At 43.7% G+C, this 140703-nt stretch overlaps 4 protein-coding genes and 1 long non-coding RNA gene across 16 annotated transcripts; 2 read left to right on the top strand and 3 right to left on the bottom strand.

The window, feature by feature from the left end:
* Window positions 1-7589: 7589 nt before the first annotated feature.
* ACBD3 (acyl-CoA binding domain containing 3) lies at window positions 7590-27870 on the bottom strand. Its single transcript, XM_075088744.1, has 8 exons — window positions 27567-27870; window positions 19453-19594; window positions 18261-18401; window positions 17429-17587; window positions 15244-15418; window positions 11529-11721; window positions 10200-10484; window positions 7590-9692 (listed from the first exon to the last, which is right to left on the bottom strand). The coding sequence occupies exons 1-8, from the start codon at window positions 27841-27843 to the stop codon at window positions 9481-9483; spliced, it is 1584 nt and encodes a 527-aa protein (XP_074944845.1). The 5' UTR covers window positions 27844-27870; the 3' UTR covers window positions 7590-9480.
* Window positions 27667-30107, top strand: LOC142055169 (uncharacterized). The gene is made up of 2 exons (XR_012659826.1): window positions 27667-28478; window positions 29697-30107. It is a non-coding gene; the product is annotated as an uncharacterized LOC142055169 (long non-coding RNA).
* Window positions 30108-38734: 8627 nt separating this feature from the next.
* Window positions 38735-98142, bottom strand: LIN9 (lin-9 DREAM MuvB core complex component). Of its 10 annotated transcripts, none has more exons than XM_075088742.1 (21): window positions 98049-98104; window positions 91896-91971; window positions 88375-88407; window positions 85988-86082; window positions 83971-84043; window positions 82074-82178; window positions 80035-80168; window positions 76929-77054; window positions 71947-72104; window positions 70746-70879; window positions 69647-69766; window positions 69373-69474; window positions 64825-64908; window positions 64371-64451; window positions 60820-60945; window positions 60298-60480; window positions 60090-60187; window positions 55760-58773; window positions 55016-55130; window positions 44581-44821; window positions 38735-44130 (listed from the first exon to the last, which is right to left on the bottom strand). In XM_075088742.1, exons 6-18 carry the CDS (start codon window positions 82083-82085, stop codon window positions 58668-58670), a joined length of 1464 nt encoding a protein of 487 aa, XP_074944843.1. In that variant the 5' UTR covers window positions 82086-82178; window positions 83971-84043; window positions 85988-86082; window positions 88375-88407; window positions 91896-91971; window positions 98049-98104; the 3' UTR covers window positions 38735-44130; window positions 44581-44821; window positions 55016-55130; window positions 55760-58667. The 10 variants fall into 10 exon arrangements, with proteins under 10 accessions (XP_074944843.1, XP_074944844.1, XP_074944834.1 ...); XM_075088743.1 differs by having other exon boundaries at window positions 83971-84032; XM_075088733.1 differs by lacking the exons at window positions 83971-84043; window positions 91896-91971 and adding an exon at window positions 90225-90341 and having other exon boundaries at window positions 98049-98142.
* Window positions 53652-54700, top strand: MIXL1 (Mix paired-like homeobox). The gene is made up of 2 exons (XM_075088745.1): window positions 53652-54030; window positions 54099-54700. Exons 1-2 carry the CDS (start codon window positions 53722-53724, stop codon window positions 54552-54554), a joined length of 765 nt encoding a protein of 254 aa, XP_074944846.1. The 5' UTR covers window positions 53652-53721; the 3' UTR covers window positions 54555-54700.
* Window positions 98143-104024: 5882 nt separating the features above from the next.
* On the bottom strand, window positions 104025-138829 carry PARP1 (poly(ADP-ribose) polymerase 1). 3 transcript variants are annotated; one of them, XM_075088731.1, is made up of 23 exons: window positions 138652-138829; window positions 134570-134732; window positions 133581-133699; window positions 132302-132516; window positions 125733-125829; window positions 123986-124102; window positions 122843-123019; window positions 122247-122388; window positions 120510-120650; window positions 119537-119779; window positions 118439-118507; window positions 117539-117671; window positions 115910-116105; window positions 114498-114626; window positions 111170-111253; window positions 110269-110391; window positions 109732-109860; window positions 108884-108982; window positions 108169-108321; window positions 107767-107894; window positions 107306-107367; window positions 106087-106201; window positions 104025-104568 (listed from the first exon to the last, which is right to left on the bottom strand). In XM_075088731.1, the coding sequence occupies exons 1-23, from the start codon at window positions 138769-138771 to the stop codon at window positions 104487-104489; spliced, it is 3036 nt and encodes a 1011-aa protein (XP_074944832.1). In that variant the 5' UTR covers window positions 138772-138829; the 3' UTR covers window positions 104025-104486. The 3 variants fall into 3 exon arrangements, with proteins under 3 accessions (XP_074944832.1, XP_074944831.1, XP_074944833.1); XM_075088730.1 differs by lacking the exon at window positions 138652-138829 and adding an exon at window positions 137950-138032; XM_075088732.1 differs by lacking the exon at window positions 138652-138829 and adding an exon at window positions 135734-135838.
* Window positions 138830-140703: the final 1874 nt, after the last annotated feature.

Raw genomic sequence — 140703 nt, 5'->3', positions numbered from 1 at the left:
CACTGGCAATTTGGTAACTTCTCCCACCTACATCTTGCCACAGGCTCTGTTGGACCTCCTGTCCCTCCCGCCATGCCTCTGCATTCTGGAAGCATTCACCCCCCCACAGCAGACAGGGACAGCGGCAGGGATGGCCATTACTTACCTGCTGCCTCTGGACAAGTACGGAATGGAGTCCAAAATGTAATTTACTAATCCTAATTCTTTAACTATAGCCCCATCTAATGGTATGATCCCAGCCACTCCCTGTACAGCACTGGTGTCTGGGTGGCTGCGAAGCCTCTCCTGGAGCTGGGGCTTTCTTGCCACACCAACGGCACTGCTGGGCCAGATCCAGCCCGCCAAATGTTTCTGGTCAGGGGCACAGAAACAGTGAGGGGCTGCCGCTGTCGCCATGCTTGGCACACCAGCAGCTCAGGCCATGGCCCAGCCTGCTCCTTGCAGTGCTGGTATGGGCTTTCCCCTCTTCCCCCCCCCCCCCCGCCCCTTTTTTCTGGCATAAAAAAGCAGCAGCGCCTGCAGCCACTTTGATGAGGCATGTCGGGCTCTGGCTCCCACTGCCTGAGCACGGCCGTGCCAGGCAGGACGCAGGCTGCCGGGCTCAGCGTGGGAGCCAACACGTGCGGCTGTTGGGAGCAGCAGGATTTGTGCTGCAGAAGCCTTGTGCCGGCTCTCCCTGAAGGCCCCTCCAAGGTCCTCTTCTGTGCCCAGGCTGGCGTCTGGCACATCTTCTGATGGGCGCCCATACCAAAGCAATGCAGAGCCCAGGGTGTGAGCAGCTTGATGCCGTCAGTGCTCCTGCACAGACCATGGGGAAGGAGCAGAGTGCCCGACACAGCAGGTATTAGGTGCTCCTGTGTGCATGTAAGCAGCACTGTGATTAACCGAAAGCATTTAACGGAAATCCCTGCAATCCCTTGCCTGGAGGGTCCCCTGCATGTGAGCAGAAGCACATGTGCACGTCAGCAGCAGCCCTGTGGGACACGCTGTCCTGTCCCCATCACATGCCCCAGCTGCCATGGGACCAGGGCACTGCCTGAATCTCAGGCAGAGCCATCGGGGCGTGGCTGCCTCCCAGCCTTTTCCAGTAAGGAAAATGGGCAGCAAACCCAAACAACTGGTCCCAGGGCATACAGCCCGTACAGCCACCCGCTTCCCCGGGATTGCCTGCTCCTGGGCTGAAGCCCTGTAGCCATGCAGAGCTACACACCAATGTCCTAATAGTAACAGAAAGTTCACCTAATGGTGATTTCAGTTGAATTTAAGCTCTATCTAGGGTTAAGGTATGAAAAGCCATGAGACCCAAGGGTGGTGGGGCTTGTTTTGCAAGGATGACTTGGCCCAGCTGCTGCCTGGAGGATGGGATCCTGCGCCTGCTTTGTGCCTTGCTGGCTGAAGCATCCCTCTCCCCACTTCTGCAGGCAGGGATGCAGGTGGTGGTAGCACTGGTGCTGGGTATGGGGGTGCTGGTAGGAACTGCCCATAGCCTGTGCTGGGCATTGCTGCTGCCTTTGCAGTACAGTTTCACATCAGGCAGGTTACTTGCTGGTTTAGGGTGGGTTGATGTTTTTTTTTTTGGAGCTGTATTTGTACATATCTTCAAATGTTGGTTGTGGCTGAAACCCAACCCCTAGAGCCAGACACAGCTGACCTTGTCATCCGGAGCCTACTGGTGATGTTGCAATGATCCAAAAGAAGTCTGGAAAGCCCACTGCATTGCTGCATCTGCCCAGGGCGAAGAGAGGCAAGCAGGCGGGAGGCGTCCCGCTGCCCTTTGTGATGGTGTGGGCACATTTTAGCTACGTTATCCTGGTGTTTCAAGGGGTGCGCTGGCACTGTGTGTGCATCCACAGCCCCATGTGTGTTACCAGGCTGGCTTGGGTAAATTCATTAAGGACTTGGGCTGCTAACAATGTGGAGTTGGCAAGTACTGATGATGGATGCCCAGCAGGCACCCAGCCACTGGGCTGCTGCTCTCTTCCCTAAAAACAGCTGCAGGGTTACAGTCAGGAGTGAGGTTTTTCCCAAGCCCACCTGAGAGAAATGCTCCTGCCAATGGGCAAAGCAGCTCTTCTGTGCAAGAGGAGGTTTGCTAGACCACTTCCGGTTATGGTGGGTTTTCCCCTTCCCTCCCCTGCTTTCTCTGTGAATGAGGTTGTGCCCTGACCTCCCGTGTGACGCAGGCCCCAAGACCCTCATGCTGGCTGAGTCTGAGTGGAGATGGTGGTGTTGGGGGTCTTGAAGAGCCCGAGGGCATGTGGACACTGGGAGGGAGGTGGCATCATCAAGCATCTTTGGGCATGATCAGGCATCATCCCTTTGGCTCCAGACCATGCACCACAGTGAAAGCGAGCCCCATCTCTCCTGCAGCCCCACCCCAGCTCTAAGTTACTCACTAGACCACAAAAGCACAGAAATCCGGCAAGCCAACTGCCACAGCCTTCTGCTGTTTCTCTTTTTTCCACTATTTTTGGTGTTTGCCCTTCTCTTGGCACTGGGGAAGGGGCTCCTCTAACAGCCAGGGCCGGACCAGGCTTGCTGGGCTGGCACCCTCCAAACCAGCCAGCCCTGGCTAGGCTGGGTATGCAGGCGACTCCCCACTCCCCTGTGGTTTTCATTTGCCTCATGGCTGCTACAGCAAGGCTGGGGTGGGAAACCCAGCACATCTCCCGGCGGGCTGGCTGATTTCAGGGGGAGCAGACAGTGTCTCTTTGTGGGGTCCCTTCTGCTGAGAGGGGGAGCTCGCCACCCCAGGGCCCTGTTTATCCAGCACCAGCGGGCTGGCTACAAGACTACCTGTAACAATTAGTTTTGGCACAAGCATCCTGGGGAAAGCCTTTGCCAAGGGAAAATATTGTTGACAGGCTCTAGGAAAACAGCATTACTCATCCTGGGGAAAATAACCAAGCCAGGTTGAGCAACCTGCACAAATTTATTCAGCACAGCTTTATCTCTGACTGGCAGTGAGGTGCCTGCAAAAGGATGGTGCTGTTCCTCGGTGTTACCCCATGCCACCGAGCTTGCCTTGCCTCAGCTTGGTGCAGGCTTGAGGGTCCCCATTCCCTGCTAAGGGATGCACTGGGCCAAAAGGGGGGCATTTGTGGGGTGTAGCTGGCTGGGGCAGGGGGTGGTTTCCCTGCCAGGGCCATACTAGGGTGCTGGAGGTGCTCCTAGCCCAATGCCGTGCTGGGGCAAAGCCCAGCCCTGGGGCACTGGCTGGGGGCAGCTGAGCTTGGCAATGGGCATGGCTGAAACCAACATTAAAACGTTTCCCACCTTGTTCTTCCCATCACCGGGCGTGCACTGAGGTCACTTCCCTGAGTGTATGAAGCAAGAAAAGGCTTAATGACTCATTTTTTTTTTAGACAGGAAAAACCTCTGTTCTCTGCAAACCAGAACCAAATTTTACAAGCATCTTGTAAAGCTCTGCTAGTTGCTCTGTGCTCACGCTGCAATCTTGTTTGACTATCCTGATGCAGGCTGCAAAAAACTTTCTGGTGTTTTACAGCATGAGCCAAAGGTAAGTGCCTGAGAAATCAGATTCGAGTCAGTAAGTGACCGTTGAAGCCCTCCAATGCAAATTACAGCTGCACTGCAAAGGGCAGAAAGTTCTTTTGTAGCTTGTATTAGCTTGGAAACCTCTTTCTCTCCCTAGTGTGGAGCTGCCCTTCGGCTCTGAGCACCTGCAGACCACCATCCGAGACACAAGGTTGAGCCCACGACTGGCCTGGGCAGCCTGGTTTGCTTCATCAGATACAAAAACCTGGAGATGAGGAGGAAAGCGGTTTGTCTCCTATAAAGCTGAACTGCCCCTGCCTTGGGGGGGATCAGGCCCGCTGGGCAGGGGCACGTGGCTCTGGGGGCCAAGCCCTTGTTGCCACTCACCTGGGTCAGGGGCTGTAGTGAGTTGCACGGTCTCAGCCCCATGGCTCAGTGGCCAGGCTCACAGAAAGGGTACGAGCAGGGGCTTTTTTCAGTGTGACACTGCCGTATGCATTAAATATCAGTTTGTGTTGATTTTAATTTTAGTTTGTGGAGGTACTTTTTTGAGGGAGGTACTTTTCCCTAGTAAGGCGGCGCATGAGGTCTATCTTGGTGGGTCTAGGAAGTAAGCCTGGGTCACAGCTGGCTGCTCGTGGGGTGCAGGAAGGGTCTGAAGGCCATAGCTAAGCCATTTTCATGAGCAGCCACAGCCAAACCAGCCCATGTCTGGCCCCGGGGCAGAGGAGGGTTTGGCTGGGGTCGCCACGGCTGTGGGGACAGAGCTTCCCCCCAGTCCATCCTACAGAGCCTGTCCCCACATGCCCATAACTCTCTCCCTTGCATCCTGTGCTGTAGCTTAATAGCTGTGCAGGCATTTTACTAACAAAATAGCGGCAGAATGCCAAGCATTTGTTTCGCCGGGTGAGCGGCGGCAGCCCTCCTGCCCACAGTTTGTCAAAAGTGCCAGGGGAGACTCTGCGTTTGAGCTTCCCTGGGCAGACAAGATGCCAGCAACCCTGTTCATGCTTCCCCAGCACATCCCTGCTGTGGCAGGGATGCAGCTGTGGTGGGAGAGGAGCCGTGAGTGGCCTGGCAGGGTGGCACAGGAGCAAAAATAGCCCTGGGGAAGGCGAGTGGTGAACTGGCCAGGCCAGGGGAATAGTCGTCTTTCATTCAGACCAGCTACTCCATCAGGGGAGCACAGCTGAGGGATATTTTTGCTCAAACACCCTGCAAGGGATAACACCAAACCTTCTCCTGGGCCCTGGCACAGACCAGCCACCAGGTTGGGTGAGAACAGTGACCGTCACCAAGCAGGCGCTCCTTTAAAACAAGAGGGCGTACAACGCCTGAGGTCCAACACGGAGGAGAACACTAAACTCAAGTGAAGCATAGCCTGAAATAAGGGGTTACTTCCCCAAGTCTAACTACCAGCTAAGTGTGCCAGTGTTCAGCCCCCTGATTAAAAGCAGTGGTGGGTTTCTCACCAGCTTCACCATGACTCTGTATGAAGATGGTACAAGACGAAAATGGTGAAGGCCAGGAGCAGAACTTCACCTCCTTTTCCTCATTCCTTTTGATTTGCTTATTTTTAAGATACCAAAAAATAACTTTGCATATGCAATGTCTATATTGCATTGCAACATCTAAGTTTCATGCAATACCTATATCAGCACTAATCCAAATGTTTTGCTATTCTTCTTCAAGCCACTGCGACACTGTACCAACAAACCCCACACCTTTGAAAGGCTTTTCATGCGCATCTGGCAGGTCTCAGACAAGTGTATTTGGGGAAAGATTTGGGATACTGTTTCATGCTTTGCTTAATCTTCCTGTACGTGGTGCTGGATGTAGGTGCGGTGTGAGGTTGGAAGTTTTATTTTCGTAAACAACAGACCAAAAATCACATAGCTCACACTTGTAACCTGCCCTATCACACCAGCAGTCAGCGCAAACACTGCTGGCACACCTGAGCCCAATGCAGCAAGTAGGAATGAAAGCACCAACAGCCTGGCATTGGAAGCTGAAAGCTCTGCCACTGAGCTTGGCCTGCAAATGAACTAACAGCAGGAACTGGGCTTATGCATTTGAACTGTGGCTTTGGAGGGAGGTGGAACGGGGGGAATCAGAGCAGAAATAGCTAGGAAGTAGCAGTTTGCAAGAGGGGAACTATAATTTCCACAAATCCTGGATGTACATGCATTTTAGCTGGGCTTTCGCTTTAAGCTGGTTCCTTTGAGCAGCACCATGTGTATGGAAGGTGCTGGCCCAGTCAAACGTGTGGCAGTCAAACACAGCAGAGGAGCTGAAAGAAGGGCAGGAGCTATGGGACTTGAACCTAGAGGCCAGGAACAAGAATCAAACAGGCTGGGAGGGCTTAGAGGTCCATCTCCCCCCTTGCAGTTTTTTCACTGCAAATGTAGCAGGGGGGAAGAAAGAAGAGGATGGGCATAGGAGGATCTGGTGCTGGAAAGAAGGGAGCATCAAGCTGTCAGAAAGCAGCCTTCACATTGCTATTTTAGATTAATGATGCTAACAACTGCCCTGAGTGGTTACTCCGTCTGGAGAAGTGGCTAGCACTTGGGTAAAGGGTGGCTGCTTTGCTTCTTTGTACTTCAACAGGTCTATGCAGCCTACTCTGACAATTTCTCAAACAACTGTATAAATAGGAGGAGGTTAAACAGCTAAACCATCCCTTAGACCTCCTCTGACAGCAGACAAGTTATTTTGACCCTGCCCATTACAGTTACCTCAAAGGCTGCATCCAGCTGCTCTAAATCACAATGTGTTTAATCTGTGACTTACAAAGTACAAAGCAGAAAGAGCTAAAAGCCAAGGGGTGGGGAAGGACAGCAAAGAGGACAGGCAAGGATAATTTCATAGAGCAGCCAAGTGGCTTAATTAGCAAGTTGTTTCAATTGCATTGCTTATCTTTCTGGGACAGCACAGTCAAGGAAGACCATGCCTTGGTATCTCCCATGCAATTGCCTCAAAGAGGTGGCTCCACAAGCAACATCCCTGTTGACGGTGCTTCTGAAAATTATGTCATTCCTAACAACTGTTTGTCCCTCAGACTATTTAGCTTTTCTCAAAGAACCAGTATATTTGGAACTGAGGTTTGTCAACCTGTTCTGTTGCATCACCTGGATTTATAGCCAGTGACTCAGTTCATTTCAGAGTGTTTACAATAACTCTCTGTGGAAGAGAGCTGCCTTAGGTGAGCTGGGAGGAGTACAGTGCTTTCCTTTTAATTGGGGAAAGGGGAATTTATACATGCATGAGACGGGTAAAATAGGTCCAGTTGGGGTAGGCTTGCTGCTGTAATTACTTTGGTTTTCAGTGCACTTGCACATTTCACACGGAACTAGTCTGTAACATACCCAGACTATAGGGTACATTGAACTTCTCAGCATCTTGCTTCTAACAGCACTTGTTTTGTTCTCACTGAAGAGACTTCTGCTCCCCAGATGAGATCTGGAACCACCAGCTTGAGAGGCTGCTGTCTACAGGGGCAGGTGGTGCCAACAGGACCTGGACCACAGATCAAACTAGTACAAAATCCACTTCTGACCTCAGCTCCAGGATAAGCTACTTACTAGTAGCAGGTAAGCAGCAAAGGGTGATTTTGACCAACAGAAACCTTAGTTTAAGTAGCTGTTTTTGCCTCCAAGTTCATGCTTTTCTTCTTGTTCAGTCTAAACCATGCATGGTCCTGCCTGTTTCCTGCCCTTCGGGCGCACCTTGGGGCTGGGTTCATTAAGCCTCAGGGGCAAAAGCAGGCACCTTTCTCCTAGGCAGAAAATAGTTCATAACTTTTGGCTGCCCACATCCAACTCTTTCTGCTACAGAAGAGCACTTTCAAAAACCAAAGTGATTATGCTGTTCAAGCTGGGCTCTTCCAGTATTGACAGACGGACGGCCTTATCCAGAGAGCTAGGAACACTTCTTGTGCGGAGCCTCTGGCCCAAGGGATGTGGCCGCTAGAACTACAGTGTTAGCATGGTACTGAATTTTTAAAAATGGGAGGGAAGATGACAAGCTTATCTTAGCTGAATAGCCATACACAGCAAGGCCACGGTTTCCAAATTAATAAAAAGCCAACAGCGTTACAGATAAATGTATTTTAATTAGGATTAAATACTATCTCAAGGTATCTTGAAATCGCACTTGTACTGTACTAACCAACAGCCAGAGGCAATAAAAAAAGTCTGAAAACGTGAAAGTTCTAACATCCAACACATGACAGTAAGTGCTGCCATTTAAAGCGACAACCACCGCTCCCAAGAACAGATATCTTTAGAGGAAAAAGTCATAACATTTTTGTATGGACAAAAAAATTTAAATTGAAGACCGGAAGAAATATATTAGTGCCTGCCTTTTTTAAAAGTTTTTTTTTCTTTACATTAAATACAGTTTTCTTTAAAAGCAAGGTACTTTCTAAATTAATGGTTTATATACTGTATGTACACAAGAGCAGAACATCGTACAGTGTTTTTGGATAAAGCAGCACTAACTAGCTATAAGCTGGTATGGTGTTGCTGAACCAAACACAAGGTGACAAGTTAAGCGCTCTAGGAGAAGTACCTCCATGGTTGGTAGGAGAAAAGTAAAATATCATGTATGTACAAACTGATTATTCAAACAAATCCTGCAAACTCAACATCATTTGCCATCGAACTGTACATGCTGCAGCTAATCAATGGAAGTCTTACCGCAAGAACTGATCTGAGGCACCCAAAGTAACAGTTTTCTTTCAGTAACAAAGTGCATTACCCATGCAGAGGGCACTTACAAGAGTTGTCATTGCAACACATCACCCCTGGGGTGCAGGGCTCCAAGGACATCGGATTCTCACTGCAGCCTCAAGTCAAGTAGCCACCTGCATTCTTCCACTAAACAAAATATTAAATGCCCCAAACCATATGAAACAGATTAAAGCTACATTATTAAGTATCTCTGTACACGCTCTGCCTTTCTGCAGACAGTTACGGATTAAAGCAAGCAGTTTACACCCAAGTATCACCAGTTCAGATTAAAACGGACTGGCAGTGATTTCCATAACTAGTGCAACTAACTCCTATACTTTATCAAAGCAACTTACTGTTCTTCAGATGCACAACGTGCTTATTCAGGTTTTACAAAAACAGACAAAGCAGAACATTAAGCAGGAAACTCAGGAAAATGGTTTCCAGTTTGTAGATTTGGTTTTTTAAGTCTACCCCATTAAAAACCCAAACTTAGAAATAGTTTGTGCCCTGGTTCAAAGTCAATTGCCTCAAAAAAATGACTTCTTTTATTCTAGGGTTAGCAGTGGGGCAGAGAGATTAAGGTGGTTCTTCTAACAAACTTTCAATTGTCATTCAGTTTACATCTTCAGAAGAGTTTATTTTCTGTACTTTCAGGATGCTGTTCATCCTCGTCTTCGCCACTACACTGGTTTAAGGAACTGAATGTTTCTTTTTTGACGAGGACAGAAGCAAGACAACTTGTTTCTAAACTGCATCAACTTAAAGTTTCAAGTTTTAATGGTGTAAAAATCTGACATTCAATTACAGTTAAGAGAAACTTGCTACACAGCAAACTGCATCCAAATCTACCAGTTATCGATGGGACCTTTAAGTTAACCGTTAACAAGTTATTCAAAGCATCCAGACCTGGAAACATCAGATCACCCAGCCAGTGAGCCAGCAACTCCCTCCCCCTTTTTCATGAGGCTTTAACAAATGCAACTGGTGTGACCGTAGCACTGGAGCCAATGACTTCCATTGGTTAACTCCAATACCCAAAAGGGCTAGGGAGATCCTGTGTTAAGCCCAATGCAATATGCATTAGTGTCATAGAGCAGGAAGATCCCAGTGTCTACTTGTTAAAGTTCACACAAACCATACAGATATAGACAGGATAAAACACAGACTCAAAAGGATCCATTATGCTTGAAGAAAATTTCAAATAAAATGACATCTTCTGCACAGGCCAGCCTCAGACACAGCCACACCTTTATCTAGTATAATAAACTCTGTAGTAAACTGTTTTTGACCTCCATAGAGAGTAGGAGTTGTCAAATTTAAGGAGGTAAACTCCTCTCCCTGGGTACTGGTGGCTGCCAGCATACACTTCTTCATGACAGTCTCGTCTGTACACAGGCACTATTTCATCTAGCTGAGGCTTGCTGGCGTTCTTTTTGGCTTTTTCTTCACTGCTAGTATTTTCTGCAAGGGGGGGAAAAAATAAAAAAGGTGTCAGTAACATGGGTGGGTGCTTTGCAAGAAAAAGTTAGACTGATCCGTAGCGGATAAGGCACTCAGTTTAAAAATCAGACAGGTCAAAGGGGTTTATACCAAGGCTCTCTAGAAAGAGTTCATGATCAGCAGGGCAGTATTTTTCTTAAGGCTTTCAGCATGTAGATCCATGATGCTTATTATGGCATGGGTTTCAGTCTACCTTACTAAACAGCTGAACTGGACAAGAGGGCACACTAAGGAGTAAGTAAAACTTAGGAAAAGGGTTTCTTCACCCTCAAACTGCTTCAACCTAACTGTGACCAAACAAGGTGACTGAAGTTACTTTCAGAACTTCACTTCCTATTCAAAATCGAAGACAAGATTCCTCTTAGATAGAAGCTGGGGGAACTAGGAGATTATACAAGACAATCAGTTGGGTTTTCCCCCACAGCAAGCTCTGTAGGACTGGCAGTTTATATAAATAAGCACGCTTACCTTCTTCTTCATCTTCATCATCACTGGATTCACTGACATGCACACTGACTGCAGTATTGGGGGAGTCTGTCCATTCAAAATACACCCCAAAACCAATGTCATAATTGTCTGTAGCAAACTCCCAAAAGAGGTAAGACCCCTCTTCATGTGTCGGTACTCTAACTGTAACTACTTCTCCTCGGCCCACTGTGATCACAGAATCTGCATCCTGCCGGATTTTTTCCTTGAAGTCTTTTATCTGAGGTCGTGTCCACATCGATGGGGCAGCTATCACTGGAACAGAATCTGGAGAGAGGAGGGGAATATCCGAGTTAAGCTTTTGTTTCAGCTTTTTATGTTGCATGCTTAACTGTGCTTTAGGGGAACTTGAGGACCACAAGCATCAGAGTTGCTTCTAAGTAATTATTTTTTTTTAACTGAAGAAACATCTTTTCACAGGTTAAAAGTTGCATGAAATGCAGTGCAAGTTTAGATATAACCGCACACACAAATCCTACCAAAATACCCATCTGACACATTTAAACTGACAGTGTTTACACAGAAAAGACTCAGAAGACGGACGTACTGCTACAGGTGATGGGGTTACATTGCACAGAACCCTGCATTGAAAGGAGCTTTAATGTGACAGAACCAGAGGCTGTGATTTGTCTAGAAATTGTCATATATTGACTAAAATTACTGAACACTGCTATGCAGACAAGGCCCATGCTAGTGCTGGTTCCATACCAGGATCCAAGCAAGTCTTTTCAGGACTACTGATTGTGGCATAGAGGTAACACCCAGAAACACCAGTGATGAGAGAGCTGCTGGGATGCTACTTTTCCTGCTCTACTTCCACAGCTTCCTAGAAGCTGTCTGAAGAAGGTGGGAAATGTGAGGGGACAGCAGTCTGAACTGCACATAGGACAGGGCTACACTATACACTACAGCAGAGAGAGTAAGAAGGATTTTGTTTATTTTAATCTGCAAGGCTAGGTCAAAACTGAGTGTTGATTTGAGTTCAAGTAAGTTTGAACACATTGCACAGAACAGCTTTCCGCTAGAACTTTCGTGTTCCTTTCCTTCAAGTCAAGAGTAAAAGGAGGTTCTGGATCCCATCCACTTTGCTTAAAATGATTTTGCTGCTTCCTCTTTCCTGCCTGCCAAAGCTCAGTTTTGCCTATGCAATATTGTTCTCCCTTGAGAGAAACTGGACCCAGGAATCAAACCTAGCTCTTGCATAGCCCAATGAAGCCAAGCAAAGGGCCACAGTAACCATACTTGAGATATCTGAATCTTAAGAAAGGCTTTCGCTATTTATTTTTAATTGAGGAATCTAGCAGGTCCTACCTTTTGGTCCATTCTCCAGTGCTTCTTCCAAAGCCTCTGTATCCAGCTCTTTTTCAGGGCTGTCTGCATGTGTACTGGCCTGCCCATTAACAGATGGGGTGTCCCCTGGGGCAGGTGTATTCACCTTCGATGCAGTAGTCAGAGGTGTCCCTGTCGCTGCCACAACTGCCTCCTGCTGTTTTTGTAAGGCTGCCTAAAATGACAGAAATTAAGTCGAGTAAAACTAAAACCTCCCAAGATGCCTCCCTCTTCCAGCAGAAGGTATAAAGACACTTTAAAATCTCCCCCTGCACCCCACAAGGAGGCTTGACACAAAAGACCAGAAGCAGCGCACATTAACCAGTGAGAGTTGCATGTACTTAGTATCAGGGGAAGTGAAGTCACTTTGTTCTAGGCTTGTGGACAAAGCCTGAGGAAAAAGATTTAACTTTCAAGATAATTAGGGCATGCACAATAAATTCTTACACTTAACTATGGAAGTTCTGCATTGCAGTAACTTCTATAACATGTCTTTCAAAATTGAAAGTGATGACTTGTTTGCTGTTTTTTTACCAGTGGGCTGAAAGCATTCTGGCCTGAGCTCATCCAGGTCTAAAAAGAACTGGAAGTATTTAAGGTCTATCAAGTACTTTGCCAATTTGTGAGTTAACTTGCTCAACAGGGTTCTCTATCAAATCCATGACAATCAACAAAGGGAGTTACTTCATATGAAAGCAGGAAGCACAAGAAGCACAAGGACTGTGAGTGGTCTGGGAGAAGAGTTATTAAAGCTCAGAGGCGCTTCTTTTAGAACATGACTTATGTACATTGAAACTCTTTAGATAGGATTTATCATGCTGTCCCTGTGCAAAGGATTAAATGCACCTAAAAAGAGATTATACAAGGTAACAACAATCCTTCTGGATTTAAGCAGGATGCATTATCCCTTTAGCTTCAAGGCTTATTCCCCCACCCCTAGTTATCAGTACAGAGCAATTACATACACTTTTTTGTTGGGGCAGGGAAAAGGTCTGACGGTACCATTGAAGAATAACCTAATAAGCACATGACTTTGATCAATGAATGGAATACAGGTATCCTGAAGAAGTATAAAGACAATATAGTAAAATATTAGTTAGACTTCAGATTTGAGCAACTCTACAGATTCTGCCCAGATCCACCTTCTACTAAAGAAGTTCTATGGAGTGATGCAATCTAGAGTTGTGAGAGCTTTTCCAGAAAACTATTGCATATAGCCTTTCCAAAATTAATAGTATCAGAAGCTGATCTGTAAGCAAACATGACAAATCAGCACTTTAACTGTACTAATGGATCCCATGGCAGCTGAGTTTCAGGCATCCAAAAGCAAAGCATTATGGAGACTATGTGAGTCTTCTGGAAAGCCAAAGCAGAATTAGGTAATTAGCTCTGTTATACACTACTTCTCTACAAGAGCTGTCCTAGTGAAGATTTGAAAGATAAACTTCATTGCCTGGCAGGCTTAGTATTTTGTAAGCCTCTATAAAGGAAAGCCTGTTTTGCCCTGGGTCTCGGAGAGCATTAGTCTTCTGTATATCAAAAGCAGACAGCCATGACTGAAAGGAGCAGCGCTGATAGCATTGAAGAAAATTGGCAGCAGCATCTCTGACACCTCAGTCTCAAGGGAGGAGTATCAATTACAGAAGGCATCAAGGACAAGAGGAAATGGCCTCAAGTTGCACCAGGGGAGGTTTAGATTGGATATTAGGAAAAATATCTTCACTGAAAGGGTTCTCAAGAATTGGAACAGTCTGCACACAGAAGTGGTTGAGTCACTATTCCTGGAAGTATTTAAAAGATGTGAAGATGTGGTGCTTAGGGATGTGGTTTAGTGGTGGACTTGGCAGTGCTAGGTTAATGGTTGGACTTGATGATTTTAAAGGTCTTTTCCAACCTAAACGATTCTATGATTCTACGACAAGACTGATACGGCTATAGCTTTTGCTTACCACTATGACACCAAAGCAGCATTAAGCTTCAAGAGTAGCTATTACATGGCAGGAAGCCTCTGACTTTCCTTTATCACTTCAGCTCCACTGAATGATGGTTTGGGTTGGAAGGAACCTTTAAAGATCATCTAGTCCAATGCCTCTGCCATGACCTTGAACACGGCTAATGATGGGGCATCCAGAATTTCTTGGTGCAAACTGGTCCAGTGTCTCACCACCCTCATTGTAAAAAAGTCTTCCTTATGTCCAATCTAAACCTACCCTCTTTCAGTTTAAAACCACTGCCCCATGTCTTGTCACTACAAGCCCTGGTAAAAAGTCTTTCTTATAAGCCCCTTTTAAGTATTGAAAGGCTGCAATAAGGTCTCCCCAGAGCCTTCTCCTCATGGTGAAACCATGCCAGCTCTCAGCCTTTCCTCATGAGGGGGGGTTCCAGCCCTTTGACCATTTTTGTGGCCCTCCTCTGGACCATGCCTACCTTATACTGGAGACCCCACAGCTATATACAGGACTCAGGTAGGGGTCTCATGAGAGCTGAGTAGAGTGGGATAATTACCTCCCTTGGCTGTCTGGCCACACTTTTTATGCAGCCCAGGATATGCTTGGCTTTCTGGGCTGCAAGTGCACATTGCCAGCTCATATCCAGTTTTTCATCCACCAGTATCCCCAAGTCCATCTCTGCAGGGCTGCTCTCAATCCACTCATCCCACACTCTATACTGATACTGGAGGGTTGTCCCTACCCAGGTGCGGGACCTTGCACTTGGCCTTGTTGAGCTTTGAGGTTCACATGGGCCACATGGTTTCACATGGGTTCCCTCCTTGGATAGTTCTTTGCTGAAGGCATCAGTCTCATCAAAATACAGGTGACTTCATAGGAAATTAGTTACTGAATTTTAAGTCTTTAGCTCAAGAACAATAGACCTCAGACTGGCAGTTATAAGCCATTTACAATTCAGGTCCTGCCCTGAGAGGTCAGACGTACTCGAGTCTGGCTTACATATGTTTAAGACACAGACGGACATCCCTGAACTTTAAAATAGCTCGAGATGTGAATACAGCATATTTGCCAGAGATGCAAGATTCCCCTAAACAGAGAGGTAGCCTTCCAAGCCCGGGCACAAAACCCTTGCAAAGAAGTAAGGTACTGCTGCCACCCGTTGCTACCAGAAATATGAAAGTCTGTCCTCCCAACCAAACCGTGAGCAGCCTATTGCAGGCAAGCAAATTAATTAGATACTGATGTCAGACAATAGATGAAAAAGGAGAGAGAACTTGGTAGCACTCAGGTTGACAGGGAGGAGCAATCTCAAACCCAGTAGTGATGTGACAGTGCTGCCTGCATGTTCAGCTGGAAACACATGGCTGACCAAAGCCTGCTGCTCTGCACAGATCTTCAGGTACGACACCTACACAGAGAGTCGCTTGAATACATTTGTTCATGCTCAGATGTGCTGGTATGTGCCCCCATTAGATTATACACACAATAGATGCTGCAGGAGAGCGCTTCACATTTGGTCTCCAAGAATTGTACTGAACCAAGTAATTAAAGGCTGCTTAGAATTTTCTTAACAGATGCTTCAGAAAACTACTCAAAAAGGTTAAATAAAGAGGCTTTAGCATTTGAATTGAAAAACTAATTGCTACAAGGAGAGATAGTGTTTCAAAGGGGATAAGGGTAGACAAGGTAACATCTCCCAAAGACAGCCTGGGACACAAAATCTAAGTTTCTCAGCTGGTCAGCCATACCTGTTGCTGTGCAAGCTGGACCTGATACAACTGCTGCATATATTGTTGATAATGCTGTTCCTGGAGCTGCCGAATTAGGATCTGCTGCTGCTCATAGTTGCCCGGATACTGCTGGGCTGCATACTGCTGGAACTGAATGGCAGTCTGGGAGTTCAGTGCTGCCATTATCTGTTGCCTAGATTGGCGGGAGGAGAGCAGAAATATTACAAGCAGCTGAGGGTATTGGGGAAATCCCTGTACTTAAGTGATATAAGTGGCCTCAAAGACAGTTAATTCAATTCCTGCAAAAACCAATTAAAACAAATCTACATAATAGAGCAGAGCCCAGAGGTAATGTAAGCGTGAATTTTGCCTAAAAATATGCTGAGAATATAAAGAAGGGAGCAACAATTTCTAACTCATGTTTGAAAACATCAAGTGTTAAAAAAAATCAAACCACAAGCTCTTATAAAACTCTCAATTTGTAGTCTTACAAAGAGGTAGTGCTAGAAAAAATGCAAGACTAAATTTCTGAAACAAGCAAGGGAATACCCCCACCTTTTGTTTCTCCAGAAAACATGCAGAAACTATCCTTCTAGCAGCCCTTCTACAAATATTAAGGATAGACTTGCTGTGGTACAGCATGGCAATGCTTTCTGGTAAATTTAAGAACAACACACCACATTACCGTCTTAATTTCCCAGGACGGTACGCAAACATATGAAAAACCTGACTGACTGTGGCCTGATTTCAGGAACAAAAGAAACACTGCCAAACAGGGCATCTGTGCCTCCAATAAACTCAACTGCTGAAACTTTAGGAGGAACACATGGGTTACTTATGCACAGGCTCAGTTTTCCCCCTCTCTCCAAAGGGCTAGCAAACTACATAGTAAAATTACTAGCTAGATCCAGGGTTCGTTTTGTCCCACTTGTTATGTCCATCAGGGACGAGCTGTCAATGCTTCAGAGGAAGAAAAAGTATCACACAAATGCCAGAGTAATTCTTTCACTCCCATCCTCCTTCCTTCCCCAAAAATCATCCTCTAAAAGCTCCAGTATTAGACTAGTTTGTGTCCTAAGGGGCAAGATTTACTGCCCTTCAGCAAGCTATGACCAGTTTTGACACTTGACCTGTATATATGTATCCACATTCCTTTTCTGTCTAAACTATCTCTGTAACCTCCTACAACCACTTAACACAATTGTTATTCATGTAAAAAAACACTAAACAAATGCTTAACTTCAAGGCACACCACACTTAGCTCTGTGCAACACTTTTCTTGTATTCTGTGTTCATTTATGTCCATTTTACATTTCTCTGGCTCTCACCATGATAAACAAGCAGTAAAATTTGTGGATTAATTATTTGTTCCCTTCCAAAAACCACTGTATGCAGGATCTACTTCAGAGACATTCCCTGCAAAGACATTTTTGTTATGGAAAATGGTTGCTGACAGATGTGGAACAGTTTTGATGACCTAATATTCTCTTAAATATTATGTGTGCAAAGCCAGATCCATGTTTTCAGCATCTGGATGTGATGGGAAAAATGAAATATAACTAAAGCTGTATATTCTAAGTAAACAATTTAATTCAGGCTACAAAGAGAGGTCAAGTGCATTTAAACATGAACTTTGAACTCCTTTTAGAAAGGTGCTATGATCCAGTGATTGCCAGTGTACAAGTGAGATCTGCAGACACTTCACATTTCCTAGAAAGGGGGCACTTTTAAGGAGGTAGTGGTAGAGTACCAAGGTAAAAAGTTTCAGCCATGCGTTCAAAAAATACCCCAATGAACTGCAATTACCCTTTTTCAAGGCTCTGCCTTCTCTGAAAGGATAGAAAATTTCAAGTCACAGTTCAAACAACACTTGCAGTTGGACACTTCGCTCTGCTCAGTTGAGTGCAGCATTAATCATTTAAGAAGCAGAGCCATAAGTTTTCAGGCGGTGCAGCCCTTAAACCCATCAACCCCCAAACAGAGCTTCTCTTCAAAGAAAACTTCTCTGGCCTTTCATCTGAGAAGGCTGCAACAATAACACATTAGGATAACTACTCTCTGCAAACTGCGTCCCTCAACTACGGGTACAAATGCCACCACCAGACTCGAGTTCTCTCAACTCTAGCATAACTATTGAAACAGATACAATTGTCTCAAGTGCAAGGCAGCTATTTACTTTGAAGTGTTTGTTTCAGCTACTCACTTCTGTTGTTCCATCCGAAGACGTTCCTCCTCTATTCTCCTCCTCTCTTCTTCTTCTCTTCTCAGCCTTTCCTCTTCTTCTCGCCTACGTTTTTCTTCTTCTTTTTGTAAACGCTCACGCTCCTCCTCTTCACGCCGCCTTCGTTCTTCCTCTTCTCTTCTGCAACATCCACTCAATAAGCTATTTCAGCATGCCTACAATCCTAGGATGAATTATTTTCAACATGCTGTAACCTGCCTTTTGCCTGCCCAATAAGGCTTTTTGTTTGGTACCATCTCCCACTTCAATTTGACTGATGTGTCTTATTGGACACAAGAAGACAACACATTAATGCTTACTTTTACTGCACTGTGCAGTATGACAAGTGGAAATTATATTATAATTTGATATTCTAACCTATTACTATATTATCCTTAGCAGATAGCAGTAGAAAAAATTGTCTGGAAACCTTAAACACATCTTCCAAGCTTTAACAGGTGTTCAATAATTACATGGATTCTAGAGCTTAAAAATCAAATTATATGTAAACAATAGTTCTGTATGCGTTTAGTCCACAGACGTATCAGGGCAGACATTTTGTGAAGCGTGGATTTCTTCAACAGATGACAGTATCAGCAAAATTTTAAAAACTCCTCATATTCCAGGTGTCTTTACCTCAGAAATAGTCATTCACGATTGGCAAAGTAAAAAGGCTTAAAGATATCAAATGGTACCACAGCCACCTAAACTTCAAGCACTTCTCTTGCCAAGATGACTTCAACCTAAGCTAGCTAGTCACGTTGTCCATAAGTCAAGAGTTAAACACTCCAACACCAAAGGACTCAAACATTACCTTTTCTTTTCTTGTTCTTCTTTCTCTATCTTGTGGGAAGTGACATATGTTGAAAACAAGTGGCAGCACCTATTCAGGAGCTTAACAAATTCTGTCATAGCTTTTTGCTTTGACATGTTTCCAAGGGCAGCCCATTCCTTCCTGAGAGAGAGAAATCAGCTGAAATAATGGAAGTCTCAACTCTTTTCAAGTCAGTAGTGAAATCAGAGCCCAAAGAAAAAAGGTTGGGAGACCAGGGCCCAAATTTATCATACACAGTTTCAAAGAACCAACAACTTTCTCCCATTCAAAGACAGACATTAAACCTGTCAGTTTCAGTGCTCTCTTCTGCCTGCACCAGAACAACCCTTTCAACCAGATGTACCTGAGTGCTTATATGAAATCTCATACATACCATTAACCCTACTTCAAATTCTGAACTATGTTCAAAAACTTCCCAGATACAAATGAACCTTAAATATTTTCACCCCTTTTCCACTATAGTTTGTAGAAAAAAAAGGCATATATTTTCCCAGGTGAACAAACATAGTAACAACCATCGATTATAGTGCTTGAGTTATTTGAATGCAACAGCCTGACTCTTCCTAAGGAAGACTACATCCATTTGGGAAAAGGCAGTGCACTGGCTCCAGCTCCAAGAAGCCAGCGCTGCATTGCACATTGCCTTCACGCTAGAAATAGGAACGACGAATATCAGAAGTGCAGCCTGAACTGCAAGGAATACAAGAGACAGGCCTGAGACCATCCAGATGTCATAAAAATTCATTCAGATTTTGAATGCATCAGGTATCTGATTTCAGAAGTTATCTTTGATATTAAGAAAAGCTATGGTAAATGCTGCTACCATTGGCAAAAGTCTTGGCCTGCTGTAGCCCTGGTGTGGAGTTCGGATGAAACATGGGCCTGCACATTAATGCACAGCTAACCAAGTCTTAAACTGCTACGAGAAACTGGACTGTTGGCACAGCAGCTCTTCCTAATGTGGTTGAAAAACCCAATAATCTTCTGTTAGCTCTTTATTGAGCTATGACTCAGATTTCTCAGATGTCTGTGGAGAGGCCACTCTCACTATCCACTACCATGCACACATACTGACACAATCCACATACTTGTCTTATTGCAGAAATTGGATGATGTTTTCTTCAGACAGGAAAAGCAGAGTTAAGATCAACAAGAGCACCAGCCCTTTTACCTTCTATCATTCCCCAGAACATCAAAGAATCCAACTTCAGGGCAGGTGTCAGGGTTGTAAGGTCCCAGCAGAACCTGCTTGTGCAGTGCCACAAGTTTGAGTTTTTCTTCATATGTTGGATGAAAGGCTTTGCCATCTTTTTCTGTAGAAGAAAAATTTTCACCGTTGTGATTAGTTGATTAAGCACAGGACAGCAAAGAGTATTTTGTATAATCACTATCATGATTTCTCTGTAAAAGAGGAATAAGGAAGGTAAGTCACAAAAGGTTAGACAGATTAACTCAGTTCTACTCAAATAAAATATAGGTCTGTCTAGAAGAAACACATCTAACTTCAGCTACCGAAACTGAGTTATGAAGTGTTTTTCACCATACCATCTAGACAGAATCTTAGCTAGTAAGTTATCACATAAATATTTATGTTAATTAGTTGAACATCATACCATATGGATCTATATCTCTGAAATATTTAAAAACCTGAACTTGAATTCAAATGTGTCTGCCAAGTCTTTTGTAGTGTTGATAGGAAGGATTTTCCATGAAGAAGGATGTGTTGTTAACTTTATAGATTGCTTTCCTTTTACGCTCTTCACATCAGTGAAGGCAGAACAAGCAAGGTTTAAGGCAAGGAAAACCACAGAGAGGGAAAATTAGAATTAAGGAAATTTTTCCTTGAGGCAATTTGATTGCTACACTTTGCCAAGGCAGCTGGAATAACTCCTCGCAATGAAAAGCCTTAGAGGTGACTCCATCAGCACCAACGTGTACAGAGAGCTTTGGCTGTAAGACACAGCCTGAACATCATAATCAGAATTCCAGCAGCTTCTGAGCCAGTCCCAGTTACATCCCAGCACGTGTTTACTGGTAAGAAGAGACTTGCATTGATTTAAAATGACATATGAATTAGTCAGCTAGGACTTACCTCAGCACATTTAAACTGTCAAAACAGATCAAAGAAACAGGCACTGCTATATGTAGTTACACCGCTCGTTAAGAAATGACCTTTTTCTTGAACAGGAAAACAAATAAGAATTGTCTCCTTTTGGAACGCCTGAAATGAGGAAGCCATTATCGGATGTAAACAATAGACATTTCACATGACTCTACTAATAACTGCTCTCCATGTAGTCAGGAACCACAGGCAGAGCTGCTGCTAATCTCCAGCTCTCCTTTCACAGTAAAGGGCACTTTGGAGCAAATTGTTATAGCCCCAAACTGAATGGCCCAATTCACACCCAAATTTTAAGGCAGACGTTTACATATTGCAAAATTGTCTGGCTGATGCTTGTAAACAGAGTTATTAACAGGAAAAGAAGCAAATCTCAGAGCAGAACAGGAGGCAAAATCTCTATGGCTTATTGAGAAACTCTGAGCAAATACTTCTGAAAATTGGAAACAACCCCAGAGGGAAAGTATTTGCAGGTCACAGCAAGAAGCTATATTTGATAGACTAAGTTCAGTACATTACTGGACTTAGTTAAAATACCACAAGGAACCACTACACATATGCCATTAATTTTGAAGCCGGAAGAACATTTAATCACTTACTATCCATTTCTAGAGGTTTACTGTACCCTCCAGAATCTCAAGTACTCACTCTTGTCCCAGTGTCACACAACCTTACAGCAAATACCTCTTCCAGCTTCAAAAGTCAGAAGCCTTTGTCCACAAAAATATATTTCCAAAACTACCTGGTGGGGTAGAAAAGCAGGGGATGTAAAGACTGAACCAGAGTCTATCCAGTCGTATCCAGTGAAAGGACAGGAGGCAGCAGAGGTAAACAGAAATACAGAAAATTCCACTTAAGCATACAAAGTGGCTTTTTTCTTTTTACTGTGAGACTGATCACGCACTCAAACCAGTTACCCAAAGAGGTTTTGAAGCCTCCACCCTTAGAGAGATTCAAAACCCAAATGGTTTTGAATCCCAAGAAGCCTGCTCTGAACAGTGAGGGCTGAACTTGACAACCCCCAGAGGTCCCTTTCCACCTCAACAAGTCTGACTCTTAAGAGATGCAAATCACTGCATCCTGGTAACATCCCTCCCTGGACCTCGGGTATCCTGCTCTCAGGCTCTCAGTGCTTTGGCTCTTCCTCAATTCTTCACACTTCTCATTTAACTCAGAATTTGCTTATTAGGTAGCAAACACTTTCATTAGCCTCAATAAACAGCACGCACTTTGAAATTGTACTTAATATCCTGGGGCAGCATGGTTAAAAGTCAATTGATAAGGGTACTACACTGAAATTTTGCCAGGCTTCTGAGAAAAGTACACTTCTCAAGGGCGTCCCTATGGCATAGTTTACTTTGCACAACCTATACAAGTACAGTTGTGTGCCAAAACCCATAGCTATTTGCTGTACCAAACTGCTACCTAAGCCAGCTAACATCATCAATACTTGAACTCGCTTCTGAAAAAGGGTTAAAGAGAAAATACCCCATTGTTTCCCATGCTACACACAGCACATCTGCATCAGCACAGACCAGAGGAGTGACGCTTCAAGTCCTAACTATCAAGAGAAGCCAAAATCTGCATTTACAAAGAATGGTGACCCAAGGGAAGAACAAGCAAGCTAAACGAGGAAAACAGACAGATGAGAAAAATATGACACAAACATTCATGCAGAGTAGAAGCAAACTCTCAGCAAATATTTGGAGCCAGTCAAAAGAGCGAAGCTGTATACTAGCTGTTTTTCAGTAGAGTTCTTCAGCAGGAACCACACTGTATAATTATCCCAAAGATTTTGAATTGTTGCTGTGAAACTGAACCAGAGGACCTGTAGTCATCTGCAGAGTCAAATATGCCAAAAAAGAGCATTAGTCAGTCTGGACAAGTACAAGTGCCAAATTTATTCAAGCATCTGTGAACATACCATTTAAGTATGTATTACCCACACATCTAATACAGCTGTCAGGAAGCTGAAGAAGTTCTAGGGAACACATGGAATAATTGAAAGAATGCACACAGCAGCAGTACCACAACTATACAACCCTATATGCCACTAGTATGTCTGACCCAACAGGGCCAGAGAAAGGCTCAGAGAAGATTAGGAAACTTTTCCTGAGAGTAGTTCAGACCATTGTTCACCTGAAATGGCAATTTCTCAAGTCAACTAAACTCTACACTTATGCAGTGGCCACTAACAGATCAAATTCAAGTAGTGATTGAGGGGATAGTTACACGAACAAGGCAGGCTATGGACCTATCATGCTTTATGCATGCTGCACCTAAACACCACGCAGCCACTCGCTCACTCCCCCACCCCACAGGGGTGGGGGAGAGAATTGCAAGAGCAAAAGAAAAAAAAACCAACCCTGTGGGTTGAGATAAGAACAGTTTAATAATTAAAATAAAATAATTATAATAATGATTAGGATAATGATAATATAATTAAAAGGGGGGAAAAGCCAAAACACAAACGATACAACCGCTCACAACCCACCGACCTACACTGCTGGTCCCTGAGCCATGATTGCTGCCTGCCTCCCTGGCCAGCTCTTCCCAGTTAACATACTGGGCATGACATTACATGATATGGAATATCCCTTTGGCCAGTCTGAATCTGCTCTCTCAGCTGTGCCCCCTCCCCTCCCGGCTTCTTGTGCACCTGGCAGAGCATGGGAAGCTAGGAAAGTCCTTGACTAGTATAAGCACTACCTAGCACCAACTAAAACATTGGTGTGTTATCAACATTGTTTTCATGCTAAGTCCAAAACACAGCACTATGCCAGCTACAGTGAAGAAAATAAACTATCCCAGCTAAAACCATGACACCCCACACATGCGCTTCACTGATGGCATGAAGTAGTTCACGCAGGACACTGAGAAAGACTGGCTCCCACTTACTGCAAGCTCAGGCCTCACTGATGTGTGCCATGAAACCACAACATTACATTACTGTGTTGTCACCCCTGCAAGGGAAATCCCTGCACACCTCTGTGTCGCCATGCAAACACAAAAGAAAGATAAAGCTATAACTAGTAATGAAAAGCAAGTAACAGAGGCTCACATCACTACATATTACTGTACCATTGACATGAATTGGTATAAAACCGCCAATTCAGACTCAAGGGAGTTTGAGAAATACGCTGAAGAGGCTGCATCATGCAAGATACTGTTATTCCCATGTAACTTCAGATTATTATTTTTCCTGTAAGGAATACTGCACAACATGCTGCAGCCTCCACTCCAACTTCACCTACTGCACTCTAAGTGCCTAATTCCTGTGGGACAGCATTCAGTTGCATCATCTAAAAGAAGCTAGAAAACAGTTTGCAAACTGATTTTTCACCTCCTAGCTTTTAAAAGCAGAAGTCACATATGTTAATACTATTCATTTGCAAAGTTTTAATGAGCAAGGCCAAAACTGAGAAGCACAAGAACCAAATTGCTGCCTGCGGATCCCACTACACACTCTTAACACTTGTAGCTCTCCTGAAGATGTTCTGCATCAGCAGAAGTTTCCAGCCAGCCTTTCCAATTAAACATGATCAAAGCTCAACTTCACATCAAACAGAGACGTTATAAGCCACGGACGTTGTTTTCATATTCTTGAAAACAAGAGCCTACTTAACTTATGAATTACAACCACACCATCAAATTAGCCCTCAAAAAAAAGGTCAAACAATTAATTTAGAATGATGTATTGCTGAGGTTGAAGATGCATTCTTGTTAGGATAAGAGTAAATAACTTGGGGAGTCAAACAAAATTAAAGTTATTAACATACCGGGAGAGCTCTTAGATACCAAAATGATATGGTTTGTGTACTGCCTACTCAGATGTGCTGCACTGCAAATCACTTCAGACAGCGCATAGACACTTCAGGGACTGTCATATATTAAAGGTTGGGTGCAATGGTATTTCAAAGCCAGGTTGATACTGGAAAAGATTTGCTGGGAGAGCTATGCAAGCTACCCCCTCCTACTGCAGGACACAGCTGACACCTTAAACAAGTTGCCTTGCTGGCATAGCTCGTACCAGCTCAACGAGCAAAATAAGCCATCAGAGACACTTCCACTCCACCAGCTGTCCTAGGGCACACAAATACGGACAGTGCAAGAGACAAAGAAACATACCCATTTCAGTAACATGACTGTGTTCCCCCCGTACACTGATCCAGCACAGTGGAGCAGCTTCTTAATGGCAGCCAAAATGCTGGTCAGCCTGAACTAGGCTCAACAGAGCAGTAAGGGAAAGAGCACCTATTTCACAGAAAGCTCTTGTTTCTCTCAGAAAAATAGACTGGAGCACTATTAACCATCTATTTCCTATGCCTCTATTATTCTGAAAAGCTTTCCTCGCAGGCCATTATGGACACTAAAAAAAGCTAGCACACATGTCTTGCACAGCCTAAGGCCTGACTGTTGAAGTGACACAGAACCAACCATTTTAGATCTGCTTCTGTCTTTATCAGAGAGAATAAAGTAGCTTGAGTCTTTTTAATATCCTAGCCTAGTTTCAGTTGCATTTTTCACATGATCTATATGCATTCCCACCCTGTCTTGTCTTCATGCAATTTGGTAGCATTCAACATGGCACCCCAGATGAGTGTTAGCAGCCATTGTAATAAGCAAATCCAAACCGTTTTGATCAGGCTCAACTTTTCTAGGGAGAAAATACATCATGAGTTACAACCAGACAACTCAGCCTGCACACTGACGCTGAAAGGAAGCTGCTTAACTAGCAATTGCTGCTTACCCTCTGACCCTCACTCTAGCATCCCAACCCGAGCTCCTTCCATCCCAATAACCACAGTTAATCCAGACATCATTGTCTTCCCAAACAAGTGCTGCCCTAGGTCACTTGTTTGTTCCAAGACAGCTGTGTGAATAGGTAATACCATGCACCGAGGCACAGATATCAACTAGTTTTTCAAAGATATCCCCCATCTCTAAATCAGTGTTTAAGAGAATGATCAGAAACAAGATCTCAGCATTGACCTATTAACATGGGTCAACCTTCAGATCCCTCATATGTTGCTTCCTGAAGTAAAGGAGGAATCCTTATTTGTTCCTTGGCATCTACAAGGCCGCTAAACAAGCATGCCCACTCCCACAGTTGTTTTGACAGCAGATGCATGAAAATCATTTGGAAACAAGACCAATTATTTTCAGAGCCACACAGATATAGAACAAGCAGGCAGTATTACAAGCTCCTGTAAGTCACCATCACATCTATAAATAAAAATCCTCATGTTATCTCACTTTCAGCAAAAAGCTACAGATTAAAACATGGGCAATGACTTTGTGTGAGTTATTCCAGCTGTAAGGACAGAGGAACGAGGTCTTCATTTGGAAAATCTGACTAGTCTATACAATGTGGAAAATTTTCCTCTTATGAGCAAAACCATGAGTTACAAGAAATTGCAAAAGGTTAAAAAAAGGGCAGTAGTAAGTTGAAACATGTTGAAATTAAGCTTTTAGTAAAAGGAAGGCAACGACAACGCCACTGTTGAGACAATGCAACACCAGAAACTGGAACCTAGACAAAAGTAATCACTGACTTTTTACCATCCAAGAGGAGATAAAGAAATTTGTGCTCTACATATAAAACATGAGACATAATAGACATAGGTTATCAATAATGTAGATAAGCTCATTCAGAGTGTGTAGTTTTTACACTGTAATTACAGGTTCCAGTAGAATATTAAACCCAAGACAAAAATGAGACCTCAGTGGACTGAAACAAGGCATCTACTGCAGAGACATTGCTTTCTACATCATGTTTTAAAGAAGATACACTCATTAAACCAAAGTAGAACTTTTTCAAGCAGCTTGTTTTAAAGTCACAATGCTTCCCACCTGACATCCGCTTGCAGTGGCTTCTGACACAGGAAACTAAGGAAAAAAAACCCATATCAAGACCCTTACAACTCCTACAGCTCTCAAAAAAAACCCAAACCAAAAACCCCACCAAAAAAACCCTCTGTATGTCAGCATGCCAACAAAAAAATCGCTTGATGGAAAAGCATCAGAACAGGGTCAAAGAACCAGAGTTCAAGAAAATTGCTTAGAGCCTTACATGCTCCTAACACCTATAAGGGTGCATGTCAGCCAAAGTGGGGGGAAAAAAACCAGACAACTTTACCCTTCTAGCACAGTTTCCACCTGCCAGTATGCTTGCCCTCAGAAGAGGCAGCTTTCCTGGGGGGGGGTCACCTAACAACCACCCACCACAAGACTGACCTTTCCGAGTGCGGAGGCGTACCTCCCCTCGCGCAGGCAGGCTGCTAGTCTCCCTGCTGCCCACCCCACATTAAACAGCAGCCGCCGGAAAGCCAGCAAAGCAACCCACGGCTGCGAGGTGCTCGGGCGCTGCTGTAGCGCAGCGTAACGCTACGGTGAACGCGGCTCTTCCTCAACGACCACGCGGTCGATCTCCTCCTCCTGAGGAAACCAAGGGTGGCAAGGTTCCAACAGAAACAAACCTGGCTACGGGGGATCGCAGACAAACGCAGGCCTGCGGGTCTACGCCCGTGCGGGCAGCTCATGGCTCCCGCGCACAGCCGCCGGCTGGAGTCAGGACCGCTCGCAAAGCGGCGAAACCGGACTTGAAGTTCGCATCCTGCGGAGACGGCTCGACACCTCACGCCAGCGGCCAGGCTGTCACCAGACTCGACAACGCTCCAAGAGAGCGCTCCTCGCCTACGTTTGCACGGTTTTCCTTTGCACGCCACAAACAAGGGTTTCATTTTTTTCTTTTCTTTCCTTCCTTTTTTTGCTCCGTTTTTAGGTCGCCTGGTGCAAACTCTCCGAAATGCCTTTCCGACCCCGCGGAGCGGGCGCACCGCGGCCCGGGGCGGCCTCCCAGCTCTTACCCCGCTCCCCCTGGCACCGGGAGATGCTCACCCCCGCCAGCCGCCGGGACACGATGCTCAGTTCCCCCCGACCCCGGGGGGCGGCGGGCGATATTGCCGCTGCCACCCGCCCCGCTCCGACGCCGCCTCCCTCCCCCCCGCGGCTCCCGGGGGACGCGGGGCTCCGCCCGCGCCCCGCAGCCCGGCGGGGCGGGGAGAGAGCCCATGCCGCCGCCCGGCGCTTCCCGGGACGCGGCAGCTCCCCGGCCGCCCCGCTGCCGGCGGGGGTTTACGGGCCGTCTCACCGGGCAGCCTCACCTTTGAAGAAGCGCAGCGCCAGGCCGTAGAGCTCCTCCAGCGCGAAGCCCCAGCGCCGCTCCGGGCTCAGCGCCGCCGCCGCCTCCTCCTCTTCCTCCTCCGCCGCCGCCGCCGCCTCACCGCCGGCCTCCGCCCGGCCCGGGGAACCGGAGCTCCGGCCCGCCGCGGGCTCCCCCTGCCCCGGCCGCGCTTCACAGCGCGGCACCTCGGCGTTGGGGCTTAGCGTCAGCCCGTCTACCGAGACCTCGAGCTGGTCCGAGCTCAGCACCGCCGCCATCCTCCGCCTCCCTCCCGCCCTCCGCCTCCTGCTCCGCTGCGGCGGCCACGTCCCGACTTCCCGTTCCCTCCGACCCGGAACTTCCGTTCCTGCCCCCGCCCCCTTCCCAACGGCCGCCCCGGGGGCGTGGCCGGCGGAGGCAGTCCCGTGGGATGGAGGCGTCCCGTCCGGTCACCTGTCGTGCTGTGCCCCACGGGGCTTCGGTTACGGAGGGCTTACACCCGCCTCTGGCAGCCCGCCCTGCCTCCGGGCCGGGGGCTGAAGACGCACTCGCCCCCACCCCTGCTTTCCCCAGGAACGCTGGAGCTGCCCGCGCCCTCCCCCGCCGCAGCCCTCGGATGCACCCCAGGGCACGGGGGTTACCTTTTCCCCTGGGGGAACTGCCGCTCTACACCCTTACGTGCTTTTTGGTTACTTCATAGAACGGAGTAATGATTTTTCAATAGCTTTATCTGTTCACGGCTTTAGTCACGGAGTAGAAGCCTTTTGCTGTAGCTCGAAGGTTGCGCAGGGTCTGCATGGACTGAGAACAAGTCTGATGAGGAGCCGCTGTGGGAACTGGGGTTGTTTAGTCTGTAGAAGAGGACACCGATGGGAGACCTTTTGTTGTAGTGAGGACCTTTGGTTGTCGTGAGGTGGGTGTTGGTCTCTTCTTCCGAGTAACTAATGGTAGGACAAGAGGAAACAGCCTCAAGTTGCATCGTGGAGGGTTATATTGGATATTAGGAAAAATCTCTTCACTGAAAGAGTGGTCAGGCATTGGAACAGCCTGCCCAGAGAGGTGGTGGAGTCACCATCCCTGGAGGCGTTCAAAAAATGTGTAGACGTGGCACTTCGGAACATGGTTTAGGAGACATGGTGGTGTTGGGTTGATGGTTGGACTTGATCCTAGAGGTCTTCTCCAACCTTAATGATTCTATGATTCTGTGACCTCTCTTACTCCTCTATAAGGAAACACGCTTTAGGCCTTACACAGGAAAGGAAAGAAATGAGCCAGAGAAAGGAAAAAAAGAGTACAGGGCAATTACTTCTCCAAGAGCTATATCTGCAATTAGCTCACTCCCTTGTGACCATGAAACACCGTTCACAATAATACTACTATCATGTGCTATGCAAGGGGAGAGGGTCGCGCGTACACATGGCTAGGGAGGTTTATTCCCAGCACTAGCGATCCTCCTCACAGGACTTGGGGAAAGGCTGTGTTAGCACTGAGTGCTTTTGGTCACATTTCTCATCCAAACTGAGATGCAGACTGCAGGCCTAGGGAGCGGGGTGTCTGTGCCTTGTGTTTCATGAAGCTGGTGCAAAGGAAGAGAACTGCATAGCTCTGCAACCTCCTGAAACTCGGGTGCGTGTGGGAGTTCCCCCTGTCCCCGGTACTTCACTGACGCCTGCCGCCTGTTTCTGGGCTCATCCCCTGACATCAGTCTCACCACCTAGGAGTTTATCTACCATTCGAGGTAGTTCTAGATCCATCTGCTGATCTGTCTGGAATGCTGAAGAGCTTTTATTAAGTCACACTTATAAAGTGCTTTGAAGTCTTTGGGAGGAAAAATGTAATGCTTTAAATTAAAGTACTTCATTTCCAGTTAGTATTTCTTGAAAGAGTGAATGCCCCACTGGGCAGTGTTTACTACAAGTGGGGCAGAATTTAATTCAGCTGATGAGTCATTTAAGCCTCAAAAGAAATTTTACAACCAATTGGCAATCCTTTGTAGCTTCTTCACTAGCATTTTCGGATTGGTTTGGGTTGTTTTGTTTTTTTTTTGAGGGGTGGGTGGGGGTGGGTGGGTTGTTTTTTTTTTTTATTGAGGCTCAAACATGATGCCAAATTGTTTGCTTTTTCCTGCCAGAACAAGGGTACATCATCCTCTTTTGACTGTTGGGAGTTCTCCAGGGCACACACAGTTCTCCATACTATTCGGTGCTATCTCATGGACCAGACTAACACCAGAACAGATTATTTTATCTCCTCATACAAGCCTGCACCCTGCTTTACAAGTCTGTCACTTCAGCATCAGATCCAACTTCACTTTCAGATTTGTTAGTTCATTTATAAAATCACTTGTGTTAGAACATCTGTTTTAAAAGTTTTGATCTGACACATCTCCTGCATGGCTTGAGGAGTTTGTGCTTTATAAATATTTTCTTACGGCATCAATTCTACAGTTCAATCCATAGTGAGATTAAAGTTCTTGCTTTAAGAAACTCTAAATTCTTTATCCTAAAATGCATCCTTAGAGTAAAAGAAACTGAAGCTCTGACTGATCCCTACTGGATTTCCTATGTTTCACCCAAATGGAAGGAAGTATTTACTTCATTTTATATACTAGCAAAACCAGAAGTGTTTCTGCTTCATGGTAGGAGACTGGCCCGAAACCAGGCAGCCCTTAGTTTGCTTATGTGTTTGGAGGCCAAGCTAAATCCAAGATGCTGTACAAGCATCTTGCTTGACAAGCTGATTTTAGGAATAATTGCAGAAAACTGATTTATCTCCTGACAGGCTTGCTCCCCTAGTAAATGTTTGGTACATTTAGCCAACGTGAGACTATTCCTCTCTTCTCCTGCCAGCATTGCTATACTATGCAACAGGCATGCGAGCTGGCGCCAGCGGAGCAGGTCTCTCCACGAAGTGCAGCGTAGTCTCTTGGAGAGGTCCCAGCTGGAGAGTCGAAGCATGACGTCTCTGGGAGCGCTCTGTCCGACCAAGGCATGGCTAAGGCACAGTGCTGCAGCCTGGTTTGCCTCCCTTCAGAGGACAACTGGGCTGCTCTTAGTGGCTCTTTGCCTGCCCTCCCCGTAGCACGGCTGTCTGGTGAGCACGGAACAGACATGTTACATGGACACTCCTCTGTTTGATGCTGCTTCCGAGTCGTATCTATAAATATGGAAACTTCCTGTTACACTGCAGTGTCAATAAACGTTGTGATGTGCACCCGGTGGACAAACCGAGTGCATGATCAGGGCAGGAAGGAGAACAGCTGTGAGGTGATATACTAGAAAAAAGTGGAGGCTCAGATTTTGAGAGAAGGCAGGAAGTCCTGGTCTGGGATAATGTAATAACAAAGGACAAAATATTTTTCCAGAAGAAAGTTTTGAATTTGCAGAGATAGCTATTTGAGATAAAGTGTGGAATCTTGGCTCATCTGGTATAAAATAGAGATTTACCCGGAGCTATGTGTCCAGGCAGCTGCCGGGCCCTGAGCACATCCTCCCCACTGCTGGAGGTCTGGCCCTGGGGAGCAGCCTGGGCAGCGTGGCGGGGAGGCCACCACTGCACCCAGTCCTGGCCCTCCTGAGTTGCTTCTGCTGAGGCTTTTTCCCTCCCCTGAGCTATGTCCACAGGCTCCCAGACTGTCACCTGCACCCCAACCCACAGGCTTGCACTCCCAGCCCCCTTGGCTCCCCTGAGCTCTGTCCACAGGCTCCCAGACTGTCACCTGCACCCCAACCCACAGGCTTGCACTCCCAGCCCCCTTGGCTCCCCAGACCTCAGGGAGTGGGCGGCACTGGCTGTTCCCTGGCACATAGCCAGTATGACTTCTAACACCAGTGAATTGCTCATGAATCCCCTAAATTAAGAAGTATTTCCCAAAGGATTATGACAAAGAATTCCCAATAGTTTATGTATTTGAGAAAACCCCTAGCTTAATTCACAGATAGATGAAAATACTAAATTCATCCAGTAAATGATTCGTTTATTTCTTGCAACAGCTGGGTTTGCATAGGAAAAGAAACACAAAAGAAATACAGGTCCTGGAGAGCTAGTCTAGTCCAGCAAGTGCCCTCCACGAAGAACCGTAGGCCTAGGAAATTTGTATAGAAACCATCAATTATTTAATCGAAGCTGGTGAATGTTTAACAGTTAAAAATACCAACCTACTCATTCCAATTACACAGTGAACCATTAAAACGTTCATAAAGCACTAGTCTCACTTAAACAAACAGCTCTTCTACTCTTCCTGGTGTTTGCAGGTACCAGACCGTCAGCCCTTCCTCGCAGACACCCGTGGGTAAAACCTGGGTGCTTCCTGCAGTGGGGGCTGTCCTTTGAAGTTCCACTTGCACAGCAGTGGCTAACAGAGGAAGGAGCCCCGCTTTGTAAGATGTGGCCTAATGTGGTGTTTGCTAGAGCAACAGCTGCTAAATATTTGATTATCGCAAATGAACGTCTCCAAGCAGCTGGGCCTGGCACTGTGCTATGGACTCAGAAATGCAAATCATTCACTGTGAAAATATCAGCTTCTCAGGAATGGCTACGTTAAATAAACCAGGTGTGAACATCGCTTCCCACCCTAGAGTTATCGTACCAGCCCAGAGCTCCTGTAGCTGGGAGAGAGGAGAGCAGACTGTCTGGAAGGAAAGGCTACGTGTATCTCCGGGAGGGTGACTGGGTTAATGGAAGAATTAAATTCCCCAAGGTTTGGCAATTGAATTGCATTTGTGAGCAGTAACAGGATTTACCTTTTCCCAGAACGTAACAGTTCTGTTCCGCTTTTTACTGGCTTCATTTTGCATTCATGAGAGTTGTACTGGCTGGAACAGACCAGGAACAGAAGGAAGAAAGTGTTCAAGTTCTTTAAATTACAGGCTTTCTCTTTGTCTGTCTCCCTTTCCTTGAAGGACAGATGCAAGCTGTTTGGTTAGGAGCTGATCTTACACCATAAATCCACCCATGGAGGCACTGTTACAGTGTAGTAGGTTCCCAACTCTGCTAGCAACACGAAGAACTTATTTGATTTGTGCTTTACCTTGCTCTGGCTGATATAATCTAGATTAAAGAGTATATGCAAATATTTTTATTTTCCCCTTACAGTTCTCTTGATCACAGTCATTTTATAGAAATTGATTTTTACTTTGTTTGGAAGCCTGTTGGACAGTATCTTTGTCCCAGGAGCTACAGTGAATCTACCAGTGTTGCCCATTTTGTGAGCACTCAACCTCATCTACCACCAAGCTGCTTTTTTGTGGCTGCTTCTTGGTTTTCCTGAAGTTTAGGAGCCCAGGGTGACCCTGCTGTACATGTGACAGACAGCAGATCTTCTCAGTAACTCTTTAGATGTTCAGGACACAATAAACTCAAGGGTCATGCTCCAGCCATTTGTGCATGCACATTAAATCGGCTTTGGCCTCCTGGGATTGGCCCATATGGGATGACAAAGCATATAACGGCACCACAGGATTCATTGAAAAAAAATTATCTTAAGTCATTTAAAACTCCTTTTGCATTACTACTTGTTTATTCAAATGTCATATGTCTGTGGAGAAAAATAAGCCGACTCAGGATTTGCTGTTTCTACTTTTCAGTTAAGCAAGAGAGCACTTTGAATCCACTTCTGCAAGACCTCCACCACGGTCTCATCTGGATTGAATAGTTTCAGTTCTTCTAAGAACTAATGGAAGCTCCAAAAACAGGAAAAAAAAAAAAAGGAGAAAGGTAATTTTCCAAGTAGAAACCTCTATGCAATTTCTGAGTAGAAACTTGTATGCAATTTGGGTCGATGCCTGAAAATAACCACAATTCCATTTCCTTTTTCCTTCAAGAGGTCTCCTTTAAAGCATGGTCTAATCTGGCCTGGCATCCAAGAGCAAACTGTGCTGTGCGCTTCACGTCCTGTTGGACAACTCTGAAGGATGGCACTACAGTTGCAATTTTGCAAATGACTCGCAGTCCCTTCTGGGACCTCTCTACAGTAGGGTGGATAATAGTTGTCTGCTTTGAGGCTAACAGCATTCACTGTGCTGCTGCCTTGCATTTATGTAGTAATTTATGGTGACATTCACCCTGACTTCTCTATTACACAAGGTGCAGAATAACAGTCAGTCAGATGTAGGATCTGGCAATACCTTTTTAGCCATGTCAGCAAACACTGCTGAAAACAGGTTTATTGACAGAGTGCTGTAGTGACTCCTGAGGAAACATACGCATGCTAAAGTCCATCTTCACTAAATATTCCCATTTTGACAGACAGCAAACATCCCGTAGCATGGACGCAGTTATACCAGCTACAGGTTATCATAAAAAAACAGTTCAGTCTAATAAAATATGTGATACCAGTTTGAAGTATCTTATGCTGATAGGATTGCATCTGCAGCAGCGTAACTCTGTAAACAATCACACCTTTTACAGACACATGAGCTGAGAGAAGTAGTACAGCACTGTTATCAAGAAGTCTTTTCTAAACAAGATATGGCCAGGAATTTGAGCACTTCCTGAATTTAACCAACTCCTCTAATAAGGTGATTTTACAGAAGAGAGAACATGGAAATTGATGCAATTAACAATTGCATTTTTGGCTATCTGCCCAGGAAAAACTGTGAACCAACAGCCAGATGAATGATTTCCATCCATGTAAATGTGGAGCACCTCTGGATGCTCTTTTAAAACACCTTCAGAAGGGAGTGGGACCTCTGGGTCAGGGTCTGACCCCCAACTAGCATGTGTCCCCGAAGGGGACAGAGGTGGCACACCCCTGCCCCTGAGCTCTCCTGATGTTCCAGACACATCATCCTCTGCGCTGTGCTACATACCAGCTTCTTCTCTCCTGTGGCCACTCCTTTTGCCTTTATTTTCAAATGAACTATACCTGCCTTTGGGCCTCCAAGCTGCCCGATGGCACCGGAAATGATAGCCAGAGCGGGGATTTCTTTGCAAAACTGTTTGCTGACCCTCCCACCTGTCTCTTGGGAAGAGCAAGGCTATGTGTGCAGTACGTGGCGCTATTCATATCACTCCTTCCATTCAGCAAACAGAAGGATGACATACCTTTCAAAAACATGCGTTAAATGCATCTCTCTTCATCTACTTATCAGATGCACTCTTCTTTAATGGAGAGTGTGCAGCTGGTTCCCATCTGCTCAGCTGTGGCTCACTTTTTTATGTTGTTGTTTGGGGCTTTTTTTCCTGCTGTGGGTTAAATTGAGAATGAGGTTTCATGAAATGGCTGCTGTCAGAAGGAGCTGCCCTGGTCTGCTCCCAGCCACACACCACACACTCCCATCAGCGTCCTTGTTGCCAGCTCATTGGACCTCTCAGCAATGCCCTTCACCTTATCAAGCAGGCAGAAAAGTATTTCCTTCCTAGGTGCTGGTTTAGTTCTCTGCTGGTTTAGAGAGCTGTCCTTGTTTACTGATGGGTCAGGAAAGCACTGGCAGCAGCAGGAACACACTGCCAGGAGCAGGGAATGGAGGATGGGAGCAGGTTGTCCTTTTGGGGGCAGCTTGCAGTAAGAGCGATGAGTTAATGCCAAATAGTGGTGGACGCACTCCACCACAGCTTCCAGCTGCATTCTCCTGCCCTTTCCCTTGCACTGAATCTAGTGATGGAGTGGCTTCAGGGTGAGCTGATTCAGCTGGCTGATCTGGCTGAAAAACTACTTATTTTTATGGCATGGTTAGTTTGCCGCTGTTATCAACCAGATGAACAGATTCGCCCTGTGGCCACGCAGCTACTAGATGCAACATAAGTAAAGCAACACGAACAGGAAACACGGGTAGCAACTAGCTTGTAGATCAGCTGTAATACCAAACTGTACCCTAAGAAGTAGCTACACCAATCCAGCCACCCCACTGTCATTGGAGTAATCAGATCGTTAGATAATGTGCTTTCCTACCTGTGCTCTCCTGCTCTAATGAACATACTTTCAGTGCAGGAAGTGTATTTTTATCTCCCTCATTCTGTGCGAGTAGAATTGCACTCCAGCAGGCAGTTTCAACCTCTTCTCATTCATGGACTGCTAGTGGAGGGGCAGATCCTGCACAGCGGGACTAAATCTATTGACTTCCATTCCTTTGTGGCTTTTGTGGACCTTGGAAGTTGTTCACAGTGGAACAATCATAGACTGAAATGCCCTGCAGAGCAGAACTGCTGAGAATCACACAGGTCCCATCAGACTGGTGATAGTGTTTTGACATAATTTTCTTCTCTCATTTTTCTTCTTTCTCATCAAGGATAAAATCAGAGCAGATTATGGTGCACAAGGCTCGTGAACAAAGATGGAAATTTTGAGCTAAAACCTCCTCACTCTAGTTTCCTAATGGACAGCACAGGACAAAATACTGAGATAGGACTTCCCATTCTCTTTATCTGTGCGAGTAGGCGGTCCTCAAAGGAGATAAGCAGTATCATCCTTTCTTACAAAAGTAATGCAAGATCCTTGGTTGCAAGGCAAGTCACAAATGTAACTGTGCGTGTGTACGGGCTGCACGAGTAACTGTGCCTTTTCTTGGCTTGCGTTCCTCTTGGAGAGGCTGTGGCTGCTCTCCCCATCACTGCAGAAGGCTGCGTTTCGGTACGATGGGGATTCAGTGACAATACTGGCTCATAGTGAAATACAGCCTCCTTCCTTTTATCCCACTCTCTTTCTCTCTTTTTAAACTGGTTTTATTCCCAGATCTGGTTCACAGCCCAGCCCCATAAACAACTGAGTCAGTACAATTGTCAGGGTGAAAGGCTGCAGAGGAGCGTGAATGAGGGAGATGGCAAAGGGAGTGGCAGGCAGGATCTGCTTAAGCTGCCAAACCCTCATTTTTCATCAAGCCAGAGTTCAGGACTAGCACATTTAGTACATCCATAATCTAACCCAGCCCCTTTGTCTTAAAATGTCTACAGTGTATTTACACACCTTCTGGTCCGTATCTTGCTGATACATGAGAGGAGTTGATGAACAGGTTGTACGTTTTTCCTCTTAAATACAGCGAGATGTGAATCCTCTTTATTCCACATGCTGTGCTGCAAGATAATGAAATCTTTGAATGAGGAGGGGAATGACATATTAACACATAATTTAAAGTAGTCATGGAGTCATCCACTGGGGACCTCATCATGTAGCTCATGTAAAACAGGGTCTGGGATGGCTGGCATGTGAGGGAGTTTCATCAGGGAAAAACAGGGCAAGAGTTCTCAAAGGAAAAGCTTAACCAAGGTGATTACATCTTACCAGCCAGATTTCTGAACCATATCCCCAGGAGAGAAGTATCTGAATGCCTGATTCAGTGGTGATGCGCTCCTACACAGTAGTCCTAAAATAGCAGAGGTTAACAACACTCAAAATGTCAGCACTAGGCCCCCGAGATAAAACGCTATCATGATGAAAGGAGCAATTCTCTTGCTTCCATCCATCTGCAGAATCTGTATAAACTGACCTCCACTTAAGGAGCCTTACAGTGCAATTATATGAGTTAAGAGCTGGGTCTTTTGCTGACATAGTTATGCTGGTAAAAGCCCTCGTTTAGATGTAGCTATACAGACATAGGCAGGAAGAGCGCGTCTAATCTCACTGAGATTCTCACAGCAGAAAAAAAAATATCTCTAATATAGACAAGCCCTTAGGCTCAAAAATATGTGAATGTAATATCTCCTTTTGTGTGTTGCTTTTATTACAGGCCTCCATAGATTGCCCATCATTGTAATCATTGAGTAGCCTTTATATTACAGCAAACAACAATATTTTCCAGCTGGAGAACAGGCTCAGATATTCGCAACTGCAACTGCCATTTCTTTCAGACCAAAACCTGGGGAAGGGAATTGTTGCCAGATGGAGTCCCAAACATCACTAGTAGTATGCCCAGCACCTCCCAGTAACCTGTTAGCCATGGATAGACAGCGGTTCTTGCTAATCCTTTCTATTCAAAAAGAGGGCAGTAGCAATCTTTGCTGGTTGAACCTTATCACTGAGGTGTGAAATGCCACATTCAGGTCAGTGGGTATTAGTTCTGACCCCCTTGCTATGTTTTGTGTTCACAATGTAATTATCTCACTGTTAATCACTTTAACCAAATAATCCAGTCCCCAGGCTTTAGTGGTCATGTCAGGAAGGGGCTGGTCCTGATTAGGGCTCCCAGATCCCACAGAAGTAAGGGTATCCAATATGACTGCTTTGATGAAAATAATACTTATTTAGAGGCAAGTAATTTAATGCACTGTGAAATATCTAATAATTCTTATTTTTTTAACAGTCAACTAGGAGTCAGGAGAAAAATCCTTCAGGAGGACTGGAAAGTCCTGAAGATCTGAAGAAAATTTCTCTAACCCCAAGTGAAAGAAATGAGGCGTCAGCTTTAGCATCACGTTCATTACAAAAGAATCAAAGTTTTCAATTTTCTTTTTTGAAGGAGCTTGTTTTTCTCAACTTGTAAAATATATTAGAGGGAAAAAAATCTGTTTTGAAAGAAAAGTTCTTTTTTTCCCCTCAGTGATACATTGCGAGATCTTGCCTTCTAATGCCTTGCAGGAGTTAGTGTGATGATTCCTTCTGACACTGTAAAGCTCCGAGTCTCTACAAAGAGGTAGTGAAAGGATTAAATAAATTACTTGGTCACTGTGGAAAATCATAGCCAGGGAGTCTAACACCAGGAGCCTGAGGTTTCTATGGCTATTGTATGAGACAGACAGCTTCATCTTGTCACCCATGTAGGATTGCAGTGCTATCTTCTTTTCTTCTTTGAACAAATGGGATCGTGGCCAATTATTTACCAGTCTCAATTCTAGAAGTGTGGATGCCACTTAGTTGTCACAAAGCCTCAGACAAAGGTAGACAAAAGCTTTGCAAAAAGTCTCAGCCGTCCCTATTTAGAATAGAGACTGCTCAATATCTAAAAGGACTGAGCTCTTAGTTATCAAGGGATATAGTAAAGTCTTAAGTAATCTGCAGACTATTACAGGACAAATAACAGCTCTGGCTGGGAAGTTATTGAATGTTCAAGGATTTCCAGTATCCTGTTTCCTAGGCGCCATTAAAAAACCCACAACCTTAAATTCCACAGCAACTCAGCTCCCCCTGTGATACCATTATGTATACATGGCTGGACACAAAAAATGTGCCACCTCTTACCTAAAAGCATATGGCTACATGCTGTAGCATGTAAATTCATCTCTGCCAGTTGACACAAGTCACCCTTCTTCAGCATCACTTTATTTAAACAACCGTACAGTGTGTATTTGCATGTGTATTTTTTCATCAAAGAAACCAGCTCCCCCAGTCAGCTCCTCATCCTGCCAATGCTGCTCGTGCCCACAGCACAGGCAACAGCCAAGTGCCCTGGCAAAGCAGGGGAGCCTGAGGGGTTTCTGGAGAGCCGGCAGGGAAGGCTGGGCCTGCACCCACAGCACCATGCCTGGGCACTGAGGCTGCTCCCTGGCTCCCTCCCAAGCTTCCCCTGTGACTGGAGGCTGCTTGCTTTCCTTTCTGAGTGTCTCTAACACCCTCATGGATGAAACATCCCTGCTTGGGAGCTGGTTGCAGCCAGTACTCAGAGACACGTCCAAACCCGTCCCGTGGCATGTGCATTTGCATCCCTGCAGCTTTGTCTGATGCCAGATCATTCCTCACGTTGCCCAGCTGTCCTGTCACCTTCAGTAACAGCCGTGTTTGGCAGCTGACCATTTCCTTGCAGACTGGTGAGCTCACTGCTGCTTCAAACCGGTGTCAAGAGAAGTTTACACGTCACTTAGGAACAGGCTGTTCTTCACCCACACTGCAATGGCCCTATCTGCACTACAAAACAAACAAAATCAAACTGCTGACAACACTGTGGCCACTTTGCACTGCTGACTCTTGTTGAGGGTGCAGAAGGGTCCTGGAGCTTGGGCTGATCAGCTTGGCTCTAGGAGGCAGGAGGGTGCTGTCCCTCAGTCTGGCTGGTCCCCATGATGGACCCCACCAAGTCAGGGCTCAGCCCAGCAGGACTTCAAACAATCACGACAGTAAATTGGGCACTTGTGCGATTTTTTATTGAAACTTTTCCTTGTCCTTTTTATGTAGCTGCTGCTTCCTGGATTCATGTTGTTCGAGCTGTCTTATTTGGTTGGAGAAAATGGAATTGGATGGTGGCAGGGCACAGTGACTAAAGGAAAGGGAAGGGGGAAAGCAGAGCCACATTCCCTATCTTGATCTGTGACTCACTGGCTTTCACGTAACTGTAGGCAGGTCGGTCAACCTTCCCATGTTTTAGTAGAACAGAGCGACATCCCTGCAAAATGGATCAAGGTCCTCAGGAGAAGGAAGTCTACAGAGTGAAACTCAGGTATTACTCCTAAATGTTCATTGTTCAGATGTTAGAAAAGAATCACCTTTATTACAGCATCTACAGTTTCAGTCCTGTCCTTAACAGAGACCCAGCCAAGACCCCATCTCCAGTACTGTGATGGTGTGTAGTCCTACCACAGTTCCACAGTCATTCACTTCTATCTGTTCATCCTAGATTTATAAATCATGTTTTCTGCTTTTATGCAAAATTTTGGCCTAGTTAGTGTGTTTTCAAATATACAAGGCCACATCCAGTTAAGAACAAAACCAGGTTTCGTATGTCAGGTAATATATTGCTGGACGTGTCCCATGCAGTACAGGCGAGCTCAGTTTATAACTGTATGTGAACAACATCCAGCTAAAGTGCCCAAAGGTTTGCTGCTCTGTTGTCACTATGCAGGGATCACTAATAGCACAGAGTCAAGTGCTAGGTAAAAGTCAGGCTACATTGCAAAGCTGGATAAAATTACCTTTCTGTTAACGAACTGTGTAAAATTACCCCGTTTGGCTAACCTTGAATTCCTCCTGGTTTCTGGGGAATTTATGTCCCAAATTCCTTGAACTATATAATAAGATGATTGCTATAGTATTTTATTTTGGTTGTGTGCACATGAAATAGGGCGGACTGGTAATACACCAGAGACTGTGTAGAGCAGCAGCTGTTACACTTTCAAAGAGCATTACTGAGCTTTTTATAGTTGGCTGCAGTTGACATCACGGCTAAATAGAGTCTCACTCTAAAATATATTCCACCCAGCCTATGCAACCTTAAAGCCATGCATTGCTGGGAGGAGAGAGGGTCACAGGAAGCAACGCAATGCCAGCACGGAAGTAAAAGCACAGGGATGAGTTTTCTTCTTTTTCCTGCATCCATTAGAAATGCTCTTGAAAGACTCTTTAGGAAGAGCAGCTGCCTCTGGAGAAGAACAGGGTGAAACCTCTCATCTCAGGACCCAGCATTCAAATCTGGCCCACATCAGCAGTGTCCAACACCTGTAGTGACCTAGCGAGTAGTTAGCTCTGTTAGTGCCTCACAGGTGACTGCCCAGACCAAAAGAGGCTAAAATCACAGCTGCTGCTTTTACACTCTTACCACTGGTGCCACCGCGATGCTGCTGGGAGCTGGGTGAAAGCAGCTGGGCAGTAAAAACCACTGGTGAGGACCATCACACACGCAAGCCCCTTTATGGACTTGCTTCCAGAGCTTTTGGGAGAACGCTTTCCACCATGGTCACTATTAAGAAAATAAGGAAGCTGGGTTTGCAGAAAGCTTATCCAGCATCCGAGGGTATTGGGGATAATGATCCCCGAGGGCAACATCTGCTGCAGCACAGAGCTCCTGAATGAAACCTCTGCATTGCTTTAGATCCTCGCAGCCTGGCACACCACTGCCCTGAGGACCTTCCGCAGTAGCATGAGGGGGATGCAGTTTGGGAACAAGCCCCATAAACCTGAAGATGGGGACTCACCACACTGATTCAGAGCAACTCCTGCCTGTACTCTGCAAACTCTGTAGCTAACACAAAGAGATTAGGGACTAAGGGAAAAGCCTGGGCCAGGATGGCCCTTCGCACTGCAGTGCTCCATGAACTCACCTGGGCTACTACAGCATGTAAAAAGCCACATACTTCCCCAGCCTGCTATAGAGATATGGGATGAGATACATGATGTGCTTCTTCCCTATGCCTGCCTGGCACTCTGTCCAGCTAGCAATGATGCCAGCCCGTGGAGCTGAAACCACACATACTATTCAAGTATTTTTCCCCAAAGTATCCATATTGTTGACCGGGTTCCTTCCAGGCTCCCTTTTCTCTTTCCATCATCACATCTGTTGACTGATAACAGACAGGATGATACAAAAATAGGAGCAGCTGCTGTGACTTCTTTATGTAAGTGATTCTCTTCCACGTGGGATATTCAGAAGACACTTTTGGTTCTCTTTCTTTCAAGGGTGCTGCTCAGGGGACTGCCCGTGTGATATGAGACATGCAAACTAGGATACAAGAATATAGCAGAGGCTAAAACACTGCCAAATAAAAGTTTAGTGGGGCAGTTTCACCAGTGCTGACTGTATGAGCTCTAGCGCCCAAAACTTCTAAATCCACCCTGTGTTTGCATGTAGCTGAATATCTGTACTACCAAAGTGCTGGACATATTCCATGTGAATGGCCTGGGCTTCCTGAGGTACCTTTCATAGCTTGACGCACACGGCACCTCCCCTCTGACTCTGTGACTGAAGACCATTTGGTTTTCAGCTGTGGTTTCTTCTGAGATCCTAAAAGACCTTACAGGAAAATGTTATGTCTTAGTCTTTCCCTGACCTGCTCTGTTTCATCTTGCAGGGACCCACCGTCTTGGCAAGAAGTCCACTTAAAAGGCAAGGCTGGGGATGTCTAGCCTACCTTCACCAGGAAAGGCTGTGAAATGCAAGGAGACGGTGCATCACCACAGTCTGACAGCCTTCCCTGGGCGTTGGTTAGATGGTGTGCCAAAAATGTCATGGGTAAGAGTTACTGGTACAGCCCCTTTCACAATCTGCCACTGTTTACTGTCTTAAGGGTGTGATGGCACAATTTGACCTTAAAACTGCATGGGCACAAGCCTCCTCTATGCTGGAAAATGCATCATCCTCGTAGCCAAGTGCATTGGCACGTACGCAGCACAGCAGCCAGGAATGATCAGCACTGCCTTCCCCTGTCCAAAATGTCAAATGAATTTCTGCTTAAACATGTGACACTGGCAAACACAGAAGTCCTCTCCAGCCTCACCCCAAGGTTGTTGCTGCCCTCTTTATGCTGTGCTCCCACCTGGCACTACAGGAGGGGACCAGCAGAGTGTGTCACACCATCTTCTCACCAAGGGACAAGTAGCCCGTGTTCTTTGTGCAGGGCAACTGAGAGTGGTGCCCTCCAGTGTCCCCACAATGTTACCAGTGCTGCCCTCTGCTCTTCTGTGCTATAATAAAACCATGGTTCTAACAGCAAAATCTCTGTTTTAACAAGGACTGATTATTTTCTTCAGGAAGGAGGTGGAAAATAATACTTTGCTATATAGCAACAGCCACACTAGGAGTGTTTTGCTAATGTTATCCACCAATAAACAGGTCTAATGGAGGCATTTCCTCATCAAAAAAGCGTCAGCCAAAGCAGGTACATCTCTTGCTTATTTCTGCTGAGCCTACCTGAGCCACTGCTGGGAAAGATATTTTCCACTTAGCTTTCTCCTTCCTACTCATACCATGTTTAGGGGTCAATTCCCAAACGGCCCAAACTTCACCCAGAAAAAAAAAAACATTGCAATTATCTAAACTATGGCTATTCTGCAAGTGCTCCAAAGAGCACTTCGTGACTCCTTTTTTTTTTATGATTCATGATTTCTATGTGCCTACACAGAGAAAACCAGCAAGCTAGACCCAAAGATATAGAGAGGATTTCAGAGAACTGGCTCTCCTTTTGTTGTGAAGAAAAAGTGAGTAAGTCTTTCCTACTGTGTGATGTGGTCCATGGTTTCTGCATCTGCTGAAAACACTGGCAAGAGTTTGAGAACTGACCCTGGGAAACACAGACAGAGAAAAGAGGTCAGGCAGACCTGCAACGACCTGCAGCTCTTCGTGCATATGCATTTTACATGGTCCTAAGTAAAATTCCCATCCAAAACCAGCTTTTCCACTTCAGTTAGCCAAAGGAATTTGGCGAAGTTGCATTGCTGCAAGATTAGATAAAGTCCTGGAGAGCACGAAGTAGGCACCAACCCTGCTCTGGAACAAGGATCTTCTAGGAACAACCCTGCGTGTCTCTGCCAGCATGCCATACACCTCCCCTTCAGCAATGGGGCCGCAGGCAAGTTACAGTGGCATTTGATGTATCTATTTGGACAGCCCAGACTTGGCTAGACACTGTTAATGGCAACCTGCTGCTGTGGAAAGCTGAAATACAAAGACCTGTTTGAGGTGAAGGAGGTCAGTGCTCACACACATTCTGGACACTTTGTTAGGATGAAGAAAGAGCTCAACATACAGAAGTTTGCTGTGTGGGCACCTGTGTGGCTCATCGCATCTCACAGCTAGAAATTACCCTGGTGCCTCAAACAGGAGCCTCCTCCATGCAGCCAGTGGAAAGATCACCATTCGTCTGAAGAGATGCAAAAATCAAGTGCTTCGGGCAGGGAGGATCAGTCTTCAGTCTGTCAGGATTTTCACTGTCAGCAGGTTCCCTGTTTCTCTTGGACTGCTCCATACGTGCCAGGACTCCTGCTGCCTCATCTGATAAGAAATACAAAACACGGAGGAAGGACAGTTCAACCAAGAGAGATTAATCAAAGGAAACTCCTTATCTTCTCACTTCTGCCCTTTGAAGACCCCAACTTTTTCTATCCTGGCAAGATTTGAGAGAAATACAGCCCTTTTGAAATGCTAGAAAACTATGAATGCTGCTATGCTGGCAGTGACCAAGACACGCAGGATGTAAAACACCCAGGTGATGCTGTGATTGATGTGATATTGTGCCCAGTTTTCCAATTTCCAGCCACTGTCATAAAGACTTTGTCTACAGCCATGCTTCAGGTGTTGACAGTGAGCTGCCCAAGGGCGGTGACAAAAAAGGATAGCAGCAGTGGAACTGCATTAGAAACCCACACTACAACGCTGCTGCACACTTTTCTGATCATTCAGCCTTGCAGCAAACTCTTGTCATTCCTTTATACCTTCTCTTACCTCAAAGGCCTTAAGACAGCCTCCCAGATATGAAGATACGACAGCAAAAGAGGAAAAACGTGGTCTCATAATGAGATATGCAGGATGGCTAGGATGGCAGTAGAGAGCTGCTGCAATCACTGCCGCCTGGAGTCACTCTCGTTCTGGGATTGCTGTTGTCTCATTTGAAGTAATAAACGTATTTGCTCTTTGGTGTGTGTCCAGCAGCACGAAGAAACTTCCAGGAGGAGGGGAAGAAAAGCTGTCAAGGAGAAAATTCTTAAAACCCCCAAGTAATACATATAAGACAAGCCTGGTCAAATGCAAAAGAGAGGAGAAAGAATCAAGGGGGCTAAAAGATAACGGAGAAAGAGATAAAAGTACCAATAAAAGGCAAGAGGAAGACCTTTAGACAACAAAGGAGAGGATTAGACTAAGGAGGTGACAAGGGTGCACCCTTGACAAACAGAGCCAAAGTCAAACAGAAAAATAACCCTGCCAGAAATAAAAGCAGAGAAGCTGAACTTGAATAATGGGGGAAGAAAAACAGCTGTGGTATAAAATAGGGACGAGAGAACAAGAGGCATTTTGAAGGTCTGGTGCAAGAGCTGCCTGAGCAGGGCAGCCCTGAGGGGCACCCGTCCCGGGTGGAGGGCAGGGACATGCCCTAGAGAGTGTGTTTGCAGAGAGGAGTGAGGCAACATGTGGGATGGTATTGAGCAGCTTATCTGGGATGGTTGAGGCAGGAGGACCAGGAGGATGGGATAGTGGGGGAGGAAGACACAGATACTTTTCTGTGCAAATGCGTGGAGCTTTTGTGTGAGTCAGACACCAGAAAATTGTGCCGTGGGCTTACAAAAATCAGGATAACTCACAGGAATAATACCTATTAGGTTCATTGCGTGGTATTTTCTTTCTTTCTCTTTTCTTCAGTGTGATTTTAAATAGCAAAGAAATATGAGTCAATTCATGCACAGAAGATAATTACTTCATCAAATAGCATAGTAACTGCTGCACTCCCCAGCTATGATCACCCAAAACTGCTGATTTAATGATCAACTGAAAATCCTCAACTCAGGTGGAACTCCCACCTTCCATCTCCACATTAAAGCTGAGAATCTTCCAAACTGTACAGAGATCACCCCAGGAAAAAAAAGCTAGAGCAAACCAAAATGGCTCTGTTGCAAATGCCATGATACACAAGAGACCAACAGCCCCTTGTCTCCAAAACTAATCAGAAAAGATGCAAAACATTTAGAATGAATTATAAGACTGAAGCCAGAGCACTGGCCTTGGCATGGGCCTGAACAGCAGCAGGGAAGCACAGGGAAGCCAGCTGAAGAGATGTCCTGTCAATACCACTCAGAAAGGGAAGAGTTGTGGGGTTTAATAGCACCAGAGCAGCCAGGGGCAAAGAAAAATAGTGGATCCATGTGTGTATTGTGACAGGCATCTAACCTTACTGGGAAAGTTCTGGTTCTATATATTGCCTTCTAGTTTTAAACCACTGCAGCAAAATTTGCTTCGTGTTTGGATCCTTTTCTCAATAACCTTTAACAAAAATAAAAAAGAAGAAAAAAGTTAAATTCTCATAAAAATCTATTCATTTCAGTAGCTCACGTGCTCAGACAGATACCAAACAGTGAAAGACAGAAACAGAGAACCTCGTGACTGTCATTTTCTAAGCTGGAGTAGAAGGAAGATCTCACTGTGTGTAGGGGATGACGATAAGGGTTTACTAGTCTGCCAAGAAAAGGTACAAAACAATGCCTTAACACTGTTCCTTAAGGCCAAGGAGCCTGAGAAAGGAAGAGGGGACTGTCTGGAGCTTTTCTTTCTGTTATTCAGTGCTATTAAAAGAAAGAGGATGTGGCCTCTCTGCTATATATCACCCTGCCTTCCCCTGCCAGCCCTGCTATGTGTGTGTATTCTGGCTGCACCCTGAAAGGCTGCCTCTCCTAAGTAGGTGCTGTATGTAAAAGAGGTAAACAGGGTCTTTTTCCTTAGCGCTTCCATTCTTATCATCTTCTTTCTTTGGTTTTTGTTTGTTTGTTTTTGTTGTTTTTTTTTTTCCTCTGCAGAGATAGAGTTTTTTCCTTTGCTTGTACAGTGAATTAATTAAACGTTACTGGGAGTTCAGATAGCCCAGTAATTTTATACAACCACCTGCATCAACAGCTGTTACAAAATTCTTCATTAAGGACAGTATCTCTAAGAATGGGGTATGACCTTGTTCAGAGCATGCAAGTAAGCAAAGCAACATGATGAGCTCTATTAAATAGAGGCCTTAGGTTCTCTCGCAGCACCACATGCTATAAAATCAGAGAGGGCACAGAGATAAATTGTAACAAGGAATTGTTTAAGCCCACGGCTTGCTGCCACAGCAGTCTTTGTGGGACTGTCCGCTCACTGCAGAAGCAACAGTAAGTCAGGTACACGCATCCTGCCATCTGCAGGGTATCTCAAAACTCAAAGGCAGGCTGAGGTTTAACAGTGTCTAAATTCAATCCTAAATATCACCTGCCCTTTCAGCCAGCCTCTCCTACCTCCAGGTAGCTTCCTCCCTACTGCCCTTTCCTTTCCCTCTTCCCACCCCCACCATTTGCTTTTATCTCCCTCCCACTCCCCAATCCTTGATCTTCCTCTCGCTCCGAAGGTAGGGAGCCAGCTGCCAGCCATCAGACGTGCTCTGCTCTTGCCCCTTTGCTATGTCTGGGTCCCCTCTGAACCTGGGCATCTCACCCCAAATCTGTTCCTGTCGGGATTTAGCAAATGCAGCCCCTTGATCTTTTCATATGCATTTGCTAAGTTCTTACGCCTCCCCCATGGCCGCTTTCTTCAAGGCTTTCTGTGTGTCTGAAGCTCTTATCAACTCCTCGGAACAGAATACACGAATGGCACCACCAGGTCTTGAAGTCATGTCTCACACCTCTCAGGAAATGGCTTACCCCACCAAGTCACATCCCCCTCCTAAGCACAGGGCTAAAGTCACAAGACACTATTAGTTCGTTGTTGCCAAAACCAAAGAGAGACACCAATTTAATTTTCAAAGGAAAATAGATCATTCTTATATAGATATAACCAGATCCTAGACAAGCAAGATAGTCATCTTTCAGAGGAAACACAACTGCCTGTCACATTGCATTTATTTTAACCCATGGAAGATCTGTGCATAGAGCTGTTGGGTGAGACTGGCCCTTTACTTTGTGATCTGAAATAACTGGTGGCACTGAAGCTGGGCTGGACTGCACGAGCATTGGGGACTGATGTCACCAGGCTCTGACATTGTTCTGGTCAATGCGATGGCCTACATCACGCATTTCTTACCTGTAGGTACACAAGCCCTGAAAAGGGTTCAGCCCTGCCCCTTGGTCACAGGTCACTGTGGCTGCACTTCCGTGGGTCACACCATCAGCCACGGACCAGGGACATGACCCCGCTCTCCCCTTCCCTCCCCAGCCCAAGTGCCCAGGTGCCTGCTGGCAGCTGGGGCAGCCTGGGGGCAGCCTGGAGTGTGGCTGAGTTCTTCTTAGCCAAGCTTCTGACCTTGTAGTAAGACACTGGATCCACCTCACTGTCTCACAGGTGGAGGCGAGCCTGAGGGTCAGAGACAAATGCTGCTATTTCAGTTTTACAGACAGTGAAGCTGAGGCACAGAAGTCAGTGTTCTGCCTGGGACCACCCAGGAGACCAGAGACGGAGCTGTGAACGCAAAAGTGGCATCCTCAGCCTGCAGCACTTTTCAAACAAGTCACCATACTGATCACGCCCACCACACACATGCAATGGGAATGGCACAGGCCTAAGCATGAACGTGCCATCGTCCATCCTCCCGAGAGGCAGACAGAGCCCTCTACATCAAATACGCTTCCTGGCTGACCAGGAAGGCAAAACCCCTCTCCTCTGCAGAGTGCTGGTCCCTTTCTTTAGGGAGGCTGGGATCTGTTCTGGGACTCCCCTCAGAGCAGAGGATGATTTGCAGGGTGAGGCAGCGAGGACCTCCTCGGAGCTCTGGAGAGGAGGAGCTCTCAGGGACGCAGCTGAACATCTAAGATGAAATGGCAGCTCAAGCCTCTCAAGAATACACTTCAAGATACCTGCAAACTATGCCAAAGTGAACACTACACACAGCCCACCTTCTCAAGCTCTTCCTTCTTACAGCCATGAGGGCTAAAACCACAAACACTACAAAATGACAAGTTTAAATTAAAAACATGACATAACTGTGAGACCTCAGAACTCCACCTGAAAGCCTGGATGTGCCTTAATATAAATCTCGGTGTACGTACATTGGGAAGATCTGATAAACCTCTAGAAGCATTCAGAGGTTGTAAATTGCTTTGTCACAGTGACTAGAAGCAATCGGAGGGAAATTAAGCATTCATCTAAAGATTTCCTCTTAGGCAGAATGAAAAAATCCTCAAAACCTAAGCCTAGCATGCATTAATGATTTTTGCTATCAGGGCCCTGCTAGAGAACCTGGAAATCATACAGCGTTTTCATGCCAGCAGAAGCTCTGGAGCAAACGTAGTTATGTATGCCACCATAAAAATGTATCCGGTCTACAATTAATTTTATTTGCAAGATAGTTATACAGGCATTGCTTCTTCAATATAGCTTAAACTTAAGCTAAGCCTTATCAGCAAAAATGTGTTTTTGGTTTTTTTCTTAAACTTTTTCTAAGTTAATGAAATCAGGTTTGTTCCCACTGTTCCTCTTTTGGTCAGTCTCTTAATATAAGCTTTTGAAGTTGTTGGCCTGTTTCAATTAAAACTGATGTAGAAATTGAGATGTCCAAGATACCAAGTCTTTACAGGTTTAGTCAGGGAGACAAGACACTGCTAACTCTGTGCTACTAAAAGCTTCAATCTCGGGTTTAGACACCAGAGAATTCATGTTAAAGACAACCACCAAAAAGAAAAAAATCATCTTTGCTGGAATGAAAAATTACCGTGCAAGAGCTGTCTCCCTGCAGAGTCCTAGAAGGAACAAAGTGATGTGACAAGCCAGAGGAGTTTGAACCCAGCAAGGGCTGCACTGGTGGTTACAAACCACTGCATGGCAAAACCCACCATGTCTCATCCCCTCCAAGACTGAGCAGCAGAACTGCTCATATATGTTAGTTATCTAAAGGGGTGCATCTGTTTTGGCAGCAAAGACACGACTGAATGTCACACCGCCACCTACTCTTGCCACGTGTTCCAGGATGCTTCCCAAGCCCCAGCTCCTCCAGTCACGTCAGGCAAGATCTTAACCTGCACGTTTAAAAGATAACTTATAGCCCTCAACAGCCTGAGAGAACCTCCCCAGCTTGTTATGCAAAAGGCTGAAAAGCCAGCAGGCCAGCAAACCCTGCACAGGGCCCACCTCCCTCTTCTCCAAAATCTGTGTTTCAGAGCCTGCCTTATCCTTGCTGGATGCTCGGAGCTGGCAGCAGCAACATGATAGCATTGTTCTTCATCTCAAGCCTAAAACTGTGTTTTCATTGCAGGTACAGGCGCATTTCGCATTGCGAGAGTCCCTTGGGCACAAGTGCCCCAGTGCAGAGGTACTCCCAGCATGGACGAAAGCATAAGGAATTTATCTCTTGAGAAATATAGCAAAGATCAATGTAATCAGCCTCTAGTAGGCTGTAATTTCCATTATCTACACAAGGTAGATACTCTCTTCCCTTAGAAATAGCTACCTCAATTTTAGCCATCTTAATTTCAAAAAGCAAGCCACTTCTGGATTTACGTCATAGCTTCTGCATCTCGGGAAAAGAAGTAAAATTCCCCTTTGTGCCGAGACAGGACACAAATAAAAGCCAGCATACAGAACAGGAAGGGACAAAAGTCTGAACGTCTTCCTAAACACTTCCAGCCTGTACCTAGGTATAACTCCATGCAGATGCTGGCAGCCACTAAGCCTTGGAAACATTGTCAGACTACAAGGAGCACAATAGGATGCAAAACTTCGTTTTGGCAAAGGAAACACTGCCAAACCTAGACATGGTGCATTTTTCTTGCTGCAGGAGGCACACTGCAGTACCTCACTGGCAGAGCTTTTAGCACATAGGTGGGATGATGCTCTGTGGGAGCTGTGGAGAGGTGTGCCAATGTTGGGAGGAGAGAGGACTGGCAGAAGAAAGCAAAGAGCTGTCTTTCATGCTGTCCTGCTTGTCTATAAGGAGGCAAAAGCCTCCTACTCTGGTCTCCACCTAACAGCACACTCCCTCACAATTAGAGCGCTGTCTCCCCTTGCCCTTCTTCAATCTTGGATCCCTTTCAAACCAAGCCAATAGAGAAGGGTGGCCACCAGGAACCCACAGAGGAAATGAGTGTGTAATGCTTTGAGCAACGGGAAAGGGAAAATACGATTCCTGGGCTCTGGTCTTGCCCCAGAATTTCTCTGCTTTTGCTTCCAGCACATACCACTGGTATGCAGAAGAGGACTCACCACCAAGATACATCAACACGCTGCTATTAGCCAGACAGCCCAGAAAAGAAAACTGAGGCAGAGAGAGTGGAAGTAAACAGAGGTCAGCACCACAGCTGTGCAGCCAGCAGCATGGCCAGCCCTGCCTACAGCTGCCTCGGCCACTCATGGGTAACCTGCAGGAACATCTGCTAGAAAATGCAATCGTCTGCAGATGGGCAATTCAGCGACTGTGAACCCCGCACCCTGGAGCCTGTGTGTGTAATTCCGGGCTGTATTAAGGGCGCCAACCATTTGCCCATGATCCAGTTGCAGTGGCACAGGTGTACCTACCTAACCTGTTTTATAGAGCTGCAAAACACAGGCTTCGCGTTCCGTATCACAGAACTAGCAGTGAAACTGCACTCATACAAGAGCTATTGCAACTAAGTTTAGTAGGTAGAAGTTATTTTTCTTCCGCTGTAACAAAGTGGACTTTTTTTATGGTCTATAAATGTTTTATCTCTGTCTCTTAATGAAAGCTTTCAGTCCTGGGAAACATCTCCTTTCCTTTCCTCATCAGGGGAAGCAGGTTAGCTGCTGTTACAAGATAGCTGTTGGAACACCTCTGGTACCATAAAGTACAAGGGAACTGAGGAGGCTTTTGGCCCAAAGGATGTCACAGCAATCAGAGATCAAAGAGTCAGCCCATTTCCAGATTTATGAGTTGGGAATAGGTCTATTAGCTCCCAGTACTCGCTCTTTCCTGAGTACGTATTCAATATACATTGATAAAATAGTCATCTTAATGGGAAGTCTGACACAGAAAACCACCACAGTCCTGGGCAGTCTGTCTGAGTTTTGTCCCCTTCTAGCTCCACATCAGATCCAGGTGGCGGCAGTCCTAGAAGCACCCCCAGATGGGATCCCCTCGTTTCCCTCCTGCTCCACCTGGCAGTGCCCTCTTGCTTGTACAGCCGTCCCACGGGCTGCCGGTGACCCACGGCGGGGAATCCCAGCTCTGGATTAAAGAAACCCAAACAAACCTGCTTTTACTGTACAGTTAATTTAACTTGGATTAGTTCCCTGATCACACTGTGTGGACCCACATACAGCTTAGTAACCCATTCAGCTAAAGGGAAAGCAGCAGGACCAGGTGGGGGGGAGGAATGGACGGACAGTAGGGGGCCTGCGGTGCCAGCAGCTACTTGAGCCTGGGCGGCTGCTGCTGCTGCTGAAAGAAAAACATGTCTGTGTGTGAAAAAACATCTTCCTGAAAAAGCTCTGTCTGGCGTACTTAATTCACCTTCACTAAATCCTAGAAACTGAGGTCAATATCCCTATAAGGGCATAATTCAAAGCAGGATTAAATCCTTCAGAAACCTGGAGGGTGTCACATCTCTATGCTGCATTACACAGCAAAGAAACCTCTGCTTATGGTTTTCAGCAAATGTTATTGGATGTAAAACAGAGTAAAATATTTGTCATGGAAATGTAATATGGAGTAATTCCCTTTTGGTGCCACCCATGGCATCTTCTAAATCTGCAGAGAATCTGCAGAGGAGTTCAACCTTCCCTGAGTCTTTTATTAAAAACCTAAAATAACGCGGTCCGTGCTTTCTGGTTCCTCACTCACCTGTGCCCTTCCTCACCACCATGCCCTCTTGTACACGGCTAATTGAGAATGCTGTACAAGCATCACGTTCCTGACCCCTGTCCACAGACTACAGGCCACAGTTTCAGGAACGAACGACCCAGAAACTTAACAGGAGCACTTGGATCGCTGCAAGCATAAAAGCACAAATGTACAAACACACAAACGCTTTAGGAATATAACCTCCAAAAATAGTTTTAACAATCAAACCACCATTCTTTCATAGGAGATGGTCGTGTAAGGGTAACCCCTTTTTAAAGCACCTTGGGGAGGGTGAGGCATAGCCTGCTGGAGCACGCGGGCAAGGTTTCAGCGCAAGACCTCTCCAGCTGGGAAACTGTTATCGCAGAAGTGCCTGAGCTGTGCAAGTGTAAGCGGGAGTATGCAGGCATTAGCAAGTGGGTGGCAAAGTCAGCGACACCACTCTCTGTCTCTGCACCGTCCAGCTGCTGGGGTTCTCCGGGTGCATTTAACTTGCACCTTAAAAGGCAAGAGATGTTTTTGCAGCAGCGGCAGCAGGCACAGCAGGAGGCCGTACACTGGCCGCACAGTTTGTGGCAAAGTCCTCCAAACAGAGCAGCCCTGGCCTCAGGAAGAAACAACTTTTGTTTACTTTGAGTCTCACACTATGCGAGATCCCTCGCTCACCAAAGCGGACAGCTGCTGGAAAACACCCCCCACACACACCAGCAGCTGGAGGGAGCAAACTCCGTAACCACATCGACCCAGATGTTTTATCAGAAACAACCAAGCTGCGGGACCGGGCCCTATCCGGGGTGCCAGCCTCCTAACGCCAAGCCGTTTTGCCCACAGAAAGGGGATACAAACCCTGCTCCGCTCTCCCCTTCGCTGCCCGCGGTCCGTGCAGGGGGTCGCCAGCCGTCACCCACCCCGTGGGGCTGCGGGGCTCCGGGCCGAGTAAGGCAGGGGACGCCCCAAGCGGGCACCCCACCGGCGGGCCCGGGGTGCGGGGCGCGGCGGGGTGCCCGCAGCTCCGCGCCCACCTTCCCCTGGGGCCGTGCCGCCTCCCTCCGACCCCCCGCCCCCGCCGAGCCCCCTCCCCGGCTATAAAGGGCGGCCGGAGGGCCCGCACCCCCTCCTCGCCCGCTGCCATGGCCGCGCTGCGCTTCGGGGAACCGCCAGCGGAGCCGCCCGCCTTCCCCGCCGGCAGGTGGGCGGGGGTCGGCGGGCCCGGCGCGGCCTCGCCCGCCCTCAGGGCGCTTCCCCCGGGGGAGCGGGGCCGGCCGGCGGCGGAGCCGTCAGAGGGGGCGCCGGCCGCCTCGCAGCGTCGGAAGCGGACCAGTTTCACGGCGGCGCAGCTGGAGACGCTGGAGCTGGTCTTCCAGGACACCATGTACCCCGACATCTACCTGCGGGAGAAGCTGGCCGACGCCACGCAGATCCCGGAGTCCCGCATCCAGGTGAGGGGCGGCGGCCGCGCCGCGCCGCAGCGCCCGGGGCCACCCTCACCGCCGCCCTCTCTCCTCAGGTCTGGTTCCAGAACCGCCGCGCCAAGTCCCGCCGCCAGCGGGGAGCGCCCCGGCCCGGCCCCGCCGCGCCGCCGCCCGCCGAGCCGCCGCCACCACCGAGCTACCCGCGGCCGCCGCGCTTCGCCGCCCTGCGCGCCCCGGAGCGGCCCCGCTACCCCCTCTCCGGCCTAGCCCAGATCGTCCAGATCAAGGAGGAGGGCTCGGCCCCCTACGAGTGGCCGCCGGCCGCCGCCTTCCCCCCCGGCCCCGGCTTCGAGGGCTTCCCGCCCAGCCAGCCCGCCGGGGCCGAAGCTGCCTCCTTCGCCGGGCCACCGCCGGCCGCGGGCCCCTGCCCGCCGGGCCGCCCGTTCTGCGGGCAGTACTCGCCCATCTCGGAGGCTGAGGACACCAGCGGCTACTCGGAGTCGGGCTCGGAGTGGGAGGAGAACGCCCTCGGCGCCTTCCGAGCCCTGTGAGCGCCGGCCCGGGCGGGACCCGGCCCTGGGCCGGGGGTAAAACTGCACCCCCAGCCTGGATGCCAAGTCCGGCCCCGCCAAACCCGCGCCTGGGGGCGGGCTGCTCTGGCGGGGAGCACTCACATACTGCGCTACCTCACACACACCCCCCGCGACTTGTTGCACTTTATCCGGTAGTAACTGAATATACCTATTTATTTAAGAAAGATACGGGTCAGCTCCATCAGCTGAGGGCATCTTTTTACACTGTATTTAAAGACTTCCATTAGCACATTTTGTATTTCTATTTAACTTTCTTTAGTCAAAAAGCTAACCAAATCCACTGTGTTTTGGGGGTGGGGGCTGATGTTAGAAGAGTGGGGATAGTCTGTTGGGATGTTTTCACCGAGGGGAAAAAAAATAAAGGTTTACATTTTTGCTTTACTTGTGTGCGTACCTGGGGCAGGGAAAGGGTTTCTCACCTTGGCAGACGAGGGGTGGAGAACAGAGATGGTAGATACCCCAGCCACAGGTTCTCTTCCCAGGTCCTGGAGAGCCACAGCTGGGGTTCAGGTGTGAATAAGAGACCTAAGGGGCCTGAAGGACAGGATACAAAAACTGCCTTGAAATGTCTGTCAGCATTTGCTTTAGATCTGCTCTAAACAACATCCCCCATCCCTGAACAAAAATGCAAATTTATGGCCTAACTAATGCAAAACCCAAACCCTGAAATCATTGTCCTGTTCAGACAAAAACCTCAGCTGTGCCACTTAAGCCAAGGTTAATGTTAAACTACAGAAAAGCAGGAGTATTTTGTTAACACTGTAAAGGCACTTTAACTTTGAATTTGAGTACTAGGGACTACACAGAAGCTGTTTACATGACAGGTAGCGGGCTGAATGGCTCTGCACCCAAACCTCTGAACACCAAAATTACTGGTAACAGAAGCCTCTCATGTAATTCAGTCAATTTATTGAGGAACAGATGTATTACTATACATGTATTTTGAGGATAAGGCCAATTCTTCCTGCTTACAAAGCTGTACTTCAGAGCCTTGCAGAGCAAGTTGTAGGACTCCAGGTATGGGAGAGCACCTGAATGCTGTAGGCTCTGGTGGTTTGGAAGCACAGAGGAAGCATACTGGTGGCAAAAACACGCACTATCGAGAATCATGCCCCAACAAGGTTACCAGTGCACAAACTCCTTGGCATCACCCTATAACATACCTGTGCTTGCAAGGTCTGGGGCGGCTGAACTATGGTTGAACTGCAAGCTTGTAAGGATAAGTGGTGTAGCAGGACTGGCAGTTAATTCTCCCTCCAAAAACCAGAGCTGTCCTTGGGGGAAAAAAACACAAACAAATGCAAACTAACTGAGCAAAACCAGGTGCTTCCTGCCCCAAGTGGACTTGGGTGCTTCAGGAGCTGTTACATTAGGTGTTGGGAAGACCCCGGGAGAGAAATACTTACAGGAGGAGACAATCATTTCTTGGGGGTGCAGGGTGAATTCCAGTTTACTGACTATAAGAAACTAAACTAACTTGTTCTACTCCTGCAGACTTAATTTAGGGCTCTTATAGTGAATTCTTGAGATTCCTACTATGCTTAGGCCACATTCATCAGAAACACTCATATTTGTTACTGTATTTCACCAAAACTCAGCAACATTAACTCTGACCCAACATATCCGTGATTGAGGGGAAATGCAGCTTCTTGAAGAGACGCAGCGTGTATACGTTGCCTACGTGTGCTGGCCAAATGACGTGAAAGTACACAGATACTTTTATTGCATGTTCCTATTACGTTACATTACCCCGTAACGACTAAAAAACCCACTTCAACACAAAACACGGAAAGAGCGATTTTAAGAATCCACATGTAAAAAACACCATACTTGTGGAATCAGAGTTAAGATGAGTGTGGTGGGTATTGCAATGTATTCTGTATCCAGTAAGGAATCAGGTTGTCAGAAAAAGCAGGTTCCCAAATCCCCTTTGCTGAATACCATTCTTGGTAGCAGTACCCACCAGCATCTACAACTTCTTTCTCCCTCAGTTTGGGGCAGTTGCTGTCAACAGAACAACGCTGGCCTCTGTTACTGCTTGATGCTTCGTATTGGGAAGTCCTATTCCATAAAAGCATTCATGCGTATGCTTCCCTTGTAAGTAAGTAGGCAGAGCCCTGACAGAGCAGTAAGGGATTACAGAGTACTGTAAGCCAGCAAGCTGCTGCTGGAAAAGGCAGTCCTTGCTGTTCCCTTCTGTTCGCACCAGCGCCCGTTGCACCTGGCAGCGAGTTCAGTGTGCCACACAGGTAGAAAGCCGGACAAGAAAGGCGAACTGTTCCTCAGCAGCACAGCACCCTGAACCATCACGCTGACAGGTTTTATGAGCTGCAGATGAGGAGGACGGGTGTAAGTAAGCAGCAAGGGGACGGTTCCTTTTCCCTGAGTTAGCTGTAGATCCTGTTAGTTACTGTTGGACTAAACCTACGTGCCTTAAGTTAGGCTTTGGCACCTTTCTCTGTTTAAATTGTAAGGGTGGTGGGAGAGGACCTCTCTGTTGTCTTTACCAAACAGATGGTAACACCACAAAATAATGGGTGATGTAATTACAAAAGTAATTGCAGGGACCACTACAATGTTCTGTTGCGTTAGGAGAGGTAAATTTCCACGGGTAACTCATCAAAATCAGCGTCTAGGATTATCTGTGATATCCCTTGTAAAGTTTCTATACACCTTTTAAAACAGCTACTCACCTTGTCCTCACAACATTTCATTTCAGCAATTATATTAACTTCTTTTAAAAACAAATTACCTGAGACCATCTGCAAAAAAGTTTGCATTTTTGTGAAATATATCAACTCTCATAGGTCAATTTATTGAGTTACAAATTTCATTGAGAATAAAAGATTTATGCATTTCTCTTAATTAACAGAACAAGTTTAGCTAAATATAAACTCTGCACTAAAGTTTTGCAGTGGCACAATACCAACACAGAATACAGAAGCATCTTTAAACTATACAAAATTTTAAAATTGAAAATAATCCTGTTTACATATTCTTTATACATTAACATATAAAAGGCCTCATTTAATGAGGCATCTAAAAGAATCAAAAACATCTCTACAGCTATCTCTGAAAATTTGTATCTGGAAACAATTCATTACACAGAAGCTTTACAAGACTATTTAAACAAACCAATACACACTTTTTACAAGATTAACATTCCAAAAGGTACTCATAGGCAGGTTGTCACTTTTTATTTTTGCAGTTTACCTCACTGGTTATCTTTAATTATAAAAATCTTCATATTTATATATGTTGGGTACTGTTGGATAACCAGTAATCTAATTTAAAAGTTGTGCAAAACAAACAAAAATTTGGAAAAACAATACGTTTAACCAGTCACTTATATAAAATACCAACTAAAGCACTACTTTTGCCCCGTGTGAAGGGAAAAAGCCATAACCAAGCTCTTTCTGCAACGTTACCAGTTACGTTTTTATATTCCTTCATTAGACCCCTTCTATAAGTTATGATAAATTAAAAGTTCCAACAAGACACTGACTGATCGATAGGCCTGCCCAACATCCTCAAGTTTACAGCTTCTGTTTGCTGTCCCTATCCGGCTGCTGCTTCTTTATATCAAGAACCCTCAGCCTGCCTCAGCACTGCGCTACCTGAAGGCTGAAATGGCAACTCTCCCTACCCACACAGAAGCGTAGCTTTCCATAACAAAGACCTGCCGGGCGCTAGTAATGTGAGCCATTTCCGCTTCATCACTTCTAACATACCAGTAGAGCCAACAGCAAGAGGTGTGCAGAATTAATCTGAACTCTTAAAAACTAAGTTCCAATTATATGAAAGTGTGTTTTCAAGTTTATTATAATAAATGCAATTACTAAGAGATTACCAGTTAGCAAAACTACTGTATGTGAATAACAAGTGGAGAATCTAACGTAATGCTGGCCAGTAATGCTGGTTTTCTTAAGAAGCAGATAGAATATATTTGAAAGGGTCCTTTCTGAGAGGTTTTCTTTTCCCGTATCTTCTGGCAGTTAGGATATTTGGTGAAGCCTATATAAAGGAAGAGGATTTTCCAGAACTACTTGCTGTACACTTGAAAGAAAATTTTCAGTCTCTGTTGGTGTTATTAGCTGCAAAAGCATGTAAATTTCCCATCTGGCTCAGACCACTCTGAATATGTGCAACATGGATCTCAACGTTATTCTGAAAACAACTACAGGAAGAAAAGAAGGAAGAAAAAAAAAAAGTGTTAAACCCCATATTAAGAATTGTGTCTGAATATTTCTACAGTGTAAGTCAAGGTACAAATGTAGCCAATACAAAAATTCTGATGAATCAGAGTAGTACAGACTAATGCAGCTTGACAGAGACGTATGTGAAAATAGCATTTGCACAAACAGCTGCATAGAATCAACAGTTACTGTCTTGGGTACTTCAAAGAAGAATTTAACATGACCAGAGTTAATGAAATAAAAATATTATGAAGAGATGCAAAAACACCCAAGATAAGTACAGTGAAATGGAAACAACATCACCTTCTTTGCAAGGTACATCAACCTTTAGTTGAATCCGCTCCAACATGCAGTTTGCGGTGTTGATTATAGAGAAGTTTCGCTAACATTTGGGGTTTATTTTTGTTTTTACTAACAAAAAATGCTATATAACAGCATTTCTCAATAATTACTTTGAAACCAAAATGCCATCCTACTGTCTTTGCAAAACCAAAACAAACCAAAAGCCAAAAAATTCACATGTGCAGCCTCCCATTTTTATGTAGCAATATGAATATGGAGGGATAAGGAAATACTTAGCATTTAGGTATATTTTCTAAAGTTATGTAATTTAGCAGGATTGTAATTATAAAAAAATCCTGGTCACAAGTTGCTGGAGGCTGCAGTGTACTCCAGACAGGTATCACCCCATTCTTGCTATTTTTATAAAGCTTCCTCAAGCACCTGCTTGTGACAACAGTTGAAAAATGGCCCATCTAGACTGGATGGGCCTTTGATCTGGCACAATATGGCTGTTCTTCTGTTTCTTGGTTTAAAATATTACTAATGGAAGCTGGTCAGAAGCTATAGTTGTCTCATATGCCAGCTTTTCATATTTACAGAAAAGAGGTTGAGTAACTATGCAAAAAGGATACTGAAATTGTACTGTTCTGTGATTTAAAGAACTTGTATTTCCTAGTGGGATTTCAATGTCTGAAAATGTTCTAAAATAACTTATTAGTTGTCATAAATGACTGAAGAGTAAGAAAGTCTAGTTGTTGCTGCAGCAATTTAGCACTTCTTTTTTTTTTTTAAATCAGGTTACCTCGCCGATAGGTTCAAAAGAGAAAACTGCTAATTTCACACTCCCTTTAAGAACACCCCTTTTAAATGGGACCACTCCTATAAGTGAAAGTTACCGGAATAAACCCCCTAATGATAACCTTAATTATAATCAGCGTTCACCTCTAAAACACAGTAAGAATTGCTTGCTGGCACAAAATGTGTAATTAAGAATTAAATATTCAAAAAGTAATACCTGATATTTGAGGAGTCTATTGAATTCTTAATGTCATTTAACGAATCTGTTAGTGATTTAAATTCAAAGGAATTCAGATCACCTCCTTCTGCTAGACACTGTAGGACAAGAAAACAAAAAAATGTTCTCACAGTTTGGCATAAAGAAACTGACAGAGCTTTAATAGTATGTATTTTATGGGAGAAACTATTTTTTGCAAACATTTTACCTTAATTTGCAGTAATATTGCTGTAAGTCTAGAGATAAGATCAGTTAAATTTTCACTCTCAACACAAAGCTGTCCTGTCGTTGAGGAATTTGCTTGCCTGACGATCTCCTGAGCCTCCTCTTCACACCTACGCCTCAGATCTGTCGGTTGGTCGGCAGGCTGGAGGCCTTGGTCAGGAGCAAGCTGCATAGATATAATACAGAGAAATTAAGAATAAAGATCTGCTTTGGATTTGGTGTATGTGTGAAATGACAAACGATTTCAAAGAGAGTTCACAAGTATAGAGCACACAGTATTTTTTCTTCATTTGTGTACATGTTATGTCTATTTCAAAACCGGCCACTGAGATCAGCAAAAGTGTGTGCACTCCAGTGAAAGAAACAGAGACAGACAGACAAAGGCAGAGACAGAGTCATTTCAAAGTGACCCCACCTATGCCTTATTCCCAGGAAATTCTTTTTTCTTTTTGTACTTATATTAAGCAAAAACAACAAGTACATACAGATTCCAGCAAAATCTTACCTCATAACAATACTGCTGAACTTTATGCAAAACTTTGTTTAAGTCTTTGTTTAGTTGTTCAAGATCTAGAACAATAGTTGCGTACCTCCTCTGAAACTCGATGCCTATTGGCATAGAGTATGATTTCTGTGGAAAAGACAAAGCATATTAGAGTTAATGCAATACTGTACATTTATATCTCTTGAACTCATCAAAAGGAATTTCCACTTGCAAATAATACTGAGATACTTGAAATCCCAGGATTTAATAGAGAAACGTTAACATAAATATTTAAATGTAGTATTACTATTTAAAATTCCAGGCGACAACTGTGTAATAACTACCATGCTTTTAATTCTCTTCATAAAATGCTACGATAATCCAAGGTGGTAAATGCTACAGAAGACAACTGTGCTCTGATCTGCTTATTTCTCCAGTAGCTGGGGATGGCCTCTCTCTACTGTATGAATAGAAAACTATCCTGTCACAGTACAGGACAATATGGCCACAACCACCTCTGCTGCAGGATGGGAGGCACAGTTGTCTAGTAAGTTAGCGGTCACTTGAGGATGACTCAGTGCTACGTACCTTCTCTTACAGCTAACAGTTCTGCCAAAAAGGAAAGTTACTAGAGCTTATATTTGGTAACATAAGTATTCTGGGTAAGCACAATTTTCCACAAAAAACAGATACTAGAATACAGTACGTTTTTCTTACACTGTTTTCAGAATGTATCTCGACACTGGGTGATATTTATGAAACTGAAACAAATCATACAGTATATTATAAAATTTCCTCCACAAACGGCCTCTTGCAAGATAACCTGGATGTATTTCTACTGCTTCTCAGCCACAAGTCTGAGATACAGGTACCTCATACAATCAAACCTGTAGCTATAAATTTTACACACAAGATAAAGCAAATTGCAAAGTCAAGAGCCTTCATCAGGAGGATCCAGGTCAAAAGCTTAAAATCAAGGTTTCTATTATCAGTTCAGTTCAAAGTTCCCCATTAAACTTAATCACTGAAATGATCTCCAGGGATTTACAAGTCTGAAGACAAATTAATAGGGCTTTAAACTAACACCATAACTTCAGAATTCACCGAAGAGCGAACTGGAAGCCAGCATCAATTTGACATACTTCCTGCAGCTCTGGAACATAAGAAGAAAATTGTAGCTTTCAGACCTTCTTCAGTGACCAGCCCCTCTAAAGCAGACTAATCCAGGTTAGCCATGAAAACCACAGACACTTATGAATTCCCCATCAGAGACGAAAGGCCAAGGGCATTCTATACTGGTGACAATGAAAGAAATATTTCTCAGCACCAGCCCTGCTTCTGATCTGGGAGCAATCCAAGATCTGGAAACCCTGACAAACAGCTGAACTGGCAGACAAAAGATACATGGTTTTCAGTAGATGGCAGCAGGTAACATCTCTGACGCTGAGCACCTACATGCTTCTATGGAAAGACAAGCATCACCTTTACCTTGTCTTTATCACAGCTCAAGTGAAAAAATGAACTAGCCACCCTTTTTATTTAGATTTGTTGATCCACAAGGCTATCAGAAAAAAGTGTTTACTGTTTTATGTACATGGTAACTTGTTTATAGCCTACAACCAAGACTAGATAGGGATGTCAAGATGCTTAACTATTAATAAGCTGTCATTTCAGAAAAATGAAATAGAAAATATGCAGTTGTATGTATTAATGGCTCCTCTGTAGGCATCCCCTTCCTCATGTAAATTCATTATTATTGTCAGACAATAATGGATTACATTCAGTACCAGTTCTGAGTTTGGTCAGTTCTGTTTATTTATATATTAGATCAGTCATTTAAAACAGTCTCCACAAAAGGATTGCTTTAAACCAAACATTGTAACCAAAATTTTTACTCTTAACAATTACCAAATCACAATTGTATGAATTATTATCAAAGCCTGACAATTAAATTATACTTGAATCAACTCAAAGGATTCTGTTTTATTCATGTGCAGGTATGATATTGATGTTCAAGTGGACTGATGTCAATAAAGATTCTTGTTCATAGAAAATACATTTTAAAAGGAGAAACAACATATAACTCAGCAGCACAAACATAGATGGGATTGCCAAGGGACAAAAAGGATTAGAAGACAGGCTAAGAATATGGCCCAATAGAAAGGTATCATGTCCTCTATTTTTATCAGGACAGCCTTGTATAGTAATGGAGATTGCTTTATGATTGCTGGTTTACAAAGGCAACAGCGCAAGGGAAGAATTTCAAGAGTCTCTCAAAGTTCTTATCTAGGCTACAACTGAGCAAAAATAGAAAAAATTTAACATTTATTTCTAGATCCCCTTCTTCCCTGTTGCTTCTTTGCTTTCTCAATTTTGTTAGTTTCCTTGATATTCCACAACTCAGCTAATTTATGACTTAGTAGCTGAGTGACAGGTTAGTATCTGGATTCTTGGCAGAGGAAGGCTACTGTCATTCCTATGGATTTCCTTATCTATGCAAAAGTACTAATATCTCAGTAAAAACGAAAAGTTTTTTAGTTTGTTTTAAGAAGAGTTGGTAATTTTTCAGTATCAGAGTTACAGGTTGCAATGGTATGTTTTAATCTTGCTTCTTTTTACATCTATTTTAATTATTAATATGCAAAATTAAGACAAAACATTTGATGCACAGGAAAAAATAATGTAGTAACTGAAATGATAAGGTTTTGAAAAGCAGCATCATAGCACAGAAGAAGAAAATTACAGAGATGTAAGGATGGGGCAGCAGGAGGCAGAATAACAGAACGCACGAGTGCACATGATCGCTGAAGGGACAAAGAGGGAAATCTTACCACAATAAATAAAATCTTTCACCATTCAAATATTCTACATAAAAGACCCCAGCGTTTTTGGTTTCAGCAAATAAAAAGGACTCCTCTTCCTCTCCACAAACCTTTAGCCTTCTGTCTGTACGTTGTAGAGACAACTGTCTGAATGGACACTAGCAGAAGGTTAAGACTGATAGCTTTCCACTTTCAAGTTGATTGATAGCCATGGGTGGTAGAAGAGGCATTCTTATCATTTTGATTTACTGACTGATGATTAGATAAAGCCTAGCAAGAAAAACAATTCTGCTGCTGCTAATTATGCTGTAGCTGCTCTGGTATTGTAATTGGAAATGACGGTCAAGGGCACTGAAGAGCTTTATGTACAAAATCTCTGAACTGAGTTATTGCTTTAGCGAGAAAGCTAAATAAATAAGTACCTACCATCCACAAAACAAAATTATGATGAATGCCTTACCAGATGAACTTGTACCCAAGATTCTCAAAGCACATAGTATTTCCTTACTTTACGCATCAACTGACATGGTATTGGATGTTAACATTAATCAGTTTCCAAAACATAATACTTTCAAAGAAGAATCATATTTGAAAGAACTGACTTCTCTGACTTGACTTAAAAAAACCCCTTTCACATTATACAAAGCAATAAAATATAGCTTTTATCTAGACTCTAGTTTTAATTGTATCTATTTGCATTAGCCATTAAAGCATATCCTGTTTTAGGAACTGAAAAGAGAACACTCTCACCAGCTTTTCTGCTTCTGTATTCATCTCTCTCAATTGTTTGATGTGTTCCTTCTTGATCATAAGGATTTTCGATAACCTGGTCTAAAACAAAAGGAACTATTTTTAGAATGAGTAGGCCCTTGAGCAGTTTTGAAATGCCACAGAAATTCAAGATAATAAAATGTGTGTTTCTTTCATCATTTTAAAATACATTTCTCAGTTGTTCATCAAGTTAAGATGCAGAAATAAGAACTAATTAAAATTAAACGATGGATTTTCCAGAGATTTTAAAAGCATTTTCAAGTGCCCTAGATTGGAGAATGCTAAAAATCCATCAGCTGAAATTCCCTAAAAGAAGACTAACATAATTTATGGCCAGCTAGAGACCGAAGAATCAAGAACCTTTTTTTTATTTTTTCAGCCTGAAGAAAGGCCAAGGGTGTTATCATCATGTACTACAATTAACATCACTCACCTTACCATACCTTTTTTCACAGCCTGTTCTCAGCTGTGCTCTCGACCGAGGGCCAGCCCTTTGTGTACGCTCCTGCAGTAAAACCTGGTATAGAGATTGGATCTGTTTTGAACGGAAAAACTCTGGGCTTTCCATTTCCCTCTTTCATAATGGGAGTACCCTGTTTCTGCTGCCCTTGGGACCTAGCAGGCTGAAGTGGAAATCACCAGGAGTGCTCTCAACACACACATCACTCCTAAAACTATTCATATTCTCTAGGGCCCCGAGAGAAATCCTAGCTCTGCTACAACCAGCAAAAGTTTTATTACTGATGTAAACAGAGCCACATTTCAGGTTTTATAAATTGCAAAGGGGTTAACAGTATCCTAGTAGTGGAACATGGGCCTGTGAGAAATAGGAATTCCTAGTTCAACATACATCTGCTTATATATAATCTCCTTTGTTGATTTTCAAGTTTGGTCTTAATGCAGCCAGGCTTCTTGCCCTCACAAATCCAATGGAAAATTGTTCCAGGACCTCTTTTAGGTAATTATGAACCTTCTTGGAATTTCCATGTTAAATGCATCCTTGTTCACTTCATTGCAATTTGTTCTGCCAAAGCTGTTCTTCAGCTAAATACAGGCTATCCCTCCTTGTATTTATCCCTGTTTATTCACAAACAATAAAGCATTTCTTCTCCACTGTTCCTTCACTAGACTGATCACAACCCAAGCCTTTCCAGTCTCCTCTCCCGTAACAGGCTCTTGATCTCCTAAACTTTTGTGGCCCTTTCTGTATCTTTTTTCCATTCACTGTCATCTTTCCTGAATGTGGGCAACAGAAAGCTTGTACCAGTATTCCAAATGACGGACCTATAAACCAGCATCAGTACTTCTCTCCTTCTACCACAGATGCCATCCGTTCACCAGATGCATCTGGGAGAGTAAGCTATGGTCAGACATACAGAGGCAATACTGCATAGGTGGTCACTCTTCCAATTCTAGCTGTTCATTCCTGCCCTTGTGCTGTCCCCCAACACCCGTGCTGAGCCAGCACTTGCATTTTTGCAGCTACATGAAGAACCCAATCAGGGAACTAATAATGACAAACAATAAATTCAGAAAAGGCAAGAAAAAAAAAGTTTTAAAATTACTACTTGTGAGCTAGATTATCTATTTGATCTAGTTTCTAACACAACGCACAAATGCTCACATTGGCAAAAAAACACCTGAGAGAGAAGAAAGCACTGTACACCATCTGCCAAAAAGTTACTTGCCAAGTTCCTCTGTTGTCATCATGGCAACTGCCTAACTTGTCTAAGTCCTCCTCCTTGATGAAGCTGGTGAGTCCCCAACTTAATGCAGAATGTGTTATTCATCTCCTAAACTTGCAAGGTATTTGGTGCTTAACTTCTACTTTGATATCCAGACATATTTGAGGATGCAGGGCCCTAGTTCTCCAGTTCATGAGTTTGGATTTGATATCATATTCATACTATTCCCAGATATACTCCAGTGGTCAAGATAATGTGATTCTTTCTACAAGAAACTCTGACCTTTCACTGTATCTACAAAGTCTACCAACTTTCCCCCCTTGGTACCTTTTATTGCAGAGTCTTCCATTTTCATTTGCCAGTGTCATCAGGGAATGCTTTAACTCAGTTCAGCCCTATTTTCCTTGAGAAATTCTTGCCGAACAGCTCTATTTTCAGCATAACTCATCCTGTTTACTGTTACAGTTTATAGTTCTCATTAAACTGGAAATGAGGTTTTAGTACAATGTTTTTCCACATTACAAGAGATGAAGGAACAACCCAACCAGTACGTTTAGATTTCACTTTTAGTCAAGGGAGAATTTATACGAATACAAACATTTCAAAGTAAAGTGTGCAATAACTTACTATGGAATATTTAAAAAATTTTCATAAGCACAAAATTGTCAAAAATCCAGTATCCATTTTTAGATTTTTTCCTCATGTATTTAATTTAGAAAGATAGCACCTTTCTCCACAGCTATTGGGAAGACCCAATTCACTTTTCTGAACGTGCTGCATTAACATACTCCCTCTTCTGGACACGAAGCAATCCTGCAAACAATCTGTCCTAGATAGTTTCCTTCCCAATCCAATGTTCTTCCCCAAAACAAAACAAGGGGGTGGCAGAGGGAGAGGAAAAACAGAAAACAAAAAAACCCCACCACCTGTAACTGAGCGGTTAGGAAAACATTCTTCAAATTTTAATACTGACCGGAATATAAGAATGTAATCTATCAATTTTGACCTGCAGTATAGCCTACAAAATATTCAAGGATACATTACATATTGCATGTAAGCATGAAAGACTTTTTTTATTACTTGCTTCTTGTTGGCTTTATTCTTAATATCTTAATGTTAATTTTCGATCCATTCTTCTCCTAATATGCATATATTTGTCCACAGTTAAAACCAGAAAGATTAGCAGTCTCTGATGCCAAAATGTAAACACATAGAAATTAATACAAAGATTTCGAAAAACTAAGACTCATCAATGTAGAATTATGATTAAAACAGTTGTTACAGGTCCTGGTGCTTGTTTACAACTGCAAGTTATATGTAAAGAGAACACCCCATATGTTTATTTGTCAGTGTCTGCACATTAATTTGGCTACACTTCCTTTTGTTCCAAATAATTTCAGAACCTGCAAAAGAGAGCTAAGGGGCTGGGTTGAAACTTTATTCAAGGTGTGCTGCATTTTTTCTGTTTTCTCCAGGATAAAGTTTTCCCATTAAACTGTTTACTCATGGTATCATAAATAATTGCCTGGCAATAGTTCTCCAGGAAGTTTTCTCTGAATCAAACATTTTCTGATTATTTACTTCCTGGATCACCATTAAATCAGAATGAGGGCTTCGACTTTTTTACTGTACCAGTGTATAAGAAAGGCTAGAACATCTTTAACAGTAACTTTTAACATAAAAATACCTCTGGACTGGTGAAAGCAGTGCCAATATCAATAACCAGTATTTACCAGCCTTATATTTCACAACACCAAAATCCAGTACCATCCTTAAACTTCTAATTAAAAAGTTGATGCTTAAAATGCTTAAGATGCTAGGCTTAAATATAATGCACGGTCCTTTGATAATTTTTTTTAAGCCTCATGATTTTTTATCAAAAACCTGGATAAAGTATTAAGATGCTCACATAAACAAATGCCAAAAATTTGTGGCTTGATTTTGTTCAAAATCTTTTGACAATCTTCAAGCAAAAATACATATTAATGCAGTATCTTTGCAAAATGCCACCATTTGTAATACAAGCAAGAGATTTATAATTCTAGAGCTTCAGATTTCCCTACAACAAGTAATAGTATACCACCAAACATGACTGGGAATCACACATTTTCAGATATGGAATACAGAAACAGCATCATAAGCAGATGAACTTGATGCACTAAGTAGTTGTAAAGCTCAATACACCTTAGTTACCCAGTTTCATTGATTGCACTCAGTGACTCAAGGACAGCTGCAGATCCAGTTTAGCAGCATAAACAGTTTCTTTTGTGTATTTCCATTTTAAACATAACTGATCTTACATCAACTACATCTATTTTAAATTTTCTTAGCTAAGCTAGATGCCAAGCCACCTTCTTCAAAATTAGCTTCATACAATAAGTTTCCCCAAAAAACCTGAATAGATAATTCTGTCAAAATAAAATTAATTATGTTGAATGGCCAAAATATTAGTGTCTCGTGAGCTACAGACACAACTTGATTATTTTGACCATTTACATATACTTTAAAATTTGAGAAACATTTAGCAATATTATTTCTCAGTTCTTAATATTTTAAAACACAGATCATTCCAATCTCCTATTCAAAACAGCTTTCATTTTTAAAGAATCCAATCAGATATCTTAAGCTAAGCCAACACAAGCAGTTACATTCTTCCATCATCCTGAAGAGTAACTTGCTTTGATGAGTTTTGATATTCAGTGAATCTCAGCTTCCTAACATTACTTGTCTGTGCTCTTCTGAACTGGTGTACAAAAATCACTGAGGAACTATTTCATAAAAGATGAACAAAACTATTTTTTGTCTTATCTATAACACGTATGTTTGCTTTCAGGGAAAGAGTGATGCTTTTCTTCTCCGGGAGGGTAGGACATAACATAAAATACAGTATCATACAATATATGATAATGCACATGGGCAAATGTTCTTTGCATAATGCAAGTATATTTTAAATAATAATTTAAAAAGTCTTAGCACAGCACAAAGTCCGCAGGTAGAAATAATCTTTTTTCAGACCAAGCAGTAGAGCTGGATAAAATAAGACACACTTTTGGAGACATAAGTCCCTCCTGCAGTCTGAAGAGCAGCACATTTCAAAGCTTACAGACAAGTGAGAAAATTAAGAAGGGGCTGGGGTGTGTGTGTAGAAACAAATATTATTAACATATTTTCAAATGTTAATTTGGATATCACCATATCTGTCATAAATCCACAGAAGGTCATTTAACTGCAGAAGAATTGGCAGTATAAACACAAAAGGACAATACACAAAATTAAGAGTTGCAGTTAATACTTACCACTTGAATGAGGAATTCTACTGGAAAGCCTCCTAGTGTTTCACTATCTGTGCCTGAAATTTTGTTTTTCCATGAAGATTGTCCTAATAATGGATCACTGTCCTATACAAGAAAGAAATTTCATTTCATAGCTTATTTTTAGAGGGATTTGCTAAAATTTTTATCTTGCCGAATAACCTCAGAAAATTATTCTCAAAAACTGTTGAAGGTAACAGTTTCAATGTGTATTAGAAAATATTTAAGTGATTAATATTACATAAAAAAAATAACTTACTGTAATTGGAGACTGGAGTGAAGGTGCATAATTCAATCGGGGAGGGGTCATAAAGAACCTCGAAGGCCGTTGTTTCTGTCCAAAGGCAGCAATTGGCATGGTTTCATGAGGCTCATTGCTCTGTAAGACAGGAAAAGGAAGGATGTACTTCAGCTGTCAGACTAATTAATTTTACACACCTGCTGGAATACAGAATTTATTTCTGGAATCTGGACTAGCCGTGCCTATCCACACCCCAAACCCAGCAACATTAAACATTTTGCTTTTGGGCTAGCAGGAGCCTCAAAACGATACTTCTTTGCTGGAGGTTTCAAAGTGTTAGGGCATCGCATCAAATAAAACCTACAAGAATATTTCCAAAAACTCTACTGGCAAGTTGAAGACAAGTTGTGACTGAACAGGAGTTCAGCAGAGGCTCCAAACTCAGATCATGCCAGAGACTAGTTCTTAGACAAATTATGGGCCTTTAGTAGATTTAACACTACAGAAGATACAAAAGAACGTGAGGTCGTCTGAAAAGCTTGTAGTCTAGGTCAGACTGTTTGGCAGGAGCAATTCTTGGAGTTCATGAATTGGTGCAAAAGCCTACGAGCTAGGAAATAATCCCAGATTTTTTGACCAAAGCAATGTTCCCACAAGTAGCTTCTTTACCATAAGAAGTTTCAAAACGAGCGTCACTCACCTCGTGATACTTGCTTGTGACTACCAGAGGCCTTTCCAGACTTTGGCAAATTACAGGGGACCAGGTTTTCCTGAATATTTTCTGCAAATCCTGCCAGGATCCCATAGCAGAATTTTCTTTGGGATCTTACACTACTTGTTAGATTTCTTCATATTAAGCTCAGACTAACTTATTCCAGCCTGAGCCATTATGTTTTTATCATAGAGGGTTATACTGTTCTATAAAACTATAAACAGTAGAAGCTCATTCCCCTGAAACTTCCCATGCATCTGTTATGCTTGTTTCTACTTTATGACAATACCACCTGCATGTAATATTTTGAATTTTCTTCTTTTTGATTAAAGCATACACAATTTTAATTTTTAAAAATTTTATTTTTTATTACAGCTATTTTAAGAATGTGTCATGAATACTTACAAGAACTTCATAATCTGGGACTGTGTGTGTTCCAAGACCTGCCCTGTCAAAAGTCACTCTGTATGTGGCATTAAGAGTGTCTACAGCATCTATTTGTCCAGTGAATAGCCCATCATGGACACCTCGCAAACGTGCTTAAAAAAAGAACAACAAACCAAACATTATAACGCTCTGATACCATGAGAAAAACAGGCTCAATATATTTTTCACAAGTAACCCTTTATATGTATATTTAAAACCCACAGGTTAAATAAAAAGAAAAAAAAGTAAACCCAGGAAAAGAATCGTATGCAATAGAAATACTACCCAATTTTTTTGCAAATTTATCTTTCCAAGTCAAGTATTTCCCAAATCTAATCCTTAGCACTACGCTTACATCTAAATAAAACGCTATTTAATACCCAGTACCTTCTGACAGATTTTGCAGGCAAAAGTCAATTTCCAGGTGTTTTGCATACCATTTTTCTTTAATCACTTCCACTGAAGACTGCATATTTAGCAAAAGACAATGAGGAACACAGCTCAAGGATACAGCTCTAGGAGAGTGAGGAGAGGCAGCATTGTGCACGCCTGCTCTTCAGCGAGAATTAAGGGCAGTGTTGCTGAAGAATGCAAAAAGCAATGAACAGTAGTGGCTTAAATGGGAGATACCATGCTTAAGCGAAAAGCATCTGGATCACAAACAGGATGGAGGAATTCAAGGTTTTATAAAATCAGACAAAACTTGTGGAATGTTTTTAACAATATTCCTTCCTCAGCTACGTGTAAGTTTTTTCACTAAGGCAACGTCATGTTTAGGATACAGATCCAACTACGCCACAATATCAGTTATATGTGTGTTTCAAAACAGATATTTCTATGTTTATGGAAAAATAAAGCCGAACTTTTATATTAGGTTAGATTTTAAACTTTCAGACAGCACTCAGCTCTTCGCATTTAAGCATCTCTTTCTCCAAGATTTGTTAGATATACTAGACCAAAAAAACCGCCCAAACCAATCTACAATTTGAACAGCAGAAATAATAAATCATACTAAGTTTGTACCTCAAAACTGTATCACTGTTCTAAAAATACTAGCTAATCCTCACAAGTACCTTCTCAATACGCTAACAATAAAAACATACAATGTGCACTAAGTATATTATGGTTTACTAAAATCTTTGCGAAACACTTGGCTGTTTGTTTGTTTTTAAGAAATTACCTGTAACTTTTGTTCCTATTACAAGTGGTAATGGAATTTCTTCTGGAAGATCTTTGAACTGTGAAATATCTGCAACTTTCCGCTGCTGCAAAAGTCTGATTTTCTGTCGTTTCTGTTTTAATGCTGATCTTTCTTCTTCAAAGAATGCAGAGGAACACCTATAACACAATTAGGTAAAAACTATACTTCAATTCGGCCCTGAAAACATACATATGTAAAGACACATGAAATAAAGAGGCATAGTTTACAAATCAGTGAGGGAAAATGAGAAAGCTTGGGGCGAAGTGTTCAAGAGAAAAGAATTTAATTGAATGGATTTAGACAGTCTTACTCCCCAGAATTATCATTCCTAAAATAGCAGTTTATTTAAGAATAATACTCAGGAATGCTAGCTGTTTGCATTAGTGTATCAGAAGAATACAACTTTTTAGGACTTCTTCTGCTTATACAGATCTAGCAGGTGTCACAACAAAGCTAAAGCAGGTCTCACATCCGGTCTACTCTGAATACCAGTTGAATGCATGTAAGGAAGACTTATTGTGAGGTCCCTGTCTGCTGTCACTTACTGATACATACTAGATCCCTTTCACATGTGCTCATTAGCTCAATTAAACTAACTTAGCATGAAAGGGCACCAGACTCAGAACATAAAAGGGCACTTCTCTGTCTCTTGTACCCTGCACAGACGCAAGCAAAACTCAGCCACAAAATCTCTATTCTGCAGATTAATTTTTCTGAGATTAACCATAGTAAAAGTACAAATTTGTTTGACCTTGGGCTATTGTGTAAAATCAGATAATCTCTAGCAGTCCCCTCCCCCATTTTTTGGGGGAGTGTGTGTGTCTGTGTCCTGAAGTATAACCTAAAAGATTAAAGACCCTTTAATCTCAAGGCCCTTACTTAGTTTTATTAATTTTTCACTTTTAAACTACTGAATAGGCATGATGCATGATGCATAAAGACATTAAGGACTTGATCCTATGTCTCATTCCTTATTAAAAAAAGGTTTTATCATTCTTGTGTCAGTGAAAAGTAACTTAAAAAAGGAGTACAGATGCTATTGTAGGTCTGATTAATTGCAGAAACAGTTATTTATCCAATAATTTACTACGTTTGTTAAGTGCTTTACGGCAGTCCAGTGCAATTTAAACATTTTCTGTGGGACTTATTGATCAGTAATCAATATATAACTGTATAAAAAGCCCTGTTTTATGAGGTTATTTTAGAAGACACTGACAAATCCTCTGCTGGTTCCCTCTTCACGCTGCAAATTATTTTCTGTTTTAAATCCCTTCAAGATCTTCCTCAGTTATTTATCTTGCACTCAGTCCTGAGCAGTCAGGTCCTATTTCCAAATCTGCTTCTACTACTCTCTTATTATATGCCAAAATAAACATTCTTATGATTTCTTGTGTATACCCCTCACTCAGAATTCCACAAAGCCGTTTCACTATTATCCAAAATTTCTCTTCCTTGCAACATGTATGAGAAGATCCTAAGAACTAAGCTGCCAGGATGCTGAGACCACTTTCTTTCACATTGACCAGCAGTTTCACAGTCGTTTGTCTACACACGTACATCATTTGCCTTTTATCTTATACATGGTTTCTAAGTTATATGAGGCATAGACCATCTGTTTTGTCCAGTGTGTACAGTATTAACACAATGAGATCTTAGCCCTAAGCAAGACATTAAAACAAACAAACAAACAAAAAGAACAGGAATGAATTGAAGCTATGATGTACTTCTGTCAGGTACACACAGTAATGCACTGCATTCCTTCACTGGGCTTTCCAATCACTATCACCACAAAAGTCGTCAGTAGACTTTGTATAGTCTAGAAACTGTGCTGTAGATTGAGTGACTGTAGGTGCGTGTCCCATTCACCAATTTATCACTGAAGAGCAGAACGTGTTTACCTGTAGTTCTGTATTGTCTAATCATCCTCATTAGGAATTCAAAACATCTGGAAAGGGATATGGCAGAGAAAGAGTGACGGTGGTTGGGAGACTTATGCAAAGCTTATCTGGATATTCTCATTTAAAGATGCTGTTTCCTTCATACTTATTACTTGGGAGGAACAAGTGTGAAATAATGCTTGTCATGGGCTGTGAATATGAAGTAGCAAAATGCAGGTCAGAGCTTTTAAATTCCATTGAGGAGAACAGAGTGACTAATCAAGACAAGAAAAAAAGAAAAAAGAAAAAAAAAGCAATATAGACTTTAATAGTAGCCCTTCTAATCATGTCCAGGGTCTTGCATCAGGAACATCAGATATCACCTGATGTTTTTTGACCCATGCTCTCAGAAATACACATTAAAATGCTAATATCTAATCACTGACCTTGAAGATCCCTACAACAGCAACTACTGTTTTACTGCTAGCCCAGATGTTCTTAAAAAGTCTCTGTTCTAAATGCTGTAGGTCATGGATGTAGAAAGTATTTGCAATATATTTCTGGCATCTGTTAAAGGGAATCTCCAACCCCATGTCCCCCAAATGTATTTAATAAAGGTTATCCCATCTTCATGCCATTCCTATGAAAAAATGAAGATTAAAACTATGGTACAGATCACATTGCAACCTCATCAGTTTTCTGTAGAAACTTTTTAAGAGGTTGAACATTCTTCTCAGTTTCTACCTTGGTCATGAGAATTAGAACTAACAGAGGAATCACCACCATCATATAATGGAAGGAAAAGCATGTCTGAGCTTAATGCATATCCATTGCTATTCCACGACGCCAATTAAGTTTACACAGAGTACACAAGACTGACTATTACCTCTTCCTTTCCTTGGAGCATATCTTTCCCCACAGTCTACTGGAATCTTACAAGCTTTGCAGGCTCCCATGAAGGATACTGTTGTGCCAATCAACCACACTGTTGATGGTGTGATAGGACATTTAAAGTACCAGCAGATGTAAGAAAATATTACAATACTTAATACTTAAAACAGAATTTAAAAAAAGACAACAATCACGTGCACAGCTATCACACAGAGACACTATTATCCTCTGCCATCAACACTGTGGATGCAAAATGTTTGTTTGGTTGTTTTTTTTCTTCCCTCATGGGGAGATATCAGTATTGACATGGTATTTAGCTTACTTGTATATGATGAGGACAGACAGAAGAAATTTCTAACAGAATAGTAATGTAAAAAAACCCCTTTGCTCTAGAGGTAGATGAAAATTATCTTGAAAAAGCATTCAAATGATTTATTCAAAATCTCTTAGAACTAAGGCCAAAAACCACTCTGGACATCTTGAAAAAGACTACCAATACATGTTTTGGGTTTTTTTAATTATTAAAGAAATAAAAATCCAACAGGAATACTTATTTCATGTTGATAAAAAGCAAGAACTTATAAAGTTTTCATTAAAAAACAAAACGAGACTATATCCAGTCAAATACTTGCACTTCAGAATTCAGATAAAAGAACTTCCTGACCATTTAGACCTGTGGTTCCTTAGGCATGAGCCTCTCTTTTTAAAAAACTAACTGTATGATAGCTTAACAAAAAAACCCAACAACACCCTCCATTACCCCACCCCCACCCTACAAAAAAAAAAAAAAAAAGAAGGAAGTTTTATCAATGGTTCAACAGACTACTGAATGAGGCAAGCTGATCTTTTATAGTAGTACCCATTTTTGGCAAAAGTCAAATGAGTAAGTGATGATTAACCTCCAAATACACCATTTACCTCTTGCTGGGAAGCATGATGATAGAGAAATGAAAAACTATTTCAGTTAAGCTCAAATGATATGAACACTTTTCCAAAAGGAACTATTTTTAAGCTGGCTCTGCTGCCTTCCCTTGACTGGCAATTTTTAGTTATGTAAAGATGTTTATAGGTACAGGAGATGCAATAGCCTCCATCACACAAAATATAATCTGACTCAGTACAGTAATCTATGAAATGGATTCAGTGCTTTAGTGTTTGTATTTTCATAACTAAACCAGTCTTATTTCTGCAACACTACCTACACACTTTTCTCCTGATCTTACACAATGACAGGATAGTTGAGTTTGGGAGGTACCTCTGGAGGTCATCTGCTCCAGCAGAGTCACCTAACAAGCCGCTGCCCAGGACCATGTCCAGATGGCCTTTGAGTATCTCCAAGGATGGAGATTCTACCACTTCTCTGGGCAACCTGTGCCAGTGCTCAGTCACCCTCACAGTAAAAAGAAGTGTTTCCTCTTGTTAAGACTGAACCTCCTGCATTTCTGCTTGCGCCTGCTGCCTCTTGTCCTATCTCCAGACAATAATGAAAAAAGCCTAGCCTTGTTTTCTTTATGCCTTCTGTTCAGATATTTATACACAGAGATGAGATCCTCCCTGAGCCTTCTCTTCTCTAGGCTAAATTGTATAGGTTCTGTGAAAAGGCTGAACTGCATCAGTGGGTTTAAGAATTAAGAAATCTAAATTACAGAAAAAACTATGCCCTTTGCTAAATTCTGGCTTCTCCTCTACGATGTACAATATTTTATGGGTGACTTTCTCCCCTCTCTGTTTTGGCAGCCAAGCCAGGAAAAGTTGAGGATCTTAAAATGGTTTAAAAATACTAAAATAAATGAGATGAAAATGTGCATTTGTTTTCCCATGAAGAGCTAGTTATAGCCAGAACAAAAAAAACTTAGTGAAAATTTTGCCTGTCTTCCATGCCAGGAAGCACTGCAGCATAGAAGATACAATAAAAAATTTCAACATATCCTAGCTTGGACACTCAGTTATCTGGAGTGGGAAGAGAACATTTCAAGCATAGGCTCAGGAGAACTACATGCACAGGACACATGCATATAAGAAATGGGGGGTGGGGGGGCAGCATGTGTGCTCAGAGAACACCTTTTCAATAAAATGTTTTTCTATTATTTTGCTTTACTACCTGCATGCAAAATTATTTGAGAAGGAACAATTCCAGTAACATCAAAACTACACGTAGTTATTAGTTGAAAAGAAACAAAGGAAAAAAATTACCTCCGTGGTTTTCCCATTAATCGTCTGATTTTCCCCCACTCTACTCTTGTCAATTTTCTGGTTTTCAAATTTGGAAAAGATTCTTTCAGGCATACACAGAAGTCATTATCTCCTTCAAATAGTGGTCTGTTGAAACATAATTGATCCTCTGTTAACTACGCTTAGTAAACTTTTGTCATGAGATTTCAAAAAAAAATCCATCATAAGAAATACATTTGGAAACAAAAAGTTAGTTATATGAAAAAGGCACTCCTATTCAAAGGACAAATATAACCTGAAATAAATTCAGCTAAAATCAAAGACAGAACATATCCAGGACTATTGTTCTATTTGAGCCTTACAATCAGTGATATTTTAAAATGTTCCCCTCTCTTGTTACTACAGGGAAACATATGTATACATCCTGCTTTGTAACATATATAAAGGCATGAAATGGAACTTTGGCAAAGCCAATGCAGTGTCATGAGGATGCTGCAACACACTGAAGGAAACCATAAAGATATAATGAGGTATCGAGAATAAAGGAAGGGACAATGTGACACTGAGAAACAGAAAGATGGTACCTTTTTCATAAATTTATTAATTTATAACCCAGATTCTCAACAGAGGGTTGCAAAACACAGGAAATTGAGGCAGCTTGTCATCTTCTGCAGCTATATGGGCGAGACTTTTATGCTATCATACCATGACTCCATGATGAAGCAGAGGATCAGGATTACAGAAGTGACAGTTCAGAGATGTACACAACTTATGAATTCCTCTTTGATGCTACGATCTGCCTGTATCTCTATGTTTTATGACTGCCTGTTACTTTGGAGTACTACATTCTTCTTGGGCTGAAGAGGCAAAGGAGCAGCAATGGGTATGCCTGTCTAATAGTAGGTTAATCATTAAAGACTATGTACAACTGAAATAGATCTCACCTGGGGAGAACAAAAGAATTACTGCATCCTACATAAAGCTGCTTTTCTCCACTCTGCAGGGCACTGGGGTTTAGAGGGGAATATCCCCAAGCACAGAACAAAGAGGATCTTGTAAGCAACAGCACTTTCAAGTGAGTGGGTGGGGTGCCAGGAGAGACTCAGGCAAGAATGGAAGAGAATATTTTTGTGGTAGAAGGATCTGCAGCTGTGGGACGAAGTGAAAGGGAAACCACAAAGAATGATCAATGAGGCTCAGGAAACAGACAAGAAAGTGTACAAAGGAGTTTTATTTTATCCAGATTTGCTGCTGCTAACATATCTGCTAAGATATCTGTCTAAAGAACAACTGTTTTGTTTTGTTTGGAGAAATAGAGTCTCTATTTGATTGTTTTTACTATCACTTGTCCCTAAGCTGGCAAACTGTAAACCCACAGCATCCACAAGATTGGAAGCTCTGGGAAATGGTGTAAGCAAGCTACCGCTGCATCTGGTTCTGAGGGCCTATCCTATGATCACTGTAGTAGCTAGCAGCTCTTGAGAAGTCTGTGTCAGAAGCCAATGGGATTTTACAGAAAACAGTCCTCTGCAACAGCACAGAGCAAATCCAACTGAAACAGCTTCAATAATCTAATAATACAGATGACGGTTGTAGAGATTAAAATATTTGAAAAACTTATAGTAGGCATGGCACTGAATTGATTATTTCAATTTCAGATAAGACAATTCAATTAAAATATTTCAGACTTGTACAGTGAGCCATATTTTGTCATTTGACACTTTAAACTTTAAGCTTCTCATTAAGTCTAGATTGTATGACTCAAAGCAACATACATCCAAGTTTTTCTTCCAGATATGTAGTTTCTTTTTAAACTATGTTATATCATCTTAACACAATCATATCTTACTTAGCATCCCAAGTATACATTAGTAACTATCAAAGAGGTTTTCAGAATTACCTGCTAAACTCAAATTCTAGTCTACTGATAGACTTAGATTTCCACAGACAATTATTTAAGAGTAAACTAAAAGTTCTTGGACTGCTATAAAAATCATAATTATAAATGTCACATATTAAAATTACTAGGAATAAGTAGAGTTTGGGTTCTTGAGGGATTTTTTTTGGTGGGTTTTGTTTGTTTTGTTTTTTTCTTTCCAAATAAGGGGAGGGGGAAAAAAGCATGTAAAGACTACTTCTTTCAAAGGAATTAAACCCTACAGATGATGAATTTAAAACTAACTAAAAGGGACATGTAATTTTTCTACTTGTGATGAACATATCCTAAAATGTTTTTCTGTTGCTATGACTGCCTTCTCAGTTAAGAAAAACAGCCACAGCAATCGTGATTAAAATAGGAAAGAAAAACAGTAATTATTTTGTTATGAATAAATTCTGGAAAAGAATGCTTGTTAACTCTGAAGCCATTCTTCAGAATATTAAATACTGGTGTTTCATCTTAGTCAATCAGCATAGATTTTAAGATTCCATTAATCAATAATGACTATTTCTTTTTAGAATTATTAGTTTTTCATTATTTGGGACTAAATTTAAATGGTTCCTTTAAACAATTCATACCACCTTGCTAGTGGCATTAAGAGAACAATTGCAAAGACTCTGAGGCACAAATTGCAGAAACAGTCTAGGACATAGATTAGGAGATCCAAGGACGACGCTGATATCTAGACAACAGCTGAATGGTCACAACATGGAGCTCTGTTAGTGATCACAATAAACACAGGATGATGGGGAAGAAAAATCCAAAAACCAACATTCACAGCTTTTAGGGAAGCAGCGCTCTATGAAGAAGCAGTCTCCTTCCCATCCCCCCGTGTGTAACACTGATCCAAGGGTTCAAAAAAGTCTGAGTGTTCTGATAACTTCGTGCTTAAGACACTAAAAACATTATGAATAAAATCTTGTATATGGTAGAGGCAGAGGTGATAAAAAATTATTTCCATGAAGGAAGGCTTTCCACAGAAGGCTACCCAAGGAACTACCCAAGTAGGTTGCTCATTATAAAAAAAGAGAAAAAAAAACCCAACACAGCAATAAAATAATTTTCAATAACTAATAACTTAAGAATAAGCTTTGGAGTATCTAACCAATATATGGAAAACTGCAGCTCAACTTCAGAAAATTACTTGCTTATATAATTTTATCTTATTAGTATAGAAAACAAACATACTTATCTATATTTGAATAGAACCATTCATATATACACCACTTGTGAGCTTTGGGAAGTTTGAGCAGATTACGAAGCCGTAAACCAATCTTCTGTGATGCTTTCTTGTCTGGTGTTGGCATTGTTGTATTAAACTTCTACATAGTAAAATAAAGGAAAAAATTAAACACATTCTAACATTCTTCGATATTCAAATAATTAAAATAGGTTTTCTTGACAAAAGTTTGCACATGTGTAATTGTTACATTTTAATCACACATACTGTTTCATGACCAGTTTTTTTGTTGCAGATCTATAATAATCCTCACTGTGTTATATCAGCAATGCAATCAAACATAACAGATAGCAAACTCTAGCAGGAGCAATACAACAAATTATCTCTATACAAAGCTCTTTTAACAGAAATGTTTTCCAACGCCGAAACTACAACTGGTAACAATGGCACGGCACTAGAGTACACACAGACTTCAAAAGTTTGAGGCACTACTGAACATTGTCTCAAGCGAGCATGATGTTGCAGCTCAGATGCTAGCAACACCAACTGCCTCATTTGCACTACTGCCTCTAGTCTTGCTAACGTTTCTTAAACTGAGGATGAAGCTAGCACAGGAATGTAATACAGCCAAAGCTTTTAGCAGAGTGTCTGCTTTTTTGAAAACTCCAAGAGGAACTAGCATGGACATAAGCAATCAACTTTTAACTACATTTGAAAGTTAAATTGCAGAGAAGACACTGTCTTAGATTGCATGCATAATACATAGACCTGCGTTTAAATAAGATCGTAGCAAAAGAATTCCGTAATTTTGTTCCAAGGATGGCTGTCTTAACAGAGAGAAAGAACAACTTATTTACAAAAAATAACAGCTTTTTGAGAATATTAGTTGAACTGGGTCCCCATGCCATAATCAGTTGTCATCCTTCCCCAAACGCTCAAAAGTATTTTGACCTTCAGAAGCAGCAATAATAGGATAAAACATAAGGTAGGCACCTTGCTGGCTGCTGCTGCACTTAACCACTACCTTCTACATACAGGTCCCCTTTCTCCCACTGGAATTCCAGGAAACAAAGCCTAGCAGGACAGCAAGATCTGTGAGCTACAGCAGCTGCAGTCCCTCACAAATGTTTATCTAGCAATCACTGGGCCCCCTGAACCAGACATTTAAGTACAAAGAAACCAGACTTAGACCGTTATCCAGGCCTTTCTACTGTTAAGAAATCATGGTCATGAATAGAGAAACATTGTGGTCCTCATCTCTGATAAAATGGACCCAGAAAAATGGCAACTGCTAAGTCTTCCCCATTTGACACTGCACAGTGCAGTTCAGAAGGCAAATAAGACCAGTAATCAAATATCATTTTTTCAGTGTGGCAAATTCAGGGTCATAAGGTGATGGTACAGAGAAGCGATTGGGTAGATAAAGGTACTACAGAGCCAATTCTTTGTGACTAAGAGATGTTGCCCTCTCTAACATAGCAAATAAAGGTTGCGAGAAATTACAGCTGCTCTTTCATGCTCTGTCAAAGAGTAGACAGTCGAGTAGAAAAAAAAACTGTTTGGAGGACATGGTCATTATAGGATCAAGAAGGAATAGAGGCCATGAATACATTTCAGCTACAAATCTAGAGCAAGTTCCTAACTCTTGGAATACATTAAGTTCTATAGCAGTCTTCTAAATGATGTAGTCAGTGCAAGAAACCTAGTCAGTTTTTAACTGAAGCTGAATAAATTTATGCAGACTACAGGATACAATTTTTTGCAGGAACAATATCAGCAATTAGTCTGGAATCCTTTCTAGCTCTGTATGCTTATGTCCAGGATCAGAAAGAACAGGTACTCCCATAAACAAACCGAGGAACCCAGTTGTGAGGAAGAAAAATATAAATCTGTTTTGAATTGCAGCTTACTCGTAGCAACAGCTTTCCTCACAAGAATATTCATAAACTGATAATGCAACTTGAAAAGCAAACGTATTCTAACTTTTAGCTAACACAGACAGGTTTGTTTCCCTTTTTGGTAAAAATATCCGCATACATGTAGGTACCTGTGGAACCATCGCAACCTTCTGATTTCTTTTGGGTGACCTTGTGTTTATTTGTCTGTCATCTTCTTCACAGAAGAGTCGACTCCGTTTTGAATTTCTGAAGGGCTGCATGTATCAAAATTAAGAATGAATTACAAGAAAAAAATAATCTGATTTCTCTCTTCATGCACAGAATTCACAGTGAGAGAAATGGAATGCCTTTTCTCTTGCCATCTATTGTTTTTAAGGCACATGGTACTCAATAAATAGTGCCTCCTAGCAGTTAGAGATCTAAGGGCTGAGAGATGAGAAGAAGGAATTTAAGATTCCAGGCTTTCCAATGCTAACTATAACCCATTACTATACCACTGGCCCAGTGCCACGGAAGTATTTAGAACCTAACTCCCACTTGTTTCCAGAGGAGTTAGGTATCTAAACACTTGTGTATCTAAGCTTAAAATAGGCCTTGCTTTGGTTATAAGCACATCTGTTAAACAGTTTGTTCTGAATTTTGGGTCACAAAAAAGTTTATTCAAACAGCGTATTTGTTTTGGTATGTTCTCAGTAAAAACATTAGTCAGGTATTTTTTTTGCAAGCATTTCTTACGAGTCTAATAAAGTGTTGTGGGCTTGTTGTTTGGTTTTTTCTTTTTTTTAAAGTCATTGAAAGTGCCTATACTGCAAAATGCCAAGAAGCTGAAGTCTGAAGAAACTAAGCTTGAGTGAGTTATGTGACTATATCACAAAAAGAGAAGAATTTAGGATTTATGCTAACTAAAATTTACCTGTGTGCCAAGATGTTATAGCTCTAAGAGAATTAGAAGGCTGACTGAAAACAAGAAACCATATTGCAAATTTGTGTAATGAAAAAAAATACTTCCATTTAGTTATTCCTCAACATTTTACCCTATATAAAAAAACCTGTGCTTCCAATGAGGGCAAAAGAATAACCTATGACTGGCTGGTAGTGCTGAGAGCGAGCAGCTTTTCCTTCCATGAAGACTTTGTGGCCCAGCACAGGAGCCAGCCACAACTGAAATGTGTCTCCTTTGCAGAACCCCAAGACTGCACGCTGTAGCATTCCTTGTATTTCAAACTATTTACAAAGGTGATGAGCAAAGGCAGAACAAATGCAGATTTCACTTCTTTCAGTACAGATGGTAAAAGTGCTATGAATTTATATGGGTATGAAACCTTTAACACCCACAATGTGAAGAATACTGATGACAAAGATAAGCCCTTAACAGGAGTCAGATACAAAATATAATCAACAAAGCAAAATAAAACTTCACTAATAAGCATTTACATTTAAGAAAGACATTTAATAAGTTTGTGACTGATTAAAGTATCTGTTTAAAAAGAGATATTCTCTATTAAATTAGCAAAAGATCTGCCCCATGCCACGCAAACAGCTGGAGCTTTCCCAGGGAAATGAGTCTTTCTTACTCTAAGTTATATATATTTTATAAATATAACTACACAAGTGTATTTAAGTAACAGTAGTGCCCTGTATGCGCTAGGCACCTAAGCATATTCAGCACACAGGCAAAAACGTCCATTCCCTGTAGATGTTACAAACCGGGAAAGAGACACACACTGAACAGAGGAACTATATATTGGCAAGGCAACCAAATGATGCCCACATCATATTAACATAGTAATTAGTTTATCATAGTAATTGTTATGGATGTTGTTCTTCTTTCTTCACCTAGATACATTGAGTTCTTTTCTTCACATCTCCCAATTCACTAAACCTTAAATACAATCTTAAATTTCAATGGCAATATCTTTATGTTCTTTTATAACTTCTCTGCTGTCATTGACAAACCATCACCCTAAAAAAGAAGGGTCAGAAGTATTCTAACTTTTGAGCAAGAAAATAAATCCACAATCCTATTCCAACAACAAAAATTCTTACATTGTAGAACTCCAGGACTTTTTAAGCACAGCATTCTGCCCACAGGATGAAGAGCCAGGTTCCTATTGAAGATCTGCAATTATATTTTAGTCTTGACATTTGAGATGCTGGTTCCAGAACAACATTTTTCTCCCAAATGTCTATATAGTTCTTCTTGATTTTCTGATGCTATACCAGATGAAAAGCATGTGCCAACACAGGAACACAAATGCTAAAACAATCTAGACAAAACATAAGAGTTCCTTCAACCTTATGCTAAGGCTACGATCGAGATCAAGAGAACTGTTTTACAACCCTCAATAGAAGCTGCCAAATTCTATTCCAAGAAACTATGCACAATGATAAGAGTGTTTCATCAGTCTGGATTGCCAGTGCCTCACACAAGAAGGAAATAAAAAGCATCCCAAAGAGGTATCATCCATGTCAGCTAAATGGGTCAGGCATTTTTTGCAAGATTTTTCAACCAACGGTACAACATATCTGCAAAACTTCCAGTGTTCATGGAACTCAAACTGGCACGGAACCGAGATGTGACTACATCCCGTCTCCGCAACATGGACCACTGCTAACACATCAAACTATCCCCTGATCTTTCTCCCAGCTTTCTATGGAATACTGAGCTACATTCAAAGTTTGACTCCTCATTTTTAATATCTAAAGATTGACAAAGTCTTCGTACAAGTGTTATGGCTTTGGTTCTTTAGCACATGCAATCTTCTAAATTACTGGTAAGGCTTGTTTCTGGGAGAATGAGCATTCCTGAGGAACAGCTGAAAACTGTGACATGAACTCCTGCAGGAACTAAGGCCTATCACGAAGTCCTGGTCACTGTCTGGAATTGTGTTTTGTAGACCTTATATTCTCTAGCATAAACACATACCAACATGTGTGTATACATATCTGCGTGAATCCTACCAAACTAAATACCTTCTCTGTGTCATTTTCTTTCTACAGGGAGAGGATGACAGAATAAGCCACATAAGACAGATGTTAGTCATAGTGCTTAACGCACCACTGGATGCTCCTCAGATATTTTGATTATGTGCAGAGCAGGCAAGTGCAAGTTTTCAAACAAAATATTTCCCTTCCAATAAACAAACAGTTCACAAAAAATAATGATTTGCATAAAAAACAGGTGATAGCTGGCAAATTGGTCACAATCACTGTAGAAGAAGCCAGCACCAGAAGAGTATGGGAGAAACATCTGCCTAGCAATTGAGACAGTATTTCATATACTCTCAGGGTGTAGTAAAAAGAGCACACAGTATTACAGATGTAGCCAAACAAGGCACTGGGTGCAATATAGCTGGTGGCAAAACCAAACCAAAATCACATAATTTGGTAAGGTAGAGGAGGTTGAGAGTAGTCAAGAAAAGCTTGAATGTGATACATCAGGGAGAAAAACAATGGAATATTTCAAAAACAGACAGGGAAACGGTCAGCCCAAACACCTGCCTTTGGAGGCTACAGGCTCACTACCTTTCATTCCCCCACCCCAAGGTTGTTCTTTAATGTAAGGTCTCCTGTGAGACCTCTCAGAATACTATGTGACATTTCACCGACATTCCTTTATTTTTATTAAAATCTGTCCCCAGAAGGCACAATGATGGAAGTGAATTACGACATTTTCCCTTCATTTTCTTTACGCATAATTTCTCAGGCATAATTAGAAGTGAGATATTTCATGAGATAAAACAAATGGTTGATCAGAAATGGTGATTCCTAAGTTCAAGGTGGTAGATACAATACAAACATTTCACACAGCACTTGCTTTACAAAGAAAAAGAGATAAAACGATTACGAGCTATTTTGGACAAGGTCAGCAATTTGTTTGATTATTCATATATAAAATATGTTTTCATCTCATATTCAAACTGTGTAGACTGATTGTGAAGAACAGAGTTTAAAATTTGGAAAATATGAAACCATAAATCTCAGCCAAATGTTTTGATCCTTAACTTTGATTCATTTTATGGTATTTTACCAATCATGAAGTTGTCTTTTTATTGCTTCTTACCATTTCCACTGCAGAACCAGCATTCTTGCTTTTCCAAATGGGTGTTTTCTGCAGAGAATTATACTTTTCATTCCACGAACTCGATAAACTTCCCTCTGTTGTAAAGAAATCATGTCATTAACACACATATACATACATGCATGTTTTAACATAACTGCTATCCAAAAGCTAGTATAACATCATCAACTACTAATAGATTTTTGTTATTTGCAACATCTTCTTTGAATGCAACTACAAATGGATTTTAGATTTCAATATTTTTATTAAATTGTTCTGAACATTAATTTAAAAAAACTGAAAGAGACTTTCAGTCCGAGGAGAAACATGAACAAACCATTTTTTACTCCTGACAACATTTAGATTTCTTCAGACCTCCTTTGCTGGAATCAGTTACTTCCACTGCCAGGTTGACACACATGTAGACAGCTGTATTGTGGCTGTATCTGGAACCTGAAGAAGGTCAAGCTGTACAAGACCTGGCCTTCTTCTGGTTCTAAAAAATTAAGTGGGCACACACAAACAGTAAACTAAATATTACTGAAACAAACTTATATTATTTACAACACATTCAACAGACCATGTCTTCTTCCTTGGGTAACAGAAGCCTTGTAATATATAAAGGAACTTCTATTGTTGGGCAGGTAAGTATTCAAAATTTGTATGAATATTCATGAAGACAATTTCAAACAAAAATATATAAGAAACAGATCTTTGATTTAGCCCACAACTTGCTCACAGAAAACACAATGAGATTGTGAAATTCCTTCCTAATGCAAATTTTGTTACATGTACAGGACTCACTAAGAAGCCTTCTCCTATCTCATCCTCAAGAGAGGAGAGATTACCTCAATCTTCTCATCAAACCTGATGCCTAGGCAGTACTTAGGAAGAAAAAACACATTTCAGGAATTTCACCCAGAAAAGCAGTGTCCAAACACACCACAACATATGTAGTTCCAACCACCAAGGATTATTAGTCTATAGCGCTAACAAATATCCATAATAAAGCCAATTGTATTTCAACAAAAAACCTTCTTCAGTGTGATTTTCTTGAACTTTTTGAAGCCATAGAATCATAAAATCACTTAGGTTGGAAAAGGTCTTTGAGATGACCGTTGAGGGAGGGTGTCAGGACAATGGGACAAGACTCTCTTCAGTAGTGCCCAACGACAGGACAAGGGGCAATGGGCACAAGTTGGAACACAGGAAGTTCCACCTAAACATGAGAAAAACACTTCTTTATTGTGAGCGTGACAGAGCAGTGGAACAGGCTGCCCAGAGAGATTGTGAAGTCTCCTTCCCTGGAGTCATTCAAAACCTGCCTGGCTGCGTTCCTGTGTTCTCTGCTCTAGGTGTCCCTGCTCAAGCAGGGGGGTTGGATAAGATGATCTGCAGAGGTCCCTTCCAACCCCTACCATTCTGTGATTCTGTGAGATCAAGCCCAACTGTACACCTAACACTGCAAAGTGCACCACTAAACCATGTCCCCAAGCACCACATCTACGTGTCTTTTAAATACCTCCAGGGACGGTGACTCAACCACTTCCCCGGGCAGCCTGTTCCAATCCCTGACAACCCTTTCAGGAAAGATATTTTTCCTAATACCCAATCTAAACCTCCCCTGGTGCAACCTTAAGGCCGTTTCCTCTTGTCCTATAGCTCATTACTTGGCAGAAGAGACTGACACCCACCTCACTACAACCTCCTTTCACATTGTTGTACAGAGTGATAAAGTCTCCTCTCAGCCTCCTCTTCTTCAGGCTAAACAACCCCAGTTCCCTCAGCCAATCCTTACAAAACTAATCTCCAGACCCTTCACCAGCTTCATTGCCCTTCTCTGGACATGCTCCAGCACCTCAGTGTCTTTCTTGTACTGAGGGGCCCAAAACTGAACACAGTATTTGAGGTGTGGCCTCACCAGTACTGAGTACTGGGGCACGATCACTGCCCTACTCCTGCTGGCCACACTATTCCTGATACAAGCCAGGATGCTGTTGGCCTTCTTGGCCACCTGGGCACACTGCTGGCTCATGTTCAGCTGGCTGTCAACCAACACCCCCAGACCCTTCACCACCAGGCAGCTCTCCAGCCACTCCTCCCCAAGCCTGTATCATTGCATGGGGTGGTTGTGACCAAAGTGCAGGACCTGGTACTCGGCCTCGTTAAACCTCATACAATTGGCCTTGGCCCATTGATCCAGCCTGTGCAGGTCCCTCTGCAGAGCCTTCCTACTCTTGAGCATATCAACACTCCTGCCCAACTTCTGGTTTGCAAACTTACTCAGGGTGCACTCAACCCCCTTGTCCAGATCATTGATGAATACCTCCGAAACTAAGTACACCTGAAAGTCAAGTTGGGTACAAGTAAGTAACACATTAATTTCTTACCTTTCAAGCTCACAAGTGCTTTTGCTGAAGAACCTGCAATATATAAAATGTCCAGATAAACAATGAGTTATTTCAAACCATACAACCTATGCAGAGTCTACTCATTCTTAATTAATTCTTATGCAAAAAATGGAATTTAATATTAAAACTTTCACAGCTGAATGAGTGACCCCAGTGCATCCTCCATGGCACTAAGTATAGCATTATATGTTTATTACCCAATAAATCTTGAAAGCATATTCATGTTTTGTTTTTTGCTTTAGTTCCACAGCTTCAGACGCTGAGCAATTTTGGTCAACCCAGCAAATTCTGCACAAGCTTTATGTCCAAACTACATACTTCCACGCGGCTGCTTGTTTGATGCAGTTATAAATATATGATGCAACTGATAAGGAAACTGTAAGGAATGCCTTTTTTTTTTTTTTTTAATTATTTCTACCAATTCAAAATTCTTCAATGCCAAAAATTTCCATGAAAGCAGTAGTTTATGCTCTCTAAGCTTGGTTCACAAGTAGGGAGATAGATAGTTCGTTGCCCCCTGGTGGAATCTCCTTATTTAGAAAGGCATCAGATTCAGATATAAATGCCGACAAGACCCTTAGTTTGCTTGAACTGTTCAAACTGTGTAACTCATCCATCAAAGTTTCACTTCTCCCCTTCCACTGCATCTGTAGGATCTCTGCAGTGCTTCTGGGCCAGGAAGGACAAAACTGGGCCTCACTACAGCCTTCACGCTCTGGAATTTTCAAAAGTCTAAGAACAAGCTGCTTGAAGCAACTACGTTGGCAGAGGGGAAAGATATTTCTGCATGACAGTGCTTCCACAGATTCATGCTTTTCTCTCAAATCAAGTTCATCTTTCCAGCTATGTTCCAGTGTTGCAACCACTCCTTCTTGCATTGCATCTTCTTCTCCCCTCTCAACTCCCTCCTTCAGCTTCTCTTTGCAACTGCTGATCCAAGAACATTTCTGACTCCAAAGGTGTGGAAATTCCTTTTCTTGTGGCTGCCCTGTATCTAGGTCCTAATCCCGCTAATTTCCCAGTGCCAGAGATCCTTGCCTCTAAGAGGGTACATTCCAGTGAATATCACATACCCAAAAAATGAATTATTGTGCCTTTCCAGGGAAACAGAGCATTTTGGTTTTGTGTGGACTGTTGAAGAGAATACAGGTGTGCAGCAATGGCCAAAAACAAACAAACAAAAAAACCCAAACCCTACATTCCTTATTTTTTCATCATATTACTTTGCTTGCTGCCATCTTATTATGCCACGTTTTAAAAAGTTCAATAAAAAAAGAAAAAGGAAAGTTTCTGTTCCTGTCAAAAAATTTAAAAAAAAAAAAGTTTAAGATATGAAAGTGAATTAGTTTTGACTCACTGGTGGTTTAGAGGGCCCCTACTCCAGTATCTCCCAAGCTGTTCAAATCTACAACAGCTAACATATGGGATTACATGGCAAAAACAAGGTGACAAACCTTGGCTATACTGTTGCCCTTACTGCACATTTCATTTTTGACATGTCACCTTTGTCAGGTTGGAGACCTAACAGTGACTGGTAGAGGAACATGCTTCTGTGATGATCCGATTCACAGTGAATTCAGCTCTTGTAATGAAGCTGTACATTAAAGGTACCACAGGATTAAAGCCTTTTTTTTCTTTATTTCATACCAATAATCACTGTACACTGTGCTTGCACAAATACACGGGTACCCTGCTATCAACCAAGAATGCAGTCCTGAACAGTAAGAACAGTGAAGAACTACTGTCCCCCACAAATTAACATAAGGGGTGGTGGGAAGTGTGTGCAGGGATTAATAAGCATGCGCAGTTTAAGAACTTGGGGAAAGTACATGTCATTGCAGATGGAGAGGCAGAAGCAGGGTCTTCGGGACTGTCAAATGGAGGAGATGCTGGCGTTTCAGAATGGAGCGCTATTCTGAAGGATCTCAGGCACTTCATCTGTAAGACTGAACATACAATTATTTTCCTCTTTTTCTGACCACTTTGCTCATATGAATCAAGTTCAATCTATTCAGTCAAGGGTGAGTATGTCAACAACAGAAACAGAACAGCTCAGCAAGAGGCAGCAAAGCTTTATATGGGGGATGGTGGCAATCTCATAGCTGAAGTGCTTGAGATCCTTTGCCAAACATCCAACTCAGATGCTTCACCTGTGAGACTGATGATGGATCAGCAGAGCAGGGCATTAGATGACTGGCACCAGAAACAACAGGTAGAGAAGTGATGGACAGCAGAATGTTATCGCACTACCTCCTAGCTTTATAAGATTACCGCTCCAAAACAGCATTAGTTGCCAAGGACTTTTCCACATGGGATAGTTAATCTTCAAAAGATGCATGATAGAATAAGGCTGCTCATTTGTTTTCACTTAATCTGCAACTGAAGTAATGTAGCCAGAAAAGGGCATCTTTTTTTAGGAATACAAGTGTCCAAATAAGAAATTCCTGATCTAGGCAAGTTCAAAATTAAACTAAACTATTTTAATATAACAAGTTTCAGGAAATTATTAACACCAACACTTCTGTAGCTTAAAGCATTAGAATACATGTAGGATATCAAAGTGACAATGGAGATGTCCCTAACCTTAATTTTACCTTAAAGGCAACAATATGATACATGGGTCTTCTTGTCAAGTTCTATATTGATTTTAGGGGCTACCTGCAACAACACCAAACTTCAAGGAATACAGTACATTTCCCTACTTTTTCCATTTATTTTGGCAGTACTGTACCAGGGCCACAAAACCAGAAACTAGGATGATCTTCTAAGCAATAACGTGTTACAATAAAAAACAACCAACATTTAATACAGCTAAAAGCATTTCAGAAACTATAAAAATTGTGAAGTGATTCAGGATATTATTAAAACCATCCAAAATTTTAGTTAAAATAATTATTAGATTTATAATATCCCAGCCTCATGTTAAATGCCAATAATTTTGTAGACTCCTGTTCTGAATAACAAATACATAATCATAGGCTGTCTTTTTAACCAGCATTTTAATTATAAACAGAGATTAAAGTAGAATATACACACATGCTTGAATGTAAATACCTATTATGACAATGACACAGATTTCATTTCTGCAGACATCAAACACTTAAAAAACAAGTGGGTGGAAAGGAAGAAACAAGGTCTATGCATCATTTAGGGTATTACAACCAAAATCTACTTCCAGCTCCTCCAGGGTCAGAAGATCACGGAGGTGACTTTCTTAATACTCAGAGTAAAAAAGCCTCAATCTAGGGAGGAAATACAGCCAGCTCACCACAGCAGTGGCTCAGGAATTAAAAGGCCTGCTTTCAGAAGCTTATACCGCCATACTGTTCCAGTGCAAACTGTGATTAGCTTCGTCTTGTCTTATTATCCTATTGAGTGTTGCTTTGCATATGTTGTTAGTAAATTACTTGAACACAGCGTTCACACTTGACTGAGTTTGAAAAATTAGGAAAGGATTCAGAACAGAACTAGAAGAAAGATTTGAAGATCTATAAACATGCCTTATTGCGAGAAAGTCAAGACACTCCAATCTTGTTCTTCCCAAAGAAGGTCAAGATCTGCACTGATCACAAGTATCTACAAAGGAAGATAATTCAGACAGTAAATAGCTGTGGAGCCTTTTTTTACAAGGAAAGGCATAACTAGGTCTATTTGTCGGAAAATGACATTGGATAAGTTCAGGTTAGCAATGAATGCAATGTTTAACAGATTTTATGTAACTATACTAAGAAAGAGCATGCCAAGCTTCCTGTGATTCAAAGTCTTTAAACCAAGTTTATATCTATTTTTAAAGAGAAAACTATAGCTAAAAAGGAACCATGGACTCAATGCACAGAAATTCCAAACAAGTATCCTAGCATGCTTAAGGAAGAATGTAAGACGATTATAATGGCCTTTTCTGGCCCTAAAAAAAACCACAAAAAACTGTAAAATATGTGCACCACAGATGTGCAGTAAAAATAACTGGGTGCTAGATTATGAAGCATTTAATAGAATGATACAGGAAGCTCATTAGTAACTAAGAGCCAGGAATAAGTGTATTTATACGTTTTATAACACTTGCAAGAAGTGATTTTCAGGAAGCCCATGTAGAAATGAATTTTTTAAAAAAATCAGCATTAAAATAACCTCAAGTCTGCCATGTCTAGCATGGTAAGAACCCTGATGTTTTCATGCTAGGCTAGCTAGAAACTTGACTCACTTCAGCAGCTGCCGATGTGGGGTCTGGCGGATGGACAGCTCCTCGAGTCCTGAACTGCCGCTCTCCCTGCACTGGTGCAGCTGCCAGGAACCCTTCCTCTAGACCCAACCTCATTCTCCCAGCACAAGGGAGCACGGTCAGAGGATTACCATGAGGAGAACCTAAAAAGCCTCCTCTAACTGCTCAGCAAGCAGTATGAACAGACTTAAAAAGGAGTTCCAATAATTTGCCCTCCAAGAAGTATTTCTGATGCGGAGATAGGCTTTGAGGCATGGGGTGAAAAAAACCAACCAAAACAAACCCACTACAAAAGCTTTTCTCCTTTTCAAAAATTCAAGTCAGGCTTAAGTTTAAAAACAAGCATCTACTGCCTCCCCTCATTTGAAAATACCGTAACTGAACAAAAGAGGTGGAGTATGACTGCAATTCAAGACAGGCAGTTGCGGATGCCCTGATGTGTATTTTCAGGACTAACATGAAGCAAAGCAGCTTAAATACAGCTTCTCAACAGCAGATCTTAAAATTTAAACAGGAACACAGACAAACACATTACATTTGTGAAAGTGTTTTCAGATTTTTTAATAATTAATTCGTAAGAGCTGATTACAGTTTTGAAAGTAAGGTTACAAGTAACCACAGGGATATTCCATAGCTACTGATTTTATTAGTGTGTGGGTACAAAGGGGCATACCTAAATCAATATAGAAAATTCTAGGATCCAGATAAGCAATTACACAACGTAAAACCTTTCCTCTCCAGATCATTACACTATTTTGTCTAAATTCTGCACAGGTGAGCAGTTATTTTAACATTGGTTGCATGACTACCTTGAAAACCTATGTAATTAAACTACATCGCTGGCACTAAAATGGTGTGACAAGAAACTCATGGAGAAGGGAAAAACACGAGCCTTTTTATAGATTGAGTCATTAACCCTCTGAGAGATCATTCATCTACACAAGCACAGCACAAGTTGTTTCAGCAGAGGAAGCATCTCAAATGATTGGCCACTAAAAGGATAGCTTAGTCAGGAAAGCTTAGAAAGTAAAAAGCACGCATCAGAGGAAAAAGTGGCTTTGCATAGCTTTTAAGTTCCCCCAGAACTTTGGGCTTGTTGAAGAGGTAAATAAATGAACAATAACTTCTCACTTCAAGCATGAATCAGTATTTCTCTCATGTTATCAGCCCACTAATAAACTGACATTTGTGTATTTCCAAATGCTAATTTAACTGCTGGATAGAAGTCAGTTTTTCAGTCACGTGACCCCTTTTACAGGATTTGTGCAGCTGATAACCACTGATAACCACAATACCAAAACCCTCTTTGTAAGACTGCATTCTCATGATGGACAATATGCTGATACCATGGTAACATATAATTTTAAAGGTACGCAGAACAATCAATCCCAAAATTATTAGTTGTGAGTTTTAGCAGCCATGAAACTAGTTTTGAGCCTTCTCCCAAATGCTGTAATTTCATACAGTTCTCCTGATTTTTTGCCTCAGACGAGCAGAGTGGTGCTAGGCTCCTGGCCCCATAGGACTGGAAAACAAAAGTGGCAAGAAGTATGCCACATCCCTCCTCCAGCTATCCAGGAAAGCGTCAGAGCAGAGTAACTGACTATGCAGGGGCAGGGTGCCCGCGAACCACAGCGCAAGGTTGTGATGGGGGTAAAGACAACGATTTCTGCATGAAGTGCCACCCTTATGCTGCAACCTCCATCCCTGGGATAAAAGGCCATGCAGAAAGATCCTTGTCCCCCTTCTCCTCTTCTGCCTCCCCTACAACACAAGCCCTTAGAAATAGCACCAGTGATGTCTACCAATATATGATATCTGGCAATATACTACTGTTTTCAGTATTTGTACTGTAAAAGGTTAACACTTTGACACCCATTGCTACTAGAGCCTGGCTTCTTTCTTCAATTCCCCTGCCACTTGTTGGTGTTTGCCTACATACAACACAGCAACGCTGCACTCCACAGTAGCTCAGTGGTTTACTCCTGGTGGCAGCCCCGTGTTGATGATCATTTAGTTAGCTAAGCATGCTCTCACTTCTGTCAAAAATGGCATCTCACTCTCACTTTTACAGGCCGATTCCAGGCGTCCTCCTTATTCAGACTTGCTTGTGCAGAAGAACGCACCAAGACACAGCTTCACCTGTGCTGCTGTCTGCAGAGCTCTGCCTCTGTTGGGACTAGGACAGCCTTCTAGCCACATTTGCACATGTCAAAGTCTCACCACTGCTTTACTGCATGTACTTTATGACAGAGTAATCCACAAATAAGATTGCTATTACTAGTAACAAGAGACAGGGAAGTGTTATGTACACCCCAATACAATCAACTGTTTTTCTCTTCTGAGACAGAGAGAAAAAGACATCTGGTTTGCAGCAGTAAAACTGCCCACCATTTATCTCCGCTGCAAAATTACCAGGAGATGGGGGTGGGGGTGGGAAGATGTGCATTGGCTAAAATTAGTCACCCATTGGGCACCAACCCAACAGTCTACAGAAATGAATTTTGTCTCCAAAATATAAATCCAATTATTAGTATTGAAAGTACTTCTGCAGTTGAGACCTTTAATATGCTGGAATTTTTCAGCTAGAAGATTTGCACAGAATTCTTCTTTCTTGAGAGAACTTTGCTCCATCCCAGGTTAGGATATCCCCCTCCCCTAGCAGCACTAGTAAGAAAAGGCCTCAACTACAGGAAATACATGTTAACTTATGTACAGCCATCTTCTTAAGTTTTTAGGTTGTCAGTGTGAACTCTCTTACCCAGATGAAAAGGACAGAATGCCAGTTTCAGAGAAGAATGGAACAACAGTAACTTCAGCAGGTAAAATAAGCATGTATCATGAGAGACAACTATATGCATTACAGTCATCTCCCTCCTGGGTTAAGGAATATTCAGCTGCATTACAGAACTTGCCAGAGGGCAAGTAGGTGCTATCAGAATACTCTGGGACAAATTCCACTTAATCAGATTTACAATTTGAAAGTGAAACTGGATAGTTCTTACCACACGGCAAAATTTCACTTTCTTGTCACTGAGTATGCTGTGTTTAGTTATAATTCTTTTTATGTGAAAACTCAGTTATGGTCTACTACTTTACTATGAACTATGCTGGAGAAAATTCACTGGGACAATACATAAACCTGGAAGTCTGTTAGTCATGAACTATTCTAACTTTTTTAGCAACCTATTTTTACACTACTGTGGAAGATTCCAAAAATGATTTTGCAATGCTTACTGTTATCATCCCTTATAAATTACATACAGACTGAAAGCTGCATGGAGTCAGTGTTAAATCAGTCAGGACTAAGTTTACATCTTCATTCTTTAACTGGAAGTGAAAGAACTATGTGCGGCGATAGTTACAGTGTAATTTGAAAACATCCCATTCACCAAGATTAGAAAGAATAGGAATAGAAGCACAAGGCAAACACTCTTTGAAATTTCCACATTTCTAGCAGTTCAACTGCACTATGGAAAACATGAAGCTTCCTATTTCATGAAAACCCAAAACACCCCCTACTTGCACCAAACTTAGGTAAATACAAACCTTTGGGGCAAGGCCAGCGCAGCAGAAGCCTATTACCCTTACAAATATACACACCGTGTGTCTGCTTCACCTGCCAAGCAGATACCGTAACAGTGACATTGCTGGCAACGGTCTGCAGTATAGCACAATCCGAACTGAAAACGAGTCACACACTCTATTCTAGTGTCTGTTACAGGTGAAGCAACAGACCTGTCAAGTCTTCCTGATGCCACTGTAGGCAATATAGACGTGGCAGCGATGAAAAATTTATTTTTCATACTTTATGTTAATTTATTGAAACACATGGTGTCTTCCCTGGAAGTTAGGTAAGGCAAAAGGAGGAACAGTAACTTAAACACAGTCCGTTCTAGCAAAGATGGAAAGTTGATTTCCTGAATGTTAATTTCTTGAAACACATGGTGTCTTCCATGGAAGTTAGGTAAGGCAAAGGGAGGAACAGTAACTTTAACACTGTCCGTTCTACCAAAGAGGGTAAGTTGGTTCAATAAGCAATAAAATGCTGCTAATTATTAATTACGGTTGTCTCAGTTGGTCCAGACTTGTATTAATCAGACTCTAATACAGTAAAACGTACATGACTGATCTGTACCAAATTGAGAGTGTCAGTTCTATCCTTAATTTACAATGATCCTTCATAAATCTGTTCAGTTAACACAACGACACTGGCCACGGACACATATTGACCAGTTTTTCTCCTGACAGTTGTTGGACTTGTAACAAAGACCCACACAGAGCAGTCATAAGCAAGATTTCAACTCTGAGTCACCTCTCTCCGAGAATCTCCTGATATAGAAATAGTTGGTATGTTCATGAACTTGCATGATGATGCACAAGTGTCACCAAAAATATAAGTCTACCCTGTTGTGTGCACATTTATTGGAACTACTAAATGCCGGAGTTTTAGCTTGGCATGTATTTACAGTTTGTACGGAGACATATCAAGATAGCACATAGACATGTTTTACACTGAATGATTTCCTCTTCAGTAACACTCAAGTACCTTGCATGTGAATCCATATATACAGCAACATGTGCATCTTTTTCATCTATACCTAAGTTTTTATCTAATCCTCACGTGCATTGGAAATTACATCCACACAAACCCTGTGCAGATGTATAGGTCTGTATGTATGCAAGCGTACATTTTCATGCCGTCTTCCTATACATCTAGCTTTCCTCTAGTGACACACAATACAGGGTCTTTGAGGTCTTCCTTCTGCATATATCAGTGCCCCCTAGATGCAATGTGCACGCCCTATCCCCCCCAACCCGTTCAGGGGTGCTCGCACCGTGCATAGCACATGCTATGAACGCATAAGCCCGCCCTCCCTCCCTCCTAGGACGGCAGAAGGGACAGGATCACTGGGCTACTCACCCCTTCCCGGGCAGGACTCTCCTTCCCCCGCACCGCCCTCGCCCCCACGGGCAAGGCAGGCTGTCAGGTGTGCCCCGCACACTCACACCCTCCCCTCCCCGCCCGGCTCCCGCTTCCCGCGCCCCCGCCCGCACCCCACCCGCCCAGCAGGTGACGCCCGGCCAGCCCCGCCGCCTCACCCGGGCGAGGCGGGGGGCCCAGCCCCACCACCCCCGAGGGCAATGGGGGTCGCACCCTCGGGAAGGAGCTCCCCGCCCACTACTCTCCTAACGACACCGGCTGGGCCGAGGCCTCGCCCGGGAGGGGCGGCGGGGCGACGGCGCGGAGGGGGGCGGGGGGGGGAGCCGGGCCGGCCCGGTTTCCAGGGAGGAGGCTGGGGCTCTGGCCCCGCACAGGGGCCGCGACGAGAGGAAGGGAGGCAGGCCGGCGGCGGGGCGCGGGGCGGACGTCCCGGGGGCGGAGGGCGGCGGGGGCGAAGGGGCGGCGGCGGGGGCACGGGTCGGTACTCACTCTCGTCAGGCAGCTGATCGAGCTCCGCCATCTTGAACGAGCCGCGCCGCTTTTTCAAAGGCTGCCTAGCGCGGTGCATTCTGGGGGAGGAGACGGGGCCTTGCGCGAGGCGGCGCTGCCGCGCGGGGACGGCGATCACCGGCCCGGCCCGCGGCGGGCGCGGGCGCGTGCGCGAGGGCGGTGGCGGGAGTTCGCCGCCCTGAGGAGCCGCTGGCGGAGGGGAAGGGGCAGCGGGCGGGCGCCTGCTCACCCCGCGCTCGCGGGCAGCTTGTGGAGAGGAAAGGGGTTTTGCCCCTATGCGCTTCGGTGCGAGGGAGAAAGGGACAACGCGTGTGACAGAAACCGTACGCCGCCTTCCCCCCCAGGCTTCCTGAATCCTGTCAGGATTCGGGAGTGGTAGACCATCACTTGGTTTGAAGGATCACCCCAAAGTAGCCGCACTAGCTTACTGTCTTCAAACACCCCCTGTATTATATCCATCTACCTTCATTACATTTTTGCTGAGCTGTACTACTTTTCCTTGTCCCTGCTTTTCACTGTTTGCTGTCCCACACCTAAAGAAAATGATTGCAAAGCTGAGACTTCAAAAGAAGTAAGTGATAAGAATAAAAAAACCAGCATAATCAGTCCTGGCCCGGTAGCCATTCGTGGACTATGGCACTCCTCCTGAAAAGCCAACTGAGAGGGGCACCGAATCCAAGGCCTGAAGGTCAAGGTCCTGCTTGTCCTCACCCAGACAGACCACTGACAGTGAATGGGTGTTGCCTAACAACCTCCTTGCCTTGCTCTACCCTCTAACGCAGCCCCAACCATCACAGCTGAAAGCTTTCTGCAAGCAGGAGAGATGGTTTTCTTGTGTAGTCCCCTTCAGTCCCTGCACCACACTGAATGTTAAAGCTTCCACATCAAGAAATCCAAGCACGGAGGTATTACCATAAACCACAAGCACTGTACATGCTTATGGGCCAGACTCTTTACATGTGTCGGGCTTTGACAGCAGTACCTACTGCTTCTTATATTCTATTTAATATATGAAAACGCAAGTTGAAGTTCAAAATAAATTAACAGTATATGTTAGTCAAGGCTATGTCAGTGTCACATCTTGAACATTGCCAACAGCACCATGGTGTAATGCAAAATGGACGCCATGCCTCTTTGTTTGCACCCCTTTAAAAGCATCTACATGAAACCAAGGATTTTGCAAAACACAGAAAATCTATATTTTGGGACATGGAATAGAGTTTTAATTTGTGTTCTTAATTTGCTGACGGACTCAGATGACTAGGCACTCTAGCAGGTTGTGAGGTGCAGGATATAGGTCATGTTAATAAACAATTTAAAAAGAGAATCAATGCTGCCCTTGTGCTTAAAAGGAAAAAGCAAGTTTCTAAAAGAAGAAACAAACTGAATAAAAACCTTTAGAAATCACCCCAGGGCTTTCTATCTACATTGTAGCAGAGTTGGTTTTTTGTTTGTTTGGGGTTTTTTTTGTGTGTTTTGTTTTAAAAAGAAAAGGCAAAGCCTAGCATGCATTTCCACCCTTTTTTTTCAGGTGATTTTGAAAGCCTGGTAAAACAGCTTTCCTTCCCCTTTGCCCCCAAAGGGCCTAAGACACTTGGAGCAAGAGCTTTCCATACAGCACAGCACAAAACAAAGCAACTACAGTAGAAAGATACGAAGCAGCATAGGCATAACGCTAAATAACATAACAAAAAGCAACAAAACAGTAATCTGTGCTATTTCAAAGGCAAAAACTATGCAACATCAAACGCTGTAGTATTTTACCCTTCAATAAAACACCTCCACTGCCCAAAAGGCCTGATGTGCACCAGACCTTCCAGGCTGAGGCAAACAATAATGTGTTGACAACACTAATACTTTTTCTGTATTTCAGCTAGGCTCCCCTTGTTCCAAGGGTTGTATGTTAATGCTCAACTAAGGGTGGCAACTCCGAGACTTCCACAGTTGACAGAAAACACTGATCACCAGTGAGATTTCTGCTGCTGTCTTTTGTGAACCTTGTCATCAGGTCTTGCTGTGCTGAAAGCAGCGGTTGCCCAGTGCCACCCTGATGCTACAGCTTTCACAGAGGGAAGGTATTTTCAGGGGAAGGAAGAAAAGTTTCCTACAACACAATTGCATTTTGCAACAGTCCTCAGAGCCTGAATTTCTAGAAGGGAAATGAAAGAGGAAAAAAGAAACAAAAAACCCCAATGCCTTTCAGGGCACCTTTGTACATTGTGATTAAACTAGAAAACAGATGAAAAAGCTAAGAGAGATTTCCCTCCACCCCCAACACCTCCTGCCGCTCATCCTAAAAATTACCAGGTCAGAAGGCAGAATTCAGATCCCAACAGCATGATGCTGGGTATTCGTTCATTTTGTTCTAACAGCTGCATTTGGAAAATATTTAGCAGAAGCTATTCACTGTGCTGAAAGGGTAACCATCAACACTTATGAGGATTCTTGCTATGAAAGGCCTTCTACGAATGCTGCAGTATCTCTATATTCTGGGTTTTCATTTCTTCTGTGCACACTGTTTCCAAGTCACACAAACACAACCCTGTTTGACAAAGCCATGGCCAGTGCCATTTGATGGCATGCAAACACGCAATGTTTTCGGTGCGTCATTTTACTATTCTGGCAAATTTGCCGTTTGCACTTGGGTGACGTGGAAATGACACAACTCTGATTGACAGGCACAGTGACAGAGAACATCTGCCGCTAACAACCTGCCATTAGGTACTGATGACTCACCTGCCTTGCACAGATGGAGGGAGATCTTTAAACTGGCTTCACTCATGCTATTTGCTTTCCCAGAGGGTCATGTTAGGCAACTGCTCTTAATAGTGTGTGCCAAAACACTGCAGAAAGCACTTCCGCGCTCTCATTTCTCCTTAATTACTGCAGGTGATGTTAAGACATGGGTTACACCACCTACTAATCAATGCATTCAGAGTCTTGTTGGTACTCCTGCTATGTCCCAGGGACAGGAGACAGCCAGGGTGCCATTTTCTCACCTCCCCATGGCAGGCACTAGTAGTAGGAAGAAAAACACAGATGGCTGGCAGAAGAGTCTGCTTTTCAGTCACTGAAGCATGTTCTTGTGAAGTCTGAGTCCTGCTGCATTAATCATGTTGTGAAATTAGAATTTTTAATGAGGGGGCAGGGGAAGCAGTATTTCCCCCTTTCGGTTGTTGGGAAGCCATTCCTTCTTCTTGCCTTCAGACTCTACTTGCATATCTCACTTTCTGTGAGAGCAAGCCACAATGCTCACTGGCTTACATGCTACCTTCACACTGGAACCAGCAAGTCATCTTGATTGGGATCTAGACCTGCAATTCTTCTCATAGATGCCACTGCCTCTGCAAAATGATCGGTCATTTCTGGAGAAGTAGCCTGGCATTTATTTGAAGGTAAAAGGACACACAAGCTCGTGATCAGATGCACATAACTCCATAACAGTGGAAACTACTTTTTTTTTTAATGGGCTTAATGGAAGGAAAGTATAATACACTAAGTTAGGGGCCTCAACACATATATAAAAACGATTTAAGCAAAACACTAAGATGGGTATAAATTGGCCACAAAAACACTTCAGCAGAAAATTATGCCCCCAGAACTCACAGAGGGAGGTTTGGAACAGTCTTCCAGAAAGAAAGCTGAAGCAAAGGCCTCAGTAGTTACCAACGCTGCATGACTCATTTAAGAACCCAAATACAACTCTTTATGGTATTGAGAAAGTTTGATGTGCCCAGAGGTCTTTCTCATGTATAAATTATTTGGGTTCCCCCTCGCCCCGCACCTTTCCTCTGATTAGAAACAGAAGGTGGTCAGGGTGGGATTTCACTAAAGGCTGTACCACCTGATTTAAAGATTGCTTTATGCCTAAAGTACAGGGTTGGGTGACCTGTGCTGCACTTTTTTCTGAGCCACTCCTTTCCTGCATGAACTTGGGCAAGTCACAAACAATTTACATTGACTGCCAATCAGTAAGCCTAGGCTGGCTTCCTTCAGTTTACCCAATTCACATAAACTGCATGGACTAGTTTAACATTTGTGAGCCACAGTACAACAGAGCCTCCAGCCATGCTAAATAAATATAAAATTGTTTAAATATTTATACATTGTTGCTTTTTTGTAGTTTAACATTTAGATCAGAAATCATTCGTCAACATCCCTCCTCAGAAAAACAGCAGAGGATGTCATAGGACCTAATGCCTTGACAACTCATTCCTTTCAAGTAGTTTTGACAGAAATGGGACTACCTATGCATCCAGCTCTGCTTCGTGCACATCCTCCAAAAGTAATGCCTTCAGTGGTTGTCACTGTGCTACTCTTCTCAGCCTGGCCCCAGGGAGGGTCTGTCTGTGTGCTGCATCACAGCAGCACCAGCACCTGGATTCAGGAGAAGCAGGTCCACTTTGCAGTCGGACAAGCTGCCAGCAGAAGCAGCACCCTAAATTCACACTAGATTCCACTGCAGGACAGTCACACCATGGCTCTCCTATGGTCCCCAAAGGGCACCTGTTGCCTCTTCAGAGAGAGTCCTGTCCCACTGTATCTTTTACTGCTGTATTTGCAAGGGTAGAGCAGAGCTTGGGATATAATTCCTTGTGCTCCAATTGTAACTCAGCACCATGTACACATCGTAAAACACTCCTCCTGCTAGAGAGCACTTACAGCCATATCTCAGGGCAAGACAAGAGGTCTTAGATCAAAAGGGAACTCTGAGCCACCTCTAGTACAGGTGACAGGGACCATCAAAAGCATCGACCTTTAATTTCTGGTCCCAAACTCAACTGCAATCTGGATTTTTTGATATTTTTTTTTTTTTGGGGGGGGGGGGGGAAGGGGGCGGGGAATTCTACCTCACAACTAAACTAAACCATTTCTCCTGTTCTCTTTTGGAGACTGACAAGGTTATACTTAAGGCTTAAATGACTGTTGGTAGTGAAACAGTCATTAGCCACTGGCTAAGCTACTGAAGAACCAGAAGACAAGGGCCACTCTCTTCACTTCCTCTCAAATACATGAGCACCAACTGCAATTGATTCTCTTGTGTCAGTTCCCATGTCACATCACTTACCCAGTCCTTCCACATTTCCTTCTCTCCCCAACAGCAGCTGCTCTGTTTTCCATCTATCACTCCTCATCCTCCTCTCCTTCACAGGTCCTGGAAACAGCTGCTCCATAAGCTACCACTTTGGCTTGGAGCTCCTCTTTCAAAAAGCACGTGGGCATCACAACATTTTAGGAAACTGATCTGGTGTTTCCATGCAGGTTACCAAAGACTGAAGCCGCAATCATCAGAAAGAGCTTAAACTGTCCCTTCTTAGGAAGGGAACTGTCATAGTGGAAGAGATACTGAATGCAATGTCCTTGCAGAACTGTCCCTGGGGATTAGCCAACTTGCCCTAATGGCTCAGGGAAATCAGTAATTTTTGAAGAGAAAGAACTGATGTTGCACTACAGTCAAGTATTCCCATACCGCTCAATGACTTATTTTAAAGCAACTCACTTTCAGTAAGTAACAACCATCACTGACCATTGAAATTATTAGTTTATACTGATGTTTCAAGACCACCCACAGAGTGGCAACATCCCTCACTCCAGGTCATGATGAGTGAAGCTTGAGCCCAAACTCAGCTTACAGCTTTGTTAGGACTAGAGTCTACAACAACCAACTTACATCACGTTGAAGGTAGATATTAAAAGGTGGTTTATTGGGGCTAATACTAAATTCAAACAGCCACAAATTCATTTTCCACGTTTACCACACCAACTGTTGACAGATGAAGTCTCAGTGGGAAGTCCAAATTTTCATTTCACCATGACTTCATGAAACATGACTACAGATTTCAATATTTGGCATTTGATCTTCAGAGAGAGATATCATGTTTAAGAACATTCTACCAAATACACTTAAATCATGACTCAAAACCAAAACAATTTGGAAGTTTTGAAACATAAAGCTGTTAGTATGAAATTAGCTTTTATTTTTTACGTCAAAATAAATGCACATTTATCATTTATTCAAATGAAAACCGAAAATGGGTAACAAGAGGGAACCTTAACAGAGCAAATATCGCAAACATCAAGTTCCTTCTCCTGCTATTGCCAAGCTCTGTTCAGCTAAAAGCACAAACTTGAATTTTATTTTGTCAGTTTGGTCAATTAGAAGAAACACTTGAAAGCCCCAAAATTAGAAGTGGTATAAAACAAAACCAAGTACTCGTTCTCATCAGAATTCAGGTCCATGTGCTGCCACACATTTATATAAAAATTTCACTAAGTGTTGTACTAAATAGGATTTAGTAACCTCTTCTGCAGTTTAACTCTTGATATCTTGGTAAGAGAAGTCAATGTGTAAGCATGTCAGAAGTCAACGCTATAGTGTAACTACAGTATAACTCTAACAGGGTTTCTAAATACTGTTCACCAGAGTGATGTCTTATAGTTGAATTTCAGTTTCAGCAGGTACTTCAGATTTACCTGAGCAACATCATACACAATATATCTGGGAAGAATGTTAAGGAATAATTACAGTTGTTAATATAACACAGAGAAGCCTCAAAATACAGTCAAACTTCACCTTTGAACTTAAGTTACCATACATACGCCTATGTGATTCAGCAGTTCTAACAGCTTAAACCACAAATCTTTAAACTTGACTTTTCTTTGAATCTGAAAATGTTTTATACAATAGTTAGAAACAAGCAACTAACAGTCATATGGAGAATTAATGGTGGTGCAGCAGGAATCCTGAGTGACAGGCAGGTGAACTGACTTGGATATAGGGCTGCAGCTCTTGACGATTATTTTCTGTCAGCCAGAGCCATAACACACAATCTCTCTCTCGCTATCTAAACAGTGGAGCGACATATGCTAGATGAGATCTGCAGTCAGACCTGGCATCTACAATTATAGTTGTACATCTATTGCTACCTTCCAACACAAAGTCATTAATGTCCTCTTAATCTCCCACTAAAAAATCCAAACTGGAATCACAGAGAAGAGCTCTATAATGGTTGGCAGTGTTTGCACATTCTACGACCGCACTGCACCATTTTATTTTTTCAGAAGGCAATCCCAGCTCGCCTATTTGTTCCTCAACGCTTTAGGCCTCAAATTTACCTCTAATCCCAATTTTAGTTGAAAAGCATCCCCATCAAATATAGTGTAAAACAAAATTAATGCACATCATGTTACCTCAATTAGCTATTATGAACTGTATTGTATTTTATCATCTGACCAAGACAGATGCTGTATTTAAGAAAACTCAAGATAAAAACAGTATTACCACGACTTGTGTTGTCAAGACTGCTTCTAAGAGGAAAACAGCTTACCAAGAGAGAAGACAGTTTCTTCACAACCCAGAGGTTGTATTAATGGGTTACTTGCTTAACTGGCAGTGAAGAGATTGATCTGGGACCTTAGACATCACTTATTCTTATGATCTCTTGTGACTCTTGAGTACACATTAATTTGGGGGCATTTCTGCTTAGAAAGAGGCTTTAATGGCTGCATCTCTGCTGGGCATCTGAGGTTTACCTCAATACTTGCAAAGGGTCTGGGGAACACAAGAGAAGCTGTGTGATGTGAGACTTCATCAACCCACAGAGCTGGCTCCCCCACCTCCTCCTGGCCAAGCTGGCCAGCCACAGCACCACGAGGAACAAATCAGACTGCAGTGATGTGAAACCACCACAGGTAGCGTTCTCCTTCCCTTGACCTGACACATCTCTGGGCAAGGCACTACTGGCCACACCAATGCCTTCAGGTATTCAGTCCTGTTGGGGCAACAGCTATTTGCTACATGTATTGTTTCCTTTTTCTCAGAATGATGATTTAAGTGTGACAACTGTAAAATAATCTCCCTTGGACAAGAGACTCTAAATTGTCTGTGAGTACTCCAAAGCAGATCTAAAAGAAACCAAACACGCTGTGCCGTAACTCCTGACCCACATTAGCGAGGTCCTGCTAAACTCAGCAACACTCAAACACAGCATGCAGCCAACATAATAGCAAAGGATACTCATTATACAGAAGACAGGTATCATTAATTCCAGTTGAGATCCCATTCCCTAAGGGAACCTCTACACCACCAAGGGTGGTAGTAGCTGTGGGATCAGGCGCAGTTTTGCCCAAGCCTAGAAAGGGAAAACACATTAGTTACAAGTCTAGAAGGCAAACACAGATATTGCACATAAAGAAAATGATTCAGCCAGCCAAATATTACTTCACATATATTTTCAAATGCTGACCAAGTGCAAAAATATCTTAAAAAGAACACAAAGGGTATAGTCTATTTATTCAATGCAGCACCACCGTACTAATGACAGTCATACTCTGCTACATTAGAAGTGAGAATTTTAGACTTTTGGCTGTTAATTGTCTAATCTGTATGATGAAAGCTAAAACAGACCAGACTTAAAGCTCTCATATGCTAAGTCCATTAATGAAAACACGCACATTGCAACATTTTCAGAAAAGTAACAAACCAATTCTTATTCTCTTTAAACTCTTCAGTACAAATCCGTTTTGATATCTGTAATAGTGTGAGTAGAACGTATTTGGGAAAAGATGCTAAAATCACATTCTATTTTATTTTAGGCAACTTGATTTCTCTTAAGCCTCTCAAAAAGAATAGTTTAAGAAAAGCCACTCACTACTGAATGGTACTGTTCTCCACCCTCCCATCTCATCTCAGCACAGAAGATAGACGATTACCGTTTCTTTTGCTTGAATTAGAGAGCTATGTCTTTTCTCTCATCTCCTTTTTCAGTGCAACATACTGATACTTTTTACAGATAGAAACGTAATGAGAGCAGCTGTTCCATCTAAACTTTTATTCTTAGCTTCTCCCTTCACTTCAAGCTTCTAAAGCACTTTGAAAGCTAAACAATTATTCTTCTATCAAACCTCTCATCTTTCTCCTAAAATATAGTATTATGATGATGAAAGCAAGTAAGAAGTTGGAGAATGTGCCTTACATTTTCTCTCGTGTAATATCAAATAAAAATTTCTCCTGAACTTCAGGCAACACACTAACTTCAGTCTTAAGCTTCCAAGTGTACTAACTCCCATCTCAAAGCACCATGTATGCATATACAGATGCAACTACAGGGTGACATTATGCAAACTCTTAAAGGAAGTACAGTTACAAAATTACTATAGCTCTCTTTGCTAAGCGGAGAGCCACAAGGTGAGTTGCCATCAGTAGCAGATTACCAGTGACAGCTACTAATGCTTACCTTTCACGCTGTGTTTCCCCTTCGGCAATTTTGTTATGTGAGAAGCATTCTTTAGCTCATACCTGGACAGCACAAAGAACACACAACAGTGTTTTACATTCATCTTAAACTATCTTGGTTAAAAAAAAAAATCCCTTTTTTTTCCCAGGCTTCACTTTATGGTGAGTTAATATAAAGTTAATTTAGATTCTACTCTTCTGGAACTCAACAGCCTTCCTTCTTTGTCCCAGTTACTAATTTTAATGATATTGGCATTTAGTACAAGATTCTAGAACTGCAACATTGATTTTTTTTTTCTTCCCCAACCAAACAGCTCTCATTTTAAGAAAAAAGGAATTTTGTTTCTAAAGAAATACTAAGTGCTCTTTCTTCACACTGAAGAAAAGGCTTGCAATTTTAGCATCACCTTCTACCACGACATATGAAGCATGTTTGGCAAATACTTTTCATAAGTTACTTACATATTTCCAAGGGCAACTTCTCCCAGTAGTATTAAGCCTATGGGATCAGCTTGAGATGTGTGACAGTAGTTAGCGCTCTTGGATACCATGTCTGCAAAATAGATGCCCTTCCCAAACATGTAGCCAGTCTGTAAGCAGCAAAAGGAAAAAAAAAAATTATTGGGACAATAATACAAAGGAAGCACTGAATCCACCTGGCTGGGCTCCCAGGAGAGCAAAAGCTGCAACTCAAGCTCTTGTGGACACCAGTCAGCAACCGACTCTGGACACACAATGTTGTCTGCAGGTTGAGCGTGAACATTGAGCCCTCCCCACATAGAAATTCTCCTGTTTAGGTTGTCTCCAACTGTGGCCATCTCTGAGCACAGGGATGGAGGCAGCCAGAGAAGCTGTTTAACGTACCACAGGAGCTTCAGGGGGAGCTATCCGGAGACCCTGCGAGAGGATACCAGCGAAGTTGGTGGTGCGGGAACCGTGCCACAGCAGCTGGCGATTATGAAGCTGCTTAAATGGCTTGTAACGCTGACTCTCTCCTTCACGCTCAATCCTGAAGATCTTCAATTCAAAAAGGATAGGAGAAAAAGAACAACCAAGCAAGTAAACCATTACCTTCATGCAACTAATCAGATTTTTAAAAAAAAATTATCCAGTCTGAGTCTGTTTAAGATTCTAATCTGCTAGGAAATTGATCTGGATGGGTTTCAGTATTTGCAGTTTGCTGTGTCACACTAGCAAGAGGTAGCATCGATCACACAGTACTTGTTATTGATTACTTCTCCACCTTCCCTTCTGCAATTTCATGAGACCATAGTTTTCTGAAAAATCATTCAATGAACTAGTAAGGCTCAATTTTAGAAGATGATTACTCCTCCACCTCCTTTCTAAGGCCAATTACATTAAAGTAAAAACACACCCCCAAAGACACCTCAGCAAGTTTAGACTCATCTCTGCCTAGAGATTTGCTATTCTATTCAATAGCAATTGGTCTGGTCTATCAAACCATCCCTTCAAAGGAAACTATGTAAGCTACTCAAAAATAAAAGGAAACTGCAAACAAGTCAGTCAACTTTGAAGAGTCCATCTTCACAAAGTTAAGCCCCAGTATTGCCCAGCTTACATCCACGACTTTGAGATCATATGCATTGTGAGTAGCAGCATGAGTATTTTTCACATATTGTTTAATAATCTTGGCTTCTTCTGAATCTTTGTCAACAACCTGAAAAGAGGCAAACAAGAGAAGTTTCTTTAGCATGCAAACTAGCAGGCTTCTTACATCACAATGACAACCACCCTATGCTTGCAACTCCCTAGTTTAAGCCTCCTTTATCAGTTAGGTGGAAATTCATTCCCAGCTAGAGACAATGTACAGGCATACAGACAGCACCCAGTCACAGAATGTCTGAGATGGGAAGGCACCTCTGGAAGTTGAGATGATTTCTACCTTCCCTACTCAAAGCAGGGTGAGCTGGAGGAGGTTGCCACAGGCTGAGTCCAGTCAGGCTTTCAACACCTCCAAGAATGGAGCTTCCACAGCCTCCCCAGACAACTCTTTCCAGCATTTGACCACCCTCACAGTACCCAAACAAACAAACCCAAACCAAACACCATCAACAACAAAAGCTTTTTCTTTTGTTTAAATACAATTTCCTGTATTTCAATTTGTGTCCATTACCTCTTGTTACTGGAAACCACTGAAAAGAGTCTGTCTCTCTCTTCTTTACTCCCTCCCCCCATCAGGTATTTATAGATGTCCCCTGAGCCTTCTTTTCTCCCTGTTAAAAAGCCCCAGCTCTCTCAGCATCTCTTCATACAACACATGCTCCAGTCCCTTAATAACCTCAGTGGCCCTTCACTGAACTCATGCCAATACATATGTTACTTACAGTCTAGGCAATTTGTTATACTCCAAACTAACAGGACATCAGCTTGTATTCACATTCACTCGTTTCCTTTTATTTCCTTTACCTTAATATCAGTTCGCAGTTTTTCATAGTTGATGTCAATTGGGTCTTTATCTCCATCTTCATTTCCACCTCTGAGAAGGCTGTAAGCAACCTCAATATCAAGCAGGTTGTCCAACATCTGCACTTTAGCCTGAAGAATTTAGAGAGGTTATTTTACTTGTGCCTTTGACATGTTCAGAATAACTCTGGAATACCTCAAATTATAAAAGTGTATGTGAATCACTGCCACACACTGCCCTCTAACAACAAAACACTGCCTTTTTTATATATATATATATATATATATACACACACACACACACTCTTAAATATACTAAAATATACACACATATACAGACCATAACATATAACAATTATTTTTATATGTATACACACATATATGCACATAAACAAAAAATATATTCTGAAGAAAACCAAGCTTAACCTCACGAAAGCATGAGGTTAAATTAAGTCTTCAAACCTCACAAATGCCCTGTGTTAGACATCTGATATCAGACCTGTTGCCTGCAAACAACATAATGTTGTTTCCAGTCAATACCTGAATGTATTCCAAGTTATTTAGGAGAGGTGGTTTCTTCATCCCAAAGTCATGAGGAATCAGAGTATAAAAGCGGTTGGAGAGGTCCAAGATCTGGGATTCTGAACCACTGTCAGAAACTGCCTAGACAAGACAACAAGCACCAAAGAAAATTACTAAGATTAAGCCTCCATAGCAATAGACAGACACAAGATATTTGAGAACTAATACAGAGAAGCAGCAATAGTGTTAATGCTGAAACTCTCCCAGGACTAAAAAGGGCAATTCTCTTTAGTTGTTTTGCATGTAGTAAGTCACAGTACTTGCACAGAAATACATAGTATTTCTAGTATGAGAAAAATCTAATGGGGATTATGTTTCTGGAAGGCAAAATAAAGGCTTCTGCATATGGAAGGTGTGCAAGTCCTCGGCAAGGTTCTGGATTGCTCTGACAACTTCCCATATCTATGCTTTGCCAGGGTGCCCATGACAAAAAATTGGGGTGTGCTGGTACACCTTTGCAAGCTGTTCAGGCAATACTGTATAGTGATTCTTACAATGGTCCAGATCATGATGTGTAAATACAGTAATGTCATCAAGCCACACCCTTTCCTGTGTCAACTTAATCTTAATTCTTATCCTCAGACAAGCTTCTCTGGGGTAGAAACACCAGCTCGCTACTAGATCAAGACACCAGCATCATTTGCTCAACTGCCATTTACATCTGGCTCAGCCTGGAGTTTGTACTACAAGTACTGCCCAAACCGGTGCAACAGCGAAGAGAACTAACCTGTGGAAGGCACATCCCCTTCTCCAGCGAGAGAGAGCACAGATCTTTAAACACACAGCTCGGCATTCACCCCACTCTGAGCCCAGAACAACTTCTGAATTCCCCTCTTGCTCTACCACCTTTCATGCTCACCTGCTGAACCTCATTAAGGATGGAGTATGCGCTCTGGATCTGCCGCTTGCTCAGTTTTCCCAATGGCATCTTCTGCAGGTCAATCTGATGAAGGTTTAAACGATTAAAACAGGATTTCACTACACTGACACCATTGCAGCATTCCCTCTTTCGTTTCTAGGGAACAAATCTTTCCATCCTGGTATGACCGACCACATGAAGAATGAAAACATTTCAGACTTGGTATTAATCTCTGGATCAAGGAATGATTTGAGAAGGACAGTGCAGTATATTGAGAAGACATCCTAAAAACAAAGGAATACTGCAATAGGAAACTAAGCATGCATGCTAAGACAACACAAAAATAGGGTGCTAAGCATCTGGCTAGAAGTTTAATATTGACCTGGTGTCAGATTAATTCCTCAATCACTTCAGGAGCCATACATTTCAGGCTGGCAAAGAAGCAAACTGAATGAAATAATTCTTGTTCATAAGATCATCTACGTCTCTAGGTACAACCTAGACACCTTCTTCCAACTTTACCCTACAATTATCAAGGGTCAAACATAAAGGTGTTATAAGATGCTTCATATTCATTGAAAAACGAACAAAAAATTTGCAACTAAGTCAAAAGCGGTGTCTTGGTTGCCTGCATTTATCCACTGATTTAATTTATATGTTGCTTTTGTTTGTGTATTGATGGATCTTGGAAAAGTTTCGGACTTGCATTAAATCCTTGCAGGGTTAAGGACCACCTGAATGCAAAAACGTTCGACAGAAGACAAGTCCCATGGAGTCGTTTACAAAGATCGTACGTATACCCTCTAGAATATTGACAGTACTCACTGTACACCCTGCAGATCAACCTAGTTTTTACTGAACTTGATGGGTTTAAGATTCTGCCCAAGGACAGATGTTCCTACGACACCATGTATACCGTGTACCGTCTGGAAAAGTTCCACTTTATTTATTCATTATGGAGCTAGGAAACCCAGATTTATGTAAATCTGCTCTGTAAGCTGAACTCGGAAGGCTCTTCCAAGCTGTAGACAGGTGTGAAAGCCCTGAAGCGGTTTTGTATGAAGATTTCCACTGGACTTAGGAGAACTTTCACCTTTAGTTGCAGCTAAGCACACATAAAGCCAGATACTATGAAAAGCCGAGATGGACTGCAAGAGAGAAGACAGGCTTCAGAACTGATCACATCTGGGGGACATGAGAGTCACAAAGCCAAGATTAATAACTGAATGAAAAACAACTTGCAATAGATTTGTAGCTCCCAAACTTTTGGGGCCAATGCTTTCTTGAGTACCATCCATCCATATTATCTAATTATTAGCTGAAAAATCATGAAGGACATGGTAAATGGGCCATTTAACTTGGACGTGCCGACTAGCTGCAGATACCTATAAACTAACACATACAAGCACTAACACAAACACCAACACCTATAGACTAACACATCCCCCGACAACGTGACTGAATAAGAAATCTCTTACAGAGCCCACATACAGCCAAAGGGCTGGAGTTTCGTGTCTCCTATGAGTCATGGGAGGTGAACAGAGCCCTGCAGAGCTAATATAAAGCTAAACTGCAACTAAAGCTTTATCATTAGGTGCATCAAAAGAGCACAGCAGCCAAGGGGCTGTGTCTAAAACAACAGCACTGCAATTACTGCCAGATGCACTGAGGGTAACGTGAAGAATTAGCTCGACAACACAGATGCGTGCACCAAGACTGTCATATGAGAGGCAAGGGAGATGTTTGCTTTCCACCCAGGCAAGAGAGGACACAGCACTAGGACTCAGCCCTCTAGCCAACCTTTTCATGTAAGGCAATGACATAGATAATTGTAATAAACCCCTGTATGCTTGGTGAGGTAAAACTCTTGGAAGCTAAATTAGAAGCAGGAGAAGAAACACATCAGATAAATCTATTGTTGTGTAATGGAAAAACTAAGAATTTGCTACAGTTTTGGCAGAGCAAGAGCTCCTGGAATCAAATACTTGAGATGAGGCTGATTAAAAGGAACCAACCAGCCATTTTTAGAAGATACACAGAAACCTCTAACTTGGAAAAATGTTATTTCCTCTAATGGAAAACAGCTGTTTGGCAGCAACAGTACCGGCAGATAAATGTAATAGGAAGACAGGCCCATCTGGACTCCCAGGTCTATAGATCTGCAGGCTTGTATGAATTAACATAGTTTCAACAGGAGTTCTATAAAATCAGAAAACATCAGATGATGTTCAGTTCAGAGTCTTTATCCAGTTCCAGTTACAAAGAATTATTATTATTATTATTTTAGAAGAGTTTGATGTAAAGAACGATTGAAGATACAGGAGAACGCAATTAACCCAAGGTACTACAAAATGTTGGGCAAGCCATCTGAAAGCTTTCAGATAAGCTGTACAAAATGGTGCAAAGCCTGTTCTGAAAAGTATATACATGAAATACTGATACAGAGAGCAAACAACAGCTGCTTAAATATGAAGTCTTAGAACAGGATAACTAAGCTGGCTGAAGAACTCTGAAATTTGTTATTTAGAATTAACCCAGTTTGAATGACTGCATTAAAACAAACTGAAGGTTCTCTGACACCAGTTAAATTGTTTCTATGCAAGGAGAGACAGATGATACTACCAGACTACTCTCTGAAAGCTTGTTAGAAGCCTGGATCAAGAAGTATGGAGGAAGGAAGAATGGATGAAAATAGGGTATCATTAGAACAAACGAGAAATACAACAAAACCATCTCAAGTTTGGTCCTGTTCAGAAGAGGATCTGGACTCTGTCAAGGCATTTTATTAGTACATGTATCGACTAGCAGCATTCCTTAAGTCTGAGCTGCATGCTCATTTCCTACGTAAATTAGTGGTAGTGCTGTCCCCCCCCAAAACATGGCTCACCACTCAAAAAAAGTGCCTCCTGTCTCACATCACCAGTAAATTGGCTATCTGTGTTAATATTTTAAGAGCATTCAGTGAACAGTGGTCATGATGCACGTCACTGGAAAAAACAGAGAAAAATTACTGATCCCAGGACCTGCAGATGAGTTTCTCAAAGGCTTATTAAGTTGAAGACACTGATACAGACATTCCCCATTAACGAACAAAGAACGCACCCAAGTTTTAAAAACTGCATGCACCATAACTAAGTTACTACTTCCAGTGCTTGACAAATTCTGGTCAGACTCTTGTCTTTATACTTTAAGGCTGATCTAAAACTCACACTGACTTCTAGGAAGTATGATTCACCTGGATTGCAAATAACTTGTTTCTGGCTGTATAACTATGATATAAAGAGAGAAAGGAGTGTCAGAAATGAGAAACATGAATGTGTGTAGTCACCTCAAATTCCACCATCGCTTTCTTCATGCTCTCCACATCAAAGATCATTTTAATAAGGTCTTGGATTGGCTTAGCAAGTTTTGACTTTGTCCCGGCACTCACTGTCAGTTTCCTGACAGCTTCTTCGTCCTGGGAGGTAAAAATAGTATCCGAATTAGCAAAATCACAAAGGATAAAAGTAACAGGCTGGCTGCCATGGTAACAACTCTAAAATCAATCTAGCATATGCATAATATGACTAGCCTGAAGTTCATGAGGAGCGTGGGACATTGCTCTGACATTTTGGAACAAAGAGGGTTTAAAAATGCACCAATTCAGTAATTTGGCAGACATTATTTTAAGAGGCGGCACTGTAAAATATAAGTAGAATTAAAGGAACATGAAAACTCTGTGCTTCTCTGCTTCACCTCAAGCAACAGTATTAATTACTTTTTCTGCAAGCTTTCTACTGCATAGAGACCTTGATATGAAAAACTGACCGTTTACTTTGTTGCTTTTGACAAAACAGAGATGCAATAACTAGTTTCACTAAGTTTTTGTAATAAAAACTGCCACAGATGAGTACAGGAATCATCTATTCACCGTAATACCATCTAGATGCTTTCATGGGTAGAGTGGTGCACCAATAAAGCATCTGCCAGATGTTTCAGAACATCACTGCATGTTGCAGTGTATTAGACACATTGCCGTTGCAATATTTACATTTCCAGAAATGAAGCTAAGCATTGAGTACTTTGCACTGAAAGACAACATCTGGCAATTTGGCCACAGAAAAATGCAAAGGCTTGAAAATAGGTACTCTGGTACCTTTATAGCTATTAACAGCATCCAGCTATTTCATCTAAAAGTAGTTTTAAGTTATGGGTATGCCTTGAAACAGACACAAACCCCCACTGGGCAGAAGGAAGAGAATTCTTCTTTAGCATAGCTGTCTAAATAGCCAAATTTTACTGGCAATGAATAATTCCTCTTTCTCAGCCTGCTCAGTATGTGCACTAAGCAGAACACTGCATAGGAGCTGCTTCACCATTTGGGTGTATTTTGGATGCGGAAGATAGATGAGAAGTGTCTATTTTAAATAAAAGAAAATGGTGTTTTCAGACAGGGAGTATGCAACTGCTGAATTAAGTTCAAATTAACATTCTTAGAATTACAGGGTAGACTGGAACGAGCACTAAAGGGACTTCAGGCTTGACAATGGAAAACTACTTCGTTTTTCCCAACACATCTATTTTAATGCATGACACTCATTGACCTACAGCTCTTTCTGTAGCACACAGAAGATACAACAATTGCACCTGCACTTCATCCCTCAGGTTTGTTAAGTGATCTAACAGTGAGTGCAGAACAGAACAGCTAGAGAAAAGCAGCTGAGCAATGCTCCACCTGGTACAGGGACATTTCAGAGTTACCTGCCCATAATCTATTTCCAGTGGGTAGAATTTTTTGGGATACTTAGTGAAGTTCTTTGAATGCCAAGAATTGCCAGTTTTCTCTTCATACAAATTCAAGAAGTGTTCAATGGCATCTTCTTTTGAGGGCATCTGCTCCAGCTTGTTACTCCCGATTACAGTGCCGACACGACCCCAAGATCTGAACACCCAGTATCTACAGCAGTAAAACATGAGAAAAGAACAGGCATAAGACACTCTAGTTCTAGATCTCAGTCTGAATGAAACTGATCCTGCACTAACCATGCAACTGCATGCAAGTCATCCATCTGCATACCATTAATTTTATGGAAGACATTCTCTGTCAGTGACTGCAGGAGGGCAACAGAAAAGCCACTACAGAGCATATGTCCAAGATGTGGTGTAAAAACTTGCCCAGTGTCAACACACCAGACCTACAGCCCCAAGGATAAACGTGTGCACAGCAGGAATAGAAAGGCAAGTATCTCTTCAGTGTTAATGTTTCACAAATATGAATCTTCAGGCTACTGGGATCATATATTTGAAAAACAAACACCATGCATCTTCAAGCCTCAAGTCCTAGAGTACATATTTTTAGAGAAACCAAAAGTAACTCAAGTATTTGTTTTTATTACTGACACCACCTTGGGTGAGCTTCTGTATTATTTATAGAGACACAGTCAGTCAACTTGTCTAATTTGTCAGGCGTGAAATGCAGGCACGGAGGTCCCTCCATGTACTGAATCACAGATCCAGATACAAACCCCACATACAGAAGCTTATTATCAACATGGTAAAGTGCAATAAATCCAGAGCTGAACCCACGTTTTTTTGCTGACAGCCACCAGCTCCCCTAGATTTCTGAGCACCCCCTACATGCTTGGGGGAGCAGTTTCATTTTGAAGAACCCTTTCCATTTCTTTATCTGTGTTCAGTAATACAACCACCAGACAGCTCTGCCATGTGTCTGATGAGACTGGAAAGCTAAACACACATCATCGTCCCCTGACCATTTCAGTGCGTTTTGATATGTCTCAGGGCACCCAATTCAGGACTACGTTGCGGTGGAACAGCTGGAATCGGGGTCTGTTTCTCAAGTTTACAGCTCCACAGTTAGAAGACAAGAGCAAGTTGGAGAATATGGGAAAGATTCGCAGCATCGCTGACTTTACATGTGGTGTCCTGACGTTAGAACAGAGGAACCTCCGCCAAATTCTGCTTCTGTACTTTCAAGGACAACCATCAGTCACACAGCACTGTGCCCTCCTGTTAGCCAATTAACCCAGTCCTGAAGACACCAACTGCATATGCCTCGCTCATCCTAGGATGCAGGAATGAACACTACCAGATGCAATTCTGCAAAACTGCTCATCTCCCAGCTTAGGTTTTGTCAACACCACAAAGAAATGTCCCCACGCCGAGCACAGATCTCTCCAGGGGTGGTTTGCTGCTTGAGTTGTTTTTCAGTTTTGGGGGTTTGGGGGGTTTTATCTTTTAAAACTAAATATACCTGTCCATATCTCCTCACAAAGACATTGTACTCATACGTGGCTTTTTATAGATGCCAAAAAATCCAATATTTATTGCAAAAAAGTGAACAAATTTATTTCTAGGGAAAACTAAACTCACCTGTTCTCTCTGTCATCCTCTAGAAGCTGCAGTTTATAATAGGAATTTGTTCCTTTCACAATATCTACTAGGCCCAGGGTTGCACTGAAAATCTTTCCACCTTTTTCAAAGACATGAGCAGAATCCTCCAAACCTACAGAGAAGAAACAAGTTAAAACACAAAGGAGGTTACCATTTCAGGTCTCCTTCCTACATTTGTGCTCACGAAAATGTTTCATGGCACAGCATGAATCATAAAAATACTGCAAAAGCAGTGAGCACATGGCTCATTCAAAACTACTTGAAGCATGTTTTCTTTTTAATAAATTGTGAGCACACACCTTTAGATACACTGGAGTGAACCTCAATCCTAATTAGAGAAAAAAAAAATTCTAACTTCTGAAAAAGGACCATCTGAAATCTAGTATTTAACACTGCACGACCAGCTGGAGGAATTCTCAAGAGATACAGCTCTGCAGGTGTCACATTAGCAAATGGCCTATAAAAACCAAAGGCTGGCCTTGGATGCAGTATGAATTCTCAGAACAATGTCTGTGCACCTCAGGTTTGTAGAGTAACATCAGCTGCACAGCCCCCAAGAGCCTGGGGTCAGAAGCTCGTGCCAGACAGGTGGCTTCTGCTGGCTAGGCCTTTATTCACCCCACTGGCAGATGCTCCTGAAGCTGAACAAGGTGTACTCCTTAGTTAAAGTGGTCCTTCTGAAAGTTACACTAGAAAACCCCGCAATATCCAGCTTTGGATGTCAACCAATATTCTTCCTATGATAGCAAGAAAAATAGTGGTTTAAAAATTCACATTCCGTTTATGGAACCCTTATCCTTTCACTGAAAAACATTTTGCAAACAATCACGCATGCTGAAGACTGTGTGTGGTGCAGGCGCAGCCATTGTTATCACTCACCAGAATCAGGATCTACTGCTGCTCCACCTTTAACTGTTAGCTTCATTTTCTTTTCAGACTTGCTAGGTCCTGCAGCAAAAGAAAGTTCATTTTTTTTCCTAGGCAGACAACTGCAGTCTGGCTTGAATCAACATTTAAATTCTCGATTTGCGTAATTATCACCCTAAGGAGACTTCAGATCAGATTCCCAGTATTTGAACACGATGACTTCAATACCTTTTTTTACATGGCTTTAGCAGCCAATTCACAGCCCCCACTCCCCCAATTAAATGAAAAATAAGATCCCCACCAGATTCTAACCACCTCCTTCCTTCTGGCCCCAAGGGGTGGGCCATGTAATTTTTTGACCTGCACAGCAGATAAAAGTCATATTTGTGGTTGTCTTTAAGTGGGATTTTAAAACCTCACAGGGTGTGGAGGGTGTTCAGGTCCCCCGGCGATACTGCTGCTGTGAGATAGTCTGGCAATAACATACCCAACTGTATGACAGAAACCTATGCTTGGAAGACATGGAGAAGAAGGGGTTCTGAAGAGGTAAGTGAGCAGACGTGATGGTTTTGTTCACTGTCCAGCATTCATAATGCAAGTTCTCTACGGCATTGGTGAGGAATGCCACTGGTGTAGGATATTTTTCCTCTTCCGTTAAAAAAAATGTTATGTTCTAAACCAAACAGAACAAAGACCCATTGCTCTGGACCCCAGTATTTTCTCACTTGCTAACATCCCCTGGGGGTCACAGTAGTGTCTGCCACATCTTGGTGCCCCAGCACCTCCCTGGAGCTGCAACACTGACCCAAACTGGGAAAGGAGCTGAGGTGTTATAAGGAACAGTCTGGACTGATGTCAGGGAGCCTGGGCACGTACAGTACTGAAGGTCTCTGAAGTAAGACTGAACTAGGGGAAACAAGAGCCAGCTCAGGAGACAGCTTCCTACTTACTTAAAGCTATCCTTGCCCTGAAGTCTCATTATTTAAATATAATTATGAGAAAAAGGGCACAAAACACAAGGAAAGGGCAAGGACAGAGTATACCCAGGTTTGCTTTGTGCATGCACAGCACTGAACAGGCCTGCAAAGAAACAACCGGTTTGTTCTTCACCTTGTTCTTCTTTGACCTTCCCAGCACTCTTCGTACTTGGAGGCTTGCTGCACTTCCCATCCACGGCCATTTCCTCATGCTCCATTTTCACCTCTGCACCCCAAGGCGAAAGCGCATGGAGAGATACAAGCTCCTGAAAGTCCTTGCTGGAGGATTTCACATCCTGAAGGAATGCCTCTGAGACGACACGGACTTTGGCCTCCTTCACCTCTTCCATCTTCTTGCTCATTTTCTCCACATCCTCTGTAGAGGTAGGGTGGAAAATAGAGAGAAAAAGCATCAGTGAGGTTTCAAACTTTAGCCCCTCCCCCTGGCCATGAGTCAGGGCTCTGTAACACTTTGTGGAAACACAATCCCACCATGTTTCGGATTCACCATTGTTCTTTGGAGAACAGAATCCCCATCTGCTCAAAGCTGTAGCTTGGGCTAGAGCAGGAACACTCATGTTTTATCTGGGTGGTCCAGCTCTCCCCTTCCCGGAGCTTGGCTGGGAATAGAGTCCCCCTTGGACCACCTGGCAGGTGGGAGCAGTTCTCCTACCTCAGCAGCCAGTTTGCACCTCGACTCCAATAGGGAGCAAAAGCAAACCGTAAATTGCCAGCAGATTAAAATACTGCCCTCAGACACCCAGTCAGCTCTGCAGCTTCTCCAAGGCAAGCATGGACACAGCCCCCAGCACCTTTCACCCCAGCAAGGGTGGCCTGCACACCACCACGGCCTGCATACAGACCTGAGCACCAGCTGCTGCAAACCCAACAGAGCCTTACGGTACAACCCACAGGATTAACATGTTAGGTAAGTAAAATTCAAACAGCACGCATCTGTCTTTTCCAAGCACGCTAAGGCCATGTGCACACACAAAACACACCCCCTAATCCAAACACTGATCCCCAGAGAGCTCCAAGGCTGTGTGCCCTCTGTAATCTGCTCAGCTGTTACCAGTGCTACCAGTAACCAAGGCATGGCTGCTCACTCTGTGTGCTGATGCACAGGGTGGCCTTGTTAGCTGTTGTTGTCATCTTTCCTCCCAGCTCCTCCACAATGCTCTTCACCTCCTCCTTGTTCTTTGACAGCTTTCCAAGAACCAGGATCTTCATGTTGGTCAGTGGTTTGTCTGGGGGTTCAGAAACAACACAGCACATTAGCAACAGGAACAGAGCCCCCCACCCCCAGGCAAATAACAAGCACAAAGGAACAGCATCGCCCATGCTCAGGACAACGGGCCCAGATGGCAGGGAGACAAGGGTCCAAAAGCAGGCCTGACGTGTGCTAAGTAAGTGGGAGGAAGCTCCCCTTCACCTAGGAAAGGCAACACAAGGGATGGAAGATGGATGTGTAAGCACATTATTTGCCTACCTTTTTTCTTTTTAAATAAATAAATAAAAAATAATCAGTCTGCTTCAGCGCTGTGCTACTAGAGACTCTGCTCTGCTTCCCTCTTCCTTTGATGCCTGGACAGCATGGGAGAAACTCACTATAACAGGAAAGCTCCTGCCCCTTCAGAAGGAAATTTGTTTTGGAGGGGCTAAAGAAAGAGGATCATCTCTCAAGCAATAGTGTTTCCACACGTTACAGTACATTCAGGTCTTGATCTTACAGACAGTACAAGGTTGTACCATGCAAACCCCATAACAGGTCAGGAGCAAACTGGTAACCACCTGAGGGTCCATCACATCATTGTGTTAATACCTTGCAATGCAGGTGGGTCCAGGATGTGGCCAGTGTCTAAGAGCATATCTGCACTGCTGAAGATAAATGCTATTAACTCTGGCTGACCAACTAAGGGGTTTGTTTCCTTCTCTCCCCCTACTCAGATTAGTTAGGTTGCTAGCAAACAAAGTAACCTGGCTTTAATTCTGGTTAACAACTGGGGTTTACTTTCAAGGCACACTGGGGCTGGAATCAGCTTGCCAGTCAGAACCAAGACCTGGGTTAGTTTGTCTTCATTGCTAAAATAACATGATCTAGCTAAAATTAGCTGTGCAGAATTACTCTCACCTTCTTCCCCAAGTAACAATAATCCCCTGCACCCAAAACTATCGCCAGAGCTATAAAGGATGAGTAAGAAAGAAGTCAGCGTAGTTGTTAGTGGACAGGCTGTATCAGCAAAGCATGCAACTCATTCCAACAGCCTATAGGAAATTTCTGGAGTCCAACCTTTTCCCAATTTGTGGGCTGGAGACAGCATGTCTATTTTGTATAAGGGGAGCTAGTGACTGGTAAAGCCAAATTTCAATGGATGATTTAAAAAACAAAAACAAAAAGCCACCAACCCAAACAACTCTTTCCTTAAAACTCAACATTGGATGTGGAATACCTGGTATTATGGAGGTCCCTGGATGTTTCTCAAAAAACCAAGGCATTTCATAGCAGGTCTTCTTTGGGACACGTTTTGCAACATCGACCTTTAAGTTTCTGGTACATTGCAAACACATAATTTCCTCACCATCAACAAATACCCAAAACTATTTATTAGAAAACAACTGGGATCTCAAGCCCATGTTCCCAGGCAATTCACCACATCAGGGTCAACCTGTGCAAGGAAGATGAAGCACAAGAGACTCTGCTATGCTGTTTTTTTACCAGGAGACCTCCACCTGCCTGGGGGCAGGAAAAAGTATGCCTGTTTAGGGTGGCATGTTTGTCTGGCCGGAAATGGCATTACACACCATCCTGAACTCCACTGACCCACGCCCAGCCAGCCACTTACCTCTGGGTGCAGACACAGTCTCTGTCAAAGGAGCAGATGCGGAGGGAGGAGGCACAGAGTTCACAGTCGCAGCATCTGGAGGGAATACCCTGTCCTGCTTCTTACACTTAAATTTCTTCAGGTAAGGAATTTCCCGAAACTCCTGTGGGATGGAAGCATAAGTAGAGTTTAAAAACACGAACACTATTATAAGATTTAAAGGCTAAATTGAGCACTGGCCAGGTGTGAGCATTTCCTGCAGGTCTTGTGGAAAGGATTTCCCAGACACTCATACTAAGGCAGGCAAATACCCACTTTACTGACTGGGAAAACAAAGATAGAAGAGGGTAAACAATGGGTTTCAAATCAAATTGGCAACATCTCTTTCAATTTAGTGTGACTGGAAAAAAGCCCAATTATTTAGTTATGCATTAGCTGCCTACCCCTGGAGGGATGGAGCTGTGACAGGACTTCCCCACTGTCACAGCTTCTCAGCACTGCAGCACACTCTGCTCTCTGGCATCCAACACTGATTGCTGCTTATTCAATCTCCATACAAGAAGTAACATCAGTTAAGAAACGTGTTTCAGATCATCAGATTTGCAGTAAACACCCACCTTTGGGATTACCCAGTCTTTCCTCTTAGGAGTCTGCGTTTTAGCAACACACTTAGTCCAGGCAGTAATATCCCCTGAACAGTAATACGCGTCACTCTTGAACACAAACTGTCCCTTACACTCCTCGCAGGGAAGCAGAGCTCCAAACGCCATCCCATCTGCTACTCGGTCCAAAATCTAAAGCAACAAAGAATACAAAGCAGGTCATGGCAGAAGGAGGCTGGAAGCCCACGCGCTACATTACACCGGGCTGCACAAGAAAATAACTGCCAGGCTGCTGGCACACAAGCGTAGATGTTTCCAGAGCTTGTCATGCATACACTGCGCATAAACCAAGACTCTTACCAGCAGTGATGGATTTACGACGCCTTAAAGACATGACACGAAGTTTCCCCGGGTCACACCATATCTGCTCACACCCATGGCTCGCAGTCTGTCCTATTCAGATTTGGCATTCAGGAGAGCATACCCACCACACAGCACCTAACCAGGCAGCTGCGCCGGAACAGCCAAGGAGGAGACAAGCTACTGCATCTGAGCACATGAGTAGGTAGGTGGGAATGTAGGCTCAGACAAGTCCCAGTTTTCCTGACTAGAGAGGATTTCTTGACCATTTTGAGTCTAGACACGTCCCACATCCCAGCCCACACTCCTTACAAAGAATCTTAATAAATACAAATACTTGAAGTGATGTGTGGCTCCAAAAGAGAGAAGACTCTCACAAATATACAAACGGAAAAGTGACTGTTTTCAGACAAGATACCAGGAAAGAACTTGTGCAGGTTTTGCTTCTTTTTGCATAATTTAACAGTTGAGGGAAGCGATATGAAGTGCCATAACTAACTTGCTCTTGAAGAGCCAGCAACAAAAATATATGGACCGGATTGGGCATAGCAGAATAAATGCACATCACAGACTACAGCACTGAATTCAGTACCATCACACATGCCTTCACAAGCAAGCAGAACAGCAATATCACCAGAGCTCTGGGACAAAAGGACTGGGTTTTGCATTGAATTTCCTTCTGAGTGTTCTGTTAGAAAGATGCTTCAGACTTGTGGACCTTGCAGAAGTATTGGTTCAGGTTGGCTTCTCCAATTCAATGACCCAGTACACGTGCAAAGCAACTACAGACCAACTCACGGCATTCTCCCCTGAAGGCACTTCCTGCTTGTTGGCGATCAGCAGCTCTTTCAGGTCGTTAGTGGAACAGACCTTCCTCAGCTCATCCTTGATGCCCCAGATCAGCTCTGTCTGCTCCTGTTGATAAAACCCAGCAGCTTAGCTACATGCAGTCAATTGCTTTCTAAGAATGCTTCTGAAACTGCAGTACGGGAACAAGGTTTTAGCAAGCCCGTGGTAACCTAAGTACAGACTATGAGATAAAGAGCACCAAGAACCAGTAGCTTCACTGAAAGGGAAAGTCATGTATTTTACCCAAACACCTTCAAAGCCATATGCTTCAGATTTCAGTATGAATACAGGAACATACCACAGCTTCATCAAATATGCTCTCTTCTCCAGGTCACATAAAGACAACATCCCTATGGGATTCTGTACAAACCAAGGCTTCTCCACCATGAACACGTGAAGAAAGGCCATGGAGTAACCTTTACAGCACTATCACATACAAAAAGGTACAAGTGACCCTAACAAGACAGCTAGCTTTTAGGTAGAGAGGAATCCATGTTTCTATCACACTTCTACCTTTGACGAGTTCTCAAGAGCTTTTGCAAAAATCACCTAACTAGTTCACACTGCCGACAGCGGGGATGTGGCTGCACTAGAGCCTCGAAATGCTGATCGGCACTGTTCTTTTAAGCCACCTAAGCATATGAGGAACTTCTACCAAATCAGTCACACCTGCAGCAGTGAGGAGGAGCCTGCACATCCTTTTGAGCCTTTCCACAAAAGGTAAAAGGGTTGGACAGCAAAGCAGCAGCCTAAAATATCTGTAGTTTCTGAATGTTATTCACTTGCTACACTCAAAAATGCAGTCTACCTTGGGAGAACTGGTTGAATGTGTTAGAGGGTTTAATTTTCAGTGCCAATGGTCACGCTTGATGAAATGCTGTTAAAAAAAATTAGCGAACCCAAAGTTAACCCTGATCCACAAATTGCCTTGATCCATCCTAAACATCTGCACTGCAGCAGCAAAACCTTGATAATGTCTCCGCTAAGTTTTGTTGAAAATTAAGGTATTAACAATAAAGAAGACGACTTCTGTTTGAAGGTGGACATACCATTTTTCTACAGCTCCATTAAGACTTCAATTGGAGCAAAAGCAGCTTGTTGATTTTTTCTTGGAAAGTACCTATGCCAAACTTTCAAGGAATACAAAATTCCTGATGCTCTATTGGGAATTCTTCCCATATATTCTAGAAACTGAAAGGTAGAAAGCTGTGATCTATCCCACTTTGTACCCAAGAACTGAACACAGCTCCCCAGAGGGTGAAAAAGATATGACTTCTCATTCATCTAGTTCCACACTTTACCTCAGTTGAATTTCTGCAATGAGCTGTTTATTGGTTTCCAAGCTCTTCTGCAACAGCACCTGGGCTCAGAGCCTCAGCCACCACAACCAGATGATACAGGATCACAGAACCAGCCTCTCAGAGAGAAGGCATTTAACCTAATCTATTGAAATCCGATAAGCACAAGTCCTAGAGAAGTTCCTTCCTGTCTTTCAGGAGGAAGCAGCAGGGCAAATTGCCGTCAGCAAAGCCTTAGTGATAGGGCATCTCTGGCGCCAGGACACGAGGACCAGTGCAACTTGCCTTTGTCTGGGCACCAGGCACAGCCCCTCTCTAGGCCACAGCCCTTCAGCTACTGCCTGACACTGCGCTCTTCTAACGGAGCAGTTTTTAGGATGTGATCAGCTAAAACTCACCTTCAGCTGTTTCTCCTGCTTTGATTCTTTCTCTTTTTCTTTTTTCTGTTTCTTTTTCGCAGTTACATTTCCATCTACCTCTTCTCCTTTTCTCTTTCTAATAGAGAAAAACAAAACACACATATACACAAAAGGAAGTTATTTAAATGCCTCTCCAGCAGTTACCAGAGCTCAATTTACTGACTGCTGATATCTGCAGAGGCTTGAATATCCTCAGTTTTGCAGGCAAGCCCATTTTTTCAAAATTCCTCAGTGCTAAACTGTAGACATGTACTTGGCTCTGCACTGCGAGCTGCCTTAATCAGGTCAGGTACACTTAGAGCTTTTCCACAGGGTAGCTGTACGGCCTGGCAGAAGAGCACATGAAATACTGCAATATTTTCAGGCATATTCATCTACACTTGTATTAGTTACACTGAAAGCATACCCGAGAATCACTGAATATAAGCACACCTCTCCAAATCTGAGGAGGTGTAGCAATGCAGGTTTAAAAGACTAGAGTGTCTTTCAGCTCAATCAACAGCTTGATTTTTCAGTTTAGACAGCCCAAGTTGCAATAAAGGACAGCAAACATGGTAACTTTAATAAGTTAACGCACTGGGAAACTAGGTATTTCCAAGCTAGTTTCTCTTCAGACTGGAATTAAGTCAGGTCTCTGAAATTAGACAGGAGGAAGTTTCTACTTGTAAACTGCTCCCAGGCTGATAGCGGTTTCATGATGTACTACTGTGCAGTTATGTGTGAGGAAATTTATTGTTATTAGCTGGGGCCTTAGAGCTGTGCAGGGAGAAGTTACAGAAAACACTGCTCAAGAAAGACTGGAAAGAGGAGGAAGCCAAATTAAAACTGGGGGATTTTGGCAGACTTCAGAATGACAAGAGACCTCAGAGGAAGATCATCAATGTTTCCAGAGTCATGTCATCATCTTGGTCTGCCTGGCTTCAAAATCCATCAATATCAATAAATCAAATAAAGGTGTGCTCTCCTCTTGAGGAAATAAAGGGATATTTTGCCCCACTTGAGGCAGGATGGGTCTGGAACTTGAGTCACAGCATGAACACAGCTTGGATCTTACACTTCATTTTGACAGAGCTGCTGTCATTTCCAAACATCAGCCAGGTTTCTTTCTGAAAAAGCATCTGTCTTAACTTTATAAGCCGTGGCTGATGGTTCAGCCATAAAGTTGACATTCTCCATTACTCTCCTACTTAGTTTTGAACACTTCACTTTCTAGTACTACCGTTAAGACTAACCCTGTACGACAACTTATTAGCCATAAAGCTGCAGGAGGATGTCAGAAGGTGCTCTTCTCCCAAAGACTCATGCATGAGAGACTTGTAAGTTCTAGTAACTGTCCTGGCCCTAAAATTGGGCCAAGTTTTGGTTTTATTTGCAGTGGCCACCAGTAGCCTCTCATTAGTACCTCTGACAAACCACGATTCAGAGCATTCTGCAAACCTTTTAAGGGGCTGGTTTTGCACAAGAGTTCATCTTTCAGCTGTCCCCCTGCAAGGTCCCACCAGTCCGAGCTGGGGTTATGCTTTAAAGCACACTGCCTCAGGGGGGACAACAGGCGCACTGTGCTACCAGCATTTGCTTGCATTTCTTGAGAAAAGCTCCATCTTGTTTTCTAAATCAGGCAAGCAGGAACCAGGGTGGCAGGACTGGATACGGCACAACCGCAGCTGTGCCTTCAAAAGCCCCCAGGCCAAGCAAGTCCTCTCTCCTCCCTGGCTGCAGCCTCTGCAAGGGGCGAGACCAGAGCATTCACTGAGCCCTGCCATGAGGATCATGACTTGTAAGTTTTAAACAGAGTTATGGGTACACAACATAATCTGGGAAAAATAAAGCAGAGCAAAGCGCTCTGCTGCACCTTCCCAAGCCAGAGGGCTCAATAATCTAAGCATTTAGGACGGGTGCCCAAATACTGTGTATCTGCAGTGCCTCTCCCTTGGCAGGCTGACAGGCTGCCTCCAGCAAGCCAGCACTCACTCCTATGCTGTAACTTGTCTCCCAGTCTCCAAGAGGAGGAAAGCCAGCACACCAACCGCTGGAAGACATTTCACCCTGCCAAGAGGACCTAGGATCCAGGGAAAGCATCCAAATTCCAGCAGGGACTCACACTTTTGGCAGCTTCTCCTCAGAGTCAAGGGGACGGCAGGTTGCTCTCCCAGACAGAGCGATTGCTGTACCTGTTCCAGTCACTTGAACAACCTACAGAGCAGGAAGGATCATCCCAATTGCAGACAGGCATGCAGCTGCAAGTCACCCCCTTCTCTTTTGTCCATGGCTATGCCCAAGGCTTAAAACAAACGCTAATCATCATTTTATACCGCCTGGAGAAGGGAATCACAGGTTGGAACGGACCTCAGGGATCATCTAGTCCAACCTTTCTAGGAAGAGCAGAGTCTAAACAAGATGGCCCAGCACCCTGTCCAGATAACTCTTGAAGGTGTCCAACATGGCCGAGTCAACCACTTCCCTGGGGAGATTATTCCAATGGTTGACTGTCCTCACTGTGAAAAATTTCCCTCTCATGTCCAATCGGAGTCTCCCCAAGAGCAATTTGTGTCCATTTCCCCTTGTCCTTTCCATGTGATTCCACGTAAAAAGGGAGTCTCCATCTTCTTTGTAACTACCCCTTAAGTACTGGTACATGGTGATGAGATCCCCTCTGAGCCTCCTTTTCTCAAGGCTGAACAAACCCAGCTCTCCCAGCCTATCCTCATACGGCAGGCTTCCCAGTCCTCTAATCATCTTGGTAGCCCTTCTCTGGACCCCTTCCAGCCTGTCCACATCCTTTTTGTATAGAGGGGACCAGAACTGTACACAGTACTCCAGGTGTGGCCTGACAAGCGCTGAGTAGAGCGGGATAATGGATTCTTTCTCTCTGCTGGTGATGCCCTTTTTGATGCAACCCAGCATCCTGTTGGCCTTCTTGGCTGCAGCAGCACACTGTTCGCTCATGTTGAGCTTTCTGTCCACCAGGACCCCCAGGTCCCTTTCCACAGAGCTGCTCTCCAGCCAGGTGGATCCCAGTCTGTGCTGCACTCCCAGATTATGTTTTCCCAGGTGCATGATCTTACACTTCTCCTGTTGAAGTTCATAAGCTTCTTGCTGGCCCATTCTTCCAGCCTATCCAGATCTCCCTGCAGAACAGCTCTCCCTTCTGGAGTGCCTACTTCCCCACTGAACTTGGTGTCATCCGCAAACTTCATCAGGCTACACTTGATACCATTATCCAGATCACTTATAAAGATGTTGAATAACATTGGACCCAATATCGATCCCTGGGGGACTCCACTTGTGACATGTTGCCAGTTTGAGAAAGAGCTATTTACTACCACCACCCTTTGGGAATGGCAAAGCTGAATCCATTTCACATCTTCCCAAAACAGCAGATTTTAGAACAACTGACAAAATACACCCACCCATTAACTTTATCTGCTATCCTTGGGACCAAACATTTTGTGTTGCTAACAGTAGCTGGGTGCTACTGTGTACACGCTTTCTCCTGCTGGGGAAGGGACAGTCTTCCCACATTGAACAGCTATGGCCCAACATCTAGCTTCAAAGGACTGGTATTTATTTACCAGCCAACACAAACCACTTCTCACCTTTGTGGAGGATACAGAACTACAAGATTTATTACAACTTTTGAGAAGATGAAGAGGGAGGTGAACTGTCACACTCTAGCCTAACCCTTCCTTACCATCTGCTTTGTTTTTCATGTCCTGTCTACAATGACAGTGAAGGGTGGAAAGGACAGTCACAGCAACCCCCAATAAAGCAAGCAGGGGACACAAGGAGGAACACCTCCCCTTTTCTCCTCCTCCCTGTAAAGCATTGCCAGATTGTTGCTGACCTGAGTACTTACCCTCTGCCTCAGGCAACCTCTGCAGTTAATCCCATCTTCCATGACATCTCCAGAAGGATACTTTGCTCCTGTGCTGGGCAGCAATTCTACCCAAACAAGTGAGGCAGAAAATACGGGAAAGTACTACAGCTCAGAGCAGGAGGGCGAAATGCATGCCACCAAAGCAGCATAGTCAAAGGGAGCTCACAAGCTGCTACTGCGTTTCCTACGTCAGTACACGAGCACTCTTTCCACAGAGAAGCTGCCGGCAAGGATACAAGATCCTCCTTCCCCATGCCTGCAAAGTGCTGGCACTCGGACATAACAGCCGGTAGCCCAGGGGAGGCTCAGCCTGCCTCACCCAGAGCAGACTGAGGAAAGGAGCCAGGATCCTTGCAGGAAACCTTCCCATTTTTGCCCTTCAGAAGGAGGGGGTTTTCCAACCTACTCTCAGTTGCCCTGCTCAGCAATTCATTTCTCTCATTTGCAATAGGCATGTCACACTGCTGTCCTTACAAAAAGGGCTGACAAGGCAGTCCCAAAGTCCGAGCTTCTCCTCCAAGTATCGGCTAGACATGCAGAAGCAGCACATGAATTTGGATGTCGCATCTGAATTGCGGCAACATCTGAGTCAAGATGTCATTTGGACACAGCACAATTAGAAATATTTTTAAAGATCATTTTGAGAATCTCACCTACAGCAGATACTGTAACACAATTTCTGCAAGATGCAGTAATTTCTGTCATTAATTGCTGTTATCTGGTTGAACACACAAGATGAATTATCAGACATAGCTGCATCTCATTGAAGCTTTTGGGGTAGTTTGGTGGGGTTTTTTTTGGCTTCTCCAGAACTTCAGTGCTTTCTTGGCAGAAAATCACCAGGTAGGAAGCACACCACACCTCTCCCTACATTCTGTTTATTTATACTCTCACTCATTCAGTTTGTTTGACAGACAACTATTTTTCAATTTGACCCTTAATACCCTTGGCTCAAGCACACAGCCCAAACAGAAGTAGTGGAGTGTAAGAGCCAGCTAGCACCTTCATGGCTGAGGGGCTTGCTCATGCTTAGAATGCAGGAAAGATGAGACATCCTGCTGCTTCTCTGGCAGGAGGTCCTAGTTCACCTTACCCTACATCACCAGCCTAAGCTTTTTTCCACTGCAATTCTAGGCTTTTATTTACACAGTGACTTGGCAAACTACTCTGTGGCCTGTCTTTACAAAGCCTTCATGTTTTGCATAGCATTCCAGAAGTGGCCCAGAAAAGCAGAGTCAGGGCAGACAAGAGAAACACTTACACAGTCAAATCTCTAGAGCTTTGCTGAAGACATTAGAGAACACTACAAATAAACCTATTAAACTCTCACACTGCTCTAGGACAAAGCAGAAAACGCACGTCAGCACAAAAAGCAAAGGACTACTTGAGAAGCTGCCGGTGCATCGAAACACTGTACTTATACTTACACCCTGCAACACACACAGAGGTAAAATGCCTGCATGAAAAGACAGCAGGCTGCTGGCAGGTGCAGACAGCTCATCTCAGCTTCTAGTGGTTCAGCTGAGCAAGGTGAACAGCACAGAACGTGATGGGGCTCTGGCAGGAGCAGCCGCTCCAGCAGCACCGCAGGACCCTCCCCACAGCACCCTCACCGCTGCTAAACGCTTCTGGAGCCAACTGCTTGCCAACCAACAATAAAGCGTGGAAATTGCAGCCTCTTACCAACACATAGATCAGTTTATGCATGCTCCACTCTGTTACCTATTGCCGAGGATGACATTCATCTACACACAAGGCTCTGAACAGTACGCAACACCCGTCAGCCACATATCTGGAGGACCAATACTGACAAAGACTGCACAGATTTGACATGGCTACAGCTTCTCAGAACCCAACATCAGTCTCACTAGACAGCATCATGGTGAATCCTTGGCAAAAGTAAAGCTGAATTTAGTCTACAAGGTATGCAGAGAAGCCCAATGTCTGACAACCACAAGGTCTTTCCTATTTGTAGGACCCAGAAACACCTTACGTTCCTTCCTCCATGGGGACAATGCAACACTGGCTTGTGTTATGAAGATAACTCTAGGTGAAGTCACTTCAAAAACAAGTAACAAAAGCCTTCATTAACAGATAAAGATTGACCAAAGCTAGCAAGTCACCCGGAAGCGCTTCTCTGTCAGTACAAGTTCTGTCAAGAGCCTGCACTAAAAATTTCAATGCAAGGCAATGAAATTTCAGTCATACCATAAAAGATTTAGCAAACAAAAGCATCCAAGTGTAAGCACCACGCGGCCAATAAACACCATGTCGGATTCAGTGCCTGTCACAGATCAGCAGTTTATAGATAAGACATGTCAAATCAATTCTCTAACAAGTGGTTAGAGCAGAGAAACCATCACTGACAACAGCATCACATAAGGAGGCACAGAGCCCAGTATCCATTTGTGTTAAGCATGCATTATTTAATGGTCAAAAGCCCTAGATCAGTCCTCCAAGTCACAGCTGCTGGTCTGTGCATTTTCTCAAGGCAGTCACAGGTGGTAAGCGTCTGTTGTCGTCTGCCTAAGGGCACAGGAAGGACCAAATCCTCCTATGACCAATATTCTTTTAAGAGAGACAACAATGTCACAAAACATTTATCATGAATGTATTTGAAGGCAAGCAATGGCTCCTCTAGACAATGCAATTTGTTGCATTCCCCACATACCCTTCACTCTTGGTAGCTGGGAGCTGCTTCTTCAGAGTTTCCTTATCTTCAGCTTTCAAGATACCAAAGCCCAGGAGCTGGGAGGCCCCGTACGCAGGGAGGAAGCCCAGCTCCGCTCGGCGGCTCACAAAGCAGTCTGGGTGGTACCAGTTATCTATCATTCCCAGCTGTGGCTTTTCAGGATGCACCATCTTCTTGGAAATCCGGATCTGGCCCTGAGGCAGATTAAAGCAACACAAAAGCAGTTGTTAGGCCGCTCCAGAGGGGCTTGTTAACAAGTTACCAATGTGATACTTTTTAAACACCTGTAAAATAGCAAGAGCTCCTCTATCAATGCCTGCAGCTTTTGTTCAAGCCCTTTCATAACAGTTCCCCTGCCTTCTTCAATACTCTTTCTTGGTTGAAAAAAACCCCCAGGTTTCTACATAGTTTCCTGTTAAATAAACACTCAAAAGGGGTAATCCTGTAGTCTTTACTCCAACTCCCAGTAAGCTTGAACAAGCAAAACTCACGTAACCAAATTTTTAGAGTTGCCTGCACGGGGTTAACTTTCTGTCCCTACCACTCAAGCATCAGTGCTAATACCATCTCACACCACCTTACTGCAAATTACTTTTCAGATGCCCAACAAATAGCTGTTTCAGGTGCTTTTAGACTGCAATACTTCATGCCCCAAAACAAAAATATCTACAGCACAGTCACCAATGTTTCTGCAGATACAAGCACACCAGCACCGGTGGTTGGCCCTTGCCAACTTTACCCAACTGGCAGGTCCATTCCCATCTATCAGAAGCTCACGGCTTCATTTTGCCAACTGTCTTTAAAAGCAGAGCACCAAGACACATTCAACTATAGGGCTGCATCGTCAATTAGCTGCATCACTGGTGTTGTCTGCTTTCATGGAGTTAACATGGATACACTGCACACAAACAGAGCTGGTGCTCCTGAGGAGGAGGCCAACACCTTTGCTGTGCTGTAACAAGCGGGAAAAGCTGCAGTTAATGGTGGCTCTCTTGCCACAGAAATGCTGGTGAGCTGTGTTCCAGCCTGCTCTAAGACCCAAGTGAAAGGAAGCATCAGCAGGTTTGAAGCTCAGGCTACAACGCCCGAGGGATGCCTTTACTGTCAGCTGTCCCAGATGCAGCTGCTCCTCAGACACCAAAACACAGCTCTGAGAGTGCTTTCCATATGCAGGACAGGAAACAATTATAAAAATCACTGTTTTAATTGGAACTGGCGGGAGAAAAGACAAGAGATGGAGAACTAAAAAGATTTTTACCTTTTCTATTTTCTGTTCACAGCCTTTGCAAGTACTTCTGTTAGACTTGGCATATTCTGCAGCAAAGTCATTTAGGCTCTTCTCAGCCTTGCCACCTCCTTCCTGTTCCCCTCCTTTTCCTGGAGAACAAAGCAAATACAGAGTCTGACTTTAAAAGGCATTCCCTTCTTTTCTTTTTCTCTGCCCCAGATTATTAGCAGTCTGGATTAATAAACCTCTGTGTTCCAGCAACTCGTCTGCCAAGAATTTGACTAGAGAGCAAGATAACCAGTCCATGCTCAAAAGCACTTTTAAAATAGGAAGAGTTCTTTAAACAGCCAAGTAGCAATTGTACAGGATTGGTTATTTAATGATTTTAAAAGACTTTCAAAGGTGCACAAAGCTGACCCTTTCTCTTCCTTCCTGAAAGCAGTGTAAAATGAGACCTTTCTGAAGACCTGACTGTAACAGAAGTCACAAACAGCTCTGTTTCAAAGCAGAACTCCTTTTCCCGATTTCCTTATATTTTTGGTATTACTACATTTCAACAGGCAGACGTCAATCTAAAACTGCCCAGCATCCTTGGCTTGCACAGACCCACAGTGAGTTTAGCCTGGTCTGTATTTAGACCCTTTTCACTTCCTCCCTGGACTCACTTGTTCATGGTGTGACAATTTCAAAGAGCCACCATAACCATACGCTGCAGCAAAGGTACCATTAAAACAACATACCACAACAGCACTTGTTAATAGTAAAACTAAATACACCAATCATGATAACAAGAAATATTTGGCAATACATCTGCCAGCTGACTTGGCTTCTTCCCTTGTTGATTTGACATGCTGCATCATACTGCCAGCATCCTAGCCCTGGAGAGCAGAGATGCCATAACAATTCTTTACAACATCACTTGCTGAAGGGACGCGGCAATAAAATAACCAGAAGAACAGCTTGAGAAGAGGGAGCCCAGTTTCAGCCGAACCTCTAAACACCAGGAGACCTCTGCTTACCTCCTCCAGGGCCTCCGGTTTCAATGGCTTTCTTGATTTTCTCCTGATCTTCCCATCGGAGCTCAGGGAAGCCATCAATGTCCGTGTGGGACACGATTCGAGCCCGCTTCCAGAAGCAGCTGTAGTGATGCCAGTGAGGGACTTTGCCATCAAACATGGGTGACTAGGAAGAAAGCAGATTAGGCCAAGATGAAACAACTCAGACAGAATCAAGGGGAGAAAAAAAGAGGAAGAAAAAAAACCCCCAAGATAAAAAAGGAGTGTCTGGGTAAACACAAGTGATTTCTTTTTGTTTCTTCTTTTTTTTTTTTTTTTAAATTAAGAGATGGATACTATTTAGGACAAAGTCTAAGAAGAAAATCCGATATGACACACGAGCTGCTGGAGAGAGGTCCCAAAGGGGATAGACACGGAAGGAGCGTTTACCTAGCTTAACCAGTTCATTGCCCTGCTGCTTAACCTGTCGGCTTTACTCAAAACAAAAAGGTCATAGCCTCAGCATGGCTACACCAACCCCGAGCAGACAAGGAGAGGTTTCTTCTCTAGGAGATTCAGACCATCTGCAGGCATGAGCAAAGCAAAGCAGAGGTTGCGGAAAGAATGACAAGTTAGAGCATATGGCTCATCTGCTACAACCTCTTGTGAGATCCTGCAGTACAGAAGGCCACTGGCCTTGCTCTGCAGGACCTCTGAGCACAACACGCAGCCCCTTCGAAAGCCACATCTCAAGCAAACTGCCCATGCCGTGGAGAGCCCATCGCCAGGCAAGACAGGAAGAGCAGCTCCAAGGACTGTGGCCTGACGGAATTCCTGAGGTGGCTGCAGGAGGCAGAGGTAACGGAACTTAATGGAAACACCAGAGCCCAACAAAATCTTGCATCAGGACAGAAGCGTCACCCAAGTCCTCCCTGACGTGCAGCTCCAGAGGGCCAGGCCTCGCACCAGCCTCGCCATGGAAGTGCTCCACTTGCTTATGACTCAGACACATTAAGTACCAGCCTGGCATCGTTCTGTTTACCCATTAGCCAAAATAACCATACTGTGTGCATTACTTGGAGCCAAACCACTAACAACTGCTGCACTAATAATACTCAGCATTGTATAATTATTATTACTGATGATACAGAATTAACGACCTAGGAAAACATTCTACGTATCACTTACCAACAGGAGGGAGATCTCCAAGCTGAAAATAACAGCAGAGAGTGTTGTGGATGAGCACGAAGGAGGAAAGGCCTTTGAAGACCACAGCATGAGACTGTGAGAGCCGGGAGCCCCATTACAACTAACCATTAACCAGAACTCTAAGAGGACATTTATATTCCCAGCTGGGACTCTTCCCAGAAGCCAGGATTCGGATTACCCGGTTACCCTCACAGCACCATGGCCACACAGCAGCCACCCTGGGGTTGCTCTCAACCAGTCTGGAAGTCACACACAGCTCTGGCACTGGAAGTTGGTCACCCCCGAGCTCTGGGTTCATGTTTGGAGTTTTCCTGGAGGACTGCTCATGGCTCTGTCCCCAAGACAAAGGCTTTGGGGGCACAAGGCACTGGCGTGCATGGAAGGGGGCCAAGCTGGCTCAATCTTTAGGACAACCAACCTTGTAAGCAGTGAGTAGATCTCCTCCACTACATGGAGTTGTGTACCTGGAGCATGACTTCTCTCTGTGTGGGAAACGAAACCTCCAGGCAAGCTAGACCTTGTTTATACAACTCCTCTCAGCTCACCTATCTCTAGACCTTAATTTCCTAAACAAACCATTGAAGCAGGAGAGACTGATTCGCTTTCACATTGCACATGCAGATAACAGAAACTGCTCAGCTCCAGCTGGAAGCAAAAGTTGAAGCCGTGCTGGCCCTTGCACCAAGCATCCATCGCACTGTCATTCAGAGCTCTTAACTTGAAAAATCAAAACAAAAGGGCTGTTGTAGTAGAAAAGGCACCCAGATAACAATTTGGTCTGGGCCTCCCTTTAATTTCTTCTGCACAATTTGCAAAAGACCTCGGTACACTGAAGGCGCTGCAGAGGCTGCTCCGCAGGGGATTTCCTGGAGAGGAAACAAGGGGCCCGTGTGCTCTGGTGAAATCTGGGCCCTTTGTTGGGGGGACGACGACGCTCAGCAGCAGGATGTGACAGTGCTCTGCTGGCACAAAAACAACCAGTGGGGAGAGGGAGCCCTTTGCAGAAGAGATCAAGCAAATTCAAGAGGTTGGGGGAATTATCAGTGGTTGGTGTAAGACCAGCAGTTTTGGGGAGATGGTTGTCTAAAAAGCAGTGGCTCTGTGAGAGATGCCACGGTCCCAGCTGTCGCCCTCCACCCGGCCCTAGCAGATCACTCAATAAACCTAACACTGCAAAGCCAAACACATCCACTCTGCTCGGCTCCCTAAACTAAGGCAGGCACACCGCGGTTCCGCAGGCCCCCGTGCCGAGGAAGGCCAACCCACCTCGCATCAGCTTAAAGTGCTGGGGCAAACGGAATACAGGGAGGGATAACAAAGGTGAGGGGACTGGAGATGAAGCAACCGGAGCAGCGGAGGAGGAGCGGAGGGGAGAAGGACATCTCCAGTGAGCGAGAGGGCAGCAGGAGAAACAAAAGAAAAAGGCAGCAGGAACACGTGCGAGCCATCGCTGCAGCTCGGCACCGCATGGTTAGACGTCTTTCCCAGGGGAAGGAGGCTCTGGGGAACAAAAGCAGAGGCAGGTGCTTCCTCTTTGGGGGAACCAGTTCCTGCCTCCAACCCAGGCAGACCTGCCAGCCCTGCCCCGGCAGCCCCTGCGGGGGAGCCACGGCCCACCAGCAGCCCGGGCAAGGGGCAGCCGGGCACTTCCCCACCCGTCTCCGAGTGCAGCCTCTCCCAGAGGCGCAAGCGACTCCCGGCCGTGCAGCTCGGTACCTTCTCCAGAAATTGCTCTTCGAGCGGCCGGGAGCCACAGCACCCATATGCAGGGCTCTGCTGGAGCGTTCGCGCCCCGCAGCCTTGCAAGCCTTCCATAAACATAACACGTATGAGTTTGCTCATCTTGCCCGAGACGCCCACCAGACCCAGCCTGCTGTCCGTCTGCGCCACCTGAGCGCTGGAGGTGCCTTTCCATCGTCCTTGCGAGCGACGGGCCAAGGCCCGCAGCCCGGGCGGGCGGCGTTTGCCTCCCCCGCAGGAGAGGCCCCTTCCCTCCCCATCACATCGCGTCCCACCACGGGGAGAGATTCCAGGCGGCCAAAACGGCGGAGCGGGTCCGTGCGCCGTTCCCAGCCCTCCAACAGCAGACGGGGCCCTTCCCTTCGTTTTGAAAGGAAGCCGAGCAAGCCTCTTCCACAAAAGACAAATAACTTGAGGACGGCCGACAGCAAAACATGCCTTCACATTCGATCTACTAATTGCAGCTCCGCGCTCTGTTTCGCGCCTGCAACGTGCCAGCCAGCTCCGCACAAGCCCCTCGCCCCTGCCGGCAGTGCAAGCCTGGCCCTGCAGCTCCCCGCGCCCTAAGGGGAACCCCCGGGGCTGGCCACGGCCTCTAACGCGTCTCGGGTCCCCGTTTTGGTGCTTCACACGCAAACCAAGCGCCAAACGGACATTTCCCCGGCCCGATGCAAAACACCCCGAATGACAGACGCTTCCCAAGGCACGGAAAAACCGAGCCACGGCCCTGGTTTGCCCCCACACCCGCCGCTCGCCGGATGGCAACAAAGAGCCCCTGTGCGCGCCCCCGAGCCCCCAACCCCACCCCCCGCTCGGCACCCCGCGCTGAACTTTGCACAGCTTCCCCTCCCTCTGGGCGGCTTTGCAGCCCGGGCTGCTCACGGGGCCCGCCTCCACGGCGAGCGGCTCCCACCCGGGGGCTGCTCCGGGGACCGGCGGTGCTGCCCAGACCGCCGGGAGCGGCGGACGAAGCCGCCGCTGCTAAAAATAAGCTGCGCTCGCTCGCCCCCCCCGGCGGAGAGAGAAGCCCGACCGAGTGGCTGCCGCCCGCCGCGGCGGGCGCAGGGAGGAGAGCCCCGGCCTGTCCCCGGCGCCCCCGGTGTGGAGCCCATCGGTCGGTCGGTGAGCTCGCCACGTCGAGCCCCGCCACGCCGTACCTGTACCATCAGGGCCAACCGTAACGAGTCCTTGGAGATGCTCTCGCCACATTTCTTGCAGGAAGCGCGGCCGCTCTTGGCGTACTCTGCCCGGTACAGCTTCTCCGCCGGCTCCGCCATCGCCGCCGCTGCCGCTCCCCCGGAGCCGCCCCGCCCCGCCTCGCGCACCCGCCGCCCCGCGCTCCGCCGCACCGCACCGCGCCGCCGCCACCGTCCGCGGGAGCGCTAGCCGAGCGCCGAGCGCCCACCCCCGCCTTAGCGGCCGGCCGGGATCTGCCGCTCGGTTATCGATTGAGCGCACCTAGCGACGCCTGGAACGTTCCGGTTTGTTGCGGTGCATCAATGGGGGGCGGGGAGAGGCGGCGGCCCGTCACGTGGCGGCGGCGGTGGCGGGGCGGGAGCCCCTGGGGGCGCTGCGGAGGGGTGCTGCGGGGGAAGGCAGCACCCGAGGCGCGGGAGGGTCGGTGCGGAGCCCCGAGAGGCGGGGAGAAACCGGGCGGTTTGTGTCCGGGCGCGGCCGGCGGCGCCGCCTGAAGCAGCCGTCCCAGCCAGGGCACAGAGAGTGCCTGGCGCGGAAAGCGGGCGGCCTAGGGCTTGGAAAGACCGCGCTTAGCAGCTGTCCCTCTGCCAAACACCGGCCGGGCGGTTTGTCCCCAGGCGGGAGTTTCCGCCGTTGCCGGGAATGGCAGCGCGGGTGCCGCAGAAAGCAAAAAAAGAGCTCTTCGATTAGTTAAATCTTGGGGTTTTTTCTCTCTTGTAGGAGGTGGTATCTAATATCAGCGGAGGGTGTTGGTTCTGTAGCTTCGCTGGGGAAGGGAAGAGAGCACTGAAGTTATTCCAATCCCTGACAAAGTCTTTGTCATCAGTTCTAGAGTGATTCTGGAATTAGGGTTCAACTGAAGCGGGGTGTTCAGCTGCAGGTGGGCTCGAGACAGCTCGAAGTCAGAGCTGCACCCCTGCCTCTCTGCAAACCTGTACGGCCCGCAAAGCTAACGCGCCTCCAGTCTTGTGCGTCCCATCTCCCAGGTGGTCACACGTTTGCTATGAACGTACAGCGCATTTGCCCTCGCAGTGAGCCCTCCGACAGCAGACAGACCAGCAGCGTGCTGGGGGTGAAGGGATGTAACTGAGTACATTCTACAAATTCGGGGAAGGAGGGAAAAGAAAACCCTGTAAAGCACTAGATGGTGCTGCATACACACAGTCGGATGGAGATGCTCAATATAGTAGAGCCTTCGCTATTTCTAATCACTTGTTACAGAGGTTCTTGAACCAGGCACCGGTGGTTCAGAGGCAGACAAGCGCATTTAGTCTTGCACCACCGGAGAAAAGTGAGACCCAGGAGAGCCCATCGACATGACCTGACCAGGAGGCCAGGTGGTTCCTCCCCGCACTGCCCCGCACATCTGCCTGCCAGGGGCTTTGCTTGGTTTGAAGGTGACCAGCAGTGAAGCGTGGAGCTGTGTGCGCCCATTTCAGCGAACCTGCTGCTGCCCTGCTCCCATCAGGTTTTCCAAGAGAAGAGCAAATTACATGTAAATAAGGGTTGACTCATGAGAGTTGTCCTGGGTCAAGTCAACGGACTGTGTAACTTGCATCCTGCCTCTCCCAGTGTCTGTCTGCCAGGAGCTGACATAGGAAAGGCCAAACAAGCAGTACTTGCTCTCCCAAATATTTCCCAGCCTCCTGAGATTTGTGGCTCAGGGATTTCCTGCATGCCATCATCCTGGGGGGAATTTTTCTTCCAAGAATTTATCCAGTTCCTCTGAAAATACACTTTTGTTTATATGGCATTTATTTATAGGGTATGAGCAAAAGAGAAGTGGCTTCTTGTTAGTGTTTCCTCTGGCTGAGGCCATTTTCACATCCAAGGAAAGGCAGCCCTGTCCAAACAGCAAAGCGCTGCTCCACAACCTGCAGCCTAGAGACCAGCAGGGGATCTGTAAGATATCACGAAGGAGTCTACAGAACCATACGCAGACGCTCACAGGCATGCAAGCGTGAAAACAGGCAAAGGCAGTGACAGTCACAAATGGCTGTTGGAAGTTTAGC

This window comes from Phalacrocorax aristotelis, chromosome 3, assembly GCF_949628215.1.
Source record: "Phalacrocorax aristotelis chromosome 3, bGulAri2.1, whole genome shotgun sequence".
In the NCBI taxonomy this organism is placed as follows: Eukaryota; Metazoa; Chordata; class Aves; order Suliformes; family Phalacrocoracidae; genus Phalacrocorax; species Phalacrocorax aristotelis.
This window is presented reverse-complemented; position numbering and strand designations above follow the sequence as displayed.

Bases quoted from the DNA above. Each gene is read 5' to 3' on its own strand.
- ACBD3 (XM_075088744.1), bottom strand. From the start codon at position 27,843: ATGGCGGCGGTGCTGAGCTCGGACCAGCTCGAGGTCTCGGTAGACGGG. The intron at 18,402-19,452 runs GTAAAAGGGCTG...TCTCTCTCTCAG, and splicing joins GTTCTGGGGAATGATAGAAG to GAAGGAATGGGCTGCCCTTG. The intron at 11,722-15,243 runs GTATGGCTGACC...CTGTCATTTTAG, and splicing joins TCCAGCTTGCACAGCAACAG to GCAGCCTTACAAAAACAGCA.
- MIXL1 (XM_075088745.1), top strand. From the start codon at position 53,722: ATGGCCGCGCTGCGCTTCGGGGAACCGCCAGCGGAGCCGCCCGCCTTC. The intron at 54,031-54,098 runs GTGAGGGGCGGC...CTCTCTCCTCAG, and splicing joins TCCCGGAGTCCCGCATCCAG to GTCTGGTTCCAGAACCGCCG.
- LIN9 (XM_075088733.1), bottom strand. From the start codon at position 98,127: ATGCACCGCGCTAGGCAGCCTTTGAAAAAGCGGCGCGGCTCGTTCAAG. The intron at 77,055-80,034 runs GTATGTTTGTTT...ATGTTTCAACAG, and splicing joins TTCTATTCAAATATAGATAA to ACCACTATTTGAAGGAGATA. The intron at 69,475-69,646 runs GTAAGTTATTTT...TTTCTTGTATAG, and splicing joins CACTCCAGTCTCCAATTACA to GACAGTGATCCATTATTAGG.
- PARP1 (XM_075088731.1), bottom strand. From the start codon at position 138,771: ATGGCGGAGCCGGCGGAGAAGCTGTACCGGGCAGAGTACGCCAAGAGC. The intron at 117,672-118,438 runs GTGAGTGATAAC...TCTTCTCTGTAG, and splicing joins AGCAGTAGATCCTGATTCTG to GTTTGGAGGATTCTGCTCAT. The intron at 106,202-107,305 runs GTAAGCATTAGT...TTCCCTTTCTAG, and splicing joins GGGGAAACACAGCGTGAAAG to GCTTGGGCAAAACTGCGCCT.